We start from the raw sequence: 110,213 nt of genomic DNA, 5'->3' as shown, positions 1-110,213 counted from the left end.
CTACCCTAGAAAAAAAGTCATGTCATTTTTTTCCCTAAAAAAGTCTATGGAAAACTTTATTTCCAGGTTAGTGTGTATGTAACCACACTTGAGAACCTTGTATTTAAGGTAAACTTGTTTAATTATTAAACATTTTTTTCCATTCAAACTGTTGTCTGTTGGCTCTTCGTTCCAATAACTTAACACTTTTGGTTCATCGTACTTGAACATATCAAGGCAATTGGTTTCCTGATATTTTGCAAGTAATGTGAACTCTGAAACGTGTAAGCATAACTTATTTTTATGAGTACTGCTTAATTGACATAACTCACAATTTGAAGTAGTCATAATTGACATTTTATAGTCAACTTTACTAATGATTTTGAGTTAACGGCACTCAAGTTTACTGCCATTATCTGAGTGGTCTAAACATAGTTATTTTTAGCAATAACACCTTAAAATGAATTAGCTACTTTACTTGGAGATTTTGAGGCAATCGGTTTCCTAACTTTTTTAAGTAAAGTGAACTTATTACATTTTACAGTGTGTGTTATTCAGGCTGAGAAATGGACATAATTAGAGATTTAAAATCCAGGAAGGTGTACTCTGTGATGACACGTCAAATGAATGAGAGCCACAGAACAGTGACACGGCATGTCATGTGACCCACCCTGTGGAACTCCTCTGTCATCTGTCTGATGAGATCCATTGCTCTGAAGAGTGAACCCAAACAGCCTCATCTTACTCAGTCTACATCCCGGCTCTCTTATCAGGCCTGCCAGTCTTCTCACCAAATGCCCTCTCTTGTTCAGGAAGTGGCACAAAGGAAATTTTTTTTCTTCTTCACTGCCCACAGTGATTCACTGCTGAGACATGCTCATACATAGTTGGTTTACCCTTCAGAACTAAGCCCATTATTTCTGGCAGAGTGAGACGTTTTGACATGAGGACCAGAGTTCTGACTCAGAGGGGTGCAGGGTGGAAGAACAAAGACCCTGTTAGCTCTCAGCCTTTGCTTCCCTTTCATTTAAATCCAGTGAAACTAAAGGGAGATGTGATGTAGTAGAGCTTTTTTTAATAAACATTGGTTCATATCAAACAGCAATTTTTGCTATGAAGAAGAGGCCGCTGCCGATGGAGCCAATATGGCGTTCGCTTCATGGTGGGTGGGGACCTTGAGGTTGTTGAACACTGACTTTCTCAGAGGGAAGTGAGACTGGCAGTGTTGGGTTAATTCTATAGGTTGGTCATACACCAGGCATGTTCTAAATGTTCTCTGTTTGTGGATAATGGCTCTCACTGAGTCCCAAAGCCTCAAAATGACTTTATTAAATATCATAATGACAGATTTTTAACATTGTTTCTCCTCTGTTCTTGGATGTTATTTTTATATCAGGTAATTACACAATATATGAGTGAAATTGAAACCAAATCCCATTTCATTCATGAGTTAATAAGAGGTTGATTACTTTATCCCAGATGACCCAGTATAGTTTGGACTATTTTAAATGAAATCATCATTTGAGAAATGTTTTTTTTGTTGTTGTTGTTGCTCTTATTAAGGTTATCTTGCGCTAAAATTTGTTTGATGAGTTGAAACGTTTAAGTGTGATAAGAAAGACAGCAGTAAAGTCCAGAACGGGCCGAATTCGTATTTATGTTCTGTGCAAATCTATCAGAAAATATCAAATATCTTAGCGTAGTCGATTTCTATGCAGTAAATGGAAAAACCTGTTTTTGTGTGTGTTTGTTTTTGTCAGGATGGATGAAAGAAAAGTAAAAAGTAGAATAAAAAAATCAGCAGTGCTGTGTCTCTCCCAATCCTTTTCACCGACGACTCCGAGTCAGAATCGCGCGCAGCACCTGGAGACGCGTCACGGAGCTCGCGCGGAGCCAGAGCGAGGTGTGGGCGGGGCCAGTGGCTGGGCAGAGATGTGAGCGGAGCAACGACGCTCTGCGGGATGCAGTCGGTCAGAGCTGACTCACGTGTTACAACCGCAGATCGCAGATCAATGAGACAGAAGTTTTTCTCTCTTTTTTCCTCTTTTCCTTTTTATATATAAATATATGTATAAAACTCCACTTCAGCCAAGTAGAATTATATCTTGCGATATCTGCGGAGGGAAGAAACAAGTCGAGGAATCTTATTTTTCAAGAGGGACCAGCGAGATTATGATTTGAATCAAAGGGACGGACTGAACTGTTGTCTCCTAACAGGTGAGTCCGTCTTTTCGTTGTTGATCCTTTTTTAAACTTAGCGGGTTTTTTTTATTTTTATGTTTGTTTGTTTTTTGGAGGGGGTGGGGAGGGGGGGTATTTGTTTTCATGCGTAAAAACGCAAAGGCATTACCATTTACCTCTGCATTTCCTCCTCCTCTTTTTTTAAACATGACAACGTGTTTTGAAATGTTTTCTCTGGCTCACAGCACCACCTCTATCAATAACTCCCCATAAGTGTTTTTCAGAGCCTTTTCTGTATGAGTCATTTTCCTTTCACCCTGCAAAACATTTTTACTGTTTTCCTCTCCTATTCTTTGGGGAAAAGCTCAGGCTATTTTCTTTTTCTTTCTGTGCAGGTGTTCAGAAATGTGACCCCATTACTCATCATTCTCGAATAATGACCCTTTATTCGATCCTTTACTCTTCCCTTCATGTAATAGTACAATTATAAACCTTAAACATGTTCTTGAAACCATGCATATTTTAATCTTTATTTTCTGCCATGGTGTTGTTGCTGATAGGGCAACTATTTTCTTCTTGTTTTATCCACTAAATTAAAGGATCCAGAAACTGTAAGACAACTCTAAGCTACACTTTAAAAACTGGTGGGTTAAAAATAACTATATTTGAGTTAGTTTTCTTATTTAGGTCAGGTTAAATGTGGACCAGTCCAGTGCCTGGGTTAGTTCAACACAGTAGGGTTTGGTTGTGGGTCTGACCCAGTATATCTAATCAGGTTTTCAACCCAAAACATGGATTAAAATGATTAATGTCTGATTTTAACTCTGGAATAAAATGAGCCATAATTTCTATCTCAACAAGTAGTATCTATGCTGAAGTGTATTATTTTTTGTTTTGGTTAAAAAAAAAAAAAATCCAGCGACCTCATTTGAGTAAACAATTGAATTGAAACAATACAAGTCATTGTTAATATTAAAGACATCTCAGTGACTATCCATATAGACGTTTGAATTAATTCTTCAGTTAAAGTGTGAATGTTGAACATAAAGCAGATAAAAGATAAAGATTGGTGAACAAAGTTGTTCTTCTAATATAAACTAAACTGTTTTGTGTAATTATGTAGGAAAGTTGACTGTACGTTCAAATGTCCGTCTGTTAAGTCATAGACTTAATCAACAGATTAATAGATTGCCAGATTATCACTTAATCAACATATTCTGTGTTTGATCAAAGCTTCTCTGCCTCAGTCCCAACAGCATAAATCCAGCATCAGGGTTGAATAAATAACCAATAAGTATTATTTTTGTGTGTAGGAAGTGTGCTGGAAATCCCAATTAAAATTTACTCTGCTATGAGCTTGAGTACAAAAATCCAACTGTTGCCGGTCTTATTGCGCTGGTCTAGTTTACATCAGGGGATGGTGTTAAGATCTCCTTCCCAATGATGAAACATGCAAATGTACATTTTGCAAATTGTCCTGGTAGAATCTCCTCCCTCTTCTTCCCTCTGGCTCTTTATTCCTTGAAAGCACCTCCCAGTGGATTACTATTTAGCCAGTGGGGTTATTTATCATTTTGCCGGACGGTCCCTCCAGTCCCATCTCCCTCCTGCCTCTTCTGCTCTAATTGAGTTTATCTCTACTCCCTTGGGGTTTCACCATCTAAACTTAGTCCCAGCAGTTGGATCGCCTTGCGGATTGCACTCCTGTGAGGGTGATTCACTCCATTGGCTTGTGCTGTGGTCACTTGGGAATAGAGCCCATGCAACTCAGAGGTGCTCACCTCATTCTTTACAGATGCTTTACCCATGTTCAGTGCTGTCTCATGACAAAATTGCCATCAAAATAAAGGCAAATGTTAAAGGTTTTTGTTATGAATAAAGCCTTCAGTCAGCGGAGCATGAATAAGATTGACTGAGTATGGTGATGTGAGCAAACCCTAGCTTTGCTGTGTGACGCATTTTTCACTGTTCCACTTCTTCTCCCCTCTAGTTCCTAATCAGCAAGTCTCTCAGCTTTTACACAAATTGCCCCCTCCAAACGGTTTAAACTTCAATGATGAATGACTTTGCTATGCGTGAAAAGCTTTACTTATTCCTTTCTCGTGTCTTATTTTTGGAACAGGATGAATCTTCTGCTGCTCCATGCCACTGTGTTGCTGTGGGCTTTGTCCCCCAGCATGCAGAACTACTGTGATAAATCATCTGAGACAAGCAAACTAAATCTCTCTGTGACCTACGAGCTCCCAACCTTCACTGCAGACTACCCCATCCAAAACATGGTTACCCTGGACGGCATCATCTATGTTGGAGCCGTGAACAGAATCTACGCTTTGGCCCCAAACCTCACAAAGCTGTCAGAGTACCACACAGGGCCGCTCTTTGCCAACCAGGCTTGCGGCCTGACGCAGACAAGACCGGGCGGCACCAGTGGGGTTGACAACCACAATATCGCTCTGGTGGTGGAAAACATTTATGACAAGGGATTGTACAGCTGTGGTTCGGTAGATAACGGTGTGTGCCGCCGTCACGTCCTGGATGACGGCAATAGCCTAAAAGCTATTGACGAGGAAGTCTACTGCTTTGCAGACAAAGTGCAGCCAGGCCATGGTCATCCCATCGATGCAGATGTTGTTGTCAGCCCATCAGGTTCTCAAGTGCTCAACGTGGAGAGCAATGTCATCACATTTTTTGTTGGGAACTCTGAGATCCCTAAAGCAGAAAACATATCAGGCAGTGTCAGGCGTCTGCACACCATTTCACAGCGGAAGATGAAGACGAGCCAAAACGGCTTCACTTTTTTTTCTAGCCTTTCACACATTGATCTGATCCCCTCTCTCCAAGGAAACTACTACCTGCGATACGTTTACTCCTTCCACAGCGGACCCTTCACCTACTTCCTTACGGTGCAGCAAGTGAACAAGGACACTCAAGCATACCACACCCGCATAGTCCGCATGTGTTCCTCAGACCTGGTGATTCGGCGCTATGTGGAAATGCCCCTGGAGTGCATCAGCACGAACAAAAGACGCAGACGCGCCACCGAAGAAGTGAAGGTGTTCAACATCCTTCAGGCCGCCCACGTCACCAAGGTGGGCAACGACGCAGAACTGCAGAAGCAGCTAAAAGCGGAAGAAGATGAAGATGTGCTGTTTGCCGCCTTTGCTCAGGGCCAGCCAGGCTCTCCCGAGCCGACCCCCAACTCGGCTGTCTGCGTCATGTCTCTGAAGCACATCAACACGATGTTCAAGATGTACATGCAGCGGTGCAACACCATCGACCCGTACCACTTCACTGGCTCAGAGAGGAAGTCCTGCTATAACATGGTAAGAGCTGGGAGGGTTTGGTGTCTGGTGGGAGGGGGATGTTGTTGAAATCTCACTGGGAATGTGCAGGTTTTTCCAAGTAAAAGCTATTGTTTTTCTTGGTGTTTTTTTTCAATCATAAAATACCTGAAAGTAGAGTCGCTGTTAAACAAATCACCTTAGATCAAATAGTCTGTCGTAGATCCAAAATATTTAAGCTCCCAAATCTCCCGCTAAGCTTCTGCAACATCTTTTTTTATTCCTTCATGGCACTCCTAGAGACAGTGAGTATAAGGTTTTTCTAATGTGTATGCCATCTATTGTGTTCAGTTTTTATTGTCTAGGGTTAAGAACCTTGACTGTTTATCTGAAGCAGATAGAAGCTGGGTGGTCTGAAAATTGCACGGGCTCTACATCCACTCTGTCTGTGTCAGAGTGCTTTTTAGCAAGGCACCAGAGCATAACCCACTCTTAACAGTGGTCACTGGTATACTTTCCCATCAGCTCCTTAAGGAGATGCACAGAAGACCTTTGAGTGTCGAGTACCACTTCTGTACTCAGTCTTTGTGAATACGCTGATTGTGCGTGCTGGAGGACTTTAGCAAAACATTTTCTCATCATATGCAGTCATGAGAGAAAGACTGTGAGGTGAACATGCTGAACTTTATGCTTAAACTGAGTTTTCTGTTTCTATCCATATTTGGTGAACAGCATACAACTTGTTGCCGTTTTTAAACTCACTCCTCTGGTTTTTGGACAAGGTGCCAGGGTGATAGTTCTAATTATACAGATTCATCAAACAGAAGAAGTCAGTTACCTGTCCTGGTTCCAGCTGATCATATGCCTCACATACAGAACAAAAAAGTGATAGCCGTAAACCATGAAAGAAGAAAATACTCTTGCATGCCTTACATACCAGCATAAGACACCTCATATGTTTGCTCACTAAATTTGGTTGCTTTCATCCAGTTTCATTTGGTCCTTCACAAATATGTTGACCGTTTAACTGAAGCAGAAGTTATGGTTCTAAGAAGTACGATTGACCCGTCGGCAGCTTGAAAACCATCGTCACTCTGCCTTACGTCTGCCTTCCAATGCATCAGTCAGCTGATAAATAATGACAGACTTAACTGATGACCACCCTGCAAAAGGAAGCTGTCAATACGTGTGCTGGTTTTGCTTCATCTTTACTTAAGCTCAGCATCAGTCAGAAGTGTAGCACATCACTGGAGAGGCACAGGATTATCCCGGCCTCCTCCACTCTTTACTCAGTCAATAGGTTGTCTAGGGGCAAGCACATACAGGACTAATGGTGGATACATGTGTAAACACCCCTCACGCACAGGTGGAAAACTCCCATCAAAACATTCATTCTGTATGTTTGTACCCAGAGAGGTGATTTTTTTCTACTGTATACCTAGCAGCTATTATTATCCACCAGAAGAGCTGCAGGGTTTGACAAACTGTAGCTGGCACATTATTTCCTGGATCTAATGAAGCTTTCCATAACAATTAGTGTTGTTCACCATTGGCAATGACTTACTGTAAAAGAAAGATTTTATTGGCTGCTGTAGTTTCTTGTGTGCTTGTTTTTTGTCTGTCTTTGCGCTGTTTACATTTAAAATGTAATAGTAACAGAGTCGGGACAAAGTGGCAGAAACAAAACAAAACCTTGAATGCACACAATTCTTCTATCAGGTTAGAGACCTAAATTAATTTTGGAATTAAGCTTGAGTACATAAAGAAAATCTGCCTTGTAAATCAGGAACAAGGTGAAATCCATGAAGAAAGCAGTGGCCAGGGTTTTATCCCAGCACCTTCTTGATAGAAGGCAAGAAGAACTGTCAGCAGTAAAACATACAGTCACTTCTGAATACTGACACCAAACTGCCTTTTATGCATTATGTGCATCTTCATTGTTGTTATAAAACAACATACATTTACATTTTGTTTTATAACAGCATCTTCATTGTTGTTATAAAGCAACAATTAAGATGCACTGCATATAAAACCATATCTGTTGTGCTAAACTCATCCTCAAAGAATTCAATGGTTAGCTTACATTTGTATTGATTTATAAACTATCATAATGTGCATACTAAAAATAACACTTACTGCACTTTGTTTTGTTAGATGTGCAACATCTCATGAACCGCCTTTAAAGTAAAGGCGTTAAGAATGCAGTCTTGTGTCGTTTTACAGCAGCAAAATTCCCATTCAAACTAGGTTAGCATTACGCTCTGTGGTGGGTTTGTGGGTGCATCACTGCTGTCCTGACAGCTATCAGCAGCACAACTCCACAAGGGGGAACTGTGAAATACTAGGGGCTTTAGGGGTGGGGTGGTGGGCGACGGTGCATATCTGACTTTCAGCGAGCCGTGATGAATAGCTCTGGGATAACTGGGCATCAGCAGCTGGGCGGAAGATGATCCCTCATCCTAGGAGCTGCCGTGGCAGCCGGTCACCTGAATCTGAGCTCAATCTTGGCTCCTTTGACCTTCACCTGTTGTCAGCACCTATGGGATGAACACAGCATCACAAACACCTTGTTGGAGGTTCATCATCTGAACTGATGCTGCATGTAAAAATTAGAAAGAGACAAGTAGCTCTGATCAAACGACAATAGTTGTTGCTCAATTTCTGGTCGTAATTTCGGCAAGACTAAATGTTTTTCTGACTTTTACCACAGGTGGAAAATCAACATTGTCTTAATCTGTTCACCTTTAACAAATCGAAGGCATTCTGTTTTTGTGCAAAAGACGGTTATTTCCTGTAAGCTGATCACGCTCTGAGCCACTGTGCACACACTGCCAAGGCAGAAAACATCCTGCTGCAGTACAAACAACTTTGAATTTTTTTCCCGTTAGTTCCTTTAGAGGTGAAACAAGTTTGTACCGTATGACGACCAGCACAAAATGGAAGCCACAAACTGTATTTATCCATTTTATTCTCGATTTTGACAAATTTCATTTTAGAAACAAAGGGAAGAGGGCTTGATCTCTAAGAGCGAGTGTGTGCAATTTTATTATTGGACATTCTTTCCTCCTGACTCAATTGATTATAGGTTAACATGCAGTTTTCAGGAGCGTCTCAGTGCTGTATAATTATCAGAGACACTGTCCTTTATTCTGCTTCATGTACAGTACAGACCAAATTCAACTTCTAATTGAATTCAATTAGATGTTGTGTCCAAACTTTTGGTCTGTACTGTACGTTAACATCGCAGTTCTTGAACTTTCCACATTTTTTCCATGTTAAAACCACGAGCTTCAGGGTGTTTTGTTAGAAATGTTTTGTGATATACCAACACAAAGCAGAGTAACTATTGTGTAATTTGACACAGTTGCAGAAAAATGATAGAGTGTGTAGTTTTTTTACTTTTTATTTTTTTTACAAGTGGAAATCTGAAAAGTGTGGTGTAATATTCAGTTTTTTTCTTCTTTTTTTTTTTTTTTTACAGTGCATTTGTTTTTCTTTTATAACAGTGTTCTTGTTATCAAAATAGCTCCACCTCAGTCATATTAGTTGAATAGCATCTGATTTATGTCAGGGGCTTTGGCTGAGCCATTTTAACACATGCTAACAGTTCTCATTTCTCAGATTCTCCCATCTGAGCTGCTGATGTGAAGAATCACTATGAAAATATATATATATTGTTGTAAACACTTGACCAATATCAATAGATAATACATCTGATAGAATTTGGGTAATTTCACTAAACTCCGATCAAGAAATGGGGGATGTAGCTGCTCAACCTTTCATGGCTAGCTAAGTTAGGTTGGTGGCATCAGCTAACTCACTCGCTAGCTAGCAACAACTTGATGAGCAACTTGCTTCGTAGCATTTTTGTGTTGCCCTCAACACACTTTTGTATGCAACACCGAGCTGATAATGTTGAGAGTCAGCCTAATCAGTTGTAAAAATGCACAGTGTGACCGCTGCTCTCTACACAGCGCTGACAGTTGTGCGGTGGCTCCCCTGATGAAGAGGAAGCAGGGCTAGATGCCCAAACTGGCTAAACATGCTAGCTAGGACTCATTAACTTTGTGGGAAAAATTTATCACTATTAGGGTGATCAGATTTGGGTTTCTGAAAAGGAGGACACTTTTTTGTTGTTGCGGGGGGTTGAGAGAGTACTTTACAACCCCCCCCCCAAAAAAAAAATAAAAAATAAATAAAATAAATTGTGTCTCGTTACTGACCTCATACTGCTTAACAGTATGGAAAACAAAGCTTCCTTCTGCTGCAGTGACGGCTGCTCTGTCTGACTTTGTCACAAAGAAATCTGTGACTTTAGTCGAAGAGCTTTCACCTCTGGCTGCTTTCACGTGTTTTGCTGAATTCACTGCACTTGCAGGTCGTTGGCACCTTTATTTGCCACAGACACATAAGTGCCTGACTTACACATCAAACACTCCGCCTCATAGGGATCACGACCTTGACGAAAGCACGAGAATCTTTTCTTTAATTCCTTCGTAAACACTTTCGTTTAGGCATTTTTGCCATAGAATCGGCGAACACACATGTTCTATCGCCTGTCACACTTAAAGTTTAACTAGTCTAGCGGCCGGTGTACAAGTCAACTCAGCTATCTTTACTTTTCCCACACACTCTCAAGTGATTGGATTTGGGGAGAAGGGCGGGACTAATTTGCCATATGGAGTAGTGGAACGGAGTGGCAATGTAATCACAATGCACTGTAAGCTATGTAATGTGTTTTGAGGCAGTTGACCAAAATCCCGGACGATTTTGAAATTCCCCCCCTAGACATTTTTTTAGGTCTGAAAAGTAGGACATGTCCGGGAAAAAGAGGACGTCTGGTCACCCTATCACTATGCAATCTCAACTGTGCACGATAAAAGAAGAAAATGCTCTAAAGAAAACTGTGGATAAAAGAATGTAGTCATGTTACTACTCTGGCAGTATCGTGGATACTTAAAACAAAAACAAAAAATTATAATCAGCGATATGGACTGACATGAGTTGCTTAAATTGCCATATGTTTTTCAGCTATATTTGTTCCTGTTTGATTACAGCTGGCACAGCTCTATGCTGTTTTAAATTTTTTATTCCAATTTAAAACTCCAAATGTGCAGATATGGAAAGTCAAGCACTCCTAAAATGGCTCTCATCTTTACAATTACCTTTTCCAAATACTCTTTTTTGTTCTGAATCTTGATTGTATAGTACTGTCTTCAGTGAAAAGACAAGTGGAGTAAAGAGATGACAACTTTGTCCTAACCACTAAAGACTATTGAACAATTGTCCACCCACTAATCTGCGCCTGCTGTGGAATTATCTAATTTTAGCATCATATCATGGATTTATGACTTGCATCCAGTGGCATATGACAGGTAAACTCTAATTGTGAGGTTTGAGAGAGATAAGCATGGTCGTAAATCATAAAGTTGTAAATGCTTCAAGGGCTCATACTTTAGCACACAGACGGTTGGTGTTTTTGTTGTTTCTTCCACCGAACTGTGTGTTTCTGATTGAAAACTCCCAGTTGGAATGTGGATAGGGTTAAATGCTCAGAGTAAGAGCATGCTTGAAGTTTGTAAGTGGTGGTTGTCAGTTCAGACGTACCTCTTAAGTCCAGTTTGGGCCGTAAGATATGATGAATGTTGTAATAATGAGTGGCTCTCTCTTCAGCTGTCTCTCTCTAATGGAGGAAAGCTGCTTCTCTTCCAGTTTCTCTGAGGGTCACCTCTGACTCCAGACTGCTTACAGAAAAGCCAGAAATTGAGGAAAAGATGACTTATCTTCTCAACACTTCACTGGACCAATTTAGTTTATCACAATTACAATCACTTTCATTCCAAAGTATTGAAACCATAACTCTTCTGTAAAATCACAGACTAGAATTTCCCCAGCACGCCGCATACGTAGCTGTTCCCAAGTAGGCGGGGCTTGTTGCTCCAAGGCCTGATTAAAACGTTTTCCAGTCTGTTTATGAGGAGAGCGCAAAAAAAACAACAACAAAAAACCCAATGATAAATTTAGAGACTCAGATTAAACGTATTGATGCAGATTACCAGGGCTTGATGGAGTCGCTTTCAAAATTGAAGTGTAAAGCCATTTTGTTGGGTAATTCAGTGTGTGGAGCTGTGGCAGCCCGCCTAACGCCCTTTCCAATAAGTCCACAGAGGGAGTAGGAGCATTGGAGATAAAGAAGAGCCACATTCCGGGTCAAAATTATCATCAGATTACCATTGATCTGTCGAAAAACGGCCAAATGCTGATTGCTTTTAAATTGGATTCCTAGCCTGATTGATTACCGTGAGCATGTAATGTCATTCGAGCTGGGAGACGCTTTTGACAGACAGTCGTTTTAATTAGGCTGTTTGTTTTAATGAACATGTTTCAAATGCTGGCATGCAAAAATATAAGCAAGCAGAGATGCATTGATTTTTATGTCATGTCTGTTCTTTTAAATGAAAACAAGCAACTGTTTATGTTGCTTCAATAATTTATTTATGCCAGTTAGTTAATATGGCCCTAAATACAGGTAAAGTTACTACAACTGAGATTCATTTAATCATGTTTTCTAAATTTGAAGTTTACATACACATCTTTAACATTTGGTGACATTGACCTTTGAACTGTTGTCTTGAGCCACACAGTTACTGGTAACCCTGGCCCATTCCTCCTGACAGAACTGGAGGAACTGAGTCAGGTTCCTCCCAGAAATGTGCAGGCGAGAATCTCTGCAGACATGAGATCAGACCTTTGTGGTGGCCCCACCAAAGACTGTGTTATCCTTGAGCCATCTTGTGACCACTTTGGCTGTGTCCGTAGGGTTAGTTTCCATTTGGAACCTGCCTGACCAAACAAGAGCTGTTGGGTCTGATTTAACTTCAGGCAATGCAAAAAAAGGTGTTTTGTTTTTTTTCCCTTGCATGTAAATTTCAGGTTTTAACTGTATCAAAGCTGGCATTTATAGTATTGAAACAAATTGCCCTGCAGCTAAAGACACTCCAACATCCTCATCTGTGATTGGACATGTGTTGCGACGTGACGGCATCAACCCATCCATCAGCACGTCGCTTTGATTTCTCCCGGTCTCCCATGCTAGTCTTGTAGTTTTCCACTGGCTTAATGAGTGGTTGCAGCATAATGAGTGGGCCCACAGTGGACTCACAATAGCTCTTAATGCTGCAACAACTCTCCGTGGCAATGCTGGTTCAGAGGGCTCTGCTGCAGGATGTCATGCTTTCCGCGCTGCGCATGCTGGAACCTGCTGATGGCATCACTAAGCAGGTATTTGTTGTTCATGAACGGGAACCAGATGTGCAGAGTAGCATCAGTATCATCTAGATCATTTATCTACTGCTGCTACTTATTTAATGTGAGGGGAAAAAAAGGGTCAAATTACAGCGTAAGAGTATTTTAGTGTGTGCCTAATTTCTCCTTTTGTCAGATAATTCACCTCTCCTTGGGCTGCCATCTTATCGTGGTGAAGGGTTTGAGGGCCCCAATGATCCTGGGAGCTCTGCTGTCTGGGGCTTCATGCCCCTGGTAGGGTCACCCAACGCAGACAGGTCCTAGGGGAGGGGCCAGACAAAGTGTAGCCCGAAGACCCCAATGATGAATACAAACTTTGGACTCAGCGTTCCCTCGCCCGGACGTGGGTCACCGGGGTCCCACTCTGGAGCCAGGCCTGGAGGAGGGGCACGACAGCGAGCACCTGGTGGCCGCGCATTTACCCATGGAGCCCGGCCGGGCTCAGCCTGAAGAGGAAACATGGGCCCCTTACGGGGGCCCACCACCTGTGAGGGGGCCAAAGGGGTCGGGTGCATTGAGTGATGGGTGGCGGCCGAGGGAGGGGATCCTGGCGGTCCGATCCTCGGTTGCGGAAGCCAGCTCTTGGGACGTGGAATGTCACCTGGGGAAGGAGCCGGAGCTAGTGTGAGTGGTTTAGAGGTTCTGGCTAGAAATAGTCGGTCTCACCTCAGCGCATGGCTCTGGTTCTGGAACCAGTCTCCTTGAGAGGGGCTGGACATACTTCCACTCTGGAGTTGCCCAGGGTGAGAGGCGTCGGGCAGGAGTGGGCATACTTGTTGGTCCCCATCTCGGCGCCTGTACGTTGGGGTTTACCCAGGTGAATGAGAGCGTAGCCTCCCTCCGCCTACGGGTGGGGGGACGGGTCCTGACTGTCGTTTGTGCTTATGGGCCGAACGGCAGCTAAGATTACCCACCCTTTTTGGAGTCCCTAGAGGGACTGGAGAGTGCTCCTCCTGGGGACTCCCTTGTTCTGCTGGGGGACTTCAATGCTGACGTGGGCAATGACAGTGAGGCCTGGAGGGTCCTGGTTGGGAGGAACGGCCCCCCTGATCTGAACTCGAGTGGTGTTCTGTTGTTGGACTTCTGTGCTCGTCATGGATTGTCCATAACGAACACCATGTTCAAGCATGAGGGTGTCCATATGTGCACTTGGCACCAGGACACCCTTGGCCGTGGTTCGATGATCGACTTTGTCATCGTTTCATCGGATCTGCAGCCATATGTCTTGGACACTCGGGTGAAGAGAGGTGCGGAGCTGTCCACTGACCACTACCTGGTGGTTATTTGGCTCTGCTCTACAGCCCAAACGTGTTGTGAGGGTCTGCTGGGAATGTCTGGCGGAATCCCCTGTGAGACGGAGCTTTAACTCCCATCTCCGGCAGAACATCGAACACGTCCCAGGGGAGATGGGGGACATGGAGTCTGAGTGGACCATGTTCCGTGCCTCCATTGTTGAGGCGGCTCATCTGAGCTGTGGCCGCAAGGTTGTTGGTGCCTGTCGTGGGGGCAACCCTCAAACCCGTTGGTGGACACCTTCGGTGAGGGAAGCTGTCAGGCTGAAGAAGGAGTTCTATCGGGCCTGTTTGGCCTGTGGGACTTCAGAAGCAGCTGATGTGTACCGGCAGGCGAAGCGGCATGCGGCTCGGGTGATTGCTAAGGCAAAAACTCGGGCGTAGGAGGAGTTTGGAGAGGCCATGGAGAAAGACTTCCGTACGGCTTCGAAGTGATTCTGGTCCACCATCCAGCATCTCAGGAGGGGGAAGCAGTGCAGCACCAACACTGTCTACAGTGGGGATGGTGTGCTGCTGACCTAAACTCGGGATGTTGTGGGCAGAATACTTTGAAGACCTCCTCAATCCCACCGACATGCCTTCTATTGTGGAAGCTAAGCCTGGGGACTCTGGGTTGGGCTCTCCAATCTCTGGGGTCGAGGTCGCCGAGGTGGTCAAAAAGCTCCTCGGTGGCAGGGCCCTGGGGGTGGATGAGATCCGCTCGGAGTTCCATAAGGCTCTGGATGTTGTAGGGTTGTGTTGGCTAACGCGACTCTTCAATATCGCATGGACATCGGGGGCAGTTCCCCTGGATTGGCAGACTGGGGTGGTGGTCCCCCTGTTCAAAAAGGGGGACAGGAGGGTGTGCTCCAATTACAGGGGGGTCACACTCTTAAGCCTCCCTGTCAAGGTCTATTCAGGGGTTTTGGAGAGGAGGGTCCATCGGAATGTTGAACTTTGGATTCAGGAAGAGCAGTGTGGTTTTTGTCCTGGTCGTGGAACACTGGACCAGCTCTACACCCTCAGCAGGGTCCTGGAGGGTGCATGGGAGTTCGCCCAACCAGTCTACATGTGTTTTGTGGACTTGGAGAAGGCGTTCGACCGTTTCCCTCGAGGAGCTCTGTGGGAGGTTCTCCGGGAGTATGGGATACCGGGCCCTTTGATACAGGCTGTCAGGTCCCTCTATGACCGGTGTCAGAGTCTGGTCCGCATTGCCGGCAGTAAGTCGGGCTCGTTTCCGGTGAAGGTTGGACTCCGCCAGGGCTGCCCTTTGTCACCGATTCTGTCCATTACTTTTATGGACAGAATTTCTTGGCGCAGCCAAGGTGTTGAGGGGATCCGTTTTGGTGGCCTTAGGATTGCCTCTCTGCTTTTTGCAGATGATGTGGTCCTTTTGGCTTCATCAGGTCGTGATCTGCAGCTCTGGCTGGAGCGGTTCCAGGATGCCTCCTGGACGCCTCCCTGGTGAGGTGTTCCTGGCACGTCCCACCGGGAGGAGGCTCTGGGGAAGAACCTTGGGATTCCTCTGGAGGAGCTGGTGGAAGTGGCTGGGGAGAGGAAAGTCTGGGCCTCCCTTCTGAAGCTGCTACCCCCGCGACCCGACCCCGGATAAGTGGAAGAAGATGGATGGATGGATGGATGGATGGGTCAGATAATGAGATCCAAGAGCTTCTGGCACAACTTTACAGATTCTCCCTGGTGAAGTGAAGACTCCAGCAACACCTGAAATACTGGGTTGATCATCGGTCAGGCTACTGACTGCTCTGCTAGTAGAATAGTTACCTAGGTTGTCAACTTTTACAATTTTAAAATGCTGTGAAGCACATCTGATGAAACTCAGACATGTTTTGCAATGATTGTTCTGCTGAAAAATTTATGTATGTCTTGCAAAAATATCACTCTTTAGAGCCAAACGTCCGTCTGAAATTTTAGCTTTGTATTTGTGGTTTAAGAAAGCAGCAGATTAGCTGTCAGTACTGTACAATACCATAAAAACATAAGTTGTCAGAATGGTTTCTGATAATGTTCTGGACGCACCTTTTTAAATCTTTGGTCAATTTTGTCTAACAAAATAAATCTATCTGCAATGCAGTCGTATTAAGAGAAAGTACACTGATCATATTTTGATCCAATCAGGAGCCAACATCACTTCAACAAGTCAACCAAATCCAGCTGAGCAGAGCAAATACTGACGGATCGCAACTATTGAGCGTTGGTCTTTGACATCCCTGATCAACATTCTATTCAAAAGATGTTTGGAATTAAATAATATAATTATCTAGTTACTCACAGTGAAAACAAAATTAGCATATAATGTGAATGCAAATACACAAATAATTTTTAGGGGTTGTATTAGGTCAAATTAACTTTTTTTTAGCTTTACACCTTGCTATAATGTTATTCCTTCATGAAAACATCCCTGGAGTGTTGCCTTGATTCTTTCATGTATGTGTGGGAAATCCTTTATGGCAACCATTCAGCTGTGCAAAATGCCTGGGTGGACCTAACATCGCCTTCAAGCTCCTCAGAGCTGCAGCTCCCAAGTTTCCCAGTCACAAAATCCTAACGCTACCCACTCAGCTCCTTCAGACTAGCCAAGAGCAATTAGCAAACAGCTGGTGGAACTGTTCATCTGCTGAGCTCATTATCGAAGCTACTTCTCAATGTAACACTGGTAAAAACCTTGTTAAAGGGTTAATAGAGGACACATGTTGTGATGCAAGGCGGAGTTTCAGAAAGAGCTGGAGTTCTTAAAGAGACAGAGGCCCAATTTCAAGGCTTCAAATTACAATGTCAAATATTGTTTAAGTCAAAGTAAGTTTTTATAAAAACTGAAGATAACAGTTACTTGACTGAGCTATAAAATGGCGCTATATGCCTGGAACATTTGTGGAAGTCAAAATCATAATCTCGAATGAAATGTCGGTGAAGGAAACATTATTTTCACACAGTGAAGATCCAGTATATGGACTTTGTTCAGGGCTCCTCTTGCATGAATTACTGCGTCAATGCAGCGTGGCAGGAGGTGATCGGACTGTTCTTCTCTGCTGTGTTTAGGAAGCCCAGACTGCTTTATTAATGGCCTTCGGGTCATCTGCATTGTTCTCTCTGATGTCTTTTATCTTCCTCTTAACAAACTCCTAGATTTAGGTCAGACCAATTAACTGGTCAATTAAGCACAGGAACACCATGGTCACTTGGCACCTTTGGCAGCACAAGCCGGTGCCAAGTCCTGCTGGAAAATGAAATCAGCGTCTCTGTGGAGCTTGTCCACAGAAGGAAGCATCAATTGCTTGAAAATCTCCAGCCAGAAGGCAGCAATGATTATGAACTTTAGCGGACCGATGCCAGCAGGTGACATGGCAACCCAAACCATCGTAAGCTGCGTTTAGATTACTAATGTGTGTAAATCTTTGACACTTTTCTGCTGATGTTTGTCAGCAGATTGTTCAATGGTTACAACAGTACAAAAAAAACTTTAGTAATTTGTACGTGGTTTTGTGTTCCAGTATTGTCTGGAAAACTTTAAATAGGATTTTTTACCCACCCCCTGCTTATTCCCAAGTCCAAAATCTGCAGCTTTCGACTCATTAAATCTGCAAGCGACTTTAGAAAAAAACAAGCCAAAGCTGCTTATAATAATCGGACTTGGTGAGCGAAACTCAAAATAGTTCTTGTTCTTTCAGCACCAAAATGCATCTTCCCGCCATTGTTTATGTTTCTATCACTGCTGATACTGTCGCATAGAAACGGACGTCACTCCTCAAGACAGGTAGAGGAAATAAAATTAAATTACAATAAATAGTAGTAACACACAGTAATGCAAAGTGGTTTTGATAAGCAACTGTAGTCTGATTAGTGGATTTGAAATAGTAACATGTTAGATTAACATGTTAACAATGACAACAAAGGTGTTCTGATTCTGCTGATATAATTTAAATAAAAATAGTTTTTATTTGTCCTTTGTAATAGTTTTGCATTTCTGGGAAAATTAATTTTGGGTTTTTGTTACCTTCAAACCATAATCACCCAATATTTTCCTTTTGGAATTGAACTATAAACTGTATTAACTAGCTTAGCTGACAGCACACCTTTTTCTTTTCATCCTAGCTTTAATTTTGTTTAAATCCTCTGTGAGAAAACTAGTTAGAAAACATGTATTCACTTAGTTTCTCTGGTTTATCTCAATATTTGGTGTTTCTACTCTCCTTAGGGAGTCTTTTCATGTTTGGTCAGCTCCTCCATTTTATTTCTAAAGTGTTGCTAGAGTACATTAGAGCAGTGTATAAACATTTACCACTTTGTATTGCGGGATTCATCCAGGCATCCAGGTATCTCAAGCTGTTGTAGATTTAACTGTTTTTCTTCCCGGACAGTTAGACGTGCAGCAGTGCCCACTGATGCTTTTACAATAGTAAGAGGCACAATGAAGGGGAAGGCATTAAGATAGAAATCAAACAAATTAGCATGGAGCAAGGCTCGGCTCTTTCTGTTCCTGCAGCCCACATGCCACAACCTGTCCATGCTATCACTAGGTGTTTGCAGAAATCAGGTTGAAAAATGGAGAGATGTGAGTTCTTGTCAATTCCTGTCACTTTCATTCATCTTCTCTGTGTGCGTAAAAAAGCTGATAAGTTCTATCTTCAGATGGTAACGCAGATCTTCTGACATGCATGCATGCACATTGACAACAAGCTGCAGCAGCATGGAGCAACAACAGGTCAGATGAAAAAAACTAAAAGATCCAGTAGTATAATCACCACTCATTATTAGAGGTTTTGTTTTTCCTCAAGGTTCAAACTTTTCAAACTTTTGGATAGTTGCTGGATTATTCAGAAAACCAAGAACCAAAAAGAACATAATCTCTGCAGCACAGCGGTTTCCCTGTGGAACGTAACTGGATTATTTGTGTAAGGTTGCATCCACACCTGCTCTGTTTAGTCCACTTTGATCAAACTCTTGTTTGTTTGCCTAGAACAGGGGTGTCAAACTCCAGTCCTCAAGGGCCACTGTCCTGCAACTTTTAGACGTGCCTCTGCTGCACCACATGAACAGAATAATTAGGCCATTAAGGCTCTGGAGAACTGATCTACACAAGGAGGAGGTCATTAAACCATTTCACTCCAGGGTTTTGTACCTGTGGCTCATCTAAAAACTGCAGGAGACTGGACCTTGAGGACTGGACATTGACATCTGTGGCCTAGAAAGTCCGGTTTATTTGTGGAGGTGTGAACGTGTAACCGAACTCTGACAAGAATAAAAAAAAGCTAACTTTGTTCCTCCGACAAACAGAGGTCCTGGGTTTGGTTCCCGGCCCGGGGTCTTTCTGCAAGGAGTTTGCATGTTCTCCCTGTACATGCGTGGGTTCACTCCGGGTTCTCTGACTTCCTGTCAGGTTAACTGGTCTCTCTAAATTCTCCCTTGGTGTGAGTGTGTGTGTGTGTCCTGTCTGTCTCTGTGTTGCTCTGCAACAGACTGGTGACCTGTTCAGGTGACCCCTCCTCTCGCCCAGAACATAGCTGGAGATAGACACCAGCACACGTCCCGACCCCACTAGGGCCAAGGGTGTTGGTTGGTTGGTTGGTTGGTTGGTTGGTTGGTTGGTTGGTTGGATGGATGGATGGATGGAGTTGCGCTCAATGTTTTCTTCATGTCGTTTCCTTCAATGATTCTTGGAGCAGCACCACCACAGGTGAGGGGGCAGGACAGGTTACTCAAAGGGTTTGGTTTATTTGACTGTGCAGTGTGAAAGAGAACCACAGCAGCTGAAAATGTAGCAAATGTAATTTTGATTGCAAATCAAACTGAGTTTCCTGGGAAACCCTGAAGTTCCCTGATTTGAGAACTCCTGGAGAACAAATCTGAAATACTTGTTCCCATGTTGCCTTGATGAGTTTGATACAAATAAACAGCCAAATCATAAAACAGTCTGAGAAAGGACTAAAATTTTGAAGGATTTGACTGGTGAAAATCGATGCCAAACTCTCTGGAAGCTGCACTTTAAACCTCACACCTCCAGACAATGCTGCAAAGTTCTGATGAAGCTTCCATTCCTCTGACGATCAGGCAGGTGGAGGCCAGCGTTCCCTGCATCCACCCAGCTGTTTGCCACATCACGGTCCACGGCCGTTCAGCCTCTGAGTGTTGTACTTTGAGCTGCGTTGGCCAGAATGGACCATGAATCCTGCTCCACGCCCACCTCACCAAATATCCAATTTCACACATTTCTGACTGCCAGAGAACACACTCAGACAGAGTCCCACAGCTGCATTTCAACACGGATGGAGCATCTCCGTGGCGCTGCCATTGTTGTGGGTCCGCTCATGACTGCAGGCACTTCCTGGTGATTTTCCGCATGATTTCACATTTGCTCAACGGCACTGTTAGCTTGGAATCTGCCGAGTTAATAATTGACTAAGGAGTTTTTTGTTTTGCTTTGTTTTGTTGTGTAGCTGGAAGCGTGCGTAAATCCTTTTACATGGGCTTTTTGTGTGCACAACTTATCTGCCTGTGCTCCTAGATAAAGAGTGGAGCAAACATGCAAACCATCAGCGCCTGCAAGCTGTCTCCACTTCTACAGGATTTATGATACATACAGTTTAATTTGGAACAAATATTCAAAGAGTTTAATATGTTTAATTAAATGATGTTTAGGGTTTGCTGTTAGTTTGAGGAAACTAGAAAACTCCAAAACTGAATGTTACAGCCCTGGGCCTTTTTTTTTTGAAGGCAGCGTTTCAATGTTCCAGGAACCTCAAACTAGGAAAAGGCCCCAGGGCCAAAATATTCATTCTGATCTGCTCCGCATTACACCATCATCATTCAAAGATTTTGATTACAGATTTATTTCTTTATATTTGCTCATCATTTTTACTATGAGGCTCAGTGGCGGCTTTTGATACTGAGTATTTTGTCCAAATTATCCGAAAAAATTTAAATAAAGACAAACCATGACCTCTCACCACTTCCAGTCGTCTTCAGCAGTAGTAAAATCAAACTGTTGACCATGTGACTGCTGCAATGCAAGAAAGTGCCTCCATTGCAATTTTGTGAAATAGATCTATTTCCATATGGCCAAAAAACCCAGCTCAAAATGTTTTAGCAAATGTTCATGTTTCCATGAAGCAAATTTGTCTGAGGAATTTCACTTTGATAGTTTTACGGTTGACGAAAAAGCAGCTACTGAATCAGGTGCTTTCATTGTAAAACCAGTCAAACCGACTGGGACACTGGACTCAGTGGCAGAGCGGCCGTCTTGCCATTGGAAGGTTGTTGGTTCGATTCTGGCTTCTTCTTCCTGCTGGGCAGGAACCCCAAGCTGCCTTCTGATCTGTGTGTCAATATGTCTGAACTGGATATTTAAAATCAATTTGCTATTTACAAATGATACATTAAAATGTAAATGCAGATAAACCACACAAGGATAATGAAGCTAACCAGGGTTGATTTGTGATGTAAGGAGCTGCCACAAGTAACACTTGTTTATAGAAAGGAACAGATTATTAGTTGTATCTGTATTATTTTACATTGAGTCAACATAGTAGGATGCAGGTTGATGCAGGTCCATCTTTTGATGTGGTCACTAGATGGGGGTGGGGGAAGAAAAACACATTTTCCACCTAATTAAACAACATGTTTAGGTGATCATGGTGCCTTTTCTCTGTTTTGACATCGTTGCAAATGAGACAGTTCTCCCTGAACGCCGGCAGCCGAGCGCTTTGCTCTGATTTGATTTCTTAAAAGCTCCTTGCCAGCAGTGCCTGAGGCCATTCATGATACACTTGTTTAGTATCAAATATGGAGGAGCTTATGAGTCAACCCCCCACACACACACACAAACACCCCTTCCAGCTATTTCCTAATCAGCCTCCTACACTTCTATTTCATCACATGCTGATATCCTGCTCTTGACTGAAACGAGGCTTATCTGTCAGCCCCATGCTCCAAATGAAGAACCAAAAGCAATCTCCTCTCCTCTCCTCTCTTCTCCTCTCCTCTCCTCCTTCTGCTGTCCTGAGCAGTGGCCTCACCTCGACCCCAGATCGTTCCGCGGTCTGCCGAGTTTGTCATAAGGTTTTAAGTGGCCCCTCTCTGAAAAAAACTCATAGTCACAAAGTTGTGCGAAGCAGCAAATGATCCCAGCAGAGCTGCAGTGGCTGTAAAAAGGGAAGACAAGAATAAAAGTGTTCCTCCTCCCTGTTTCACTCAAGCGTTGGGACTTCTTTAAAGAGGTTGGACACATGGAAGGAGGTAACTTCACCCTGGAGATGAGAGTTAGTTTTAAACTTTGTCACAACGGGAGCAGGTAGAAAGGATGCGTTTGTCTACCTGAGCTTAGCTGCCTATTCATTACGGAAAAACAGACAATATGGATAACTCTACCACAGTCATGTTGCTTTCTTCTTTTACAAATACCAGGGTTTTTTAAAAATCTGAAATACTAAGCTAAATGCTTAGTTTGCTGTCCACACATATAAAATGAAATCTGGAAAAAAATCCAGATACAGCTGATTTACTCACACTTGTGATGATTTGTACCTCACTGAACCATCGCATGCGGGCCTGTTCTGTCCTGGCAGTAAGGTGGCGGGTCAGGTTGCCTTATGGTGTCAGGGCAGAGATCTCCTCCAAAAAAGCAGGAGAACAGAATCGCCCCCTTCCTGTCTCATAAATTAGAGCCTACACCATCTGGTTCATTGCCTGTTTGGATCAGACAGTGATCCAAACACATGTACACACATACAGGCTGTCAAAATGAACACCTTAATCATGTTTTCATTCACATTCTTTCAATACAATTTTTTTTTACACACAACACACAAGCTTCTGTATTTTTGGACATCATCTTCGCTGCAGTTTTAGCATTATGTCCTTTTCTGTCTCAACTGTGGATAATCTGCTGTTTCTTGCAAAACTAATCTCTGAAAATTTCTGGAACAAATTATTTTTTTAATTCCCAAAACAAGATCTGTAATTTATCATGGTTGGATGTGTCAACGTACAAAAGCAATTGAAGTAAACTGGTGTTGAGGAATTTGTTGGAGATTCAAAAACATCCCGACTTTTCCCAGAAAGCTCGGCTTGTGAATGATTGTGATTTAATGAAAGTCTCCTGACCAAATCTTGCTGCATAACTGCAGAGATAAGGGAGAACTGTTTAAATACCAAAAGAAAGCGTTCCTGTTTGCTCGAAATGACCATTTCAGTAAACCGGTCTCATAATTTCCCACCTGAATTCCAACAGGTGTGAAGAATTAACACCCAAAAGAGCCGGCAATGTCCTGCCACAGGAAGCTCTGAGCTCCAATCAGATTCCCCTGAACAAGTAATCCCTCCACAGGGACTGTGTGCTCAAGTACTGGAGGTAAACAGGGGACAACAGGAGGGGCTGTGCACCCACCTCTCTCTGTCTGTATTCACACACACATAGGGCTGTTATCACCCTGCTGGGCTTCCATACAATGTACCACAAACACAGATGCTATTAAGTCGCTGGCCGAGACGGTACAAGTAGCTTTGATCTTATCTTCCCCATCAGTGATTCTGACTTGAACGAAGAAGATGGCTGAAGGTAAGTTTAATGTTACGATTAGCTAGAATAGACACCGGAAGAAATCTTGGTTATTGGGGAAAAGTATCAGTAACACTTTACTTGATGGTGTGTGCATAAGTCTGACATGACACTATCATAAACATGACATAACAGCCTTCATGAATGTTTATGACTGTTGTTATAAAGTATCATTCAGTAAATAATAACACTTTTAATGCAAGGTTGACCATTTTAATAGACTTTTAATGTAGGTTTTAATGCAACTTGGCATTAAAAGTGTCATTATTTACAAAATAATACATAGTTTACATTTTTATGTCATGATTTACCAAATGATGTGGGAGACTCCATGGTCATGTGGAAGGAAGTTCTATTTGGTAATCAGAAAAGACACTAAACACTGCGCACCACCACATACACACCATCCCCGCTGTGAAGCACGGTGGTGGCAGCATCATGTAAAGCAGCTTGTAAAGGTAGAAGGTAAATAAAAGCAGCAAAATGCAGTAATTTCCTGGAGGACAAATAGTTTCTGTCAGAAGGGAACGATCGGAAGCATCCATAACAAGATGTGTGTTCTGGAGTGGCCCAGTCAAAGCCTAGATCGAATTCTCAATCTGATCTGTAAATTCTCAATCCGATCTGATAGAGAATTTATAGGTTGTTGCGCCTTGAAAAGGCTGCGCTGTACCGAGCTTTCAGGAGCTTTTTAAGTGGGGAAAAAGTAAAACAAAACTGCATTGTTGTTTTCATGGTCAGCTCTCAGAGGAGACAGCGCTCACTTGTCCTTTGCTCCGTCGTGCAGACTTTATATACTTGCACAAATGAATGCCACTTGCAAGCTGCTGCAGCATGTGATACCTCTTATACCAAACATTTTCACCTTATGACAATCTTAGAACGTTGATCGTTCTAAGATTGTCGCTTGTGATCATCCTGTAGTGTGTGGTGTGTTACGGTAGATCATTGTGGCCGCTGTGATCTAAATCAGCGGTTTCCCCTGACTGGCGTGTTAATGCAGCCTGTTGAATGTGACAGGTAGCCAATCAGAAAGCACGGATTCTCCTCCTGCTTTCTGAGGGGAAATTACAGAGGGGAATCCCAAACCTGCGGACATTGGAAATGATATGTGGAAACAACATTAATGTTTATTCAACATTTGGTGCAAAGAATATAGAAATGATGAGGGGAGGAGTTGGAGCCAAATTGCTACCAGTTGATGAACCCGGTAACTTTTCAGCTGTTCTTCGTTAACGTGACATAAATAGGTTCTAATGGTTTTCATTCAGTCAGGACGTTACGTTGACACTAGAGCCACATGCACTGCAGGTAGATTGTAGTAAAGCATTGATTAATGCCTGGTTTTAAAATTAGTTAACTAAACTTGTAGCCATTATTTTGTTCCCATTGTTGGACACCACAACCAGATGGAACCGTTATACCTAGGATTTCTGTTGGCTAATGTGTGATCTCTCAGGTTTTGAAAATGGGCCGACAGCTCTAAGATGGTGTAGTGTGAACTGGACATTACACTGAGGAAATGAGGAAGGGAGGGTCAGTGGAGAGCAGCGGAGTTGAACCTTTTTTCATTCAGTGTCATCAACAGAAAGAGAAAAAGGCTGGAAGAGACGATAAAGCCGATAATTAAAATGAGGTCAATAGTTTTAATTTATTGTTCGATTAACTGATTTATCGTTTATCGTGACAGGCCTAATTCTGCAGCTTGGAGTTTCTGTCTTGTTCTTACAACAACGGGAAAAGTTAGTGGGAGTGTTTGTGCTCGATAAGTTCAGATCTTCTTTGACTCTGTCCGGAACTACTTCATATGACTTGGAGGATAAATCTGTATAAATAACTGAAATCCCATGTGGGACCCCTCCATCTACTTTTGTTTTTTCCTCCTATCTCATCCCTTATAAAAAAATCCCATGAAAATCACATGTGACTTTCACATGTTATCAGATGGAAACCACACACGTGGTTTACACAACGTTTTCATGTGAATAATGTGTGAAAGATGTGAATCATATGTGAAAGGACATGTATATGTGTGATTTTGGAAGGTTTTGTGGTGAAATCACATATGATTCACATCATAACACAGAGACAGTTCATCTGTGAGTGCAAGTTGGCAGGCTTTTCCTCTGACAGTAGAGAGTAAAATTTCATTGCTGATGATATTGATATTGACATGTGAAAAAGAATGTGGTGCACATGTGAGAATTATGTGATCACAAGATGCAAGGAACATTGAACACATGAACAAAATACTTGACCACATGTGGAAAATGTGACCCACATGTGAAAACGGGATTTTAGTGGATTTTTTTGTAAGGGATATTATTGAGTATATTTTATCATGCTTATGTTGATAATACAAAACTGCCATTTATCCCTATCACAACTTTCTTGCATCACTCTGGCTTGCATACAGCAGTATTTGTATTTGTAGGCACTGGATTTCTTTGACAACACACAGCTGGCTCCTGTCAACTGTCACAGCATCGCACAGTTGACACAGTTACTAAAAAGTTTTATCATTCTTCTGCAAAATCAGTGACTTAAATTGGAGCTGACGTCTTCTCTGATTGGCCAATGGATGATGAGTGCTGGCGCCGTGGCTGAATTCTGAAGATATCTTATGTTTACGTCCGTCACAGCCATGATTTTTTGTAACGTGATATTTTAGTTACATTTGTCTTTTTTAAACACTGCAGTTGCAAGCTTGTGTTTTTCTGCATTGGTAGAATATCAACAGAGTTTTGTGCACATTTGTAATGGAAATGCAGCTGGGTGTTTTTGGATGTCTTTTTTTCCCATAAGAGAATGCATAGTTTGGTATTTACTAATTTTATCTTTCTTTGTTATATAAATATGCCTAATAATCTGGAGGACATGTACCTCAAGTGAATATTTCAAAATTATTTTAAGAAATCCTAAAAGTAGTCGCAAAATCCTGGAGGGACTGAAAAGATCTTATTTTATTTTAAGAATTGATTTATATTTTACTAATTTGTTGATGGGTCTTAGCAACAGATTCTGACACAACCGGCCCTTGCGACAGACTGGTGCCCTGTTCAGGTGACCCCGCCTCTCGCCCGGAACATAGCTGGAGAGGAACCAGCAACCCTCCTGACCCCATTAGGGACAAGGGTGAACAGAAAATGGATGGATGGATGGATGGATGGATGGATGGATGGACGGACGGATGGACGGACGGACGGACGGACAGACAACCGGCCCTTTAAGAACATTCACAATCTTGGTTTGGCCCAAAATGAAATTGAGTTCGACGCCCCTGATCTAGACCAGTGTTTCCCAATTCCAGTCCTCAGGCCCCCCTGCCTGCATTTTTTAGGTGTTTCCCTTCTGCCACACACCTGGATTGAATCTTTGGGTGATTAACAGGCTCCTGTAGTACTTGATGGTCATGCAATCATTTGAATCAGCTGTTCTGGTATAGAGGCACATCTAAAACATGCAGAGCAGGGGGCCCCGAGGACTGGAATTGGGAACCACTGGTCTAGAGCATTTAGGTCTAACAAATGCAGCTGTGGTCCATTTGTTAGACCTGTTGCCTCTCCTCGAAGATTCTGCGTTCTCTCCATGTTTGTGGGTGGATTTTCTCTGGGTGCTCCCGCTTCCTCCCACAGTCCGAAAACATGTTTATTTGAATATCTCCCTTTGTCATTTAGCCCTGCCAGCATCAAATGGCACAGAAGAAAAAAAGCAACAATTACTTTTTTGATGACATAGTAACCTTTCTTTGCATCAGCTCTTTTCGCAGTGCCTGACAGTGATATGTTCTGACACAGGGACACGTGTTCAGAGGCTGTGTTGACCCTCAGTTGATAAGCTGCCCTGTTGCAGGAGAACAAACGGTTGCTGTTTACAACCTGAGGTTATCTGGCTACTACTTAACGGCTGCTGCCGAGCCGCTGCTCACCAGCTGCTGTTTGGCTGTCCGCACCACATAATGTATATAAAATACATACATATATATATATATATATATATATATATATATATATATATGGGGGCTGCACAGTGGCGCAGTTGATAGAGCTGTTGCCTTGCAGCAAGAAGGTCCTGGGTTCGATTCCCGGCCCGGGGTCTTTCTGCTGGGAGTTTGCATGTTCTCCCTGTGCATGTGTGGGTTCTCTCCGGGTTCTCCGGCTTCCTCCCACAGTCCAAAAACAACTGTTAGGTTAATTGGTCTCTCTAAATTGTGAGTGTGTGTGAATGGTTGTGTGTCCTGTGTGTCTCTGTGTTGCCCTGCGACAGACTGGTGACCTGTCCAGGTGACCCCACCTCTCGCCCGGAACGTAGCTGGAGAGGAACCAGCAACCATTTTCTGTTCACAAAGGTGAACAGAAAATGGATATATATATATATATATATATATGTATATATATGAAAAGCACATCAACACTTACAGATATTTGCTTTAAATGGTAGCATCTTGTCAGCTTTTGCAGTGAAGCATCTGCCAAGTGTCTGCACCAGTGGATGGATTTGATTATTCCCAACTGCTAGGAGGGAGGAATTTTAGCAAAAAAAAAAAAAAAAAAAGAAAACTGATTGGATGGAATAACTAAAATGTGGAGAGTGTGTTTTTTCTGTGTAACATTCCTCCTTTAAAATAAAAGCAGGTCTTAACATAAATAGTATAAAAGCATGCTGTTTTCAGTCCAGCAGTCTTCCATGCAGTTATTACTTTCCTCTTCAGTTCTTAGTGGAAAGGCTTTCGCTAATAGTGATAGAGTCGTGTGTGTGCAGTAGATGATGATTATGAATCGTTCCCAAAGCAGCTCTGGAGCTAAGTTGCCCTTCTCTTTCTGTTCATGTGTCTCTGTAATTAAGAGCACATGCAGGAAGAGCAGCTGCAGTAAATACAACCGATCGCTCGGCTCAGCTGTCCGACTGGAACTCCGTGAAACCTCACAGAGACACTAATGCTCCAATAAATATTCTGTTTGAGTCATGCAAGGGCTGCAGTCTATGCAGGGGTTCCATACTTCTTCTATTAATTTATGGTGTGTACTTTTCAGTGACGTTGTTGTTGTTGTTGTTGTTGTGTATGCAGATGTTTTGTCTCCTTTTCTCTCTTTCTGCAGGTGTAAAAGCAGACTTGTATGGTATCATCTTATATTCTCTCTATTCTTCTTTCTTTCCTCTACCCATACCTCATTTTTCTTTCAACACTTTTTCTGACTTCCTGCCTTCCTTTTTCCCAATTTTTTCTGTTTCTAATTTTTATTCGTATTAAATGTGCATATTCTCCCAAATTAAAACTGGTGTCAGTACAAAAAATAAAAATTCCCTTCTCACCCTCCGCGGGTGGTCTTCTCTCTTTCATCCTCTGAGCTTGGCTGTGCCTAGGACTGCACATTTATGGACTGAAATGTCTGATGTTGTTCCTGGGATCTGTTGTAGCCACTGCCCCAGTTTAGGGGTGACTGCCCCAAGGGCCCCGAGGGCCCTGATGACCACAGGCACCACTGTGGTCTTCACCTTCCAGGCCCTCTCCAGTCCCTCCCTTAGGCCCTGGTATTTCTCTAGTTTTTCATGCTCCTTTTTCCTGATGTTGCAGTCACTTGGTATTGCCACATCCACCACAACGGCTTTCCTCTGTTGTTTATCCACCACGACTATGTCTGGTTGGTTCGCCCTCACCATTTTGTCTGTCTGGATCTGGAAGTCCCACAGGATCTTAGCTCGGTCATTCTCCACTACCTTCGGGGGTGTTTCCCACTTTGATCTTGGGGGTTCCAGTCCATATTCTGCACAGATGTTTCTGTACACTATGCCTGCCACTTGGTTGTGTCGTTCCATGTATTCTTTCCCTGCCAGTATCTTGCACCCTGCTGTTATGTGTTGGACTGTCTCAGGGGCCTCCTGCCACAACCTACACCTTGGGTCTTGTCTGGTGTGGTAGATCTGGGCCTCAATTGCTCTGGTGTTTAGGGCCTGTTCCTGGGCGGCCAGGATGAGGGCCTCTGTGCTGTCCTTCAGTCCAGCTTTTTCCAGCCATTGGTAGGACTTCCTGATATCAGTTATTATACTTCAGTTATTTGCCGGTGGTACATCACATGTAGGGGCTTGTCCTCCCATGATGGTACCTCCAGCACCTGATCTTCTGTTCCCCATTGTCTGAGATATTCGCTGAGCACATTGTCTGTTGAGGCTTTGTCCCCGATGTATCTATGGATCTTGGATGTTTCGTCTTGGACAGTGGTTCTTACACTCACTAGTCCTCTGCCTCTTTCCTTGCAGCTCGTGTACAGTCTCAGGGTGCTGGATTTGGGGTGGAATCCTCCATGCATGGTTAGTAGCTTCAGAGTCTTAACATACTTGGTCTTTGGAATTTGGCTGTGGCTCCTTTCCTTGTGACCTCACCGAGTTTGCCATTTGCTTGTGGTATTCCCAGGTATTTGTAACTTTGCTCAATGTCTGTTATTGTTCCTTCTGGGAGTGAGACCCCTTCTGTGTGGATGACCTTCCCTCTCTTTGTAACCATCCGACCACACGTTTCTAGTCTGAATGACATCCCAATGTCCGTGCTGTATATCCTGGTGGTGTGGATCAGTGAGTCGATGTTTCGCTCACTCTTGGCGTACAGCTTGATGTCATCCATGTAGAGGAGGTGACAGATGGCTCCATTCTTGAGTCGGTATCCGTAGCCAGTCTTGTTGATGATTTGGCTGAGGGGGTTCAGGCCTATGCAGAACAGCAGTTAGGACAGAGCCTCTCCTTGCTCTATGCCACATTTGATGGACACTTGTGCAAATGGTTTGCAGTTGCCTTCAAGGATGGTTTTCCACATCCCCAACGAATTTGCAATGAAGGTTCTTAGAGTCCTGTTGATGTTGTATGACTAAGCATTCAATGATCCAATTGTGTGGCATTGAGTCATAGTCTTTCTGGTAATCAATCCAAGCCGTGCACAGGTTGGTGTGTTCGGTTTTACAGTCTCGGGCGACTGTGGTCTGCAAGGAGTTGGTGTTTGGCTCCTCTGCTATTTATGCCGAGGCCCTTCTGTGCCGTGCTCATGTTTACCCACGTGTCTGCTTATCTTAGCTGCTGTGATGCTTGACATGAGCTTCTATGTTGTAGAGAGACAGGTTATTGGCAGATAGTTCGATGGAACTGAACCCTTTGAGGGATCCTTCTGGATATATATATATATATATATATATATATATATATATATATATATATATATATATATATATACATACATACATACATACTATAAACTTCAAATTTTGTTCATAAAAATATTGCTTTAGGAGTTAACTTTGCTATCAAGGTTCATCTCTGAGGTATAGTTTGAATAATAAAATCTTTAAATTGGTAAATCTGGGCGTGCCGTGGTGACGTAGGGGATAGTGTGACCCAGGTTTGGAGGCCTTGAGTCCTCGACGCGGTCGTCACGGGTTCGAGTCCTGGACCCGACGATATTTGCCACATGTCTTCCCCCTTCTACTTCCCCCTCTCCTGTCAGCCTACATTCATATAAGGGACAAAAAAGACCCCATGGAGGGGGTAACAAAAAATAAATAAAAATTGGGTTAAATCTTGATGCCATTTCTTCTTTGTCCATCTCAGTGATAAGTCAGCAGCATCTTCCGTGATGCTCCCTCGCTGTAGATGTCAGCAAGACTTCATTATTCAAGCAAATAAAAGTCAAGAAGAACAGAATGAGTCCAGCAGGAGTCATTCACCATATGTCTGGTGTGGAAAATGCAGGCCTCCGGGGTTTACATGATGTAATGTATCTCATATGTCTGAGGTTTTTATGAAACACCTAGCATAATAGTGGTATGGATGCTAACCTGACTAGCGCCATAAAGAGCTGCCTTTTGCGTCACTGCCACTGAAATTAGCCTGAATGTGTTAGTTTGGAACTTGTTCTTGTGAACTGTTTTATTTTTAGATGTATCTATGCTGTGATTTGAAGGCATCTGTTAGGGAGTCGACCCTGCTAACCCCTTTTGATCTGCAAGTTGAAAAATGTATTTGCAGGAACGGTTCTGGAAAGCTCATCCCAAGAATGTGCCTTTGCCTTCAGAAAGTGGTGAAATCAGTCAGACTTTCTGAGAGCAGCTTCGATTGTCCTCTGGCCTCCACGGCGGTCTCAGTAGTCTAGAATTCCTTTGTCTTGTTTTGAATCACGTAAATCCCCTATCTCTGAGAAGAGGAGGAAAAATATAATGTGATCCATCCCGGAGCAGAAGTTGTGAAGCAGAGGTGAAAAATCATCCCCTCTGTGCTCTCAAAGACGATATTTTAGACTTTTAAAGGAAGCAGAGGATGCGCAGTAATCACTCAACCTGCCAGTAAGCAGAGCTGAGGATTGTTTCTGTGCTGGGCTCATTCAACCGTATGCATTCTGTTGAAAAGTCATACACAGCATAAAGAGACACATGCTCACTTCTTTTTCTGCATTGGCTCTGTAATGATAACCAAAATTATTTGCAAAAAGTGAGGATAATGAGATTTACATATGTTTCTTCGTTATTTAACAGAGTTTCCTTTTTAAACTGTGTGACTTGAGTCAAACATTTTTGAGTAGCCTATCTGTGTGCTTCTCATAGTAATTTGTTGGATTCTTGGTTCATTCCTCCTGACTGAGCCAGCGTAATTTTTGTAAGCGATTCAGAAAAGTTGTGCATCCACATGGCCAGAGAATACAATGTACGGTAGTATGTCTGCCAGGCCAATTGGTGGCACTGTAACCCTGCTGGAGAATGACACACAGAAAATAAACAACAGCCTTTCTTTTTATTATTTGTGAGAGTGAGGCACGTTAGAGACGAAGCTTTAACATCGTAGCTTTAAAAGCGACAGGGTTAGCATAGCCATGAAATGTTCTGGAATGTATCTACTCTGGATTTCTGGTTTCCAAAGAAACCAAATCTACATGGACGCACAGCCTAAACGACAAAAAACATTTTCAGACACACTTAAAATTGCCTCCGTGTGGACAGGGTTCATAAACTCAAACACTTGTTAGCTCTGCAAAGTAAACTGACTCTGACTTTGTCCTCCTTAAGCCACTTTGTAACAGGTTTGCTGTATGACTTGGGTCATTCGGGCCATTGAGATGAAGCTTCGACTTCCTGGATGATGACTTGCAATATTACTTCAGTCTTTCCACACACTGTTCAGTCCTTATGAAACCATAAAGGGAAGAACACTGATCCCTCGTCCAGCAAAACAACAACACATGATCTCATATAGTGTTCATAATCTTGCTAGCTCTGTTCTCCAGTGATCATTATGGGAAAAGAGTTACATTTTAGAATACAACACATTTCTCTAAAAATGTACTTTCCTTGTCTTTGATACCACAACTCGGCTTTTTTGATATTGACTTCCTGGTTGGCGAACGGTCTTTTAGCCCAGGTTGTTACAAGATCTCTTTATAATTGGATCATGACATCTCATACCATCTTCTTTTGCACCTGCTCTGGGTTCGATGCACACATCTCTACAGTTAACTAAAAACTGAATGTGCATGTGTTTGTGTGGCAGGCAGGCGAGGGAAAGGAAACAAAAAAAAAAACAAAGAAAGATGGCAGGTGAAAAGGGGGAATGATGAAGTCTGAGGGCCAACATTGACTCCAGGGTCTGTTAGAGGGGCTTTGAAAGAGAGCTATTTTCATGAAACAATGAGATTATATTTTCAGCATGCGCTCTGAACAAGGGTACATCCTTTTCCCCCGAGGCACATGAGAATTTCAGGTTTTGGTCAGGAAGAGTCTTGTGCAGGAAGTGACTTGTTAGAAAAATGTTGAAAAATAATCGCCGTGTCATTCCCAACGCTTTCCAGCTCAGCAAGGAATGAGGTGCGAGGTGACATCTCTGACATCTTGTACTTCGAAAACATTTAAGAAATGGCACAAATTTTCAGATGTAATTCACGAGAAGCATAAAGCCAAGACTGCATTCATTGGCAGGACACCTTACTGTGGATCAGCGTTGACCGAGCATCCTGGTGTGTGGCTCCAGAGCTGTTTGGCTGAAGAAATGCTCCAGCAGTGTGCAGTCTGCTGACTTAGTTTAAGTCTGAAGACAGAGAGGATCCTGTATCCTCTGGACACATCTGGACGATGTGTCCAGAGGACTCTGGACACATTACAAGGCTTAAGAAAATCCCAAAGGTACAAAATCTAATTTAGGGGTCTTTTTAAAAAGATTTTTCCAACTAAGGCTTTTCGAACTGTGGAGCAGATGAATAGCATCTTATAACTTGAGTTTGTTTGTTTTTAGCTTTTATGCGATAGACCAACACAAAGTTATTGTGAAGCAGAACAAAAATAAATTTTAATCATTTTTTTACAAACACCAGTTGTCTTCAGGGGTCAGATTGGTTCACTGTGTTTCTTCACACTTAGACACAGGCATAAGTGGCTGAGCATTTACTGAGAATTTGACAAAATGCTTAATAAAATTGAACAAGGAATCTCAGGAGAATATGCTGTGGAATAAAAGAGCCTTTGCAGCTAAATTGAATGTAAATGAACTAAGTCTCATTTGTAGCAGTTGTTTGAATATGCATAAATATCTTCAAAGCAGCTTTAACTGAACCATGCTTAGATGTTAGCTAAACTGGACATAGCATGGGGTTTAAACTGTTTTTGCAAAGCTTTACCAAGTTTATGAAAATGTGTGTGAAAACTTCCTTTTGCGTTTGCCTCACTTTTCACGCTCAGAGCAAAGACCTTACAGGGTTGTTGCTGCAGCCTCCAGGGGACAGGGGCTGCAGCAACAACCCTGTGTGACAGGGTCACACAACTTTTGACTTTCACTGTGCCTACTTTATCTGGAATGCAATCACCCCTCCAACGTTCTGTGTTGGATAGCAGTGACAGAAATTGGCAGTGGTCAACTGGCCATTGTTGGGTGAGGAAACTAGTCTCCAGTAACTGCCAGTGTTCTTTAGTTGGGTTAGAATGTGTTTGATGGCATTTCTGCCAAAATCATCTGTTCTGTCTGGCCTGGAACAACCATTGTTAGAATCATCATCCTGCATCCATAAACCATGACATCAAGCTCATACATGTCTTTGGGGAAAACCTGTTGTCCACCACTCCCTATAATGACATAATCTTCAGCAGTGCCTTTCATTATGTCAGGACTCTGCTGTCAAAGGGACTGAACAGAGGATTCACTTATTGTACAAGCCATTGATCAACTGGCTAACAGTGTTTTGAGGGTGGGGCCACTTTGTACTGATACAGACGTCTAGAATAGGCTGTTAGTTTCTGCTATTCTTTCAGCACAGGAATTTTTTTGATTTAATTTTTATTTTTTGGAAACCTCCAGTTCACAAAAAAGTGACAATGTGACAGAGCTACCAAGAGGCCAGAATGTTCAAAACAGTCACTACTTTAGAGAAGTCAAAGCTAAAGCCACATGCTAGTTCCCAAAGTGCTAATGTGGATCTACGTTCATACTGATAGCTGTCATTATAAACTCTGTCTGCCATTTACATTACAAATAATACAGTTTGTTCATATTATTTAAAAAATTTCTTTCTGGCATTTTTGAAAAGGCCTGATATTTATTACATATAATACCTTACTTGTGTTGATCTTTTGTACTTGTGATTCTCAGTCCTGCTCAGTCCTAAGCCCCCTCCCCGTTGTCTTTGTTGGCATCTTGAGGGCAGCTCCATGGCCCTGTCCTCACCTTACTGTCGGCTCTCCTTATTCTCCAACACTTGGTTCTCTGCAGAACTGTCATGCAAACAGACATTAAAACATGACATGTACAGCTTTCTCACAGCCACCTGTGCTTCTGGGCACACACACCCACACACACACACACAACACCTACACACCACGGTAATTACTGCTACAGACTCAGGTTGCAGAGTATCGTGTGTATCAGAGACCAGACGGAGGACTGCGCTGCACGCTCCAGCATCCCTGACGCCCACCCTGACCAGCACATGTTCATTTTCACTTTGTTTTGCATTTTGCAGTCTCTCATACATGCATTTTCATACATCCCGGCGACAACTGAAACGCCCCGCTGCCTGGAGAGCAACATTGCACAAACAACCCAGAGGTCAAAGGTTTGTTATTCCAGAGAGACAGCCAGCTGAGCGCCCCTGCAAACGAGACAGACTGCGTCCCAGCATGTGCGCAAGTCTGCTAACTCGGAGCTAATAAGCTTCAGTAACGCGGTGTGTATTTTCGTATGTTAGTGGCACTGCTGTTACACTATTTTTGCACCGCAGATGCAGTTTGTATATTCAAAAGCACTTTTGCGAGTAACCCAGTCCAAGGCTTCGCACTCAGGCATTAGTGTGTTTATTCACACGGGGCCCAGGGGCCACAGGGAGAGTAGGAAAATGACATTAAGCCACAGGGATCACCTTTCATCTCTCTTTAGACGCTCCCAAGCAGTGCCGCTAGCTTTGGGAGCTTCACAACATGGAAATTCAATCGCAGGGCCCTTGTTTTGGGGACAATTGCTGCTGGTTAAGTATGGGGCCAAGAAGTGTACAGTATCTTACATATGTGCCACAGGGTTACTGTTGCATGGCTTACAGACTGCTTCAGAAAATAGCCTGGGACATGTAGAACATCAACGCTTCCTTTCAACAACGGCTTTCTTCTTGCCTCTCTGCCAGAAGGGCCAGACTTATGGAGAGTTCTCCAGTCAGCAGGTCCCCACTTGAGCTCAGGATAGGGTTGACCCTCCTTGCCTGGCCAGTGGGTTTAGTTGGATGGCCATGTCTTGATATGTTTGCTATTTGTGTCATGCTCCATTTCAGATGGTAGATGGACACAGAGCTTCATGGGATGTTCAAAGAATGGAATACTGTCTTTGCCTTGTTGCTTCATCCAGACGGTCAGGAGTCTCAGCTTGCTGGAGGCTCAGACTCTGTTGAAATTTAAAACGATTGGCTGGGATCTTATCCAGTCATTAATGTTTGGCTTTGATGTATGTGGTGCACCAGTTGCACGACGAAACTTATTGGAAATTGCACAATGTGCAAACAACCTTCCCCCTCTGTGAAAAGAGAACGATATCTTTACCAGCATTGCAACAGTCGAGCATTCCTGCCACATCTTCAGCTTGTTCAACATGGACCTGCTCATTGATTAATGAGCTCACCTATCAAGGCCTCTATTCATTGGCTTCCAGCTGCTTTTACTGGCCCCAATTAAAGAGGCAGAAATTTAGATCAAGCTTTATCTGTCTGGCCAACTTACTCCATTCACTTCCTCTAAAACCACAGTGCAAAAAACAGCACAGAAACTCAACATTATCAAGTTCGGGGCAGCTCCTTCTGTTCACTGATTGGCCAAGATAGGATGGATCCTGAGAAATTGAGCTCAATGGAACAAATTCCAACTGGAGCACTGAGAGGAGATGAGAATCGATGTGTAAAAGGCAACAGCCAGTCTACTTTATGCTTGACCTGTCTGGTTTCTTCCTTCACCTTCGCTATGCTGTTTGTTCACCAGTTTTTAACTCTTCCATAGTGTTTCCAAAGTACTACTTTTGAATTTTTTCTTTTTTTAATTGAAGTGAGTTGTGACGTCTCTGGCGAGTCGTTGAACCTGTTTTTCTGGTATGTGGTGGTGAAGACGCCTCCAGAAAAGGTTGCCTTCGACCCAAGAACCAACCTAGGATAGCAGTGCGGCTTCAAACAGAACTTGTCAAAACAGCCTTCCGCTGTCCAATCTCATCTTCTTGATCTACAGGAATACCTCAGCAGAGGCAGAGGAATGCGGCTCACCGCTCCGCTTCAGCAAACACAAAAACGTCCTGTTTGTTTGCTCTGAAAATAATCAGCCCAAGGCCTGCTGTTTCATTCAGCATGACATCATTTCTGCAGTGATGGCGTGTCGGTGTCAGGTATTTTTGAAGAGGAATTGGTTTTAGCAACTGCTGAGTACTGGCCACATTCTACAGAAAGTGTAAACGGTTTAAAAGAAACCCTTCTGAAAAAAAATAGACACTTTGAAGGTGTTCTAAAATGCACAACTTCTACTTCATGTTCAAACAAGAAACCACTCCTTTGACTTTTCTTGAGACATTTTGTGTTTTTTCTTTTTCTTTCTTTGTTCATACGTGTCCATTCCATCATCCAGGTTTTAATGTGTTTCAGTCACAGACTGTAACTTTTCATCCAATTTGAACCATCTTCACTTTTTTTAGTTAATTCAAGACAGATAAGCTGGCCTTTTCTTGCTACCCAGATGTACAGCAGGAGCGTATTCAAAAGTTCTGCCAAATTTCAATTTCCTTCAGCTTTTTCACGTGTTCATGTTGAGCCTTTTTAAAACGTTACCACCGTGTCACTGTCAGGTCGGACCGTGTCTCGGAGTTTTTATCTTAACCCTTCTAGAAGTCCTGATCTCCAGTTCAGGACATCAGGACACAATGAATTAATGAACCTTCTAGATTTATTATAACCTTATTGTTTTCTTGATCTTCAAAGCCTGTCAGCCTAAACAAATGACCGAGCAAGGTTCACACAAACCACAAATAATGGTGCTATGACTTCATCGGATGCAAGAATATGTTGAACCAGGGGGTTGTTATGTCCACATCGGTTTTTCAGCTTCAGCTCAACGTTTTTAGCAAGTTGCCATGATCGTTCAACTTGTGCTCCATGGTTCTGGTAGAGAGGTCACGCGCCGGAGCTGAGTAAACAACAGATAACTACGGCTTGGTCAAGCGTTCAGGTCAAGGACCCAAAGAGCCTCGAGAGCCTTGCCACCCCCTGGGTCATTAATAATTAATGAAATCTGAGGACGGGGGACAGAATGCCACGACTAAACAGGCAAAGAGCAGAGGCAGTAAAGCCAGATTGTTCAGGAAGGGAGGGGGGGGGGAACGGAGAGAGGATCAAACCCTGAACCTGGAAGTTGTGCTTTCACTGTAAGATCCAGAAGCTCCAGACAAAACAATGGAGATAAAGTGAGATTTGGGTCTTTATCCTCAGTCTGTAAGAAACCAGAGGTTCAGAAAGTAGAAAGAAAAAAACATGTGGACAGAGTTGGAGAGGAAAGCAGTCAGCAGAATGAAAAACAGCATGAAAGTCTGGCCTTCTCCCCTGAAATCCAGCAGTCCTCACTGTCCAACAAAACACGTTCCTGCCCTAGAGGTGCCATCATAGCCAGACCTCCATTACGAGCTCAGCCTGATGAAAGAGTAGCTAACGGGGGGGCTTAGCAGGTTTGACTTCTAACCCTCCCCCCACTGGGTCAGATATGAAAACAGATAGTTCCACATGATATTATATAGCAAGAGGCTCTGTTTGAACAGTGAAATGTAATTCCTGTTTCCTTCTCAGCAGTTTTCTAACTATCCCTGGTGATCAGCCGCCTTTTATGCCAACTCCAGACTCTCCCTTTAATAGATAAATGGATGTTGTTGCTGGTGATGTTGGGAAAAAAAATAAAAATAACACTTGAAACCGCAACTGAAAGCAATTTCTCAGTTGGATTTTTTTTGTCTGATGCTGTATGGTTTCTTTGCAGACTTCCTCAGACGACTGCGACCCCCACGAAGGAATCCACGAGGGAAAGGAGGGCATGTACCGCCTGCAGGTGACCCAGTTTGTCCAGAGGCTGGAGTACTGGCACAAGGACTTGAAGAACACCTTGGTCACGTCGATTACAGTGGTTCCAGTCAATGGTCGCACTGTGGCGTACCTCGGCACGGCAGATGGACGACATATTCAGGTTAGGAGATCATCACCAGGCTTCTGATTTGACTGCAAAATCCTGTGCAGTATGTCAATTTTTTTATTTTATCTTCTTTTAACGTGGCAGCAGGTGTTTGCATGGTAGTAATTAAATTAGATGGAAGTTTCTCTGTTAAAACTACGCAGGTAGAAACTCTACATAAATACATCAAAATACATTTAGGCCATTACAAAAATGCTACACGACAAAACAAGACAATGCTGTTTTTATTACATAACTAATAGTGGAACAAAATTACAGAATCATTAGGAATCTTTAAGATTCTCAAACCTCAGGATTTTTAAGTTTTATTTGTCTAATTTGTAAATTCTAAGATGAGAATAAATCAATTTTAAAAAACACAAGCAATTCTCCTTTATTGTGCTTTTGCAATTTAAAACAGGTGTCAGTTCAACATGGAGCTATCTATATTTAAGTCTTATCAGTCTTAAGTTGTTTAAATTTTGAAACAGGGGTGATGACTGCAGTCTGAACTCAATGAAATACTGTGAAATAGTCCTTCAATCTATCACAGACAGATTGTATGCTAACTTTAGCTTCGCTAGTAGCTAACGGTTGGCCTGTGGCAGCATTTTTGCTGTGTTTACAAAATGTTTGTGCCACATACATCACTGTTTCTCTCTTCACTGAGTACTGCTGCCACACAAGCCTTTTGGAAGTAATGGACTCTTCTTCAATGCCTGTTTGATATTAGTTGGATTTGTCAGAACCTCCTGACATTCTTCCTTCAAAATAATTCTCTAAAACATTTATATACACAGAGTGCCAAGCTCAAAGACTATTTGGGCATCATAACATCATCTCGAGATATTTATCCGGAGAATCATAAGCTGGAAGTAACTGCATAGTGCAGACAGATTTCACTTCCACTTATTTCAAGTGGAAGTTAAAAGTCTGCCTTGTGACCAAACACCTGCCAAAATGAAATAACATTAAATTCCTTTTCATAAGTAAACACACTGAGTATATTTCAGAAATTGGTTAATCTTTAATAGTTTGATGTCTTTACATAACTTGGAGGATGGCTTTGCACATAAACTGTGGTTCTTATTTGTCTCCTTTCATAATCAGGCTAAATCTGGTTTTCTGAAGGCTGCAGTTCACTAATGCAAAACATTTGAAGGTGGTTTCAAATGAAAGTCCACCTGCTGCCTTGACAATGCAATTAAACTCAACAAGAAAACTGTTTAGGTTTTAAAGTTTATGAACTTCATTTAACAACAAGAAATAAGATGTCTTGTTTTCTAAAGTTAATTAATCTTGAATTGTGAGTTTTAACTTAATGCTGCAATTTAAAGCAAATAATTATTTCACAATATTCTAGAAAAAACTGCTCTCATTTTGTTCACCTGTTATTTTCACTCTTAATATCAAGTTAAAATAACTTACTATAAATTTTTTTTACTGTACTAATTTAAATTCTTGTTTCACATTGCGTGAACAAAATTTCAGATCTGATAATGAATTTTAATAAACATCACAATGAATTCTGCTCAAAAACATTTAGTGTGAACAGGATATTATCCACAATCTTTGCAAACTGTCAGTTGGATTAAAATAAACATTTACCTTAATAACACACAAGAGTGACATTAATGTAACACACACATGCTGCTAAGCATTCTGGGAAATAGTTCCCACTCCTGTCTTTTTCTTTTTTTTAGCTTTGTTTAAATGCTAACCTAAACACTCTAGTTTATTCAACTCTTGAAGGTTTGACAAAATTAAGACTTTCCACTGTAAGTTTATCTTAAACAAACACATATTTAGGTTCAAAATCTAAAACTTGTTTTTTATTTGACATAACGAGTAGAAGATAGTAGACACAACTAAATGTGGCTCAAATGTTTTACAGTGCAGTGCATATATCAAAGCTGTTGTAGTTTAATCAGCTTTGAATGGCAAACTTGTGTTGTTTCGTCGAAAACAACACAAGTTTGTTGTTTCCTGCTTTACCCGCCGTTCCATCAGTAAAACAACATGTCAGGGTGATGACTGCTGACTGGCGCCTGCGATTTGTGTTGCATAGTTAAAATACTATCGCAAATGGAATGAATCACAAAATGCAAAAGCTGAGTTGCATCAAGTGTTTTCAAAACTCAAGAAATAAAAATCTTGCACAAAAAAAGGAGCAGAGACATGGAAAATCAGCATGACAGCTGCAAGGAAAGGCAGGGTGGGGAGGGCAGCGACAGCGGGGAGCGAGGGGGCTTACAGGCTGAACGGCACGTTAATGGGGAACGACGGGGTTCCCGAACGTGTTCCCTCGCACGGCATTCTGTGACTTCCTTGCAGCTGTTGCTGTGCTTTTCCACAGTCAGTGCTAAAGCAGCCATGTCACCTCATGCCTAGCCCCCTCCTCAACCCCGTTCCCCACTAACATACACAAGCTGATTTGCTTTCAGCTTTAGCTAAAGCATGAGTCTGAACTCCATAAAGTTAACCACTTACTGTGGTTAAGCAGTGGCAATAAGAGCACACAGCCACACAACCAGGCTGAAGTCTTTGATTGTAGAATGCACAGAAAAAAGCAGCAGATAGAAGAATGAGATGGGAAGAAATGAGGATGAGTCAGTTTTAAGGAAAAAAATAAAAAATTATCTATTCATATCTTCTCAAAAATGTGACTTTGGAACTCAGCTTAAAGCTGCAGTATGTAACTTTTATGAAAAAAGTAGATTTTATTACATATTTGTTGAAACTGTCAATATTTGTTGATAGTTTGGTATGAGACAGATAATCAGCAAAAAACAATAGAGCTCTTTTGCCTTCTCTCAATGCTAACAAGAAACAACCAATCAGAGTTTAGACCAATCGGGAGGCGGGTCTTAGCACTGTCAATCACCCTTGCGTGCGCCTGCTGATTCCCTCACCCTACTTCTGGTACACTACAGCTTTTCCTGATAGCACAACCTGTCTTGAATACTCAGGCTAGTTAGCATAGCCGCCACAATGGGCAGTCATTACATGAGGATGATTGACAGTCTTGGCTCCGATTGGATGTTTTTGGTCAGGAGTGGTTAATTTCTTCACAGACGGTGGAGGAGATCGATCTTTACATTTTATCTGTCTCATATTATACGTGTCAAGAACTGGTGTGAGGTGGTGGCGAGGCAGACGCTGTAGACCCAGGTAAGATAAATAATGAAGGTTTTAATGTCAAGCAATCCAACAAAAACTGTCCAAATGCCAGGCAGCACTGATGAGTGGAAGCCAGGGCTCAACACAGCAACTGGAACAGTTGCTGTGTTGGGTTAGGGTTGCATCTTCTGGTCATATGTGTGCATGACATCTTCTGTCATAAGATGCACACATATGATATGACATAACACCACAATGACACGAGGACCCGACAAAGACACAGAGACACAGGTGGCACTAAATACACAAGAGGTAATCAGGGAACGAGACACACCTGGGAATAATCAAGGGGAGGACAGGACAGCACACAGACTCAGAGACACAGGAAACTCGAGATAAACACACAGAAAAACACAGAACATGACAATACGGTTGCTAAAGGTGACAGTTTTAACAGGTATGTAAAAAATATGCTTTACAAAAGTTACATGCTGTAAGACATCTTCTGTTTTTGTGTTTTTTGTTGTTTTAGATGTAAGTTCAGACTCCTTTGCAATTCCAGATTTATTCCTGCAACAGAACCTCCTAACTCCAACCTAAAGTTCTCAACTTTACCTTCAACTTAAACATTGTTAGAAAGAATCAGGATTAGGTCGTTCAGGCAGTAAGATTTGTTAAATTGTTCAACTATTTGTTTTAAATTCATTTTTGACTCTGTAATTCCAATTCGCTAAGATCCTTCTTTTGAACCCAGACGGAAACCTTTCTTCCCCAAAGTCACACTGGTATGTATTTGACCTGACGACCCCCTGGTCGCCTGCTGCCTCCGTCTAAATCTATGCAGAAGAAAACCTCTGAGACGTTCTCGTCAAAATCAACTTCATTGTTCGTTGGCTCAAAAGGACCTGTCAACTTTCCATGCGTTTCAGTTTCCTTGTGGACATTATGTGGCCCTGGTGGACAAAGCAAGATGGAACATGGGGCAGAGGCAGAGAAAGAAAAGGAACGTTGTTTTCCCCCCAGTGGACTGAGTCAGGAAGCGTTCCCTCGACTTCAGTCGACCCACTGTGGGAATTACACAGTGCCAGTGTTTATAGGCCAAACTTCCCCCCAGCCTCCTTAATACAATAAGCTGTAATTTACACCCGCTATTACCTCCAGAGAGATGGCTGTTGTGTGGCCCCGTCCCCTGCGGAAAGCCACCTATTATCCTCGCTGTCACAAAAGCTAACGTTGATCATGAGGTTCAAGCAGTGAAAGAATGATGCTGGAAAACAAGATGTTTGTCAGCAGAGGAAGCAGAGGGCAACTGCAGTTCAGCCGACTGAATAAAAAAGTACATTTAAAGTTTACTATGCTGAGTGTGTTGTGTTTTTCCTGGATCCCCTGACGCATCGTAGGCTTGAACCAACGGGTGAAACAGTCAACAGCTTTAGCGCATCCAGCAGCATGTTGGCTGGTGCCATAAGGCACACACACACGCACACACACACACACACACACACCACAAGTCTCACCACTGGATTATCTTAACCATGTGCTAGGTGTGTGTGCGTGCACGTCTTCTAAGTGTGTGTGCGTGTATAATTTAGAAAAACCTCAAGTTACTGCAGTGACCACATACCCCATTAGTTCCCTGTTCAGTTGTTTGTTCCAAAGCCAAAAGCTGCAGCGTAAATATTGCACCAGGTGTGTTGGCGAGAAGGTGTGTGTGTGTGTGTGTGTGTGTGGGTGTTAGTGAAATTCAAGATTTTATTGTATGTACACCTGGAGTTGAGGGTTGATGTTTACCTCCTATCAGCATACACAACCATGACTAGAAGTTCATTTCCATTTCTCAAAGTGATTATAGTGGGAATTCGTTCGACTTCCTCTCACCACTGGCCTCCTTCACCACTTTGCCCCACAGACCAGGTCTGAGGAAAGTTGTCATGCCCACAGATTTTCACATAATGGTTGTAACATGACAAAATGTGAGAAAGTTCAAGAGGTCTGAATAATTTTTGTAAGTCTCTGCACATGTTCAGGTTATCCAAGCAGTTTGGGTTCATACTGTATTTGTTGTGTCTCTATGGAGGATCCTAAGCTGAAGTGAGCCTGACTTGCCAAGCATCTTTGAGCTTTTAGAAGCCTTCCACTGACAGTAATGAAAAAGAAAAAAATGCTGCTTTTTCGTTAGAATAAACAGAAAACTCTGCTTTACTCAAAGTCATGTTATAAAATAGGGCAGCGTAGAGAGGCCCCCGGGGAGGGATGATACATTCTGGATGGCTTTTCTGCTCCAGTTCCCTGTCAAGGTGTGCTGGCACAGTGCTACAATAACTTCTGGATGTCCTTTCGCTTCTTCAGTCCTTCTACATACAGACTGCACATGATATGTCCCACTTTTTATTATTCTTGCCATTTATTGGGCTACCTCTGCATCAATGAAAAGGTGGTGAGTGAATGAAGTCCTGCCATCTGACGGAGCGTCCTGACCTAACCTCCCTTTTGGCTGGAATGTGAAGAAGAAAAGCAAATGTCTTTGTCAAACATCGGACACTGAGGTCGAAGTTATGAACTCGAAGCACTTGAGTTCTCTTTAATCTGTCATTGTGAACTTTTGAAGAGTTATGAAAAAATAAATAAATAAACCCATTTTTACCTTAAACCTCACAACCCAAACCAAGTTTGGCTGATTAACAGCTCCATCAAATGATCTCGGAACGGTTCCTGAAATCGTCTCAGTAGCTGCGTTTCCATTACAAATGTGCGCAACATTTTGTCGATATTCAGCTATTGTTGACAAGAACGCAATTTCCATTAAACAAGAAACACAATTACAACCACACATGAATAAGTTTGTTCATGCGACAAGTCATTAAAAAAACATGCCGTGATCCTGCCGTCCTCTTCTTCGTGGTTTGTGTCACTGAAACCATCCTGTTGTTGATCACGTGACCCGTGGGATGTGGAAAAAGGGCTTGCTTTGCAGTTTTGAGAAACAAAACAATTTTGATATGGCCAAAAACAACACCTAATTTTATCGGCAAAACTTTTTATCAAAAAAGGAGAGGTGTTTATTTATTTTTTTTTTTTGGTAGAAATTGCAATGTTTCCATCAAGTGAATTTATTTTTGAAATGTCAAATTGTTACTAATAGAAACAATCGCTATGTTGGTATCTAGACCGGAGACTGTTCTAGATGTTTGTAACGTGTTTTTCCTTCCAGGTACTCTTCTCCAGGTTTACGTCGCCTCATGTGAACATCGGCCTGGACTCCAGCCCCGTCTCTGCCAGCGTAGTTCTGCCAGACAAGCCGCATTCTGAAGGAGCCGTGCTGATGGCCACAGGCAACAAGGTAGACAGGAGGCCACAATTGTCCACAACACGACATGTTCTTTTTGTTTATAAGTTAAAAAAGAGAAACACAAGGTCATCCTGAAGGGAATCTATTCAGATTTAATTCACTATTTGTAACTACACTTCCTTTAATTATGTGGTTTTCACAAACCCAGAGAACTGAAACAAGGTGTACTTTCTTGTAGAAATTTTTTGTAGAGATGAGATGATGATCAAAAGATTTTGAATCAGCAACAGGAGTTAGATTGACATAAAGGCTCAGGCTCATATAAAAATGAAGTGACCTAATTTAAATGTTTTTATACTTTTTTTAAAAAAGTTTTTGTTCTAAAGTCTGTGTTTTTTTTCCCTTTTAGATTACCAAGATCCCTTTGATTGGCCCAGGCTGCGGTCAGCTGACCACGTGTACATCTTGTTTGCTGTCATCCAAAGTGACACAGTGTGGCTGGTGTGATGGCCGCTGCACCAGAAGACTTCAGTGTCCCTCCTCTTCCACCTGGAGTCAGGACCACTGCACACCGGTCATCACCAAGGTACACAAAGTACAGCCGGTAGATATATGGCAGCACAAGGTCAACGGTTGGATAACATTAAACTGATTAATAGATGATAACTCCAACTGGTTGACATTTATTTCTGTTGTTTTTCAGTGAACTTATGTGCATTTTTATTTCTAATGGGATGCATGCTACACTTTATCAATTTTTGAGATTTTAGATTTTTGGATGATGAGTTAAAGATAAAAGAGAATTCTTGATGAACATCAAAAGATAATCGTTATATGGTGATAGATGGATGTGGGACTAAGAAGAAGCAGCACATTTAATTCCTGAACTACAGGAATGCAGTGATGTTGACCCTTTTCAATTACATTGTCCAGTCATGTTGCCGTGACGGCTGTCAGATGTGAGGGATGGGAAAAATGTTGTTTTTACCAACATAGCTATGTCTTCAACTTGTTTGTCCATCCATCCATCCATCCATCCATCCATCCATCTTCTTCAACTTATCCGGGGTCGGGTCGTGGGGGTAGCAGCTTCAGAAGGGAGGTCCAGACTTCCCTCTCCCCAGCCACTTCCACCAGCTCCTCCGGAGGAATCCCAAGGCGTTCCCAGGCCAGCCGAGAGACATAGTCCCTCCAGCGTGTCCTGGGTCTTCCCCGGGGCCTCCTCCCGGTGGAACGTGCCAGGAACACCTCACCAGGGAGGTGTCCAGGAGGCATCCTGACCAGATGGCCGAGCCACCTCAACTGACTCCTCTCGATGTGAACGAGCAGTGGCTCTACTCTGAGTCCCTCCTGGATGACTGAGCTTCTCACCCTATCTCTAAGGGGGAGCCCAGCCACCCTACGGAGAAAACCCATTTCTGCCACTTGTATCCACGATCTCGTTCTTTTGGTCATGACCCAAAGCTCGTGACTATAGATGACAGTGGGAACGTAGATCGACCGGTGAATGGAGAGCTTCGCTTTTTGGCTCAGCTCTCTCTTCACCACGATGGACCGGTACAACGCCCACTTGACGGCAGACACTGCACCAATCCATTGGTTTGTGTCCAGCTAATATGTCTGTGGAAGTAGTTCAGCTAATAGGGGCTCGCAGACAGCAGTATGTATAAAAATTGGAAACAACTAGCCTAGAAAGCGACCCAAACCTTCTCCCTCCTGACATTTTTTTATTTGATCAAATTACCAACTTCGCCTGAATTTACACTACAAAATTTCTACCATTATGTGATAAACTGTGTTCCAATTACACCAGAGCAGAGTTAAAATCATACAAAAGTCTAGATGCTTGCCAGTTTTTTTTCATCCATGCTAGGCTACATGATGGTGGGGCATTTTCTCCATGGATACGCATAGTGATGCACGATATAAATGAAACTGGGCCAATGCTAACATCCAATATTTATTTCTGTCTTGTTCCCTTTTGTTTCGGTTGTTGTTGTTTTTTCAAAAGATGTTAAAAAGGTAGATAAATAGGTATAAAATGGGTAAATATTGGTTATCAGCCATAACACAAATATTGATATCGGATATCAGCAGAAAGTTTCATAGTGGTGCATTGCCGGTAATATATACCTTCTCCGCAATGCAGTATTTGATTGCATGTTACTAATCTTATTCACTTCCAATTGACCGCTGCTGTCCACCGCCATCTGCTTTCCTCATCAAGAGGTTTATGATAAAATGACCAGTTTGATTTGCATCCTTGTCTGTTTGTCCAGCCAACTGCACAGTACCCTGTGATCATTTTTTACAGTGAAATCAGCTAAATAAAAGTGATTTTAGGTGATCAGCTTTCTGTTTAATTGCATCCACTCTGAAGAGTGTTTGCCAGTTATTTGGTATGGTACGTTCTCTAAACGTCTAGTCACGGGTCAGGCCTGTTCAAACTGTTTTTCTAGTTTAGATCTAATAGAATGACTGACTGCCTTCAGTTCGCTGGTAGTTCAAAACTCTGTGGGAAAGATGGAACCATTCTCCTCTGCATTGCCACAGGTGTTCCCATCCTCTGGACCAATCAGGGGTTCTACAGCCATAACCATTTGCGGACGCAACTTTGGCTTCGACAAGACAGAGAACTTCAAAACCTCGATGGTGACCGTGGAAGTGGCAGGAGCTCAGTGCAAGCTGGCTAGACAGGACAATGTCAACAGGTATGTGTGTGTGGGTGCATGCGCGTGTGTGTGTACGTTGGCTTAGTGTTATTGATTGGCTATAACCAGGTCTTCTGTCATGCTGTGGTGTGTGTACCTTAACAAAGCCACTAAGTTGGTTTTATGAATGAGAGAGACACCTGGCTGCTGCTCTAACAGGAGCGATTGTGTGAAAGGAGGAATGTTAAAATCCATCCACGCTTTAACCCTTCCACCCCCCCGGCCTGCCTCATTCAACACATGACTACCTTAACTGAAAAATTGCTGGGAAAAAAAAAAAGAAAATCACCGTATACAATTTTCAGTCTCTTCCAAATCCACACTCAAGAGCTTCTTATTGCGCCAAACAGCTTCATTACAGGAAATTTTTAAAAAACCATGGCCTTCACCATGCCACATAAAGATGAAGTCTTTGTGCATTCCTGCTGGGTACTGCATGATCATTGAATTAGGCTAAATGCTGGGTGCTGTGGTGGTGAATAATGCCTGGTCTGTGTGTTGTTTGGGGGGTCGGGAGCAGATGGACTGAGATGCAGTGTTCCCCGTCGTTCAGTGGGAACTTCACTCCATCCGGACACTTGGTGAAGGTCACCAGTGGCCACGCGGTGGCCAAACTCGAGGGCTTCAAATTTGTGGTAAGATGTTTTTTTTCTCTCTGAATAGATTTTGTTTTGTATTGAAGTGAAGAGAGAGACTCCAAATGAGGGCCATGTTCTCATCTTTCACTTAAGATTTTACTGCATATAATTATCCACAATGCAGATTATATAGTACATTACAAAAGCCGTAGCCATTTCTGACAGTTTATTCCAATAAAAGGCAGAACTTCCAAAACACATTTTAGGTATTTCATGCGGCAAACCAACAAAAGAATGGAAGGAAAACTACCAAATTTTCTCTACAATTTAATCTGAATAATGCGGCTTGCATTTTTAAAATCAGTGCGACCAATTTTGCTTCAGATGTCCTCTTCTGTGTAAATAGAGCCTACATTGGTGTGATTACAGCAGAAACATAGGCGCCATAAACCTCAGAGGAAAAGACGTGTTAGTTTAAAAAATAAAGCCTACAGTCCATCACATGATCGCTGCCTCATTCTTTGGGCTTTAAAACCTTTCACTGGTGTACACAGTCTGCAATATTTTATTGTTCATCTGATTTGAATGTATTTCCAGTATCGAAACAGAAGTTGCACCTGAGCTGTGCACAGTGTAGAGGTTCTATTTCCAGACTGAACCTCTGCTCCATTCTCTCTCTGTCTCATTTCCTGTCTGATCTGCTGCAAATGAAGGTTGCGCCTAATTACTGCAGCCTGTAATAAACTCTTTCTTTCCCCTCTATTTATCCAGGACCCTGTGATCTACGACATCTTTCCCATATTTGGTCCAAAGTCTGGTAACACCATGTTGACTATCCGAGGAGCCTTTTTGGACACTGGAAACAAACAAGTGGTGACTGTAGGGAAGGCAAGCTGCAAGATCCAAAGGTCAGTAATGTTTCACTAAACAAAATTCTGGTTTCCATTTCTTTTTTTCTCTCTTTCTTTCCTTCTTCCTTCCTTTCTTTCTTTCTTCCTGTATACACTCTAAGCTTTCCTTTTGTTCTTTTTTATACTTCTTTTTCTTAAAGGGGCAGCATTATGTAAAATTGACTGGCATTCCTTCATCAAAATTAGACGTGAAGTGTTGCTTTGATTCTTTCATGCATGTTTGAGAAATCCTTTAATCTCCCATGGCAACCATTCAGCTGTGTGAAACACCTAGGTCAGGGGTCTCAAACTCCAGTCCTCAAGGGCTGCAGTCCTGCAACTTTTAGATGTGCCTCTACTGCACCACACCTGAATAAAATAATTAAGGCTCTGGAGAACTGATCTACACAAGGTGGAGGTAATTAAGCCATTTCATTCCAGGGTTTTGTACCTGTGGCACATCTAAAAACTGCAGGACTGCAGCCCTCGAGGACTGGAGTTTGAGACCCCTGGCCTAGGTGAACTTAGAGCCACTTTCAAGACATAGTTTCTCCTCTGAGCTGCAGTTTCCAAGCTTCTGCCTCACAGAGCAGCCCTCCCTCTGTGACTCCCCACTCAACTCCTTCAGACTAGCCAGCATTAAATTAGCAGACAGTTGGTGGAATTGAGCATTAGCTGAGCTCATCATAGGAGCTACTTCTCAGTGAAACGCTGGTAAAAACGTTGATAAAGGGTAGGCCTGTCATGATAGCAAATTTTGTTGGACAATAAATAAATACTCACAGTAATTGTTGCTTTAAACAACAATATTGTTGTTTCCCAATCAATTTCAAGTAACATTCAGATAATTGCATAATAATACAAGATCTCCCTCTAAAAGACCAAAAAACCTTTTTAGAGATCACTTAACACTGGAACTGGAAGATAAATAACAATAAATAAAATGGCAAAAAAAAAACATCTACACCCAAAATGATAAATAAAGTAGATTATGACGTTCCTGTAAACAAAGTTGCCCTCCAATTAATCACCATAATCATTTGAATTTATAATGAAATTAATTGATTGCTTAATGTGAGAGGCTTATTAAATCAAATCAAAATGTGCTATACAAACTTTATTTGTATAGCACATTTCAGCAGCAAGGCATTTCAAAATGCTTTACATCAAATCAAACACAAAAACACAATGCAACATAGAATCAACAATCAAAACAGACCTGGTGACATCATAATGTAGAGCTGTGTGTCATCTGCATAGTTATGGTAGCTAATATTATTTCTTGTTATAACTTGAGCCAGTGGGAGCATATAAATATTGAATAAGAAAGGTCCTAGGATTGAACCTTGGGGTATCCCACATGTGACCTTTGACCTCTTTGATGAGAAGTTTCCAATTGAAACAAAGAAATCCCTGTTCTTTATGTAAGATTCAGACCAGTTAAGCACTGGACCGGAGAGTCCGACCCAACTCTCCAGTCCATTCAGTAATATGTCATGGTCAACACTGAGGTCCAACAGAACCAGCACTGTGGTTCTCACATAGTCCATCTTTACATGGATATCATTGAACACTTTTACGAGGGCAGCTTCTGTGCTGTGGTAACCATGGAAACCAGTTAAATGGAAGGAAGGAGTAACAGCGGTTGGTTTAGTTCGGAAGCTATTTAACTGTTGAAGCTTTTTCAGTAAATTTACTGATGAATGGGAGGTCAGAGGTCAGAGGTCGGCCTGTAATTCTGCAGTAGTGATTTGTCTAGATTGTTCTTTTTTATAAGTGGTTTGATTACTGCTGTTTTCAAAGCCTGGGGGAAAACGCCTGATGAGAGCGATGAGTTACTATTTGGATCAGATCAGTAGCAACAACAGGCAGAACTTTCTTAAAGAAATGTGAGGGTAGAACATCCAGACAGCAGGAACTGGAGCTGAGTTGACTTATAATTTCCTCTAGGGTTTTATAATTAAGTAGTTGAAATTGGGTCATTTTTCCTGCATTTGTTTTGTTTGGGCACAGTGTTAGTACTGACTTTATAGTGGATGTGCAGATTAATCCTCTGATTTTTTGAATTTTCTCTGAAAAGAAACTGGAAAACTGGTTGCAGGCGGCAATAGACTGAAATTCAGGTGGTAACGTGATAGGAGGATTTGTGAGTCTGTCAACTGTTGCTAATAAAGCTGGAGCATTATTAATGTTTTTGTTTATGACATCTGCAAAGAAGGCCTGTCTTGCATGTTTGAGTGTTAAATGATAGTAACGTAGTTTTTCTTTATAGATGTCATAATGAACGTGAAGTTGAGTTTTACTTCGTTCTGCCCTACGGCAGAGTTGTCTTGCAGATCTAACTATTTGTGCATTTCTCCATGGAGATTTCTTCTTGCCAGACACAACCTTCATTTTAATTGGGGCAATGGAATCAATGAAATCTGAAACTTTAGACTGAAAATCATTTACCAACTTATCTACATCATTACAGCTTAAGGGTGAGGAAGAAGAGTAGATCTGATGAAATGTTTCTGCTGTGTTAATAGAGGAGCCACGTTGTGAAGGCAGAGTTTCAGAAAGAACAGGAGCTTCTTAAAGAGACAGAGGCCCAATTTCAAGGTGTTTAAACACAAAGTCAAATTTATTTGAAGTCATTTTTGATATGTATACAGCATCTTTATAGCAACTAAAGGTAACATAGTTAATTCATTGTTCACAGCAGGAAAACAACACTGTGTTTAGAATCCTTTGCTAACAGCTAACAGAAAACCTCTGCACTGTTCCGCCCTCAGCCTGTCGTTCTCCATGCTGACCTGTAAGACACCACCACACACACACGCCGTCCCCTCGGAGCAGCCGGTGAAGCTGACGGTGGATGCGGTGGAGCGCCCGGCGCCCGTGCCGTTCACCTACAATGAGGACCCGGTCATCAGCAGCATCCGGCCGCTGCGCTCCTTCGTGAGGTGAGGGTCCAAACGCGGTTCTCCTTTTGGCTCGCGGCATCTCTGCACGTCACGCTAGACTTGCCATGAATGTGAACCTAAGCTCGTCTGTGTGTCATCACCTGACAGAGGAACAGTGATGGGTGGGATGAGTTAGAATAATGCTGGAGTTTTACAGCAGTAGAAAGTGAGTGAGAGGTGACGAGCTGCTAACGCAAACAGCAGGTGCCTCCCAGCAGGAATCTCCTGTGTCTGATGCTAACGCTCCTCTCCGTTCCCTCGCCGTAGTGGAGGCTGCACCGTCTCGGCTCAGGGCTCCTACCTCCAGTCCGGCCTCCAGCCCCAGATGGTTCTCAGGACGGCTCAGGACGCCGCCGTCTTCCACGTGGTGAGTGCGACAGGAAGCTTCTCTGGTGGGCTGTGGTCTTCTTGACACATTTAAATCCTGGCTTGGAACAAAGCAGAGAAACACTCCATGAAGAGTTTTTTCTTTCAACATAGCTGAAAGGAAACACATTTCAACCTGTTTCCTTTCTCATCCTCAACAAGATCAGTCAAACTCACATTTGATAAATTCCTGCATGTAGTTTAATCTCAGTGTTTCTCTTATTACTCAATATAAGAGCTGTATTGTATTGATTATTCTGACGACTAATCAATTAATCATGAAAACAAAAAACTAGCCAGATTGTGCAGATTTTTCTTTCATCCACTTAAGTTTATTTTGTACAATATTGAAAAATATCAAGTAAACACATAGTTAAATTCCTCTTCTAATTCAAAAACTGAACATTATATTATTTAAAATGCAATAAAAGTGTTATTTTAGTGAGCTTAAAGCTAAACGTCTGACATCAACACATGAAGAGCTCAGGCCCTTCTGCTCACAGTCAGTCAGTACAGTGTAGGACTGTTGATCTCTTTTTGGTTAACTGATTAATAATGAGCAGAAGATTCATAATGCTAGATGTTTTTCTAGGCATTTGAACCCGGTGAAGCTGAAGCTGCCACTCTTCTGGGTGGAACATATTTACAGACAGGCCAGGTTTTTATATCTGATGCACAATGTGTCTTGTTCTTTCAGAATCTGTAAGCTGTAGTTGACGATTATTTCAATAATTGATTAATCAATCTGATTAATTCTTTTATCTCTACATGATGTCAGGCTCTGAAGAGCAGGACAGGATTTAAGCTTTCACAAATCACAACAATCTAAATCAGGGGTGTCAAGCTCCAGTCCTCAAGGGCCGGTGTCCTGCAGTTTTTAGATGTGCCACAGGTACAAAACACTGGAATGAAATGGCTTAATTACCTCCTCCTTGTGTAGACCAGTTCTCCAGAGCCTTGCTAATGACCTAATTATTCTATTCAGGTGTGGTGCAGCAGAGGCATATCTAAAAGTTGCAGGACAGCGGCCCTTGAGGACTGCAGTTTGACACCCCTGATCTAAATTGATCAAATTCTTAGAACCCTAAGAATCTGTAATCAATTTAGAGTTCTTCATGTTTGACAATCAATACTCGTCTCATGATAAGATGCTTATATATATTTTTTTTTACAAAAGCCATTTCTTTTTGCTTTTTACATATTTCACAAAGGTTTCATAAATCGCTGACTTTGTTCTGTTAAAACTTAACTCATTTGCTTTCAAGTTTTTTTTATGTCAAATGTTTTGTGTGTTTTTGCTTCTTGTTCTGTGATCTCTGGGGTTTTTTCTAATCTCTTCTCTCTTCTCTCATTATTGTACAGCACTTTGATCAAAGACTCTTTCTAAATGTGCTCTATGAGCAAATTCTTTTGTTTTTCCACCAGTGGGTCTTTTTGTGGGCTCTAGTGACCTTTATATGACAGCAGGCTGACAGGAAAGGGGGGAAGATATGCGGCAAGTGTCGGCCGGGTCCGGGAATCGAACCCGCGACGGCCGCGTCGAGGACTCAAGGCCTCCAAATGTGGGTTGTGCTATCCCCTACGCCACCACAGCACGCCTCTTTTATGAGCAAATTTGATTAGATTTGAGATAATCACATTAAGTTTTACCTCATTAAAAGCTGTGAAGTAAACTGTAGTGTAGCAGTGATGGGAAGTTAAGCAGACAGCAGGTTTAACTTCATTAACGGCTAACAGGAAAACCGTTTCCAGATCATTTACATCCTGCTGGTCACTCCATTCTTTGTGCTGCCTGGTAAACAACTTAAAAAAAGGCAGAGACTGCTGCAGGACAATTTCTGACCAATCATTGTCAGCTAAGAGATAATGAGTTTAGAACAAAGTCTAAACTGAAGTCTGGTGAGTAGGATGCTCTTGTTGAGGAAATCTCTTGGTTTCACACACCTGCACATGTTCAAAATATCTTCAGAATCAGAATTATCCAACTAGTCTAATCCATCTGCAGGGAAATCAAATATGAGCATCATTCCCTTTAACAGCACGCTGCTGTGAAAAGCATTTTACTATCACTTATCCTGATTTGCCGTCAATAAAACAGACAGAGTCACTCTTTATGTTTCTTCTTCATGGTTTTAATATTGTCTGACTGAGACTGCAAGATGATGAAGAGACTTTTATTTCCAAAGCGTGCTGGACGGTGGGACTGGATTTTAACAATTGCTTCTAATATGCAGCGATGGAATGTAGCAAAGAACAAGTACTTTGTTACTGAAGTAAAGTTTTTATGTACTCTAAGATAGATACATAGATAATTTATCATTCATTCATACTTTCAAATTTTACTCCACTACATTTCTACAATTTGTTGTGTTTTTATTTATTTATTAGTTCAAAAGTAGTTAGTGATTTATTTATTTTTTTGAGTCAAAAAAACATCCCAGTTTTGAAAATGATTAATTCTTAAACTGATTCTACAGGGAACCAAAATTACTTAAAACCCAGTCTGAGATTCAGAAAATCTTTATTTGTACTTTTGTGAAAACCAAAAACTACAACTTTTGAAGTCAAAATCACAAATTTCATAGTGCTGATTTTTTACATATATATATTTTTCTAATTAAACAACTTAGAAAATTTAGAGTCAAACGAAAAATGATGTAGAAATACCAAGCAAAACAGACACGTGACCATTCTTTTAAGATGTTACATTTATGTTATTCACAATATCACATACTTTAACTTGACATAAAGTAAAGCTCAGGCAGCAGAGACGTGGAAGTTCAAAATACTACCACCTACAAATAATGTTTTCAGTCGTTTTTGCAGAAAATGACCAATAAATTCACAATTATGCTTTTGCGTAAAAAAGTGGGGACCTGTTGATTTTCCGCATCTGTGGAATCGTGAAAACTGGAGTTACTTACTGATTCTGTGAAAGATAGCTGGTGATTTGTGAAACCTTTATTTGTAAAAGGATAACAAGGGATTTTTAGTTTTCAGTAAAACCTTTCTGAAGCCTTGTCTAGTGAAATGAATATGTATTGTTCTGTCCCAGGAGCTGGATGTAAGAGGATTGGACTTTTCTGTGTGTTTATTTTGGTTCTTGTGTCAGTTGGGTCTCCGTGTTGTCCTGTCTGTTGTCCCAGCTGTGTCTTGTTCCCCTGATTACCCACCTTCTTCCTTGTCGGGTCCTCGTCTATCCAGACATCAAAAGTCATTGTCTCTCGTTGCATTCTAGTTGCTACCAGTTCTGAGCTCCTAGCCTTCTGCTCACCTGTGCTGCCTGGATTGTTTTGTGTTATTCTTCATTAAGTCATCATCTCATTCTGTAAACCTGGGTCCACTGTGTCTACCTCACCGCTATACAACTGCATATCATGTCAGGATGTATGCCTACGCCGTTATATTTCTCCATAATGTCTTTGTAATGGAAGACATTCTGGCTGATCAAAGGTTTTAATCTAAAAGCCATGAGTTCATGTTGTTTCCATACTCAGCAAAAATCCCTGCTGTGGAATTTGTCCTGTCATGAATATCTTTATTTGCAGTCGAGAGCTTTTTTTTTGTTTTGTTTTGTTTTTACCTTTGACTGATGACTTTCAGTTCATGAACTCAGCTTGGTTGAGTCTTTTCCACATCCAAACTCAATTTGACTCGAAAAATGAAAATGGGAGCTAATAAACATTTCACTACCTCGGACACATAAATGTTATTCTCATTTAAAAAAAAAAAAACTGCATTTGAGAAAGAATTCCTGACGAAGGAAAACAGCTACAGTTTCAGACACACATGAGAGGACAGGAAATGGAAACTCCACAGTCTGATTCTGCAGGATCCAGCTGTCACCCCGTGACTCACGCACAGTAGCAGAACCTCATGGCGCCGCTGGCTCCCCTCACCTCCACGGGGCCCGGCGCTCAGCGTGCAGCATTATGTCTGGGAAGCGTCATTTCTGCCTCAGCACAGCTGCTTTTTACACTCTCAGCCTGGAGCTGTTTGAAATTATTCAACCTGACACACTCAGGACTTTCACCACGCTGCTTTTCAAGCCTCCGATGTCGGCTGTGCTCAATTACAAAGGCAATGAAAAGGTGTTTAATGCATATAAAACCTCTCCCAGTTCATAAGTCCAAACAAAACTGAATTTGGTTTGAATCACATGAGTGACTTTTCGTGCAGAAAAGTCACTCTGACACAGAGGGGTCTCAAACTCCAGTCCTGAAGGGCCACAGGTACGAAACACTGGAGTGAAATGGATTAATGACCTCCTCCTTGTGTAGATCAGTTCTCCAGAGCATTAATGGCCTAATTATTCTGTTCAGATGATGCAGGACAGGCACATCTAAAAATGCAGGACACCAGGTCTCCAGGACTGCAGTTTGAGACCAGTGGTCTGACAGTTCAACAAAGGAATATAAACCTCAATCAATCAATCAAGTTTATTTCTATATTCTGTTTTCGCAACAAGGCATTTCAATGCTTTATATTGTTAAAATATAAAAACATCATCAATACATCACACAAGTGGAGCCAGCTGCCCGAAAAACAAAAACAAACCATCACCTTCCAACCACTTCCTGTCGTCTTCTTTGTCGTTTCCGTAGTAACATCCGGCTGCTGATTGCGTGACTTGTGTGATTCAAACAACGTGTTTCCGTTGCAGTTTTACAAAATACACCTATTTCAATAAGGCCAAAAGAAACCACTGTATCGTAACAATACAAAGTTTTAAAGTTTCTATTGAAAAATGTCTCTTTTGGCTTGTTTCCACTCAGCAAATGTATTTTCCTGATTTCAATTTGTCCATTTCTACGGATAATGGAAACGCAGCTAAAGACAAACATTACATTTTGTCAAATGCTATCATTAATATTGTTACACAGCAAACATGTTGGTCAATGTTCCCGTTGTTACGGTTCCAGAGCAGCTTTAGCCTTGACTTAAAGCAGCTTGGCAGTTTTCTGGACGTTTGTTTCAGATTTTTGACCCATAAAAGCTGAAGGTAAAACCTTCCAACATGCCTTTGGCTGCTCTACTGCTGTGCAAGCAAAGTTTTTATGTCACCACTGGAAATGACAAGAAGCAATAATAGTGATCATAACCATAACCCTAACCACTCCTTACTGGCTACTGTTGTCAATTTTTATGCCTGGAGGCAATGGTTTTATAGCTGCTGCTGCTGCGGCTGCTGGTTTCACTGCCTTAAAGGAAAAACACAAAGTGAAGCTCGAAAAGAAATGTAAATAAACACGGATGTTTTGAGACTCACTCTAAGGAAGCGGAACAAAGCAAAAGGACAAGTGCACAGAGCTATTTTCTGTAACTTTCTCTGCAGCATTTTCTCCCCTCATAATGACAGCATGGCTGAATGAAGCGCCTTCTGTTAGAGCCGCCCGTGTTTCCTGGCTGACGCGGAGCAGGAAGGTGTGCTGCTGTTTGCCAAAGGGAGACGGTTTGAGGACACGCAGTGCCTTGTAATGATACTATCTGTCATCCTGACGCACACGCTGCTGCAGGTTCAGTCAGGAGATAATAATACACTCCGTAAACACACACACACACACACACACACCCCCACGCACCCACACACACACACACACTCTTCAAATAAGAGTTCCATCTCAACTCTTTGTGATGGAATATCCTTTTTTTTATTGTCCTTACACACACACAGAGCCCACCCTCACTGTCTCGCGTTTCAGTTTCCCTTTCTCTGGTTGTTGACCTGTGTTCAGGTCAGCGGTTGATGGGTCTCAGGGGGGCTTAGGCTTCATTACACACCAACAATGAGGGCAAGCTGAAGTTAAAAGCTCTAAAATCAGGTTTATAATCCCAAGAATTCCGATGATCCCTTTCCAGCTGTTGTCATCGGTGCGTCTTTAATCGATTAATGCCGAGCCTCTCCAGTGGAACTGATGGACAACAGCAGCCACTCGGCGCCGGACCTGGAAACCTCTGGGTGGGAACGAACCGTCTGCTCATGCCGAGGCTAAACATTGAAGTGGCTCACTCTGGATAAGAGCTGAACGGAGCCAGCAGCCGATATCGCTCTAAAAATACACAAACCGAAACACTACAATTGGTTTTTGTAAGTTATAATTAGCAGAACTCTCTGACGTGGCAGAATGTGTCATTTTTAACTGTGTGGAGTTTAAGTGCAGTTGTTCAGACTCCAGTGCATGAACTCATGGTTTGGCCTGTTTGGGGATTTATTAGAGCATACAATGCAACCAGAGTCATTTGATCATTTATTTGTAACCAGTAAAATATTGTCTAAGGAAGAGCAGCTAATTGCTTTGAGTCACTGACTGCAGTAACCACTCACTTTAAGCATGACGCAACAGTGGAGAAAAACCACTTTGTTTTAGCATGGAGAAACTTTCAGCAGGACCAGGATCAGTTTGTTTCATATTATACTGTCACAACATGGTGATCATTTTAACAAATATGTAAAAAAATGTTTTTTTTATATAAAAGTTCCACACTTTAATACCCTGAAACCTTAAGTGCAGAACTGCTTTAACTGGAATTAATTTTACACACACACCCATATATATACGCACACACAATTAAGTGCAACTACACACCAGCCAATAATGTAACTTCTGAGCTTTGTAAAATCCACCACTTTATCCCTAATCTGGTGTAACCAGTGTAAATGAAACATGAGAACAGTTTAACTTTTATCTTATTCCAACCTGTGGCGCTCATGTAGTAATGCATTTAATATATTTTGTAGTAATGCATTTAATATATTTTGTAGTAATGCATTTAATATATTTTGTAGTAATGCATTTAATATATTTTGTAGTAATGCATTTAATATATTTTGTAGTAATGCATTTAATATATTTTGTAGTAATGCATTTAATATATTATGTAGTAATGCATTTAATATATTATGTAGTACAGTAATGCATTTAATGGCTGAAACTGTACCTGCAGTGAAAGAAGTTAAATTTACACCCTGATAGTCAGGGTTCACTTCACCTTCAAGGTAGATTCAGTTCACTCTAAAAAAAACAAAAAAACTAAAAAAAACAAAGCTCTACAGCAGTTTTCTAATTTCTATTTAGAACTGAACCGAAACGTCAAAAGGGACATCAAGCTGTAGCCTAAAGTCTGTCATTACTAATGATTTAGGAAGGGACTGTGTCCCACCGGGCCTCAGCTGTCGCTTGTTAAATTCCATCCAGTCAACAGGATGAGTTAGAGCTCAGCCTGGGAAGTGACAGTATGAGTGTCTGATTGTCTTAACCCCTGGAAGTGGATTTTTCATAAATGGACATCCCAGAGGTAACAGAGTGTTTAATGTGTTCACAAAGCTGACCTGGAGGGCCTGGATTCAGGTTAATGGACCAAGAGTTTGTTGGAGCTTCAGCAGACTGAAGTAAAGCACGAAACGCTGGCTAGCTTGATATCTGCTCCTCAGATCTGAGCTAAAGCCTGGTGATGGCTCACCCCAGCATTCCCACAAGCATGAAAGAGACTTATGCTACTGTCTGTCATGAATCGCCTGCACAATTGCAAAACCAAAAAAAATAAAAGCCTATGTAGTATATCTACATATATTGTGGAGGCCAGGTTAATGTAGAAAATATTCAGTTACTGTAAAAACGTATTTGTTTAATTAGTCATTTAATAAGTGAATTTGTTGAGGTTTAGGAAGCATTATTATATTGCATGTAGCTAATTTCATAATGATTTGTGAATAAGTGTTTTATTTTAAGTTTGTATGCCTTATAACTTCATTGGCCACTTTGCAATTTATGCAAATGAGGTGAGGGACCTGAGTGTTAACGGAGGGGAGAGAGAGGTGAGAAAGCGACAGAGCCACACGGTTTTTCAACCGTAGTTTGTTTTGTGGAGATTATTTAAGATTTGACTGCTCTTTTAAAGGATAACACAAGAAACTGTGGAATAAATCTTTTTGTTTTACATCTTTACATCGGAGCGCTGTGGAAGTTTTTGTTTTTCCTCCTCAAACACACGAGTGAAATCAGCGAAATTAACCTTGTGGCAACTGGCAACACATATATGGTATAGACACAAAAGGACAGGGGTCAAGAGAACCTTTCCCATTGCCGCGGCAGGGCAGCAGGGCCTCGTTAATACAGATATCTGGGTTTGAACAGGAGCCTCGGCCATGGCCAGGCACCTGTCGCCTCAACTCATGTATTGGGTTTGTTTCGTGTCAGGCTCTTCTTCCTTTCTTTTCCCAGCAGACTAAATCCTCCCAGCTGACACCTGAATAATGCATCACTCTCCTTTCCTTTCCCATGCTCCCCCCACACAAAACAAGACAAAAGAGCAGGAAACAAAAAAATCTGCATGAGTAACTTTTTTTTATTTTTTATTTCCAAAGTGTTTGAAAGTGTTTGAAAGAGATTTGAGGAACCTGAATTCATTAGAGGAAATGAACCAAGTCATTGACAGGGCCGGCACGAGCCTTTCGGGGGCCCTAAGCAGATTCTCATTTGGGCCCTCAGCTTCCACCAATCCTTGCTATCAGAGGAGACATTTTGTAAATTCCTAGACAATAAAATTTCTGAATTCTTAGACACTAACGATACAAAAGAGGTTACGGATTCTACTTTATGAGAAACTTTCAAAGTTGTGATCAGAAGCCAAATTATTTCTTTTGAAAAGTTTCTGAAAAACAAAAGGTGAGAACGCCTCGCAGGAATTGAGGCTGAATTAACACACTTAGAATCTTAACTACAAGTCCTCTAATGACCCTCTGACTTTACAAAACATTTTTGCTCAAAAATATGAATATAACACCGATCTGTCCAGGCAAGTGCTTGATCATTTGTTTAAAATTGAGCAGAAACACTTTGAGCTGGGTGATAAACCCCATAGATTATTGGCCCGTCAACTGTGGGGCTTGCAGGCCAACAGGGCAATACATAAAATTAAGTCCAGGACAGGAAAAATTATACCTGATCCAAAAGGTATAAATGACTCCTTTAAAGAATATAATGAACGACTAAGGCAAAAGGAAATATCTCAAACTGGCTCAAAGATCTAAATCTCCCTAAGATGAGTGAATCCGCTCGAGAGGATCTTAATGCAGACATCACTGTGGAAGAGGTCCTTGATGTAATTAAAGCACTCCCCAAGACCAAAGCCCCAGGGCCTGATGATTTTGGAACTGAACTCTATAAGGATTGCTCCTTTCCTTCAGAGGATGTTCACTCATTCTCTTGATTCAGGTAAATTTCTCCCTGCCATGTATGAAGCCAATATAACTTTAATACGTAAAGAAGGCAGGGAGGAGACTGAGCTTTCATCAAACTGCCCTATTTCATTATTGAATTCTGACATTAAAATCTTGGCTAAAGTACTGGCAAATAGGTTAGATAAACATATTTCCTCTATTGTACACCCAGACCAAACAGGCTTTGTTCCTAATAGGTTCTCATTTTTTAATATCAGACGGTCAATGAACATTGTGTGTCATAAATATGACAGTAGGTTTAAGGGAGCGGCTCTTTGCCTTGATGCCAAAAAGGTATTTGACCAATTGGAGTGGCCCTACATCCTGTCTGTACTTGAGGAGTTTGGGTTTGGTGATAAATTTGTGTCTTGGATTAAACAATATATTCTCATCCATCTGCCTCTGTCCTTACAAAACAGAACAAGTCACAGCCCTTTCCGCAACACTGGGGAACCCATCAGGGTTGCCCCCTTAGCCACTTGATTTTCGCTGTCGCTATGGAGCCCCTCGCCATTAGTATTAGAAAATACCCTATCAATGCAAGAGACCAGTTAATTCAGTTCAAGGTGTTTTATAGACTCCACTATTCTAAAATTAAACTACACAGAATTAGGCATGTCGCGATAAATGACATATTGATTAATTGTACGATAAATTAAAACTATCTACGTCATTTTAATTATCGGCGTTATCGTCTCTTCCAGCCTTTTTCTCTTTCTGTTGATGACGCTAAATGAAAAGAGGCTCAACTCCGCTGCTCGCACATGACACCATCTTAGAGCTGTCGGTCGATTGTCGGCCCATTTTCAAAATCTGAGAGATCACACGTTAGCCGACAGAAATCCTAGGTATAATGGTTCCATCGGGTTCCATCTGGTTGTGGTGTCCAACAATGGGCACAAAATAATGGCTACAAGTTCAGTTAACTAATTTTAAAACCAGGCATTAATCAATGCTTTACTACAATCTACCTGCAGTGCATGTGGCTCTAGTGTCAGCGTAACGTCCTGACTGAATGAAAATCATTAGAACCTATTTATATCACGTTAACGAAGAACAGCTGAAACGTTACCGGGTTCATCAACGTAGCGATTTCGCTCCAACTCCTCCCCTCGTCATTTCTATATTCTTTCTACGAAATTTTTTATAACCATTAATGTTTCCACATATCATCTCCAATGTCCGCTGGACTTCGGGTTGCGCCGTGTCAGCTGTTTGGGATTCCCTTCGGTAATTTCCCCTCAGAAAGCAGGAGGAGAATCCGCGCTTTCTGATTGGCTACCTGTCACATTCAACAGGCTGCGTTAACGATCCCAGCGGGGAAAACTCCTGATTTAGATCGGAGGGACCACAACGATCTACCGTAACACACCACACACTACAGGATGATCACAAGCGACAATCTAAGAACGATCAAAGTTCTTAGATTGTCTTAAGGGAAAAATGTAGGTGTGAACTAACATGTAGTGTGAACTATTGCATCAGGTGGTCAGATGTGCCCATCTTATCTATTTAAATCTAATGATTACTGAAGGGCAATATGGTAAACAGACTTTATAATCTGCACTCTTTTGGTTGAATGCAGTATTTATTTACACTTTGGCTTTATGTTATTTCGTTTTTATTCAAGTACATTTTTGTTAATGGAGACTGAGAATCAATTTTATTTTTATTTTTGGTTGTTTTGTTTATTTTGTTTATCAGTTCCAGTGTTGGGTGTTCTTTTGAAAATAAAGTGTATTTATCTTTGGCTGGAAATCACATACATTATGTCATTTCCATTAAATCAGTGTAAAAAGGTCTTCAAACAATGCTATCGTCTATCGCAATAGTTTTTTGAGACAATTAATCGTTCAGCAAAATTTGCTATCGTGACAGGCCTACACAGAATATTTCCTTTGACTTCTTCAAAATGTGGTAAATGTAAGTCCGCGGACGGCTCCCTACCTCCTTTGTTCTGGACATGCCCCAAGCTCTTTCATTATTGTTGTGAGATTTTCAACTTGTTTTCTAAAGTTTACGGATGCGTGTTGGTTCCCGACCCCCAGATTGCATTGTTTGGACACTCTCCTTCTTCGAGGAACTGCAGCATTTCTATGCAAACGACTGTGGTGTATGGAATAGTGACAGCTAAAAAGGAATATTGAGACTTTGGAAAACTAACAAGGTTCCTCAGTATAAAATGTGGTTGAGCAACTTCACTGAGAATCTCCATTTGGAGAGGCTATGATATGATGTTGTGGGTTTCTCTAAGTTCTGTAGTATCTGGCAGCCGGTTTTGGACTATCTTACTCGATCCAAGGTCAACCCCGACACTCGCTCAGTTTCTTAGTATGCCAACTATGCTCTTAGGGACAGGTAATACCATCCTTAAGTGTAAGTTGGACTCAATGCAGTGTAATCAGTTCTTTGGATAATTTTCCTGACTTGCTGTTATAATTTTTTTTGTTTTGTTTTGTGGTTTTTGTACTTCTTTATTTTTATTACTAGATTGTTAAGAATATACTGCTTTCATACAGAATTTTGTTATATATTTATAAATATATATATATATATATATATATATATATATATATATATATATATATATATATATATATATATATATATATATATATATATATATGTACATCTGTTGTCAGACTCGTTGCAGCCTCCAAGTAAAGTTTTCACTCTGCTGCCGTCAGGTGAACAGTGTTATAACGTCAAAAGCAAAACAACAGGACGGTTTTTCGCCTCGGGCTGCTGAAAGGCTGAGCTGCTGTTCACATTATGTCCGGTTATCTCTGCATTTTCTGTCCTAACAATCTGTAATAGATACATCCATTCATATGCAATACAAATGAATTATTGTCAAAATAAGGAAGTGTGAAATCCATAACAATCTACAGTAATGGAAACCAGGCTGACCCAAGGAACTGATCACACAGCAGAAAACAGAGTCAAACTTCTAAATCACTCTAGATTTGAGAAATGCTTTTATTGCAACTCTCCAGCTTTTTTTTCCTACTAACGATCGTTGGGGGTCGGCAGAGATTCAGGGATGGCTGCTTCTCTCATCACCTCCACAGTTAAGCTCTGGTCCGGCTAGCTGCTCCGCTCAGCCAGCCAGCCAGCGATTGTATTTACAGCTGCTCCCAGCCTCGTCTGCCTTTCAGAGCAGACAGCGACCGAACAATGAAAATGACTGAGGTTTCCTCTAATTCACTGGGTATTTTTCCTTTCTGCTGTGCCCGGGGGAAGGCGGCGCGGAGCGGGCCGGCGGTGGCCCGCCGTACCGTACGGCCCTGTTTGTTTCTCCGCTGGTATGAGTCGGATTTACTGGACTGTTTTGGTTCCTGCTTGTTCTGCCCCTTACACACATAAACACAGTCATTTTTTATGCCTGCGTGGTTTTGGCCTGTTTGTGCGCGTCCATCTGGACTGCCACGGCTCGCTCCGGGTGTCAAAGGTTTCAGCCGCACAGGAAGTGCTGCTGCTGTCAGCGGCGCTCTTCGGGGAGGAAGAAAACAGACCCGAGTGCTCGAAGTGAGATTTTATCCAGTTTGCAAAGTACTTTTCAGTTCCACTTTGCAGAATCCAGCTTTTATACATATGACCTTTTTTATATTTCTCCTTTGTAAAGAAAAGTTTTATTTTCACAAAATAATAAAGGGCATTCGAAATATCATTTTAAGGCCAGCCTGAGATTTTTTTGACTTGTTCAGAGGATGGACAGAAGTTGTGTTTCCATTGGTCATATAATTGCACATTTTGACACTTGTAAAATAAATCAGGTTAATGGAAACACAAAATAATTGTTTTTCAATAAAGCCTTTTGGCACTGTGCTCATTCAGCTGTATCAAAAGTGGTTCTTCTTGTAAAACTGCAATGGAAACATGTTTTTCACACCACAAGAGCCACATGATCAACCACCAGATGTTACCACATGCGCAAAAGAAGACGACAGGAAGTAGTTGGAGGATAATGTTTTTTAATGACTTATTTTTTTTATTAGACTTTAATGACTAATGAAAAAACCTTAATCAGGTGGGATTTTGGTTATGTTTCTTTTATTTAATGGAAACACTAGAAAGGAGACTGGTGGATGTGATGAGAGAGGACAGGGAGTTATTTGGAGTGACGATAGAAGATGTAGAGGACAGCATGGAATAAAGACAGACAATTTGTCAAAAGAGAAGAAGAAGAACTGTAATCAAATGTAAGCCATTATTGCGTAAAAACTGCGTTCCTGCCTGGTATAATCAGTCCTTTGTTCTACACTTTTCTTCGTACAGAATCTGGAACCTCTGCTATTGAGAAACGATGACTTTCTGTTGAAGTTTAAAATGATTGGATCTGATTTTAGCCAATTGTTAATGTCTTAACTTATGTAATGCAGCAGTTTGATCATAAAGGAAATAACGGTAGGAATTTACCAGAAGTTAGCTGCCTGTGAACAACCAAGCCAACTTCAATTTTAGTCGCTCAATGTTTGACCAATTAAAGTCGGAATGACTCTGTTGACTTTGCCAAACTACAACCGTATAAAGGCAGACCGCAATTCAAAAACAATTCCTGCTTCTGTTTGCCGGTTGGCATACTTGAAACTCTACCAGAGAAATCAAACTCAATGGGAGGAATCCCATATGGAACCCTGAAGAGAAATGAGAATCGAGTGGAACTGTATATAAAGGCAATGGGTAAATTCACCTACAGTGGGAACAAAATGCCACAACAATCATTATTAAAAAAATGAACCCATTAGGGAGATTTTTATCTAAATAATTAAAATATGTCTTATTTTGAAACAAGTCACTTTTGTTCACCAAGCAACCGAGTATAGGTGTCATTGCTTGTTGTCAAAGGTGAAAGGAAGCACATCAATGTCAACAGTGTTTCTTTTTTCTAACCCCTTTTACATGTGGGTTATTGACTGCTGAATGCATGTTACTCTGGACTCCAGAAGGTAAACATGTTGCCTCCAGCAGAGCAAATATAAGCACTGATCTTTCAGCACACACACACACCAGCATGCTTTCTCCTGTCCTGATGGTAAGAGTAACCCATGTTTACATTGTGTGACTGAATTACTACAGTTGTCATGGAAGCCTGTCCACCCCCTAAACTGATAAGATGTAGGATGGAGGTAGTGTAAGCACTGCTACTGCAACAGTTGAGCAACATATTGCTTAAGAGACCTGACATCAAAAAACTGCAGCAGAAAAAAGGACACTAAAAACTTAAATGGTTTTTATATATAACTGCAATATGTTTATTTTGTCATTACTGGCCAGTAGAGATAAGGACATCTTTTAAAAAATACAATAATATGAAAAAATAAATAAATTAGGCATTCACTTCTTGATACAAAATTACAGTGCCACTAAAAAACCAGTAGGTGCACCGATTAATCAGCCAGCCGATTTGTCTGTACTGATTTTCTTAATTTTCGGAGATTGTTGATCAACTGATACACGTGAATCCAATCTTATCCCCTGATCTCATGTACCTCAACAAAGATTTAAAAATCAGCCACTGTCCTCTTCTGTTTCCTCCTGAGAGATATTTATCTGCGAGACTGCTCCACCAGGTCATTTCAGGAAAAAAAGAATCAGCATCGACCAACGTCAGAACCAGCAAGTCAGGCTTTTTTAAAGATCAGTAATGGGAGATCAGCCAGAAAACTGCAGTCGCTGCAGCCCTACCAAATATTGTTATGAAGAAAAGGAGTGATCAGCAGGATCATAGAACAGCATTTTTTGCAACACAGAGAATTCAGACATATGTTGAACACTTCTGCAGGGTTTCCCCATGTGTATTATAAGACTGGCGGCCCGCCATGCTTTACTAGCACAGAGACAATCTCGTCCCATTAACTCCAGAGTCACTGAAACCAAAACGGTTTCAGTGACTCTTATTAAAAACTTAACTGACATAAAATGGAAGAGTAACTAAAACCACATTAGCAGCATGAAATTAAATCTCCTGTTTGTTGTCAGCGGCACCAGATTCATTTTTGAGGTGGGAGGGTCATGGGCTGTTTGGTCACCTCTGTTACGCACTTTGAATGTCAGGCACGCACAATTGATGTGATGGCACCGTCAATCAATTCGGTGGGTTTGTCGCAATTTTCCGTGATGTAAACAGTAAACACCCCTTACCTGGAGGACAACGTTTTCGGGTCTACCATGCACTGCGGTCTGGCTAGATTTGATGATTGCTATTAAATGCGCTGCGGTCATAGAGATTAGGTGGGGAATAATCAGATAAAAATGTTAAGTTGTCAGTGGGGAACATGCAGAAGGCAGCTTTACACAGAGCATTTAGATGGCGGAATGGAGTTTATTCTGTTTTCAAAACTGGAATCTGAAAAAATGTAAAAGAGGATAAATGCCTGCAGCCGACCTAAGAACAGCTGAATACAGAAATCGCCGGTATTAAAACACGTGTTTGTATGAAGGTTTTGTCATCTTTACATCATTGGTGTGAACAGTAGCAGGTTAAACAGTTGTACAACCGGGTGACCCGTCAGCTCTTCAAACCAAACCACACACACACATAAACCGGGTGACCCGTCAGCTCTTCAAACCAAACCACACACACACATAAACCGGGTGACCCGTCAGCTCTTCAAACCAAACCACACACACACATAAACCGGTGATCCGTCAGCTCTTCAAACCAAACCACACACACACATAAACCGGTGATCCGTCAGAACCGCGCACACGGTAAAAAGCTCTGGAAGGATCCACATGACCGATCTTAGAACTACGGGAGGATTCAAACTCTGCTTGTTCATTTTTACCTTACACAAAAAGTGCCAAGCCGCCAAATTTACAAAAGTAAACTGACCCATAAGATTTAGGCTATGTGCGACATCCAGGACTACATACAAGATGTTTTGACACAATAAATCTTTTTTTCTCCTAAATGTTGTTAATAGTAAAGAGGGTTAGATAACAAATAAAATATTCTTTTCTGTTTTACTTAAAGGAAAATCTAAAGGTACACACAGTGCATAAAATCAAATCAAATCAAACTTTATTTGTATAGCACATTTCAGCAGCAAGCCATTTTAAAGTGCTTTACATCAAATCAAACACAAAAACACAATGCAACATAGAATCAACATTAAAAACACAACATCAAGTCAGATTCCATCAATAAATTTGCAATTGATTACGTTTCAAATACAACTCTAAACTAGTGGGTTTTTAGTTGAGATTTAAAGGAAGTCAGTGTTTCAGCTGTTTTACAGTTTTCTGGAAGTTTGTTCCAGATTTTTGGTGCATAGATGCTGAATGCTGCTTCTCCTCGTTTGGTTCTGGTTCTGGGGATGCAGAGCAGAACCAGAACCAGAAGACCTGAGAGTTCTGGAAGGTTGATACAACAGCAGATCTTTATTGTATTGTGGTGCTAAACCATTCAGTGATTTATAAACTAACAACAATATTTTAAAGTCTATTCTTTGAGCTACAGGGAGCCAGTGGAGAGACTTTAAAACTGGTGTTATGTGCTCTATCTTCCTGGTTTTAGTGAGAACTCCAGCAGCAGCATTCTGGATCAGCTGCAGCTGTTTGATTGATTTGTTCTGCTTCCCATCCTGTAACATGTTTGTTTGTTTGTTACATGGAGGTCCAAATGTGGACAAAAACTCTGAAGCCAGTATGAGATAAAACGCTTAGGGAGCAGCTGTTGCCTTGTGTAATGTGTTTGGTGCAAAAAAGAAGTTGCCAAACTGAGAACACAGACATCATTGTTTTTGGGGACTTTGTCCTTTCTAGCATTTCTGTTTGTCTAACATTGCTGTATGCGTCCTCTTCAGAGCTGTGTGTATGGTGAAAACCGGACGTCCATCCAGTGCACCACGCCTTCCCTGGCTAAGCTACCTCTGCAGCCGCCGGTGGTCACCAAGGTGGCATTTGTCTTGGATGGCTACTTGACAGACCAGAAGGACCTGATCTATGTGGAGGACCCCCTGTTCCAGGACCCCAAACTGACATCCAAGGACAACAAGAGCATCGTGGAGCTCAAAGTGAGGACACCTACATTGTATTTCTTTTCTTTCTGTTATTTTTTTCCTCCCCACCAGGGGGTCTTTTTGTGGGCTCTAGTGTCCCTTATATGACAGTAGGCTGACAGGAAAGAGGGAGGAAGAGGGGGGAAGACATGCAGTAAATGTCGCCGCGTCCAGGAATTGAACCCGCAACGGCCAAGTCGAGGACTCAAGACCTTCAAATGTGGGTTGAGCTATCCCCTACGCCACCACAGCACGCCCATTTCTTTCTGTTTTTAAACGTGTCCTGTCCTGGCATTCAGAATTGTTGTCGGTGTGTCGAGGTCAGACTCGACAGATTTACTTTCATGAGTGGAGCATTACAGCATTATATGCTCCTCTTGATATTAATGTGAAATATTTTTAGAATTTTCCCCGTCCAACCCAAAGGATGGACAGGGGCACACAAAAGAAAGGAGACAAGAAAGTTTTAAAAAAAAGAGGAGAAAAAAGAGAAATGAGCATAGAGAGAACACAAGTCAACTAGTTCTGCCTCTAAACCTGCAGAAAGAAAAAACAAAACCAAGAAACCAGAACAACAAGCAACATATGAATATATATAATAAGAATTGTAACCCAACCACCAGCTTAACGCTTGGTTTTTATGTTTGGTTCATTATATTCACTAATTAGGGGACTTCTGAATGTTTATGTTTGCCTTGCCGTTTATTTCAGTTTGTGGTTATAAAGTCTTAAGATGTGAAATTGTTTTGCGAGACCTCCTAAGAACAACTTCTTCAGAAAACTGGAGAACAGCCAAGATCGGTTACAGAACAGTAAACGTTGGCGAGGTTCTTGTTTTACATCCCTTTGAGAGAAACAGGTGCAAAACTAGAAATTCTGCTGAAAATGTTATGGATGTCGAGTAAAAGAAAATCTTGGATTTATGAGCCGTGGCGAATTTCAAAAGCAGATGCACATGCTGCCCACCGTGACCAATGCCAACACTACCAAGAGTTTGCAGAATGGGTTGTTTGACTGTCCAGAGTCAGGAGCCTGGTTGAAGTTCACACACACACACGCACGCACACGCCCACACACACACAGGTCATTTCCCCGTACCTCACAGTCCTCACACACATTCACACGTCCATCAGGCCAGGTCAAGCTGGGAAGGAAACAATACTGAAAGAAAAACAGGAAGCAGAGTCTGTTTCCCATCGCTTGGCCCCGCCCCATCTCTCCTCCGTGGCCGTAGCTCTAGTTGTGTGCTCTCTGTCCAGTAGCATTGTTCTGGCTAAGGTCAAACCTCTTGACATATTAACGCCGCTTTTCAAACAGGCCACCGCCGCCGTTCCCAGAGCCCTTTTTAGCAGCACAATGAAATACATTTTTCACCACTTTTTTTTGTCTGCAGCCCAACAGTTTGTGGCAGCTGTGCTGAGCCTCTCACATAGAACCCACACTCTTCTGTTTTTTTGGTCCTCTCGTTCTTTCCTTCTTTCCCAGATGTGACCTTGGTTTCCATACTAAACCCACCAGCCTAGCATATAGGTTGGTGGGTTTGGTATAGTGGGAAGATGGCACCGGTGTTTGAGGCTTGCCGTCTGATGCTCCTCCTGTTTTGCCTTTGTCTGTTTTCCGCTTTTAATTTATTACAAGTGTAACCTCTCTGATTATGTATGATCACCAAACATTGCTGGACATTGGAGCCTCGACTGGAAATCTGTTATCGAGGACTTATACTACAGACAAATACTCAACCCTGCTGTTAGGCATTCCGACTCACCTGTGTCGATTCTGGACTCGACCTTTCCGACGGAAGAGAGCTCACCGTGGAAATCGCAGCGGTCAGCTAGTACGATTAAAGGCTGCTTTGCGGTGTAGTTTCTCGGCCTCGTTCAGGATGTGCGGGCTGGTGCCTCGCCTTTCCTGCCCATTTTGTGCGCTAGATCCTGTGGACGCCTGTCTGGTACCCGTCAGTGGAGGCCAACATGGAGTATTCCTGTCCCGTGGTCCCTGCGCTTCTCGGCCCTGAAGACGCAGGGTGAATCACAGCTTCCTGCGGCCTCTTTGCCGGGAGTCTCGGACACCAGCTGATGGTGCAGAGCTGCTGATTTCTGCCAGGATCGGCTTGGTTAATGCCAGGTCGCTGGCAAATAAAACTTTCATCATTAGGGATTTCTTTTCCTCTCAAGGATTATTCATAACAGAATCATGGACAAGTGGTTCGGGTGACTCCAGGATCTTTAATGAACTTGTCGGGCTCCGGTGGAGGAATAGTGACTGTTTTTAAAAGTTGTTTTGCTTGTAAACAGTTGCCTCTACTCTCGTTTAGTAGCTTTGAGCTTAGCCTATTTGAACTTGGCAGCTCTCACACTGTGCTATGTGCGGCGGTCTATCGGCCACCAAAGTACAACAGAAACTTGATAAAGGATTTTTCGGATTTCTTGGCTGATATCATGCTGAGGTATGACAGAGTTCTCATTGTTGGTGATTTTAATATTCATGTCTGTGGCTCAGTCATTTCTTAATGTTATTGATTCTTTTCATTTGGTGCAGTCTGTGACTAGTGCTAACCATGAGCACGGCCACACTCTTGACCTGGTTTTATCTTATGGTCTACCTGTTTTTAATTTAGGGATTGGTGACTCATTGTTTTCTGATCATATGCCTGTTTTACTTGAGATAACGCTGTCCTGTGCTAAAGCTAAAGCTAAAGCAGGCATTGCAGCTCGGCTCTGTCGTGTTCTTAATCCTTCTACTGCTGGTCAGTTTTCTTCTGTTTTTAATCAGAACTGTACCATCCTAGAGGCTGTGGGAAATAACACCCAGGAACTCAGCAACTGGTTTTATTCTACCAGTAAAGCAGTTCTGGATTCGGTGGCACCACTAAAAATTAGACTTCCAAAATCCAAGTGTGAACCCTGGTTAAATGAGGTCACTCGGGCTGCCAGGAGAGACTGTCGCAGAGCTGAATGCAAATGGAAAAAGGACAAATTACAGGCGTCGCTCCAAATATTGAAGGAATGCTGGCGGCGTTATCAAAGGATTGTAAAAGACGCCCAAAGAAGACACCTGTCGGATCTGATTGTATCAAACAGTCACAATCCTGCTGTTTTATTTAAAACTATTAACTCTGTTCTAAATGATCCACATAGTGGTTTTATGGAGACTTCACCTACTGTATGTGAAAGCTTTTTACACTTTTTTGATGAGAAAGTCGCCTCTATTAGGGCCCAGATCATCCCCTCTGCTTATGACCCTTCAGTCGTTGTTTCTTGTTCTGCTGTTTTACAGTTTTGAATGTGTGACTTTGCAATCATTGCAGGAGGCGGTTGGTCACTTAAGGCCAACTGGTTCCCCAGATGATGCTATTCCACCCCAATTATTTAAAAGCCAGGCAAGGCAACTTTAAAAACAACATACACGAAGATAATAAAAGAAAGTAAATTAAAGACCAAGCAGCAGCGATGTTTTTTAGATGGTAGTATGATGTTTGTATGACATATTTGATGTGGTTGTAAAGGCTCAGATTAGGATCTGAACTTTTAAAGATTTAAAGATGTTTTCTTACTATAGGTCCCTCAGTCCTTGCTCTTGTAAATAGCAGCTTGTCTTCAGGTGTTGTTCCTAAAACTCTGAAACATGCAGTTCTCCAGCCTCTACTTAAGAAACCGATTTTGGATCCTACTGTTCTGGTGAATTATAGCCCTATCTCTAAACTGCCTTTTATTTCAAAAATTCTTGAGAAGGTAGTCTATAATCAGCTAATGGCTTCTCTTAATGAACATAACATTTTAGAGGTTTTTCAGTCTGGTTTTAAACCATTTTGTAGCACAGAGTCAGCTCTTTTAAAAGTTTTTAACGATATACTTTTAACAACTGATTCTGGTCACTGTGTTGTGTTGGTGCTCTTATCGGCTGCCTTTGATACAGTTGATCATGGCATTTTACTTTCTCTTTTGGAACAGTGGGTGGGCAATCAGTCACATAGCTCTAGATTGGTTTAAGTCTTATTTGGCCAAGCGTACTTTCTGTGTCTGTCTTGATGCCCGTCGGTCCCCCTCTGCTCCACTGTGGTGTGGGGTCCCACAGGGCTCAGTTCGAGGCCCTCTTTTTTCTTGTTGTACCTCCTTCCTCTTGGCTCTATTTGTAGAAAATATGGAATTGCTTTTCATTGTTTTGCAGATGACACACAGATATATTTACCACTAAAGAACCTAGACTCCACCTCTCTTAGGTCTCTGTTTTTATGTCTGGGAGATTTGAAGGCCGGGTTGGCTCTAAATTTATAGAAACTTAAAGAAGATAAGACAGAGGTGGTGATTTTTGGCAGATCCACTGTAGATTCCCTGACCAAACTTGGCTCTTTGGCCCAGTATGTCAAGCCGGTTATTACAAATTTAGGGGTCAAGATGGATGCTGGTCTTAAGCTGGAAGCACAGATTAAAGCTGTTGGAAAATCCAGCTTTTTCCAAAGTAAAACCTATTCTTTCCAGAAAGCACTTTGAAACAGTGATCCATGCATCTGTGACCACACAGCTGGATTACTGTAATGGACTTCATATAGGAGTCAGTGATCTCTATATTTCCCAGCTTCAGAGGGTACTCTTCACTCGCTGATTTTAAGTCCCTTCTTAAGACCCATCTTTTCTCTTTGGCTTTTGGCACAATCTGAGAGGTTTCACTTTGTTTTATTGTGTCTGTATATTAAGATGTATTTTATATTCAGTCTTTTCTATTTAGAATTGCATTGTATTTTATGATTGTGTATAGCACTTTGGTCCTGTCAGTGTATAAAGTGCTTCATAAATAAAGTTGGTATGGTATGGTATCCCCTCCTCACCCCATAGGGGGGCATATCTTCTCACCCAGAGGGAGGGGCTGTTTGGGGGGGATGGTAAAATTCAATGCAGCGCAACAAGCCACATTAACCAGCATCTGATAACCCCGGCCTCTGGTGTAAAGGCCTCATTAAGCGCCATCTGATAACGCCAGCCTCAAAATTTTTAGCAAACAGCCACACAAAACAGCCTCAAGAAACTCACTTCAAATTATAATCCTGACAGCTTATTTTCAGGGACTGTTATCACTGTCACACTTTCTTCTGACTTTGCCTTCTCTCTGCACACTGCATGACGCTTGTATCCCATGAACTTGCCCTAGTGAGCGGCTCAGTGTGAGCTCAAAAAGTGCTTTGTGTTTATGTGCATCAGAAAATGTGTGTGTGTTTGTGTGTAGGCGTGTGCAGGAACAGGTGCGAGACTCCACTCTGTGTCAAATTGGAAAATCCCAAACTGTCACGCGAGGAATGTGATCGTTCGCTTTATTGCCCCGTGCAGCACTCAGATAACTGTGTTTCTGTTCATGCCTGTGACAGGGAGAGAGAAACAAAGGATGACAGACAAGAAAAGTCAAACAGAAGAGAATTAGAGGAGACAGGAAAGAGAAGGATGCTCTCTGTTTTCTCACAGCATGAAACGCTCCGTCAAACTTCATTACTTAAATCCACACACTGCTGGTGTGTGCTTCCAGTCCCACACAGGGTGTTTTTGTTGCACAGATTATTATGTATTATTCAGATTTGATAATTTTAGTTAATTCCCTTTTGAAATGGCAGCTGTATGGCCAGACATGATGAAACTGCAGCTCACTTCTCCTAAATTTACAAAAAGAAAGAAAACAACAGGTACTCTTCATTTGGGTGCTGGTTACTTTGGTTATGTTTTACTATCTAGAATTAATGTGAAGAAAATAGAAACAAAAAATGAAATAGAGCACAAATTGGATCATCACATGAGATGTGAGCAATTAATCATTGTCTATACAATTTATGATGCCTAACTACAGTAAAAATGTCTTAAGTGCCTTCAGTGTGCAACGAAAATAGGTTGGAATAAAAATGGTGCCGTCATGGTTTTGTGTAGGTCAGTCTGACCCACATGCAAGATAACACTCAGGAGTAAAAGTTAGGAATGAGGGACCCAGAAAGGAACAAAGCAGAACATTTTCAGTAAAAAACCATGGATGGTTACCTTGGAGAGGAGAAGTGGGAAGCAGGTTTGAACAACTAATGATGTCTGTCTGGCTGTTTTCACACCAAACAGACACCAACAGACTCAGTTTAATTGGAGACCAAAATCAATCAGTCAATCAATCAAATTTTATTTGTATAATCACATTTCAGCAGCAAGACATTTCAAAGTGCTTTACATCAAATCAAACACAATGCAACATAGAATCAATAATCAAAACAAGACAATGAGTCAAGTTCCATCAGTAAATTAAAAATCTAATCAGTAAATTAGATTTTTTGATTAAGTTTCAATACAAAATTGCAACATTTCTTACATTTTCAGCTGCTGTGGTTCTCTTTCAAACTGCACTAAGTGCAAACCCTGAGTAAACTTTTCCCTTCCTCTCCTGTAGAGGTGCTGAACACTGAAGGAAACCACACAAAAGCTTCCTTCTAAACAAATGGAGTGGCATCAAATGTTAGCCGTTGTAGGATTTCAACTTTTGTCGTTGGTATAAGATCATGAGGCGCTGGACATGCATGTTTGTTTTGGTAGTATTTACCCAGAATGCCCTGCTCTCCTGCTTTTGGAGCAGTCTCTGTTCCACTTGATGTTCACTTCAACTTAACTGAGACTTAACTTTTTAGGCAGACCAGATTTTGCTTTGTTGGTCTGAATCAGAGTTGGGTTGCACAGTTGCACACCTTCCCAAACAAACCGGACTCTCTTGGCAAACTAAAGTTTGATTAAAGCAGACTAAATGTGGACGGTGTGAATGCATCCTTAGACTTATGGAAAACCCAAAGAACAACAGTTTCACCCTGTCACTGTTTTATTCTTACACGTATGTATTTAAGATATTTTTGTAAACATAGCAGTAGCAGTTTTGGACCCTAGCACTGACAGACTTGGCTATCTATTCGCGCTATGGTAGGAAAATCTGACAAGGTAGCACTGATAGTCAGAACACCGGGTCTGTCTGGAAAAGGTGCTGGGGATTTTTTGGGTTTGGATTCAGTTTGGATTCAGTTTGCCCCTTTGCTGGTCGGTACCCCCATTTTATTCCCAGGTATTGCTGTTACGCTTTCTTTCTACGCCTGTAAACAAACCATTTTATCCACATTCACTCAAACCACACGGCACACAAGTTTCTCTGTCTTGATATCGCTCAATGTTTCTGTTCAAATCTTGTGTGATTTTATTGAACTATGCATTATTTTCTGAAAATGTTATACTAAATCTTATTTCTATTTCTTGTGGGCCTGTAAATTCTTTTAGAATATGACCTAAAAAAGGCTGCAGGTATGTCATGGAAAAAACAACTTTAAATCATCAGTTCCTAAAGGGTAAAAGGTCAACATGAAACACCCCATGGCAGACTGCTCCGTTTCATACTCTAGAATGACCAGCACTCATCTTCATCCCTTCCAGTTTCATGAGTAAAAACAGAAGCGATCTGGTGTGTTTGGGTGGCAGCAAGCAGTTTTTCGACTTGGATGGGACTGGGATGGAAACAATAAACCCAGGGGTGTTTTAAAGCAACGCCGTGTTTGGAAATGTTCTGTTTGTACAACTCAAAACTGGAAAGAAGAAAAAAAAGAAGAATGAATTGTGCCAAATCCTTGGTAGGAATTTATTTGTAAAACGAGCACCGTCACGAAATTGTCGAGTGGACGATGGAACATTCAGCAGATGAGTCACATGTGGGGGAGTAGAGCTGATCCAAAAAGGAGGAAAACAAGTCAGAAACATTCCCAATGATGTTGCATATCTGGATCCCAGAAACATGTTGAAGCTTGTGATATACAAATCAAAAATTTAATGAGAGGAGACAAATATTTCAGTTTGTCTTCTTGAGTAAAAAAAAAAAAAAAGACAAAAAGCATCTCTCTGCCTCTTTCTAACTAAACCTTCCTTCCCTTCTTCAACTCTCCCGGTGCGTTGTTCTTCCTCAGTCTATTCTCCCCATCTCACCTTCTTTCCTCCACCTGCTCTGCTCTCGCAGGGCGACCGGATGGACAGGGAGGCGATGAAGTGCCAGGTCCTGACCGTTTCTAACCACAGCTGTGAGAGTCTGACGGTGGTTGGAAACACCCTGGAGTGCACCGTTCCCACCCAGCTGCAGGCCGCCACTGCCAAGGAGCTGCAGGTGGAGGTGAGACACGCTTGTTCCCCCTCAAACGTTTACTTCCCGGTTCTCCTTACACCTGCAACAGTCTGTAAACGAAACACACTTTAATTAGGGCAGCACTTTGTTTGCAGAAGAACTGCAGGCACAGCAAAAAACACGTCCACGCCCCGAACACTTGTTTGCACAGAAAAACACACACACACACACTCACACCCGTGCACGCCCACACACACACACATCCTCCTCAGCCAGGCTTGTTCCAGGTACTCTGCTGGGAGCAACACACAGGCATGAACTGATGTTTTCAGCACCAGTGCAGAGTGTTTGTGTATGCGGTGAACTGTACCTGATCAGGTTACGCTAGAATTTGATGTTGTCTGACAGGATAAGAAAAAAACAAGAATCCACTTTTTACTCATCAATTTTTAAAACAATAATAATAACCTATGTCATTTTTTGCCAATAGTTATTCGGGTTTTTTTTTTTGCTAAATCATCTGTTAGACAAACAATTATTTTTATTTATTTATTTATTTATTTTCACTGTAGGCAAAAATATAACTTAGGCTGTTATTTTAGGAAAGTGACAACATTTTATTTTCATTTGGTTTAATGAATATTCAGTCCAAACAGGCTGAGAACAAAGTCCATATTATGCCATCACACATCAAGCAAATGAATGTAACTGACAAAACCCACTGATTGTGGCTCCAGTAACTATGTTTAAGCAATGAAATGAAACAATTGGAGTTAAATTCTCAATGATTCACCTGCTATGGCCTGAACACACACTCTTGCTACAGCCTCCTGATCGGTATGGACCTGAACTGTGCACCTGTTTGAGTGTAAGCATCTCAGAATTTTGATCTTGGTCTGCAAGATGAATCCACGCTCTGCTGCCTCACTGGACACTGCAATTAGAAGCGTCAAAGTTTTGAAATCGGGGAACTTTTCCCAGTTGAAGTGTTCAGAAATTTACTCTGAATGAGGAGTTTTCTTGTCCCCCAACCCTCAAGCTTCAGCAGGAGGAGTTCTTCTTCTGTACCTGACAAGCTCTACAGCCTCTTAACCATTACTCTTTCTTGCTGTTAGCACATTAAGGTCAATCTCTAGGGGCCTCATACATAAAGCGTGCATGCATACAAAAAATGTACAGCGCCATATTTTACGCACAAGTCAGCATGTATAAAAATGTACTTTGCGTCAACGTTTGCGTAAATGTACACACACTTTTTTGCTGGCTTGAAAATGTGCGGCAGCCACGCCAACTTTTTCTGTGGACAATATCAAACTACAAAGCATCAAAATTCACCTAAATACACTGAAATCTGACAACATTCAGTTATTTAGACTAAGAAGAATCAAATTCTGTTTTCATGATTTTAATATTTTATTGTTTAAATGGAAACGATTTAAACAATGCATTAAATAATGCATTGTTTTAATGCATTAGTGCACATATTTAATGCATTAAATAAACTGCATTTATTTAATTAGAGTGATTCAAAGAGCCTTACACACAATACCATCTATAAATTTAATAGCACAACAAAAAATGTCATCTTTATGACACTTTAATCCAATTTGTATAATAATTTGGAACATGATCTAAGGCCTCCATATGAGGGTTGAGCTTAATCCCTGTGCCACCACAGCACCCCATAAAGCAGAAATATTATTGTATATGCGTGAATATGTTCTCCTGCGACAGACTGGCGACCTGTCCAGGGTGACCCCGCCTCTCGCCCGGGACGCAGCTGGAGATAGACACCAGCAACCCTCCTGACCCCATTAGGGAAGAAGGGTGTATAGAAAATGGATGGATGGATGAATATGTTCTCAATTCCTATATTTTCCTTAAACAGCAATGCTTTAACTCGGCGCTAATTACTTCTGGACCACAAATCCAGCTAATCCCACCTCACTGACAACTCCAAAAAAAAATCCAGTCTAGTCTCACCATGATCCTGAACATGTGAGATCATGACTCTGATACTGGCTGTCACATCTTTTCCCAGGTGGATATGAGAAGAAAACCTCAATATCAATAAAGCCAGTCATAATAAATTTATATGAAAACTCTCATCTGTTTCTACCATCAGGTGTACAGAGAGAATTTATCATGGCTTCCTATCTCAGTGTCTGCTTCTGATGGACAAACAGGCTGACTGGTCTGGCGGAAATGATCAAACACACACTGATTAAAAAAAAGTGTGTTTTCAGTCCATATTAATGTGTATTTCATTTATTTTCTGCATCTATTTATCTTCTACGCTGGAAGAGCAGAGGTAACAGACCAGACACTGAGCAACACATTAAATGTAGCAACAGAACCATTTGTCCTTACTGAGATCTACAAAACCAACTCTGGGAAATCTGGGGGAAATCACCACATTCTCCATGTGCACCATATCATTTACGAGAGACTTCAATAACTCCCGCGTCCTAATGCAGTCCTTCATGAATAAGAAGCTTGGTGAGAATCCGCTACACAGAGTGATGAGTGGATGGAGTTACTAACCAGCTGTCCATCTTGTCACTTGAATGTAAGTCAAGCAGCTTCTGAAAGGCACTCGCAGATTGGATATGTCATCAGGCAAAACTCAAAGGCTCTCTGCACACATAGGTTTCCTTCTTGATGGTGAAACAGACAAAACACTGAAATCCAAAAATCTATTGGAATGTTAGGAACAGGACTCGGAAGTTCCAGCAAGGAAGCAAAAAAAAGAGTTTGAATTATTCATGAAGGTGCAAGAAGACGTCAAAATTTTAAAGTGTTGAGATGATAACTAAGTACTTTTTCTGTCTTTATGTAAACTAAAGTAACTCCCAGCAGCCAACAGTTTTAACAGTGTTATGAAATGTTCACCATGTACAGGCCAAGCCGACATTGCTGGTCTTCAGACTCCTTTGGAGATAAAATCCACCGTCCGTCTCCAGACCAAACATTATCAGGCCGATCGCTGTTGACTCGTGAACCGGCCTTCAGACAAAACTTCTTATCTCAGGCCAGGGTCAGCCAATATCCTGCTGCTTCATTTACACACACATCACTGCCTCTGCAGCAGGAACTTTATTTCCACTAAGCCTAGTGAAAACAGGAGCAATATTACTGATTTAATCTTTGCACAGACTCATACATTGAAAGTATTTCCAATGTATGACTTTTTTTTATAAAAAGTAAACTAATACTGTAACACCTGTAAACAAAAAAATATATGCTTAGTCTTTTAGTAGGCTATTGCAGTTAAAATGTTCTTTTTCTTTTTTTTTTAGGTAGCAGCCCCAAGAAAAGTAATAAATTTATGCTATTATTTGAATAACATAAATGTTTGTATTTCCTATAATTTGAAGTAATAGTAAAACATAGATTTTCTTTTCCAGTTTTTTCTGATGTAGAACTCTATTGTGTCTTAAAAAGGTAGGTGTTTTCTTTTTGATGGCCTAAGAAGATCAATAGAAGCTTGTATGTGTGTGTTTGCTCAAAGCTATGATTGCATCAGATCCTGTCTGAATGCAAATACTGTAGCCTCTCTGTGTAACATGAGGACACAGATACTCTGATGTAAAGTGTCACTGGAAAAATAACTGGCAGGGTAACGTAATCTGAAATCAACATGTAGGAGTTGGTCATGTTTGTCTCAGTTCTACGTGGAGAAACCACAGATCCAACACAAATAAACACGCTTCACAGCATCTAGGAGTGTTTTTTGTTGTCGTTTTTTTTTTTTAAACATTGATGGAAAAATCTGAAGGCAAATTAAAATTTGCACACCTGACCTCTAGTTGCAGACACAGTACAGGTAATTAAATCTATCAGAAACAGATTCCTAGGAGAATGTCTGATCATCATCTCATACCTGGACACAGTAACGCAGAGAGTCGTGACTGCTACAGATCACGAATTCCCCTTCTTATTAATTAGAAATATTTTGGGTCTTGTTCAAAGTTATAACTTTCAATATATATTAAAATAAATTCATTGTGTACCAAATTGATAAGAGGAGGCATAAGGTAAACTATTTCAGTAGTAATTCACACATTCAGAGAGCAAAATCTTATTTTGAGAAAAGTTCTACATGTTATGCAAAATACTCCTTTTTTATGGCAGTGGCATTAGAAGGCTAGCACTTTGGAATTTAAACTTTTGTTAAATAAAATGTGAAATTATGAGTCTCTGTATTATTTGTATTGAATACACAGCAATATGGTGTTTGTGTTTTGTGTATTACTAGGCCTACTTTATTGTAAAACATGATATTTATTGTTGGGGCTGCTTCCTGCTTCGTTTCTTACTCAGTGGCGCAGTTGGACTTCCTCCCGTTGAGAATGCTTCCGGGATCAGAAAACTCCTCGTTCAGAGAACTTTGAAGGCCTTTGATAACTTCAATTGGAGAATTGTTTTCTGATTTCAAAACTTTGCCTGATTTGGCGCTTGCAATTTCAGTTTCCAGTGAGGCAGCAGAGTGAAGATCTGGTGAAAGGAATTATTTGGAAACTGTATTTAATCAAGTTATCTGTCTGATTTCATTTGATATTCTGACAAACTGTGGAGGGGTCTTGAGTCATGCTGTTTGACTGGTGGGTAATTATAATAAACACTATTGTTTAAAATGGACCAATATAACTGTGTGTGTATCACTTTAAGAGCTCAGGAAGCCGTCTGAGTAATGTTTGCTGTGATTGGTTCATTGTAATTTCAAGCTGCATATAGCCATTGTTGTTCTAAGAGCATGTTTAGTGTTAGTTGAGCAGAAAGTTGATGTTGGAGACCTGTTGTTTGTTCAAGAGACTGGGAGCGTGTAAGTGAATAAAAACCACTCTCAGCTCTGTTAAGAAAGTTTGGACCTGAAATCTCTCCTCTCATCCTTTACCGCAGTGTTTCCCAACCCTGGTCCTCAAGGCACACTGCCCTGCATGTTTTAGGTATTTCTTTGCTTCAGTGCAGCTGATTTCAATTGATGACTGATTAACAGGCGTTTGTTGAACTGCAATCAGTTGAATCAGGCACATTAAAGCAGGGAAACCTCTAAAACATGTAGGACAGTGTGCCTTGAGGACCAGGGTTGGGAAACACTGTTTTACCGGATGCTCGTGGTGGTGGCTGTACCATTTAAAGAACTAACACTACCCATAAAGGGAGCACAACAACTATTACTTCACACCTCTGTCAGCTGGGCAAAGCTGGCTTACAAGTTGTGCACACCTGATGTCATTCTTGCAAGCAAACTAGTTATTTTAATTATATTCCCATTCCCCAAAAAGAAAAAAAAAAGAAAAAAACAATTATAGCAATCTCCATTAACAACATGAAATTTGAGCCATCTGGGAACAAAACCTGATTGTATTAGTTACAGTATTTTAGCATACACTTCCTTCGCTCCTGACACTCCAAATCCCTTCCCATTGTTCAGTGGCGCCAAGCGGACTCCATCAGGCATCTGGGCAAGGTGACGCTGGCGCAGGAGCAGGACTACACAGGCCTCATCGTGGGCTGTGTGTGTGTCAGCCTGCTGCTGCTCTTTCTGGGATCGCTGCTGATGTGGAGGAGGAACAAGCACATCGATGGTAAGAGCAGGAGACACAGAGTCCTATCATTACAAATAGATTTTATACCATCTTTCACTAATAACAGGAAACTGGACATGTCTTTTCCTTTTACAAACTCTGAGGCCTTGAAATACATAGCCAGGTTTTTATAAAAACAGCTATCACAGCCGCATTGCTTAAAAAAATAACATGGTACACATAGGATCAGTTTCAGAAAGGTTTTCATCCACCAAGAACCCATATAAATCCACCCGTGAGCGTTGTTAAATATCCCCAACCTACAGGGGGCAGTGTAGCGCAAAACCAGAACCTGTGTCAGCCAATGAGATTGCTCCAAAAGCACGACTTCCTGGTATTAATTAAACATGGCGGCAGGAGGTTCCTTCATGAATGCAATATGCAGGACCCTAAATCTCAGTTTTTCCAGCTACGCACGCAAACACAAATACAAAGCTTTGTTAGTTCTCCACTTTAGTCAGATTTTTTATGTAAATAATCGTTATTAAACTGAGTTTTCGTGTGCATGAATGGCCCAAATGCATAAAAATTCATTTGTTTTCCCAGATAGCTGGCTACGTTTGGACGAGGCCTTAATGTCTCAACTAGAGGTGTGCCGATCGATCGGCCACCGATCATAATTGGCCGATTTCGGTGAAAAAGTGCATGATCGGTGATCGACGATCACCAAAACGATCACATTTATCTCACTTCGCAGCCTCCGTGTGCTGCTCATCTCCTCTTTCCTTCACACTGCGAGCGCACAGCAAAATTACTTAGGGAGTGAAGCACGGCAAAATGCATCAACACAACGAATATAATATGCCATTTAAAAAAACAAACACTTGACGGAGTTCGGCTATATCGAGGTTCAATGCAAGCAACACGACATCCGGTCGGCAGGTAAAGCAGGTAAAGTAGCACTTGTTAAGGAAGAGTATTTTAAAATTAATTAAATTTGGAAAAAGTCTGGCTCTCTCTCTTCCTCTGAATCCCAGGTCCTCTCTGCGGGCGACGTGTGGTCACAAGGAAAACAACAATGCGTGTTGACGTCACAGAATTATAGAGTTTAATCCAAATACAAAACAACGTATGAATTAACAACAAAACTGCAGAACAACAGAGATGAAAAAAAAAAGAAAAAAGTTAGAGATAGAAAAGGCAAAGACGCGTCTTTGGAGAGAGCTGATGCAAAAAGGCAAAATAGGAACAGCTGTCTGCCTTATTATTCCTGTGCACTAACTCTTATAGTGAAGGTGTGTCTTTCCTTTTTAATATATTCAATTAAGGCGTACTTCTGCTTGACCAACCAGAAGCTACCCTAAACACTCAGAAAAACTTAGAACTCCCCCTAATTTACGCCAAAGATCAAAGGCCATTTGCTCCTTGGTAGAACAATGGAGCAAGCAGCTGCATCCTGGTTTTTCTGGGTTCTAGGGCCATTTGGGCAAATAAAAGCATAAAATAAGACTTCACAGATACCTGTGAAATTCAGAGTGTCTCCCGTTATCTTTCCTTACATACATTCTCAGAACAAACCTAAATCCAGTAATTTGGTTCAAGGAAAGGTTACCTTCACAAACCCAGTTTGCTCATCTGCACTCAACATCTCAAAAGATTCAAATCTTTGCCTTAAACCAAAAAGAATAACACATGAAATCAACAGAACAAAATGAGGTGCAATTCCTTTTTCTAACCTATGAAACATAACATTCAATCCTAAGCATTGTTACACAATCATTTTCCAAAACCCATTTAGCTTAAATCCTGAGCATTTTTTTAATACTAAACAAAACATTTTCATTCAAACAGTTTACATTTGATTCAGATATTGTCCCAGATAGTACAATTTTCAAATACATTCATCATTTACTAGACTAGTAATTCTAAAATTAGATAATACCCTTTTAGTTAAAAATCTGCTATTAGTACTTAGAAAAATGTTTTAGAAATTAAATGTTAGTGGTTTTAACATTCTATGTTGTATTTAGTTTTACACCATCCCAGATGTTGGTTCTGGAAAACTTTTGATCTTCTGTGAAACAAACAGGCTTCTCTCCTCCAGGCTCAAGTGATACTGCCCTCCAGGAGATGCTAATTTTATGGCCTCCTGTGTCCTAATAACCCAACAGGAGCCTCACTGAGAGATCCCCTTGATCTGCATTTGGTTCCTGTATTTTGAATACTTACCACAAACCTGTTCAAAATTAAGAAATTTATTCAAATAAGAATGTTCAATATACCTTTTACACATGCCGTAAGATTAACTGTATTAAGCACTAAAAATAATCATTTTTCCTCAACACGCTCAACTACCAACACCCACCTGGATTAGCATCACGGTCAGAAAGCTAAACAAATAAACAGAAAAATAATTCAGGTCTTTGAGCTGGCGGTGTAAGACGCTGGTTCTGCGCTTCTGGTGGTATTTATTTCACAACCTCCACCCAGCAGTGAAGTCTCACACCGATCGACTGCTTAAAGCTGCAGCATGTAAATTAAGCAAAAAAACTTTAGATATGCATGAAAACTTTCGCCGTCCTAACATAAAACAGATAATCTGGGATGTACTGTGGTGGTGCAGGGGTTAAGCACAACCCACATAAGGAGGCCTTAGTTCTCAGTGCGGCTGTCGCAGGTTCGATTCCCGGCCTGGCGACCCTTGCCGCATGTCTTTCCCCTTCTCACATTACCCACTTTCCTGTCAATTAACTATCAAATAAAGGCCACTAGAGCCAATAAAACCTTTAAACAAAAGACAGATAATCTCTGAAAAATAATCAATCTCCTCTGCTTCCTCCTGTGTTCTGCAGAATTGCTCAGCTCAGTCAGAAACAGCCAATCAGAACCAGCATTAATCAGCTAGCCATGCTATCAGGAAGTTATCATTTAGTAACTCAGTACTGTTTATTTTAATGCAACCTGCATTTGACTTTGAATGTTTTCTTTATTACTTGACATTATTTGATATAGGCAGATTTATTTGATTTATAATTTATGGAACTGAGAGCCTTACTGTTAATATTATTTTACTGATTGCAGGTTTTTCAGTTGTCCTTTTGACTGAATACCTGCTGTATTGTGCCTGCAAGTATTTTTTGCATGTTTATGTCTAAATTAGGTGAAGTTATTGCCAGATATTTTTTTTTTTTTTTGCATTTCCTTTATAAATTTGTATTCTGTCACTTGCACTAAATTCTAGGTTTGCTTAGTTTTCTAAACAGAATGGAGTTGGTTAGTTCCATAAAAGAAAGGATTTGTTTGTTGTTTTTATTGCTTGAATTTCTGTCTATTGATACATTGATACATTACCACTTTCTTTGACCAGAAGTTCAAAGTGTTTTTTTTCTGACCTGTGTGCATGTGTGTCTGCTGGCTTTGTTTTGCCTGGTGGGTTTAGTGGAATGTCTTGTGTGGGATGCTCTGAAGGAAACACTTTGCTTTGTCTCACTGATTTCTCTCTCTCTTTTTCTTCTCCTGTGTTACCTCTTCTTTCTACGTCCTTATTTCCTTCCATCTCCTTTCTCATCTTTCTTTCTGTCTCTGCAACATTTGTTTCCAGATCTGTCTGAGGTGTGGTATGATGGCCGGGGTCACATCCAGCATCTGGACAGGCTGGCTAACGCGAGGAGCGTCAGCCCCACTAACGAAATGGTCTCCCATGAATCAGTCGACTATAGAACAACCCTGCTGGAGGGTAAGCCCCTCCCCTTTTCTTCTTCTTCACATGACTCCCTGTTCACTCACTTCACCTCCGTCCTCTTATGTGCCTGCTCCCTTACCTGTTGGCCTCAGCGGTTAGCTGCGCATGCCTTATTGTGCACCTTTCACACTAACAGCAGCCCAAATCATTGGGTCAGTTTAAGGTAAAATTGATGCATTTCTAACTTGGATTAAAAAAGAATGACCAGATAAGATGTTTTGTTCAATATTTAAGGGGCAGTAATATGTAAAATCAACTTTTTTGAGGTTTACTTCATGGTATAATGTCATCCCCGCCGAGCTCCTTCAGACTAGCTAGGAGTAATTAGCAAACACCTGCTGAGCTCATTTTAAAGCACATATGTCAGAGTCAAGGCCCGCGGGCCACATCCGGCCCGCGAGAAGATTTTCTACGGCCCCTGGGATGATCTTGATTTATTATTAGAACCGGCCCGCAGCAAGCCCGCACCCCGTCTGAAAAAAAAATGCGAGATGCACCCCCCCCCCCCGTTCGATCCTCACAACGCTCGCACACCCCCCCCCCCGTCCGCAGTAAATTTACGAAGGCTTGGGCCGGTCCGCTGCACTAGACCAAATGCGTCATTTAAAAAAATCTCAATGAATATTCGATCAGTCCGGCCCTCGGCTTGTAGATAAATTTTTAATTTGGCCCTCCGTCCATTTGACTTTGACACCCCTGTTTTAAAGGGTTAATAGAGGATCCATGTTGTGATGACTTCCTGAAGGTGGAGTTTCAGAAAGAGCAGGAGTTTTTAAAGAGACAGAGACCCAATCTTAAAGTGTTAAATTAGATCTTTAGTTCATATACAGCTCTGGAAAAAATCGAGACCATCAGTTCTCTGATTAAAATTTTTATATGATATATATGGTATGTTTGAGTAAAATGAACATTATTCTTTATTCTATGAACTACTGACAACATGTCTCTGGAATTCCAAGCAAAAATTGTATATATATAGCTAAAGTTAACATAGTTAGTTGATTTAGCTATAAAATGGGGCTGTCCCCTCTAATGCCCCTTTAATTAATAATAATCAGTCTAGCAGAGGGTATAGAGTAAGTCTATTTCCAAACAAACATCTTAGGCTCTAGAGGCCTCAGTTAGCCTGTTGAATGGTAACACTCATGACAGTACACTTAGAAGATCACTAAGCAGATTGTTTGTTTGTTTGTTTGTTTGTTTGTTTGTTCTTTTGAAAAGATTGCTCAGATAAATCATATTTCATGTTAGCAGTAACACTTAGGTACTGGTGACCTGTCCATGGTCTCACCTTCCACCTAATGACTGTTGGAAGACGGGCCCTGCGCCCCCACCACCCAGCCCAGTTCAGTGTGCATAAACGGTGGATGAATGGATGAAGCAATATCTTGATAAAGTAGACTAAAGCAGGGCTCTTTGGCAGTAATACAAGGAAGTCAACCATGGTGATGATAATATGGGGCGTTTCACAGAATCCCATTGCTGTCCTTGATCAACCAACAAACTGCTGTTATTCCAAAAACTAGAAAACTGAACACAAACACACCAGACCAATCACAAAACTCAACACAACTCAACATGAGAATGACAAAGAAACCCAGAATCAGTAGAACAGGAAGTAAAGAGACAGAAGAGATTAACTTAACTATAAATACTGAGGAACTACAGATTAGGTATTTGGAAACTGCAAACTCTGTACAGATATAAAGTCTAACAAAGTATGATGCACATCTTCTCATCTAGCATGCGTCAGTAATCTTTGATGTGGTCTGTGGCGCCTCTTGTGGGTTTTGTTCTGGTCCTGAGGGCCACTGAGAGGCCCCTGGTATTATGATCCCTGGATCATAGCTGAAGCAATGTCTTTGCTGACCTTGAGTCTGGAGAGGCTGGGTTTACTAATGAGCTAATGTTTGCCTTCAGGGAAAGTTAGCGTTCAGGACATTTGACCTCACTCTCTGTTTTAGCTCTGGTTTTTGTTCTGGCTTTTCTGGAGGAACTTCTGCATTTGTTAGCCCTCCGCTAACAGAGTAGAAAACCTCACGCTTTTAAGCTTCTTCCTTCCAGCTCCGTATCTGTGTCTGTGTAGCTGTCCCTCTCCGATCACGTAACACACCTTGACATGCGGAGGTCAAGGTGTTGTGACATAGCAGCCGACCTCTGACCCTCCCGCTTCTCTCTTTTTGTTTCTGCCTCTCCAGATCAGGGTGTCGACAGGCCTGAGACATGTCGGGCAGCTCCTCCTATCTACAGAGCCGATGGGGAGCTGCTGTCTCCCAGACTGGGAATACTGGGAGGGGGGCTGGGCCTGGGCATGGAAGGCGACCTGGTGTCCCCCCTGTTGATGGCTCCGGTCCACATCGATCCGTCCTGTCTCCACCCGGACCTGCTGACTGAGGTGCAGCATGTGGTGATCGCAAGGGAGCAACTGCTGCTTCACGTCAACCAGATCATCGGCAGAGGTCAGTGGTCAGCTGCTGGGATGCCGGATTTTGATCGCAGGTTTATAGAAAAATGATCTCATCTAAATCAGGTTGTCAAATGATATCTAGAGTCAAACATATATCAGTCGCCCCTATGCTACAAAGTCCACAGGTCCTTTGATTTCTCAACAAGCCCTCATCACCTCCCCCTTCTTCCACCATGCTTGGGAGATTGATGTCTCTGCCAGCATCCAGTGGTTCAACATGGAAATGCATTATGACCAAACACCTCTACTCTGATCTTAACTTTCCAAATAATATTGTTCTGGAAGTGTTGTGCTTTTATACTATATTTATATGCAAAAGGATTTCTACTGGTGATTCTTTCAGAACAGTGATGTTAACAGGATATAGCAGGAAAGTAGCTTCCTGTCAAGCAGCCTCCTACACCTCAGTGCCTTTGTTTATATTTAGGTAAAAGCAAAAGGTTTGCGTTTTTAAACACGTCTCTGCTTGCATTTCCATAGAACAGAAAATTACACAAATAGAAATTCTGAGGACAAATTCACTTGATGTAAACACGTTCTTTGATTAAGAAAAAGGTTTTACACTGCAATGAGGTCGTTTTGTAACCGAATCAAGATTTCTGTATTTTTTAAATACTGCAGTGGAAACATGAGTCACGTGATCAACAGCAGGATGTTACTACTGGTAAAAACGACAAAGAAGACGACAGGAAGTAGTAGAAGGATGATGGATTTGTTTTGTTTTTTTCCTCACAGCATTACACAGTTCAGAAAAAAATGTTTGATTCCAACATGTTGAATCCATAACTCATCTTTAAAATTGCTGACTACAATTTCCCAAAAGCCGTTATCTGTTGTAATAAAAAAGCAATAAACCGACCTGTGTTCTCTTTATCGCAGGCATGCAAGTGGTTTCTCTGTAGATAAAATCATCTTAAAACGACATATAAACATCATCTGATTTCGTCTGATTAAACTCTCTTAACAGTACATTTATAGCATTATGAACATGTTACATCTTAAAAATGTCCAGAGGTCAGTGTAACAGAACTCTGGACACTGAATATCCGGCAATATTTGTTTAAAAATGCCGGGAGTCTCTGAGATGAAGTGACCAATGGGCCTCTGGAAAGCAGGAGTTGGAGGCACAAAGCGCAGACTCCCGCTTTCCACCCTTCATGCTTGTGTGCTTTTACTGCATGAGATTTATGTTGAAGATAAAGTGCTTGCTTTAAAAAAAAACTTGAAGCTTGACATGCAGACACCAGATCAGCCCGTTTTACCACATGTAGGTAGGCGGTTTAGCCTGTCAGATCGAATTTAGCATCAAACTGAGAAAGACCCTTACCACCGTAATGTTCCAGAAAAGCGGCATGTTTGCCCCCCTCGTATGAATTTATCCCCTGAAGCCTGGATTTGGTGGCTGCTCGAGTGCTTCAAAGTGGCGTAGGATGATTTGTTCTCAGCTAATGTTCCCAGGGTCCATTGTGGAGAGCCGTAACCCAACACTGCCAGCCATCTGCGGGGACGTGATAGGAGAGCGCCGCGCTCATTTTGGTCCTACACCCTTCTCAGGCTGGACCGATCCCCCACATCTTAACTAGGAGATATAATACAATAAAACACAATAACTCAGAGGGGTTTGACGTTGGTTATTAGGCTGTGTGGGATATTAATGAATAAAGCCTCATATTGGGTTACTTAGAAGAGGCTCATTTATTGCGGTGGCAACTCAAGAAAGTTTTCTGTTTAGAATGAAACACTTTTTTACCCTTATGGAGCAGTGAGATGATTGTTACACAATATGGAGAGTGGAGGAGGGGAGGGCTGCAATTCAGTTCAATTATTTAATCAAGATTGACACGTAAAGCAACGTTGGATGTTTTGTACAAAGGTTTTCCAGCCACTAAATTTGGTTGGACCATTATTATTAGACAGCAAAATTACAACTAAAGATCCTTGTCACACACACAAGCTGTCTTCCCAATGCCAATTTATAAAAAACTTGTTTTTTGATCAAAAGTTTTGCCGTTGGAATGAGCTGGGGATTTTTTTGGTCATATCGAAATTGATTTATTTGGCAAAACTGCAATGAAAACACTTTTATTTGTATCACACAAGTCACACGATCGACAACCGGATGTTACCCCTGCTGCAAACGGCGAAGAAGACGACTACAGGAAGTAGTTGCAGCATGTTTTTTTAACAAATGACACTTATTCCCATGTGATATTAATTGCATTTCTTGTTTTGCAGTTGCAAAATTTTCGACATTAGTGGAACATTGGAAAAGGTTTTGCACATTTCTGATTGAAACACAATTACTACCGCATATTAGAGAAAACTAGTTCTCAACCACAAAGTAGGTCCTTAAGATAAGCAGCTAATTTTAGTTTTCCACAATAAGTGGATGCGTGAGCTCATCTTTTCTAGGTGTTCTATTGGTGTTTCGGTGACAACAATGCCTCCTTCACATTACATCATACGTGAAGCTCCTCGTATATAAATGACTGTGGTATCACCATGTGAACCTTGTCCAGGCTAAAAACATCTTAGCATTCACAGGTTTGAACAGGAATGTGTTAAACTATTGATGCTGACTGATTCTGACTAATGTACATCATGCTGTAACATGCAGGACACTTTGGCTGTGTTTTCCATGGAACATTGCTGGAGCCAGACGGGCAGAAGCAGCATTGTGCTATCAAGTCGCTAAATCGTGAGTAAATTCTTTGTTAGCATTTGTTTCTTTGTCAGCTTAGGGGAATGATGAAACAAGTTGTGCAGAGCAGAGGTAAGAGTTTTAGGAATTCCTGGAAGGTCGGGGGTGGGGAGATTGGACCTTACCTCAGAGGCCACTTTTCATTGGCTGATGCCCATTCTACGTGGTCACATGCACACAAACACACGGTTCTGTTAGTTAAGTACAGCATAATGGCAGCACTGATACAACTTCTACACCTTATAGCCTGTCTGCTACACAGTCTTATGTTAGCTAAACAGATCAATATGCAATGTGTATCTGACATACACTAAAGATTTGATTTTAGCAGCAAAGGCTTTGGACTAAACTGTTCCTCCTGTTAGCCTCTCTAGCACCAAGTACAGCTGGTCAATCAACCATCGCTGTGTTCAGAGAAGCAACGATTAATAATCCAGAAATAAACTTGATATGGTAACGGACTGAATGTTCTGTTTTTAACGTAATCTTTGCTCGTCTTGCGGGGCGCAGGCAGTTGCCACGGTAACAAGTGTGCTTAAACTACAAAGAGAGAGAGAGTAAAAAGGTAGGAGTGGTTTTGAGTTGATCACCTGTTCACCTTTGTTTACATTTAGAAAGGTAAACAAAGGTTATTTTACCTTTGTTTACCTTTGCTGTGGCTCATTACAGCCTCTGTAGCTTCTAACCGTTGGACTGATTACCTCGTTCGTTTAAGTATACATCATTCACAACAAACATCAAATAGAACAAATATATTTCATAAAATTTTAACAAACAAAGTGGCTTCTACCACGATAATTATGTGAAATTAAATGAATTATATCCCAACTTCAGAAGATTGGCCTTTACCTTTACAGAGATCTTTGGGTCCTCCTATCATCTCTGTAGCTTCTCATATTGAGGTCATCTAACCAAATTTCAGAAATACCGTAACTGACTGACACCTGCTGGCCTCAGGTTTGCAACCAGCTTGTGACTGAGAAACCAGTAACCTCCTCCCAGATGATGACATGAACTTGTTAGTTCCTCTGTCCATTCTAGTAGCTGATATATTGTGAAAATCCCATAGAAATGATGTAGCAATCAAGTCATGTTTACATAGAAACTAATGGTTCGTGCCGTGGTGGCATAGGGGATGGCACAACCCACATTTGGAGGTTTTGAGTCCTCGACGCGGCCATCGCAGGTTCGATTCCTGGACCCGACAACATTTGCCGCATGTCTTCTCCCCTATCCTTCCCCCTTTCCATATAAGGGTCACTAGAGCCCACATAAAGACCCCCTGGTGGGAAAAAAAGAAAAGAAATGAAGCACTAATGGAGTCATGTTTACATAGAAACAACGCGCCGCCAGGCTTTGTTTGTGAGACTTGCGGTCATGTGGGTTGGTTGTGGGCGGAGCTTGGTAAGGTCCATTTGGTTTATCTTTAGCATTTTTTGCAGATAAATCCATCTTGTGATATACAAAAACCTTATCCTGTTTGTAGATGTGTATATATAAATGTATATCCTGAGAAATCTCTGATCTCCAACACTGATAAACATTTGAAATGCAAAACCAGCCAACACTTCAATTATTGAGTCATAGACTAATGATGTGGGCTTGTTTTTGCAGCTCTATGTTCCCAAGCCTGCAGCAGCCATGTTGGTGACTGTGTACAAACCCAATATTTCAGAATTTTACATTTATAACGATCCAATGCAGAGAAACAACTCTGATTTGTTCAGTCAGTTCAGTTAGGAGTAGAACAGTCAATGTAAAATAAATGATAAAGGAATTGACAAAAACAACAAGTTGTTGGTCAAACACATAAAAAATCAACCGCAGCAAACGTTTTTTCAAATGGTTCAGGAAGTGCAGTTAGGGATTCTAAATATGATGTAAAATAAATAATAAAGCATGGTGTTGCTCAGAGCACAAAGCATAGAATTAGACTGTAGATCTTATGAATTGGGGACATTGTCACGATATCCGATCTGGAGTTTTTTTTCCAATAACGGAACAAATACAGATATTAATATTGGATCAGTGTATCTCTGACTGTTACATTTACTTAATTAAAACAACTTTTTTTGTTTAACTGACTGAAGTTTTTTTAAATCCTCAAAGTTGTGGATGACTGACAGGTAGCCAGGTCTGCACTTCTTGTTTTAATTAACTTTAGCTAGTTCACTCATTTCAAATCTAAAAATGTGTGTGTCAGTGGGAAACAATGTTGTACTATTCAGTATTAACTGTATACAATGAAGTTTGAACAAAACTATGTGAAGCTGCTTTGATTGACTCTGCCGTCTGCAGCAAACCACCAGAACAGCTGCGTTTCTCTAGAGCTCTGGATGTTTGAATTTTGTTGTCAGATCTGCAGCAACATCAGATGTTATGTTCTGCTTTCTAGGTTCTATAGTTGTTTGAAAAAAACAATCCCGTCATCGTTGATCCACCAACATTTAGAATGAAGTTTTTCTTAGTGTCTCAGACATATTTCTTTCATCTAGAGCAGGGGTTTTCAAAGTATGAAAGGGTGAGCCCCCCTCCAAGGAGCACAATGCCTGCTGCCCCCCCCCCCCCCCGTGGAGGGGGGTGGAGTTGTAAAAACTCCACCTTCAGCCCCGCTCTGGCCAAAACCAGTGTTGGTATAGTTACTTTGAAAAAGTAACTTTAATCGGACTACTGATTACTCCTTGAAAAAGTAACTTAGTTATATTAAAAGTAATTTTTTAGTTACTTTCAGCAGCTGCTAACAACAACGCTGTGAAAATAACATTGAGCTTTGCCAAAACTTAATTGTCAGCTATTTTATAATGGTAACATCAACAATGTGTCTCCACTGATAAGGTTGAACTGAAGAGGAGATTGTAGAAAAAACAGTACAAAAAATAAAAAACGTGAGTAATTTGTGTGGTCCACTATTGTCTGGAAAACTCTAAGAAGGTTTTTAAAGCCCCCCTCCCCCAGCCTCCAGATTCTGCGTTACGGCCCTGCGTTTGGTGTCACAGCACAGAGCTCCTCCTGCAGCTCCACAGTTCAGATGGCTGCACAGATTTGTGACACTTATCTTAATATTAATAATTATAGTGGTGTTAAGTTGCCATTATAATTATTGGCAACTCCGGACACGTTCATTCGTGTCTGTTTTCACATTTATTGCGCTGTTCATATTAGTCTCGATGTTTGCAGTTTTCTGGAGCGCAACGCGAAACTCGACGTCATTCAGAGGTAATATATTAACTTGACATTAACAAAAACACAGCGGGACGGATCATCCGGGAAATGATGGACAGGGAGAGACTGAGTAAAACTACCTTAATGACGGACAAATTCTGGGATTTATTATGAGTCTCTGCTTATTTCTAAGCCCAAATGAACAATTTCACGTTCAAAAACAAACCCAAAAAGGCGCAACCCGCCACTCATTAAATCTGCAAGCGACTTAAAAAAAATGAAGCCCAAAGCCGCTTATAATAATCGGACTTGGCGACAGAAACTGAAAATAGTTCCAGTTTTTCCACCAACAAAATGCGCATCTCCCTCCATTGTTTACATTTCTGTCGCATAGAGACGTCGGTCACTCGACAAGACGAGTAGAGGAAATACGATTAAATAACAATAGAAGATAGTAACGCAGTAACGCAAAAATGATTTTGATAAGTAACTGTAGTCTGACTACTGGATTTGAAATAGCAACGCGTTAGATTACTGGTTACGGAAAAAAGTGGTCCGACGTCAGTAACGTTACTGACATCACTGGCCAAAACATCCTCTAAGGTGGGAAACATTTCCACTGATCCCCGCTCCACACGCGCACCCCACAGTACCAACTTTTTCCTAAATCCACAGAGTTGATCGTGTGCATAAAAGACGTTTCTCTCACATCAGTAGACAGCAAGCAGATAGCTTTTCCGGTTTACTTTTTCCCTCGCACCGCGCCTCCCCTAAAGTGCTCTGGCGCCCCCCAGGGGAGGCGCGCCTCACACTTTGAAAACCGCCGATCTAGAGGAAAAGGGAAGTATTAGCAAAAATAATGTCATATAAACCTGCTTCAAAAACATCCAAGCTAACCCTTTTAATCAGTTCTGGTCAGATGTAATTACCAAAATTCTTTATTTTTATTATATTTCACAATAGATTTTACATGGTTACATGTAAAGTCTATTATAAATGGAAATGGTTTATCCATTTTCCATAGTTTCGTCTGTCTACACTCTACTACATCCTTACTGTATGATATCCCAGCGCCTAAAGTGAGATTACAGCTCTCTTCCCATCACAGCCCAGAGCCCCTTTCAGCTCAGCCTAATGGTGATGAATGAGCATTCAGTGGTGGGGGCCACATTAGGGTCCCGGCTAATCTTGTAACCTGTCAGTTGGAGCGGGCAGATTGATGCTGAAACAATGTGGAGGAATCACCCATCCACTCAGAGGAAGCCTCATGCTACAGCTACAGCCTCAGCTCAGACTGCCTTGGTCTGGTCTGTGGGGATTTAAACCTTTTTTTGTTCATTTTGCCACCAGTCAATGTTATTTTTGGCTTTTATTTATTTAAAATCCTCTCGAGGATGCTTTGATCGTAAGCTAGTGCTTTGTGATGATTGAAGTGAATAGAAATAGGCAGGCCCAATTTAGTAAATATGTTATTTGTGCAGCTTTGACAACTCATCTGTATCTGTTGTTGAAGTCTGAAACTTAGGTGAAGCTAATCATTTGATTTAAAAGGTTCTACTTCTACCCAGATTTCATCAGAGTCAAACAAGTTAAAGTGTAAGATCCCAGAGACAGGGACACATTGAGAGAATTGGCAACCCTGCATTGCCAATGGGTGATGGGCTTGTTTCTTACCTACCTCTCCATTCTTGTCTTTATTACTCAAAGGTGACCTTCCTACTGATGTTAAAACTAGAGTTGCTTCATATTTTCAACTCCACCCTGAACAGTTACAGTCACAGCAAAGGGAAATGACACTTTTTCAGTTCTACTGTAATATGGATCCAATGTTGACAACAACATTCACTCACCAATCCAAATAATTGATTGATTTCTGGAGCTCGATGTTGGGATCCCAGGTTGTTGAGTTGTTTTGGTAGTTTGATTTCATTCTAGGTTCATTGTCATTTTGGTCAGATCAGTCTTGCTTCTGTTTTCCTTCAGTTTAATTTTTCTTAGTGTTTCTAGTTATGTTTGTTTCTTTTTGTTATTCTAGTCTTCTTAGGTTTCTTTAGTCTGAGAATTATTTCCTGTTCCCCTGTGTTACATTTCCTCTCTCCCTCTCCTTAGTCTGCCTCCTGCTCCCCCCACTCACACCTGCAGTCAGTTAGCTCATCAGCATAGGTCTTTAGTTCAGCATTCAACCTCCCCAGAATTTAAGTCTCTCATTCTCAGTCACTCCCGGCCATATCCTCTCATCTACTCTCGTCTCTTCCTCGTTCCTCGCTGTGTTTTCCTTGTTTCCCCTTGCTGGTTTCTGTTTCTGGTTTTTGTTCTGACTCCCTGTTTTTCCATGGGTTTTTGTAAGTTTTTGTTCTTAAATCTTCATTAAATTCATCATCTACTTGATGCTGCCATCATCTGCATTTGGGTCCACCTACATATACACATCATGACCCTCAATGCATTCCATGTTATTAAAGTGACAGGAGACCACTGCTGCAATAAGCTCAGTCTGGAAATTTCCTTACTAATTAAAATACTAAATTTTTCAGTCAACAATTGGAATGTTTCAATGAAATAGAAGTGAGGGGCAAAGGCAGCAATTTGGCCACGTAAAAGTAAGGCTGAAATAAAACTAAAAAAAGGGAGGGGCCATTGCAGATGGGATCTGCATAGCAACTGGAAGACAAAGGGACTGGACACTGACCCATTACAGAAAAGGCAATGGATATTGAGGTTCCCAACATTTTCGACAGCGTCAGAGTCGACAGCTACAGACCTCCAAACATTATGTGGCCTTCAGATTAACCAAAAAACAGGACATCGGGAGCTGCATGGAATGGCATTGTGGCTGGCACAGTAGATCCCAATCCGTAACCTGAAAGCAGCGACGCATAATGTCTTAGTCTTCCTGCATAATTTTCGGGGGGTTTTATACACTGAGACAAAAACAAGATTGATTTTCAACCAGATAAAAGGAAGAAAAGTTTTAAAAGAATGCGACAAGCTACTACCATGTACAACACTATTCTAGAATCCAGAATTTTAAATCCAGGACTCCTTTCAAGTTTCCTCCTATTTTAACATTTTACGAGTTTGTAGGTTATTTGTGTTTCTCTGAGCATTACAGGGTCTGATCTTGGGGCAAACCTACTGGAATGTCTACTTCTGGGAAGAATGACAGCTATTCTACGTATTTTCCACTTTCTATTAAATCTAATCAAGAGCTGTATTATTTTATATCTACAGGAATTACAGACTTGGAAGAGGTTTCCCAGTTTCTTAAGGAGGGTATCATTATGAAGGACTTCAGCCACACCAATGTTCTCTCTCTACTGGGCATCTGCCTTCCGCCTGAGGGTTCACCACTGGTGGTCCTGCCCTACATGAAGCATGGTGACCTGCGCAACTTCATCCGTGACGAAGTGCATGTAAGAGGGTGCAGCAAAAGTCCTGTACTCTTTACGCCATCTGTTTAGGTGTTGCAGTGGTTTGATGATGGACAAATCTGCAAATGTGATTGTTTCTCAGAATCCAACAGTAAAGGACCTGATGGGCTTCGGACTGCAGGTTGCCAGGGGGATGGAGTACCTCGCCAGCAAGAAGTTTGTCCACCGTGACCTGGCTGCCAGAAACTGCATGTGAGCTCCTTTGGATTATTTTACACCAATCAAGCATTTTATCCAATAACTACACATGATTAAATAAAACAGAAAAAAAATGTCTGCAGAAATGTTGAAAGAACTGTAAAAAAAAACACTTTGGATTTTTGTTGGATGACAGCTTAAAACTGACTTCTGAAAAACTTTCATTTCTATCGTTTAGCCTACAGTGTTATTCATTACAACATAATGTAGACAGTAGAATGAAGAAATAGAGATGGTCTTGTCATTCATCATTTTTTATTCCCACTTATTGTCACAATAAAAGACATTTAAAATTCACAAAAACTTGCGGAAGTTGTAAAATGTTTTACTTTTATCTGTAGAATAAATGTTCAGTAATGTCTAAATTTATTAAATCCCTTCAACTTCAATCAATGTGTGTTGCAAAAAAAAGCAAATGCTGTTTTTTTATTATTATTATTATTTTAACTTTTCATAAAGAAATAGTGTGGGTTGTCAGACATGTCTACCAAATCAGAGGATGGATTATTTTTATTACTACCATTATTCTGTTCCTCCTTTTATAAAGCCAGTTACTATGACACAGTTATAACCAGCTTTCAGGAGACAGTAAATGTTTCATGTCACAAATGATGCTGCTCTTAAAAAATTTTAAATATCTGACAATGTGGTAAATTTCATAAATGTACCTAAACATGGGTACATTTTTCACTGTAGTTGCATGTTCTAACCCTATTGTAGGTTGTTCAATGTTAAAATATGTGCTAACTCTGTCACTGGTAAGAGACACTCTTAGCTTAGCAACACAAATGATATGCAAACTCTGCTTTGGATGTGTCATGTGCAAGCAGCGGCCTGTCAGACCACAGATCTTCCAGTTTTGTAGATTAAAAATAACAGTTTTTGTACATAAAACACATTTAATTCAACCTTTCAGAAAATGACCTTTTTGTTGCTTAATATATCTAAGATGTGTTCTGTAGGTTCTCGTATGTGTGGAAGAAAAAGGAAAATAAAGCTAACGACAGTGAGCCAATGGTAACCAACCATCCCACCACAGAAGGTAACGGTATGTTTTCTCTGTCAGGTTGGATGAGAGCTACACGGTAAAGGTGGCAGACTTCGGCCTCGCTAGAGATGTTTACGACAAAGAATACTACAGCGTCCACAATAAGAGCGGCGTCAAGCTGCCCGTCAAGTGGATGGCCCTGGAGAGTCTCCAAACACACAAGTTCACCACCAAGTCAGACGTGGTGAGAACACAGTCATTACTCTAATTGCCTTAAAATGTAAAGGTGTCACACGACTTGCCTTCAAAGAAGAACTCTACCTTTATGTTGAGAGGTTTTACATATCATACTGTAAGTGGATGCATAATGTTGAGGTTAATTTGTGTAGTATCTGGAAGAAACAGCTAAGGTGTGCAAAGTTGCACAAGGTTTCCCCCACAAAACCTGCTAAGGCCAGTGGTTGGGCGCTGGCCAGTCAGTCATCCAGGGGCCAGTCGTGTTTTTGAGTTAAAAATGTTTAAGTTGTGCGTGCTGTGGTGGCGTAGGGGACAGCGCGACCCACATTTGGATTCAGTCCTTCAGTCCTCAACGCCGCGATCGCAGGTTTGATTCCCGGACCCGGCCGACGTTTGCCGCATGTCTTCCCCCCTCTCCTTCCCCCTTTCCTGTCAGCCTACTGTAATATAAGGGACACTAGAGCCCACAAAAGACCCCCTGGCGAAGGGGGGGGGAACACTGTAAAAAAAAATGTTTAAAGTTGACAGGAAATTTGAAAATATCAATTGATAATTATGTGTTATTGGAAGATTAATACCTGAACATCGACTATAAAATCTTAGCCTGGTGGGGGCACAAGTGAAGCCTGATGACCCGCCAGACTTATAATACACTGAGAGAAACCCTGCTGCATCTGAAAGTCTTGTTTTTTTAACCAAACAAGCAGAATACTGACACAAACAGGTTGTGGGTCAGTATTCTGACCCAAATACTCCGAACTGCATTGTGTTTGAATAAAACACGATGGAGGGATGATGTTTTGGGACATTTTTGCAATTATATAACTGGGACAACTTGCAAGCAATCAACTCGTCTGTATGCTGGACTGAGGCAATGTTATTATTAGACTAAGTAAGGTCATTATTAAACACCAGATATTTTCTTTATCTCAACTTTTTCTTTTGATTCAGCCTTTCACAAAAAGCAGATAATCAGTTAATTGTATGAAGAATTAAAATGTGATGAATAATTTCCATTCTGAAAAAAAAAACAAGCAAACCAATATATATATATATATATATATATAATATCTTCCAGTTAAGTGCTAAGTGTTCTCTATAAAATTAAATTTTACTGGTTTATGACCAGACAAACTCTTGAAGACTCATAAATATCTAAGATAACACACTAGCATTAATAACATAAGGGTAGTCTTGTGCCATTATCTGTTCTTTTTTCTACTTAAAAATGATCTCAAAGCAGCAAAATTATCATTTTATTGCAATAAATACTGGAACAATTTATTGTCCAGCAAAATCAGTTGTGACAGGTCTGTTTGTGATTGTTTTTTTTTAACTGCAACAAAGGTGTTCTAATGGAAACTTTTCTTCCAGTGGTCGTTTGGAGTCCTGCTGTGGGAACTGATGACACGCGGCGCCCCGCCGTACTCCGACGTGAACTCCTTCGATATCACCGTGTTCCTCCTGCAGGGCAGGCGACTGCTGCAGCCCGAGTTCTGCCCCGATGCTCTGTGAGTGCGCACAGGTTCTGCTCACGTCATTCACACGGCTCGGCTGGCATAAGTAATATACAGTAAAGCTGTACAACATGAAAGGTTGCTGTGATCTGAAGGGAGAATCAGCTACAGTGGATTAACTGAATAAACAACTACTGTCATAAATCACACTCAGATCATCCATCATGGACCTTACCAGAGGGGCCACTTTTCATTAGCTGATGCCCATTCTACGTGGTCACATGCACACAAACACACGGTTCTGTTAGTTAAGTACAGCATAATGGCAGCACTGATACAACTTCTACACCTTATAGCCTGTCTGCTACACAGTCTTATGTTAGCTAAACAGATCAATATGCAATGTGTATCTGACATACACTAAAGATTTGATTTTAGCAGCAAAGGCTTTGGACTAAACTGTTCCTCCTGTTAGCCTCTCTAGCACCAAGTACAGCTGGTCAATCAACCATAGCTTCTCATATTGAGGTCATCTAACCAAATTTCAGAAATACCGTAACTGACTGACACCTGCTGGCCTCAGGTTTGCAACCAGCTTGTGACTGAGAAACCAGTAACCTCCTCCCAGTTGATGACATGAACTTGTTAGTTCCTCTGTCCATTCTAGTAGCTGATATATTGTGAAAATCCCATAGAAATGATGTAGCAATCAAGTCATGTTTACATAGAAACAAGACTCAAATGTGGGTTATGTCACATCAGCTGTTTTGGTCACATGGAAAACTTTTTTAACTTTTAAGTTTAAATAGAAATCACATCAAAGGATGGCATTTATTTTCTGCTTGTCTTGTGGTTTTGATAGATCCTCGTTTCTGTGGATGTTCCCACAGATCAGCCTCTGTAGAGATGTTCAGTAAGAGTTTTCCAGTAAAAATCTACTGAGGCAATGGCAAGGAAAATTGCTGTATGAAAATACCAGCGCCACAGTGTAATGTTGGGATGACAACAGAAAATAAGATTTAATCTTATTTTTGAGAATCTTTAGACTCCTTTTTTATCTGTTTCCATGAAAAATTGAACATTTTCCAGTATTTGTAATTGGTCTTGTAGAAAGTTGGAGAAATATACTTCAGGTTTTGTGCTTGTCTCATCTTTCCGGGTTCTCCGGCTTCCTCCCACAGTCCAGAAACATGACTGTCAGGTTAATTGGTTTCTCTAAATTCTCCATAGGTGTGAGTGTGTGTGTGCATGGTTGTTTGTCTTGTATGTCTTTGTGTTGCCCTGCGACAGACTGACGACCTGTCCAGGGTGAACCCCGCCTCTCGCCCGGGACGCAGCTGGAGAGGAACCAGCAACCCTCCTGACCCCATTTAGGGAAGAAGGGTGTAAAGAAAATGGATGGATGGATGGATGCTTGTCTCAATCTAACTATTGGTTAAGCACCTTAAACATGGTGCTTAAATGTAATTTTACTTCAGCAGACTCATCTGCATATAGAACAGCACTTTATGAGACAGATTCAAATATCATGTCATGTTTAATATCTCAATAGCAACTTATAGCCTGGGAAAAGAAAAAACAAGAGAACCATTACAACAAACAGCAACAATAATCTGACTGCTGATAACATTATGAGCCGTGCTGTCAGTATGTGTGTGTGTGTGTGTGTGTGTGTGTGTGTGTGCGTGCGTGTGTGTGTGTGTGTGTGTGAAGCTGGGAGTGTTCATGTGGGAGTAAAGCAGAGGCCACATCAGGGGATGATGTATGTCTGCAGACATTCCTGCAATTTTTCCCTGCTGATGGTTCTCACAGGGCCTCAGGTAGCAGCAGGAACCAGCTTGTAACTTGAACAAAAGTGTTAATGAGGTTCTTAGTTTAGTCTTGTTACACTATCTTCTAGCAGATCAAAGGAGAAATATGAACAAATTTTAATTTCTGGCAGACTGAGGAGTTTTGCTGTTGAATGAAGTTACTGAGCTCCGGTCTATCTGCTCATATAAATGCAGTGGTGGGTGCTGCTAATTAAAAAGTTAGCTGTGCTAACCCTAAAGAACTAATCACAAACATTAATTCCACTAACTGTAATGGTGCATTCACACCAAACATGTTTTCAGCATCAGGTGTCGGGTTTACATTCAAAGTCTACATGGAGGCGTGTCGATGACCCGTCACGGCGCATTTCACACGTCTAGTGTGACGCGATGTGAACCATTTGATGCGCCAAGAGCATCCAACGCATCCGAAATGCCTGACAAATATGCCAGCATCGGAAAATAACAGCTAGAGTTTCTGCACATAGATTTGGAATGTACACCAGACGCACTTGACACGTGAAAGGCTTGGTGTAGAACAAAATGTCAGGCGTCCGCCGTTAAAGTGCACACCCGTCAAACATGAAGCATTGGACACGTTTTTGACCCGCGTAACGCGTTTGGTTGTGAATCATAAAGGACAATGGTAATGGCATTTAGGGGAAGCTAATGCTAAAGCGGATTTCAGTCACGTGATTTTGATGACGTGCAAATGTAGCGCAATTTCAGATGAATGGCGGGAAGGGAAATTTTAGTGAGGGCAACCGTTGCACGCACTCCATATTGTAGAGCTGTAGATACAATTTCCTTCAACTTTTAGCTCTGATTTTTCTGATTTTAGAAACTTGGGCGGAGCCTGAACTCACAGTTCAGAGGATGAGACACACATATTAAGATGGATGTGGATAACCTTCTGCACCTGTCTGAAGTACAAGGATTCTGGGCTTAACTGCATCTCACCTGTCAACTTACTGAAGTATTTGAACTGTTTGGTTCAGGACACCAAGCAGACAGATAAAACTGATTCAATCATGGCTCCTTAAAGTAGAGTCAACAAGGTTTTGTCGATGTGGAAGGGAGAGAGTTTCCTGAGAGTTACAAAAGTTCCTGATGAGACAAAGACTAACAATTAGGAACAAAGAGATCCACGTATCCAAACATCTAGTTGAGGTTTTGATGGCAGCAACTGCATATTTAAGAAGGGTTGAGCAAAAGACCACAAATTATTTCCTCATAATACATGATAATGCATTAGTGAAATAGAAATAAATGCTTAAACTATTATGTCCAAGCTAAAGAAGACAGCAGCTGAAAGTTGTCCCTCATCTCCTCCTCCAGCTACACGGTGATGATCGAGTGTTGGCATCCCAAGCCGGAGCGCCGACCTTCCTTCTCCGAGCTGGTGTCCCGCATCGCCGCCATCTTCTCCAGCTTCAGCGGGGAGCACTACGTCCTTCTCAACACGACGTATGTCAACATCGAGAAGATGAGCCCGTACCCCTCCCTTCTCACCTCCACGTCATCTTCTTCAGACTCCTCCTCCGAGCCCTGCACCTCCTCGTCCCTGCCCTCCCAGTCCCCGCTCCTCTGCCGCATGGAGCGTGAATGCTGCACCTGAAACAGGAAGGGAGGCTGTGGGGCCGATTGTCAACTGAGAGATGGACTCAGAAAGCAGGGAGCTACTGTCTATAACTTGCCAAACACTGGACGCTGCTTGCCGAGGACACTAGGGATTCTCTGGAGCTCAAAGTGATTGGGATCCTTTTGGAAACCTCGACATGATGCAGAGTGAACCTGTTCGGCTCCTACCACAAACTTTCAATGAGCACAGTCACAGACTTTCACTGGGCAGAGGAACCCTGTGTCAAAGAGTTCCAGCTGACTAAAGCCATCCTGGCGAAGAAGCACATTTCAGTGTCCACTACACAAATGACTCCTGTCCTCCATTGCTTTGCTTCAACAAAACAATCATCTTCTCCTTCTTCGCCACTGCACTCTGTAATGTGAACAGGCAGGAAATGGACATAGATTCATGTTGTATAAACCTCTCTTTCCTCCATGAACACAACGCGAGACACTTCAGCCTGCTGGGATGAACCATGGAGTCTTGGGTAGTGGAGGAGGAACAAGCAGGATGTGTAAAGACTCTGCTGTGTGCATTTCACTGGATGCTTTATTTGTATACTTACCCTTGGTCAAATAGCTTTCACATGCCTCAGGGGGGCAGGGCAAAAAACAAAAAGGTTTTCTGTGTGAAACACCCAGATGGTTCCTGGGTTAGTTAATTATATATCAGAGGAACAAATCCAGTTGTCACACTTGAATGAACATGGATGCCCTCTAAGAAAGAATAAAGATAGCAATGTAAGTTACCTCTTAAAACACTAGATGGTGTATTTGAATGAGATCTCGACAGTCTTCAGGTGGTTAATACTTCAAACTTGTGTTCTTCAAAAATCATTCTTTTTTTTCCCCTCCCCACCTGGGGATCTTTTTGTGGGCTCTAGTGTCCCTTATATGACAGTAGGCTGACAGGAAAGGGGGAAGTAGAGGGGGGAAGACATGCAGCAAATATCATCGGGTCCGGGAATCAAACCCACGACGGCCGCGTCGAGGACTCAAGGCCTCCAAACATGGGTTGCGTTGTCCCCTACGCCACCACGGCATGCCCCTCTTCTTCATGGATTGTTTTTAATAAGGTGTGCCTTGCAAAAGTACACAGACCCACTGGGTTCTTTCACCTTCTGTCACATTACAACTCCACTGGACTATCCCACTATGCTGTGGCTGTATGTTCAGGGTCACTGTTGGAAGGTGAACCTTGACCTGAATCACCTGATTGTACTGTATTTAGGTCCATTGATTAATTCCCATCAAATATGACCAGTTTTCCCTCTTTTTTCCTGAAGGAAAAACATCCGTATAGCATGACACTGCCATGACCACGTTTCACCAGAGGGTGGTGTGTTTAGGGTAACATGTAGTGTTAGTTCCCCATGTCAATTTTGGTCTCATCTGACCATATGTTTGCTATTTTCCCTTCAAGAGTAGAAGAATCATTTTATTTGTGCTACTTTAAAGACACAGTGAATTTGCAAATTCACTAAAATGACTTCCAAAGGCGACTGATTGCACAAGTGTGTTGAATAGAAACACATGTCAGATTTTATTTGGGCAGCATTTGAGGTAGCTTTTTTTTTTAGATTGATTTTTTTTTTACATTTGTTATAACTGTCACGATATTCTGACAGTAGAATATGAGACAGATAATCTGAAAAAAATCAAGCTTCTCTGTCTCCTCCCTGTGGTCCTACTGCCATTTGCAGAAATATAGCGCTCCCAGTCAGAAACAAGCAATCAGAGCCAGGAGGAGGGTCCTTAGCAGTATCAGTCACACTCAACGTTGTTCAAGCTCAAGATTGCCGGTGTGCTGCTGCAACTGTGGTAATGGTGGAGAAAGAATTTAACGTTACAGGAATTTTCTCCTCATTTCTTGAGTTCTCAGCTGGCTCCACTGTGGGGGAGACAGCAAGGTGGGCTTGTTCAAATTTTCCCCGGTTTTCTCAGAACTCCCTTGTGCAGCTTTAAAAAGCATGTACTACTTTGATTCTGCTTCAGGAACACAAACTACCTTGTGCTGGTCTTCAAAATAAAAATCCTTGTAAATGACACCAAAATGTAGGAAACGTCCAGAGGGTGTGAACACTTTTCAGAAAGGATTGCTGTAGTTTCACTACACTGATCACAAATGGGCATAAGCTTGTAAACCACTCTAATGATCAATGTTATGTTAGCGATTGCTTCATGTAGCAGTTTCTTTGTGTCTGGCTGTCGGTGTGTTCAGCCTTGGACATGGACAGGTATGAATGTTTGCTCTGATGAGAAAAAAGAATTGCTGTACTATATTTTTATATATGACTATGAGCCTCTTCAATTAAACACGTTCCAATAGAAAGACCATTATAAACCAGTTGAACAACCTTTTTTTATTTTGACAAATCACTGCCATTTTGTAGATAAAGACAATAAAGCTATACAGAGCGTGGATGGTTGTTTGGCCTCTGGCTGTTTTTGCCAGATCACGGTAAAAGAACAGAACGATGGAGGAGAAAAAGAACAACAAGACCTTCCTCCTGTTACAGACAGACTGCTGTCTCCTCGATCAGGTTGTTGACGTTTAACACTGATTCTTGTACAGTATGTATGCATATCATTTTGTTTTGTCTCTAAAATGTATTGAAGGTACATGTTCCTACATGATGTATAATAAACCTTGTAAGGGTCATAAAGCTATGATTTAAATGATGTGTTTCTTTTTTTTGTTGACTAGCATTGACTTCTGTTTCAAATGAACAAATTCCAATCTTAACTTGTCCGTTTCCGACATTTTATGTTCAGTTTAGTCTCCGAGATTTAACCTATTCTCTCTAAACCCAAAGACAACATCAGAACGTTTCTAACAGTCCAGCGCTGACCTTCCCTCACTCTGCTCATACTTTCTAGTCTTGATTGAGCCATGATTGTGCATTAATGGTGAAGACCAAGAGGTAAACTTGTATAGAGGTTGGATTATTTAATAAATACAAACTCGTGACAGACAGAGCTCCATATCCCCCTCTTAAGGTCATGGCAGATAATGGCCTATTGATATGGATTGTAATTAATTAGACATCCAACCTTCGTTGGATTCCAGCGACCATGGGATGTTTGGTATTACAGTCTTCAAGGTCAGGGTCATTTTCAACTGTAAGAAGTATCAGTGTGTCATTAGTAGAAGCTTAAAGAAGAATGATCTAGCTAACCTATCCATGCATGAACAATCTCATATTATTTTATATTATATTTTGTCGAGTCACAACTACAAAAATGGATGGATGGAGGGAGGGACAGATGGATGGATGGATGGCCTATAAATTGTTGACTATTTGAGAATAAGGTTAAAAGTATTGGATTGTTTAAATACAAGCAGAGAATTGGGGCAAAGAAGAACCTGATACAAGGTGAAACGTGCAACGATATATGATGTTAAATCAGAGCCAATTTGCAAAGCACCTAAAGTTTGAAAAAATCGTTACTGATGCATTTTTTTCAATAGTTTATTCTGAATGTGTCTGTCTGGGTTTCTAGTTTGAAGGATTCAAATATATTTCAATGTTTCTTTATCATCAAACAAATGTTAATATCAGACAAAGAAAACTAAACACAAAATGCTCTTTATAAGGGAAAGAAAGTCAGAGAATTAATGATAAAACATTCTCTCTACTTCATCCTGAATCATTCAAATAATATACCCACAGACAATATGGATTTATTTATTTATTTATTCATTTATTACTTTTATTACTGTTGTCAAGACTGTGCACAAAAGTCTTGGAGATTATCAAGATATTTTTTGGGCAAAAGTAAGATGGCTATTTGTGTTCTTTTTGTTTTGACCTTGGATTTCTCCCAAAGTTTTTCCCTACCTGAGTCTACAATCAAGAACCGTGGCCTCAAGTGCCTGGATTTCTCTTTGCCAGCCTGAAAGAGTCTTAGACTGATTCTGGTTAGGCATGAAGTTTTGTTTTAGAGCTCTTTTTTCTTCACTTTGTGTTGTCACTCAGGTTCTGTTTCAGTTATTTTTTTGTTTCTGCTGCATGTTTTACAGTGTTGCTCCAATTCAAAACATCCGTATCAAGTAAATGCGTCATTAGCTGGCATTTGCAGAGGTAACTTGATGGGAATTTTAACTCAGCTTGCAAAAGAATATTAACCACAGTTCTGTCATGATGTCATATGTATATTCAGGTTGGTTTTGGGAGCTATTTTTCTCTTAATTAAATAAGTTTATTCATATTTACTCAGGTTATCTACATATGGGACTGAAATGTATTACGTGATCTAAAACATTGACTGAGAATGTTATTTACTTCAATTATAAAACAGTAATTCTTTAAAAACCTTTGACTGAACTTACACTTCCCAGTCATTTTATCTAAGACTTTTT

At 41.4% G+C, this 110,213-nt stretch overlaps 1 protein-coding gene and 2 long non-coding RNA genes across 3 annotated transcripts; 2 read left to right on the top strand and 1 right to left on the bottom strand.

Moving 5' to 3' along the window:
- The first annotated feature begins 1,941 nt into the window (after nt 1-1,941).
- On the top strand, nt 1,942-108,529 carry met (MET proto-oncogene, receptor tyrosine kinase). The gene is made up of 21 exons (XM_044125753.1): nt 1,942-2,196; nt 4,283-5,483; nt 39,086-39,289; nt 45,606-45,734; nt 46,093-46,269; nt 48,237-48,394; nt 48,915-49,029; nt 49,744-49,880; nt 52,637-52,807; nt 53,075-53,174; nt 70,205-70,414; nt 78,401-78,550; nt 83,940-84,093; nt 87,635-87,769; nt 89,974-90,234; nt 92,860-92,940; nt 99,337-99,518; nt 99,619-99,728; nt 100,801-100,966; nt 102,334-102,470; nt 105,566-108,529. Exons 2-21 carry the CDS (start codon nt 4,284-4,286, stop codon nt 105,843-105,845), a joined length of 4,257 nt encoding a protein of 1,418 aa, XP_043981688.1. The 5' UTR covers nt 1,942-2,196; nt 4,283; the 3' UTR covers nt 105,846-108,529.
- LOC122836080 lies at nt 42,809-43,746 on the top strand. The gene is made up of 2 exons (XR_006371399.1): nt 42,809-42,851; nt 42,957-43,746. It is a non-coding gene; the product is annotated as an uncharacterized LOC122836080 (long non-coding RNA).
- LOC122836081 lies at nt 78,476-81,802 on the bottom strand. Its single transcript, XR_006371400.1, has 4 exons — nt 81,047-81,802; nt 79,296-79,436; nt 78,873-78,903; nt 78,476-78,612 (listed from the first exon to the last, which is right to left on the bottom strand). It is a non-coding gene; the product is annotated as an uncharacterized LOC122836081 (long non-coding RNA).
- Nucleotides 108,530-110,213: the final 1,684 nt, after the last annotated feature.

This window comes from Gambusia affinis, linkage group LG08 (genome assembly GCF_019740435.1).
Source record: "Gambusia affinis linkage group LG08, SWU_Gaff_1.0, whole genome shotgun sequence".
In the NCBI taxonomy this organism is placed as follows: Eukaryota; Metazoa; Chordata; class Actinopteri; order Cyprinodontiformes; family Poeciliidae; genus Gambusia; species Gambusia affinis.
Note: the sequence above shows the minus strand (reverse complement) of the source record. Positions and strands in the feature narration are given on the sequence as shown.

Excerpts from the sequence above, each read along its gene's own strand:
- met (XM_044125753.1), top strand. The coding sequence starts at position 4,284 with ATGAATCTTCTGCTGCTCCATGCCACTGTGTTGCTGTGGGCTTTGTCC. Across the intron at positions 84,094-87,634 it reads GAGGAACAAGCACATCGATG|ATCTGTCTGAGGTGTGGTAT; the intron begins GTAAGAGCAGGA and ends ATTTGTTTCCAG. Across the intron at positions 100,967-102,333 it reads TCACCACCAAGTCAGACGTG|TGGTCGTTTGGAGTCCTGCT; the intron begins GTGAGAACACAG and ends CTTTTCTTCCAG.